General features: G+C 43.7%; 1 protein-coding gene across 2 annotated transcripts; it reads left to right on the top strand.

Annotated features, from left to right (window-relative positions):
- The first annotated feature begins 37,403 nt into the window (after nt 1-37,403).
- On the top strand, nt 37,404-113,092 carry BUB3 (BUB3 mitotic checkpoint protein). 2 transcript variants are annotated; one of them, XM_069239138.1, is made up of 7 exons: nt 37,404-37,497; nt 52,968-53,162; nt 55,585-55,654; nt 56,632-56,783; nt 89,802-89,960; nt 102,761-102,938; nt 110,311-113,092. In XM_069239138.1, exons 2-7 carry the CDS (start codon nt 52,968-52,970, stop codon nt 110,529-110,531), a joined length of 975 nt encoding a protein of 324 aa, XP_069095239.1. In that variant the 5' UTR covers nt 37,404-37,497; the 3' UTR covers nt 110,532-113,092. The 2 variants fall into 2 exon arrangements, with proteins under 2 accessions (XP_069095239.1, XP_069095238.1); XM_069239137.1 differs by lacking the exon at nt 37,404-37,497 and adding an exon at nt 51,015-51,200.
- Nucleotides 113,093-144,179: the final 31,087 nt, after the last annotated feature.

Genomic DNA, 144,179 nt, shown 5'->3' with positions numbered 1-144,179 from the left:
AAAACTGCAGACACACTCTTGAGGTTAATCTCTGAAAAGAAGAATGAGGAAGATGGTGAACACTTTGATGAAGATGGTGCATATGTTTGTGAAATTAATTGCATGAAAATACCTGTAGAAAGGTGACACAAAGAGTTAAAGTCTGATCTTATTCTCATGGAGTTAATGCAGTTTGTACAAAGTGGATAGTATCACATGAAATCAGGCTCTGATAGCTGCAAAGGTTTTTGGAGTGTGACAGATGAGTTATCCACTTAAAACTATCTGTTATTTAAAGGAAGGTGATTAATTCCTCTGACCATTCTCAGAGGAGATAATAGCTTTCAAGGAAAGGAAAGACTGTGCACTTCTTATTGGTGGCTAGGTATGGATCTACAAGTGGAGAGAGTGATGCAAGATTGTCTGTTGTATGCACCAAGTGAAAAAAACAGAAAGCAGAAAGGTGCAACGCGCGTCAATCCGGGAACGATCATCTGGCCTGTGGAAAGAGATTGCTTTGGATATTTTAGGTCCTGTTCATATAGATGGGCAAAAAACATATGTGTAGCTATGACTGACATGTTTTAAAGGAGGTCAGAAATATGTTTCACAAAAAGAATAGAGGCTAACTACGTAACCACATTTTTAGGGGAAATTATTGGACGAGAAGGGTTTCCTAAGACATTGTTCACTGGCAATGGGGTTTAACTAGTTTCCAGGGAAATGAAGAGTTTCTTTAAATAAAGACATTAAAAGGTGCTCTTTATGACCCCGAGACAAACAGAATGATTGAGAGACTGAATAGGGTGCTTAAGGAAACAATAACACTGGCTAAGCCCAATGCATTTAATTGGAAGAATTAGGTGAAAAGGAGAGTGGGACTGTATAGAATCACACCACACCTCATAGCACAACAGGTAAAACCCCATTTGAATTATTTAGAGGAATGTACCCCAACACTGCAGTGAAAAATTCTCATTCCGAGTTTAACATGGTAAAAAAGGTAACACGGAGAACTGCTGGGTGAGAGAAGGGTAAAGGATTAAGAACAAGAAAGTGTATTTTGATAAAACAATGGCTGTAAAGAAGACAGAAGTAGCTGTTGGAGAAAGGGTCATGATTAAAAGTCAGGTAGGTGAGTGTGAGAGATTCTCAAAACCAATTCAGGCCATAAACGTATTAAAATTCAGGACCTTCGTATTTGGTTTCCCAATAGAGTTGTGCTCTACAAAGGAAAGTTAGTTTTTTTGAAGGATAAGTCAGGCAAGAAGTGTGGAAAGAATGATAGAAATGCAGTAATGAAGAAAAACACCAGGAATTTACCAATGTTATATTATGAGAGGAATGAGGCAATTAGAAAATCTAACTGAAGAATACAACGGCTAGATTATTTGAATGATTATGTAAAATAATGTTGTTTTGTGTTGTAATTATCTGATGCATGCACTATATTATTTTTAGTTAATTATAATGCTTTATCTTGTTTCATCTGTACAAAATATTTCAATGACTGACATTAAGTAATAGATTCTAAACTTGTACTTATGTTTTTTAGTTTTGTTAAGGGGGGAGATGTTATTGGAATATTATATATTTCATATAGAAAGGAGTGATGTAAGATGGAATGGGGCAGAGGCAGGAGCTGAGAAAAGTTGGGAGACAGTTGGATGGGATCTTTCTCTGTGAATTAAGAACTTCATCTGATTACACCTCTACATTGGTGTCTTTGTTGATTACGACACAACGACAAACATTCAAAACCAGCGATGTCCCCTGGCAGAACAAATGTGTTTCAAACAGTGTTTCAAACTCTGTTTTTGTTTGAACTTTGTAAAACCACCAAAACTAAAATGTTGATGTCAATCTCATTCATGCACAATCTAATCTCCCTCTCCAAGAATAACATTTGACATCAAAGTTTAATGCTTTGTCCTTATTTCTTGGAGAGGGAGATTAGAGCGTATGACAGGAATCGGCATTTTATTTTTGGCAGTTTTACATACAAAAATAAAGCTTAGAACTGTTAGCGCCAAAAACGATATGTTGAGTCCCCCTATACTCAGGATGTGGTGTTCGGGTAAAAGTTGAAGACTTTAGAACCGGGGAAAAAGGTTCACGTCCCAGCACTGGGCAAATGATGTAATCTCTCATTGCCTATAAACAATGAATGGTAATGTTGTGTAATGTAACTGGTGCTCATGTAAAGCATCTTTGAGTCGGTTTAAATTGTGTAAGCTTAGGCAAGTACTTAATTTCACCAAAACTTATTTTTTTCATTATCACATATAAAAAGCACATTCAAATTTTTGATATAAGAATACCAGTAATAAAAAATCTATTGTGTTTGATTTATTAGACTATAATATTGCTGTATAATATTCTGGGCATTGTACTTAGAGCTGCAGCGCCACGGAATCCTAGCTATTATTTAAACTGAATAGTGGATTCTGCGTTAAAGGTCAATGGATCGAATCGTCATAGGTTTGAGGGGATGACATCAATGTGAAATGTAAGCATCAACAATAATCGGCATAATCAAAGATATTAAACCTCAAACAATAACCACACCAGTTTATTAAGAATTATAAAATGTATTTCCCTAAATTAACAATGCTAATGTCACGAAAATAACTCTCAAACACAAATGGTAAGCATACAGAATTAATATTGGTTTATTAGAACGTCTTATATATCTAAGTTTAATCAAAACAACCAGACAAATAATCTCCAAAAGAATCACACTTATTAATAATACCAAAACTGGTAATAATGGCAAAGTATACATTATGACAACACTCAAAAGATGTCAATGTAAATCATAAGCATTCTAAGTTAATACCCTCACTGACCACAAATTAGCATTAACATGTTGGGCTTCATGTAAAAAGAATTTAGAAACACAAATTTAGAAAATCTCTTTAACTCGGGTTATTATAAAAAATATTATTAGTATGCAGCAACCAAATTATAACTTGCAGCTGGTACCTGAAAAGCAAAAGGGACACTTATAACATTACAATACCATATGTTACCCCAATAGATAATAATAAGCAGTTTATATCAGCAAGGGGACACCATCAGGTATGTCTTCAGAAGAATCGGGCCTAACAACAGCTAAACCCACACTGCCAATGAGACTTGAACCATCAGCAGGAACACTGAAATCTAATGACATCAATCTGCAATCTGCCTCATAGAATCTGAAACTGCATCTGCCTCATCTGCTCAAAGAAGAATCCTACGCCAGTTGTTATACTAATCTTCAAAAAAACGTATTATTTGTTAGTTCATGGGGTGGTTACGTTTCAACCAATAGAAATTTGAATTGATAACCTAAAATGTTAAAACATCTATGTCAAACAGGACATTTTCATAACACTAACTTTTCCTCTTCTCGTCTGTAGCTTCATTGTTCCATCTCGTCTAAACTTCTCTTCTCAGGAAGAAACTTTCTCACTTGCAACTTTTACTTCCATCCTCGAGGAAGAAACTACGTATTAGTAACATTCTCAAACAATAGAAAATTCAACTTAAGCAATACTCAGTTAGAACATGGCCTTGTAAGACATAATGCAGCAACCCACAAGGGGTAGCTGTGGATACATCTATTAAAGCATCGAATACATTTTTATGTAAGCCTTGAATTATGGAAAATAACCACAACATTTAGTTAGAGTTTTGCTCAGTTAGGAACAGAAATAAATGATGGCGACCATTTACAAAAGTCACTTGTTTTACAAGTTAATTCATTATACATTTAGTATACCAAAATCATTAATAAACATGTTGGAAAATTCACACTTTCACAATCCCTCCCCTGATGACTATTTATGTCATCACATCAGTCTATAAATAATTTATTTATAATCATCAATTTTCAAACTTTTGTCTGATTTATTTTCGCATTATTTCTCTTTTGTATTTTCTCTGTAGAATTTAGTCATTTGTACGTCAAATCTCCTTCTATTCTTTTCCAATTTTCTTCTTTTTAAACATTTTATATATTCCCCAAATTCCAATTAGACAGAACACAATTATTGACACCCATTTTGACATTGTCAAAACAATACCATTTCCCACATTACTAAACCAATTTCCCACTGCTGCAATTCCCTTGCCAGCTTTCCCCAAACTGTAGTTTCTGTTAGTTCTTTTAAATCTTCCTTGTTAGTTGTTACATTTTTAATCAACTCTTTAACTTTTCCTGTATTATCAGGTATAAATGAACAACAATGATTCAAACCAAGTAATTTGCAAACTCCGCCCTCTTTTGCCTTAAAGAATGTCTAACGCAAGGCGGTTATGAAGTGCTATAGCTCTTGTAGCAGCCAATTCTGTGTCTAGAAGAATAATAGCTCCAGAATATCTTGCCAACATGTTATCTACTATTGTAGACAACTTCTGTATTTTGATTGAATTCAAGACTACTCCCACTGAAGGAATTATAACCCCAAAATGACTCCCACAATGCTAGAAATTGATTCTCGCTTGTGTCTCGTTTGTAATTTCATCATTTCAGGAATATTACTCAAGTCTTCCAACTGATAGATTTTCAGAAATGTTTCTTTTGTTTGTGGTGTATCAGTTATATCTAAAGAACTATCAACCTTCGTAGTCTGGTTGGCACCATTCATCTCATAAACTGTCACCCCTACAAACAACAATAAACATATTAACTGACTACCGCCAATCCAATACTTAACAAGTTACAACAACTAATTCTACTGTTTTGCTTATGTAAGTTCCTCATATTTTCCGTAGTCTAAAAAAAAAAAAAACTAACATTTTCAAAATTCCAAACAAAATCAAAAATCCCTCCTAATTTCTTTTTTTTTTCCCATTCACTCTGGACAGTCTCCTTGTCAATTCCAATATAGCAGGTTGTCAAAATCCAATTATTCAGTTGTCAACTCCAGTAAGTATTAATGTCTTTGTTAAGCACGACTTTCATATAATTTTCAATATTTTTTCCCAAAGTCTTTTATCACAATCTTCACGTGCCAAAGTAAAAAATTTCAATGTCTCTGTCAAAACAATAGCTCAAAACTTCTTCTTGTCAGTCATTCATAATTAAATATGCCCATTCTGGTCCTGCATATCGCTTGCGTGTAACTTTTTCTTTTCGGTCTTCTGCTACTTCCACCTTCTTCTCCACTGGTATTTTCTCCTTCATGCAATTCCTTTTCCTCTTGAATTGGTGGAACTACATTAATCCTTCCACTCTTTGAGCTTTTCTCTGGTCAATAGTCTCCTTTCAAATGTCTTTTTCGGCAACAATTTTCTCAAGGTTGAGACTTCACTTGACTTTGAACCTTTTTCTTCTGATGTTCCTGCAACTGGCTCAGGAAGAGTATAATCCACTTGGGCGGGACTACCCTCAATTCCTTTCCCAATGGGGTCTGTCTTTTCTTTAGTTTGGTATTGCAAACCACCCGCTTCTGAGGACACCCTCCTCTGAGCAGATCTTCTCTCAGTCGATTCTTTCTGATCACTCTCATTCGAGGACCCCCTCCTCGGGTCAGAATCAGTCTTTTCACTTTCTTCACGGACTGACTCTTCTACTCCTTCTACAGATTGTTCAACTTCTTCTGCACTTTGTTCTTTTTCATCTGTTATAGGAGTAGGCACATCTCTGTCATTTTTGATGATCAGTTTGCTTTCTTTTTCCTTGCTCCCAATGTTGTCAACTGTTGGTAGTCTCAACAGTTCTTCTTCCCTTTCTGTTGGATCATGCAATTTTCTCGTGCAGCTTGCATGTACCCAATTCGGCAAACCAGCACACTTTACAGCTGTCGTTGTTCCATGCAAGACTTTCTAATGTGCTACCGTAGGAGCACCCAGTCACCAACTCTCAAGCTGTGGCCTTGACCTTGCGATTGTTGTACTGTTGTTGCTTCCACCTGATGAGAAAAAGACCGAACCACATCAGCCAGGCTTTTGAAAAAATCTAGCACCATATCATCACTAATATTCACAAGTGCATTTGCAGGTATTGCTGGCAATCTCATTGCTCTCCCCATCAAAATCTCGTGTGGAGACAACCAAGTCTTCTTATCAGGAGTGCTTCTCATTGACATTAGCACTAGTGGCAAAACACCTGGCCATTTTAAATTTGTCGACGCACATACTTTTGCCAATCGTGATTTTAATGTTCCATTCATTTGCTCTACTAGTCCTGAAGCTTCTGAGCAATAACTTCAATGTAGTCTCTGCTGAGTATTTAATGCTGAAAAAATCAATTTTATCACTGCATTATTGAAGTGAGTTCCCCTATCTGATTCTATAGAAACCGGGAAACCATAACGTGGAATTAGTTCTAGCAAAAGTAACTTAGCTACCGTGAGATTGTAATTTCTCCTTGTTGGATATGCCTCAATCCAGTGACTGAAAATGTACACAATCACCAACACGTATTTCAAACCAGCACACGCAGGCATCTCAATAAAATCCATTTGCATTCTACTGAATGGACCTCCCGCCATACCTATATGTCCTATGTTGACAATTGTTCTTTTGCCAACATTCATCTGCTGGCAAATTACACACCTATGGCAAACCAGTTCAGCCACTTGCCTGAATTTTTGATTGTACCAAAATTGTTTAAAACTTCTGATCATCGCATCTCTCCCTATGTGTGTCTGACCATGATAGTATCTAGCCATTTGTGTTAACAAACTGTTTGGTAAGACTACTTATCCCTCTACTGTCATTCAAATTTCATCTTCTCTTTGAATGCAATGATGTTTTATCCAATCCCTTCGCTCTTCTTCTGGAACATTGTTCTGTATAGCCTTTAACTCCTATAATGTTTCAAGAACCTGCATTGTAAAATTTGTGTACACCTCATCATTTTCTAACATTAATTCCCAATTTCCTTTGAATTAAATTCCATTCAGAGCTCAATATTTTGCAACTTGGTCTGCATAAGCATTTCCCAATGTTACGTAATCTTGTCCTCTCTGATGTGCACTGCATTTAACCACGGCAATTTTCTCTGGCTTCTGTACAGCTTTTAACAAATCATGTATTCTTTCTCCATTTCTCACAGGCAAACCTGATGAAGTTAGGAACTCCCTCTGTGACCAAATGTGCCCAAAATCGTGTACAATGCCAAATCCATACTGACTATCAGTGTAAATCGTTACTTTCATCTGGTATGACAATAGGCATGCTCTAGTAAGAGCCACCAATTCTGCAACTTGTGCAGAAATTACTCCTTTAAGTCATGAAGCTTCTAATATGCCAGTAACTGTACACACTGCATATCCTGATTTTAAGGCACCTTTTTGTCTCTTAAGTAAGAACCATCAACAAAGAGAATGTGATCATTGTCTTCCAAACAAGTGTCTTTAATGACATCTCTTGGTTTGGTGCATAGTTCTGTCACCTTCAAACAATCATGTTCAATGTCATCTATTTTATTTGGATCTTTTCCCTCATTTAGTAACAATGTTGCCGGGTTAAGTACTGTGCACCTTTTGATCACTACATTTGGTGCTCCAAGAATCACTGTCTCATATCCTGTCAATCTTGCTGTGATAGTGTGCCAAGTTCTGCGCCGGAGAGGAAGTTCCCCGGGAATACTTCTCGGCATAATGACACTGGGAAGGAAGAGGCGGGACCACTTTGGAGCGGAAGTCGCCGGGATAATGCGGAAGCGACGGGGGTCATAAGACCCGTGGGAAACGGCAAGGGGAGGCCGGCAGAAGGAGGAGAAGACGGAGGGATGGAAAACGAGGAGAAGGAACAGAAGGGAGATGGAGAGACGGCGTTATGTGGAGGAGGACCGCGGGACAGAGACAAACCCACGGAGACTCGAGGAGATGGAAAACTGGAAGAAGACAGAGTCCTGGAGGATCCAGTCAATTGAGGAGGGAGAAGATGCGTAGAAGTCGGGCATGTTCTAGGAAGAACGTGGCCAGATCAGACACCAACCTAAAAAGAGAGAAAGAAGAATAAAGTCAAGAACCCAGAAAAGAACAAAGGAAGATCTCCAGACAACAGTTCAAATAGTAGAAAGAAATAAAAAGAGAGAAAACAAAGTGTGGAAGAAAGAAATAAAGAGACATTATCAAACCTATATTACGCCTTCAAGTCTCCATTATTACTTGTCCTGTCACAGAGGTGTCAGAAGTGGGATTTAATTCCCCTTGAAGGACAGGCTAAGTACAATGGAGGAGAAACCTACTTTAGTGGATATGATCGCCCAGTTAGCTGAGGGCCAAAGACATTTGCAACTCATCTGGGAGGAACAACTAAAAGAGGCAAAAGAAGAACGTGAAGCCACCTTACAAACCACCTTGAAAAGTCAAGCGACAATTATTGCCAATAATCAGTTAGTGCATGAGACTGCCATCAGGAAACTTACTGTAACAATAGCAACGACCAGAGTTCACCCAAATGTACCCAGCACCGTTTTACAGAAATATCAGGAGATTGAGGATCCTGACGCATTCTTCACAAACTTTGAACGGGTTTCCAGTTCGGCTAGCTGGTCTACCGAAAGATGGGGTCAATATATTGCTCCACTCCTAACTGGGACCCTTCAGTTGGCATATCAAGCAGTTAATCCGGGCGGCATATCTCCCTATGCAGAAATTAAGAAGGCTATCCTGGAATGGGTGGGACTAGACCAGGAAAGCTATCACCTCCGCTTCTAACGTACGAAATGGGTGAGTAAAGAAAATCCCTGTACCCTTTATTACAGGGTCCATCATGAAGCTCACAAATGGCTGAACCCCACCAACACCACCAAAGAAGAAATGTTTGAGGTAACAGTATTAGAACAATATCTATAATTTTTTTTATTTATTTTTTTAACATATTTTTATTGAATTTTCAATAGAATCATACATTTCGATGCGTCCATTTAACAGCAGTGATAGGATGTTGACAGTTACAGTAATTTGCTGGGCGCTTATTTATTGAACTTAACAAACAACCAATAACTTTCGTACACCGCTAGATCCGCGCTATTATGTCTGTACTTACAGGCATTTCTAGTTCACGCATTTGAGTCTTTCTTCCGTGCGGAGGTTTCGATGCCGGTAAGGGTTCTGGTTAAGGGCAAACCCTAAGATAGGGGGGGGAGCGGGGGTCGGGGGAAAGAGGTAGCTTGGCTTCTGCCGAACCTGTATTCGCCAATTGGGGATAATAGTCTGTGTGCATTATTTGGCTAGTGTGTGTTTGGGGGTGCAGTGTATTTATGTCAGTGCCTAGGCACTGTTGGCAGGTGTGTGCACTACTCATTATTTACTGCGGTATTGCAGCCGGGGTGAGACCTGCAATTATCTGGGTAATCACATCTATCTGCTGTTCAGGGGGGGTTTTCGTCGTTCTTTGTTTCTAGTTTTGAGACCAATGTGCCCCAGGTTTCACAGCCCGAGTGTCGAGGACCACCTCGCGCCAGTTTCGTTAGTACCTGATATTCAGCTTGTGTCCAGCGAAGCGTGAGGGCGAGTCAAGCTCCATGGTCAGGGGCCTTGGAGGCCTTCCAGTTCATGGCTATTAGTCTTTTGTACATTGCATAAGCCAGGTCTACGAATCTATGCATATATTTGCTTCTTTTTGTTCTTGTCCTGAGGCCAAGTAAGCAGGATTTGGGATTCGCGTCCAGGCCCAGGCCGGTCATTTCCGACAGTGCAGTGGTCAACGCGGTCCACTCCCCCCTCACCTGCGGGCACTCCCAGACCATATGATAAAACTGTGCTGCTGGGGTTTTGCATCTAGGGCAAGTTGGGTCCGATCCAGGGAACATACGTTTTATTCTGGCTGGCGCTAAATAAGTCTGATGTAAGTAATTAAATTGTGTGTATCGGAATCTGGGATTTCTTGAGACCTCGCGTGTGTGACTCAGGGCCTTTGGCCATTCTGTCTCTGTGATCGGGTCAGGCAGTACGGCATTCCACCTCTCTTGGGCTTTCTGCAGATTAGACTCCGGGGGCTTATTTAGTAGTTTGTACGTGTTTGAAACTACTTTTTCACGTGTGTCGTAGCTCAGCATATGGTGTAGGTTCGTTGAGGTGTCTGGCTCAGTGTCCCCGGACCCCCATGTACCTCTAATTGCATGACATATAGCGTGGTATGTCAGAAATTGCCCTGGGCTGATCTCTGTGAGGGCCTGTATGTCTTCGAAGGACATTAGTTTTCCTTCCTCAAAGCATTCACCTACCATGCTTATGCCTGCCTCTATCCAGGTTGCGGATGGGTGAGATCCAGTTGTCACCCATCCGGGGATTCATTCTATTGGTATGAGAGGTGAGTAGGGAAGTTTTTTGGCATCCTTTTGAATATACTTCTTCCAGTATGCCTGTGCTGCTGCCATCAATGGATTTGCGCATGTGCTTTTAGTTTGCTTGCTCGTGAGCCACTCAAGCAGAGGGACTCCCCGGAGTCGGGTTACCAGCCAGGCAGCCTCCGCCGACCCGGGATTATGAATCCAATTTGAGATCCACTGCAGCTGTGCTGCCGCAGAATAGAGCTCAAAGTTAGGGGCTCCCAGTCCACCCGCCGCCACTGGGTGATATAGTGTGTTGAGTGCGACCCGCCTTCTGCCATCACCCCACACCAGCTGCACCAATGCAGAATTTAAACTGTTGAAGAAGCTTTTAGGGATTATGATCGGCAGGGCAGCAAAGTAGTACAGCAGCCTGGGCAGCACTAGCATGTTGGCTATGGCAACTTTTCCCAGTGGTGAGAGCGGTATTTTATTCCAAAAATGCAATGAGCTCTTTATAGATGTCACCGCTCTCCCCAGGTTGCCATCCCTGAGGTCTTCTGCTCTGTGGTAGACGTTAACCCCTAAATATTTAAATGTGTCGAAGCACCATTTTAATGGGCCTGCTGAAGTATTCTCTCGTTTCGTTGGGGACCGGCCAGCCAACGGGAATATGCAGGATTTCCCCCAATTAACTATCAAGCCCGATATCTCTCCAAACTCGCGTAGCAATGACATCACCGGGGGGAGTGCCACCCCAACACTGCGTATATAGATCAAGGCATCATCTGCATACAATGATATTACGTGGGATGTGCCGTTCCTTACCCACCCCCCATTCTTCCGTTTTTGCACAGACACGCGCGGCCAGTGGTTCCATCGCCAGGGCGAACAACAGGGGGGAAAGGGGGCAGCCCTGCCTTGTTCCCCTGCTAATTGGGAAGCTCTCTGATATGACTCCTCCTGTCTTCACCCTGGCCTGTGGGTTGGTGTACAGTATGCGTACCCATCTTATAAATTTTGGGCCTATGCCCATTCGCTGCATGGTGGCAAACAGGAAGTCCCATTCTAATGTGTCGAATGCCTTTTCGATGTCTAGCGAAATCCCCGCTTCCCCAGATGCACTCAGGGGGGTATCGCCCATTACGCTTAATAGCCTACGAATGTTGAGGAAGGTGTTGCGTTTTGGGATAAATCCATTCTGGTCTTCGTGTACTAAAGTGTGCATATGAGGAGCTAGCCTGTTGGCTAGTATTTTGCCGAGTAGTTTGCAATCTAGATTTAGTAGAGACAGGGGTCTATAGGACCTAACGTCGGTGGGGTCTCGCTCCTGTTTCGGAAGGACCACTATCATTGCCTCTCTCATTGTGGGCGGGAGAATACCATTGACCTCTGCTTCTTAAATGACTTTTAGGAGATGTGCGACAAGGTGTGTCGCAAAAGTGGAGTAGTATTCTGACGGCAGGCCGTCTGCCCCTGGAGCTTTATTTCTAGGTAGTTGTTCAAGAGCCTTGTTTAGTTCTCCAAGTGTAATGGGGGCCTCTAATGTCTCCCTGTCGTTTTGTGTGAGTTGGGGCAGAGAGGATTCCGCCAAAAAGGACTCGAGTTGTTGGGAGGTGCATGATGTGCGTGTACTTTATAGCTGTGTGTAGTATTTCCTGAACGCATCATTAATTTCATCCTGTGTGGTTGCTAATGCGTCTGCACCTATCACTATTGCCCCTATTGGGGGGCATTGCCGTTCCTCCCGCAGGAGCCATGCGAGCAGCCTACCCGATCTGTCGCCTTCCGCTTGTAATCTGGTCAAATGGTATTTGTAGTCATGAAGGCGTAGTGTGGCATCTGCGGCTGCGTATTCTGCGCGCGCATCTTTTAATGACGTAAATGGTGTTTCGCTGCGGGCCACTGCGTTTTCTAGTGTTCTTAGTTTCTTTTCCAGTTTGCTAACCTCTGCATGGAGTGTGCGTCTTACCCCCCATGTAGTGGAAATACAGTGCCCGCGGGTCACTGCTTTATGTGCGTCCCACTCTACTGCTCTTAAGTTTGTGGTGCCAGCATTCAATTCCCAGTACTGTTTGAGCGCTGTTCTCAGTGCGTCTTTAAATGCAGGGTCCTGCAGCGCTTCCACTTGTAATCTCCAGGTTGGGATCGCTTGTCGCCCCCTACCCCAGTCTAGAGTTATTTTAAGCGGTGAGTGGTCTGATAGTGACTTAGCTAAGTATTCAATCCCGTTGGTTACTGTGCAAATGTCCCGGGTACCCCATAGCAGATCTATCCTAGTGTACACTTTGTGCGGTACTGAGTAAAATGAGTATTCTCTGTGTTGTGGGTGCTTCATGCGCCACAAATCACAGAGGCCCATATTGCTGGCCCATGTTGCCAGTGGGCCCCCGGGGCATCTGTTGGCCGCTGAATGTGTGGGGGGGCTAGACCTATCCAACGTCAGGTCCGGCGTATTATTGAAATCACCACCCCATATTGCAGGTGCTGCAGGGTTGGTCAATAGGGCTGGGGTGAGCAAGTTCAGGAACTCAGGCAACGCAGTGTTGAGGGCGTATATTCCTATGAATGATAATTGTTTGCCGTCTAATTTGCCCTCCACCACTACGTACCTACCTCCCTGGTCTATCCTGTATGATGTTAGAAGAAATGGAACACTCCCTGCCATCCATATCAGAACCCCCCTCTCAAAGGTTGAATAAGATGTGCCTACGATCTGTCCACCCCATCTGTTCCGCAGTTCTTGTAGGTCTGGGTCCAGTAGGTGGGTTTCTTGTAAAATTGCAATGTGTGTGCCCTGGCGTTTGAGTCTTGCATGCACCCTGGACCTTTTGCTATGGTTCCCGAGGCCCCGGACATTCCAGGTGACTATGTTATATTTGCTTACGTTATGGGCTGTGTATTGGGCCATGTTTGTTTTGTAGTGGTGCATCTAACATTCTGCCCCCTGACGGGGTCCAAGCAGTTTTCCCCCTCCCCTTCGCCACGACGGCCCGGTCTCCAACCTCCATCTATGTGTCTTGTGTTATGCGCAGACCCGCGGTGTACAAACTGGTGATTACCCTCCCTCCCTCCCCAACTGGATCCCAACCCCAACTGTAAACCAACAAAAAAACAAACGTGCACCCCGGTGAGGTGCGACCTGGGCTGTGTCCATGTGGATGTCTGCGGGGGAGCTATAATACTATCCGGGTGCGGCTCATTATAGCGGCTCGCATCCTTCTGCAGATTCAGCCTGCAAGTGGTATGGGGCATCTCCCGGGCGCAGTAAACCAACCCTCCCCTGCCACGCGCAACCTCCAATTACGCGCAGGCTAGATACAGGAGTTGACTCTGAGAGCAGAGAAACAAGGATACATGATTTCAAGCGATATGTACAGCCGCTGCCAGCGAGGCACACAATGTTCAATCCTGCTCTCCTTCTGTGGCGGCGGGTCCCGCCCTGGAGGTAGGTCAACGGCAGTTGTTCAGAGTATGTCCGCGGTCCGGGGAGTGATCTCCGGGCCTTTCAGCGACCCCGTCAGTGTGGAGTCCGAGCTTATTGAATCCGATTCCGAGCCCTCCTCCGGATGAGTTCTGAGAGTCTCAAAAGCATTTTGCGTCAGCAGGGGAGTTTCCTTCAGGACCCTGGCTCTCTCTTTCGCAGCCTGTTTCTACGTGGGTTGACCCCCGGGTCGTCTCTTGGAGCGTTTCCGAGTGGATGCTGTGGACCAGTTTTCGTTGATACCGGTTGCTTCTCGGGGTTGGGCAAACCCCTTGGCATGTAGCCATGTCCAAGCGTCTTCCGGAGATGTGAACACGTGGGTGCGTTCATCTGTTAGTACTCTTAATTTAGCGGGGAATAACAGAGCATACTTTATGTCATGTGCACGGAGACGTTGCTTTATTTGAGCAAAGGAGTTGCGTTGTCTTTGCACTTCCTGAGTGAAGTCTGGAAAAGCGTGGACGGTTGAGTCCTCATACTGAAATGGACCTTTGCTGCGGAATTGTTGCAGTATCGCATCCCGGTCTCTAAAGTTCAGGAGCCTGGCTATCAACAGTCTTGGGGACTGGCCCGGTACTGGGGGGCGCCCAGGAGTCCTGTGTGCTCTTTCAACTGAGAAGAATTTCGACGGGGCTCCATTCAGGACCTCTTTTGCTAACCATTGTTCCAGTTGAATCTCTGTGTTTTGATCTAGTGATTTTTCCGGGAGTCCGAGAAACCGTATGTTGTTGCGGAGGTGATCTTCCCTCCGCCTCTTCTGCTCTTCTCAACAGTGTTTTTACTTCTAGATCCAGGCGGAGAATTTGTTTTTGGTTGTCCGTTACTTTGGGGCACATGTCGTTTAGCGCCTCCTCCGCTGACTTCACTTTTTCGGATAATTTGCGGTGGTCCGCTCTAAGAATATTTAGATCTTGCGATACCGTATCTATTCTATTTTCTAATGAAATTTTAGTGTCCATAATTGCTTGGAGTACTTTCTCGAATTGTGTGGAATGGGCCAAAAGTGTAGATTCCAGTGATTGTAAAGTAGGAGTGGGTTGTTGGTCCCCAGGCGCTGGTCCCTGCGTGCCCCGGTCCTGATTCCTCGCTGATTTTTATCTCCCGGCCATTTTGACTCGATTTATGGATCTCTGTTTCTTCTGCGCTTACGTGAACTCCACGAGCCCCAGGTTGGGCAGATATGGAGGGCTGTGTGTCCCCACGGATCCACACCGTCGTGCGCTTTAAGTTTTTTGGATCACAACCTGCCTAATATTCCACGAGGTGAGTTCCTGCTTGGTTGCCCGTTTCCAGGCCCCTCGACCGGCACCAGCGGGAGGGCGACGGATAGCGGGGTGGTCTCCGAGGTCAATCCGATATACCCATCATGCCGGCACCAACGATTCAGGGCTTGGGTGTGGGTCCCCCATCCACACGAGGTCGATCGCTTTGTGCGCTCACTTTCAGTTGGGCTTCCATGCAGGGTTCTGCTCCTCTTACCGGGGGAATGGTGGAAACATAATGTACTTCGGAGGGCGCCTCACACATAGCCCACAGGCGTTCAGGAATTGCAGGAGCCACCAGGAGTGTCCAGGGGGCATAAAGAGCAAACCGCCAGCGCTCCAGATGCGCCCCGTGAATTTCACTGCGCGACCCCCCTAAGTCGTAGGGGGGGGGCACGCCTTGCAGCCGGACCGCAGGCCGAGGGGGGGGAACCGCCAATGGTCCCCGACCGTGGCTTCACCGCCCCTCCGCCCCTCCCCGCAGCGGCAGTGGGGAGGGTTGACCAGCGGTAGAGGGGGGGGGAGAGCCCCGAGGCAGGTGTGCTGCCCTCCCGCAAGGGGATCCCCCCACCGCCGCACCCCCGCCTCACCTCAGGGGCTCCGGGACGGAGCTCCGAGCCTCGCAACGAGGCAAGATGGCGGCCGCAGGTCCGAGGCGATGTCGTCGTTCTGCAGCTCCCCCTCTCAGCCGCCCCAGCGCCTCCGTGGCCGTCAGTGAGGGGAGAAAGGCTCCTAGAGCGGGTTACTCCTCTGTACCAGGATATTGGCGACCCCGGGGTGCCCCGCAATCGTTTTGGTGGCGAGCCCGAGACGGAGCGCTTTACGAAGCGTCCTTCCCGGTCGCCATCTTGGCTCCTCCAACAATATCTAGAATATCTAGATGCACTACCCATATCCACGAGGAATTGGATTCGACAACATCCTGGCCTAAATAACGCCACTGCCGTGGAATTAGCTTGTGCCTATCACCGAGCTCCCTACTTCCAGGGATCTAATGCAAAACCTCCAATGCCTCTCCCGAAACCAATTCCACCCCAATCCTTCCCTTCTAAACCATTTATGGGGTTAAATACAGAAAAACTGAGTCCCTATCGTACTCCCTCAAAGGAACCCATGATGAGCCCTCAATGTTTTAACTGTGCGGAATGGGGACACATAGCGCAATACTGTCCTCTGAAAAAGAATCAAGGGGAACCAATGGAGATAGGGTTGACCAGAGGAAGGGTGTTGTGGTTAGGTAATACAATGACTCAGTATTCCACCTTCCTTCTGGTGAATCAAGAGAAACTGAAAACATTGATAGATTCTGGTTGTAGTCAGAGTGTTATTAACCAGACATACGTCCGACCAGACCAATGGGTAACAGGTGAACAGGTACTGATCACATGCGTTCATGGGGATGGTAAAACATACCTGTCGCTATCATACAAATAAACTGGTGAGGAAAGGAAGAATCCCTTGTCGTAGGAGCCATCCCGGACCTTGTTGAATAACTAATTCTAGGAACTGATTATATATCTTTGTCCGAACTCTTGGATACCCTAAATCATAGCCATCAGACAGAATCCTGGAGGAACGAGGCACCTTTTTTCACCTCAGTAATAGAGACCCATATACCAAAGGAAAAACTAACCACATCACAAAAACGAGAGCACAAAAAAGCTTATTACAGGGAAGATAAGCATGATAACACCCCTAAAGACAATTCAAGGAAGCTGATTTTGTCGGTTGCAGGACAGTTCCGGCAGTCTCAGCGGGATGATCCTACTTTAAAAAGGTCTGTATTTTCAAATTAGTAATGATTTATTGTATCAAGTATGTCCTCAACCCAGTAGCAGGAAACCCTAGTAGGTAGTTCCACAAGATTACAGAGACCAAGTACTTAACCTAGCATATGGCGACACAGGAGAAGGTCATCTAGGAAGGGATAAGACAGAAGAATATGTAGCAAGGAGATTTTATTGGCCTGGGGTCTATGGCGATATACGAAAACATTGCCAGCAATGTCAGAAATGTCAAATCCTCTCTTTCCATTACCAATTATAGAGACCCCATTCACCCGGGTGGGTATGGATTTGGTGGGACTGTAGTGTGGTCAGTTTTACGTATTCGTTGCGCTTTAGCTTCAGGCTTTAGGCCTTTATGCATTTTGCCCTGACTATATTTTATTCATTTGCTGACAGCTTAGAGCCTCTGTGCACTTTGCTCTACATGCTTTTTATTAGGCTTGGTACTGTTATTTTTCGAATAGCCAGTTCTACGGTGTTGTTTTTCTATTCATATCACACTGTTTTGCCTACTTCAGCACTGGAGTTCTCCATAACATTTACTCTGTGCTTCAGTCAAGGATACAGTCTGGTACATTGCCGATAGACGTGGTAGGAGTTTAGACTTGGCATTCCTGCGTAGGGACATTTTGTGATCACGATGACATGTAAGTTATAAAATCACTTCCTTGTCCCAATACACGCAAGAGGGAGATTGCGACCAGGGAACCACAACTAGACGCTGACTGCCTCGTTGCAGATGCTGAACCAAGATCACAGGTCTTTGCTCAGGTATGAGGGCTGATGTCTCCACAGTGATTCTAATAGGCAAGCTAGAAGCTTAACATGCTGTGCTCTAAATAGAACAAGCAGAGGGAGAGTAGAAACTGTTAGACAATATGATAGCTTTGTTCTTATGTTTTACTCTCCTGGTGACTATTTCAATCCTACTGTGTTGTATTGTTCTGGTTATTGCGGCTCACGCCTTAATATCTAAAATACAGTAGTTTTATTAAAACATTATATAAAACTTATACTGTCTTTGTCATTTGTATATGAGATCATATTGTAAATAAGAGAGTTGGTTTGGATCTGAGTAACAAAGACTTCCCTGAGAAGTTCCAAAGATGTCATGCGCTCGGCTGCCGAATTATTCCTTCCACATGGGAGAAATAAGGCACTGCTAGTTAGCCGGAGCAAAAACCGGATGTAGGGTGACAGAGTTCTTTACACGTGGGTCAGACTCAGTCCCCCACACCGTTATCGATCCTGCTGCCTAGAAATCCAGTAGTCTCATTTAGAATAATGAGAGCCCACGCGACATGGCGCCGCCAACATTTGGTCAGGCTCTAATGTTTAGGTCCGACTGACTCTCTTGGTCTCATATATATTTTGACTCCTCGGTCTCGTATACTGAGACGTCCGTGGGGCTGAGGCTTTCCGCCGCCACGGGATAGGTGCTTCCTATTGCTTAGTGGTTGGTTTTTCAAGCTTGAACTTTGAAAGGAAAACCCCGATATTGGTGTGCCTTCTCTGACCTGGAGATATTTTTTATAAATGGCGAATCCTAATGTAGTGAATATTGCAATCAATATGCGTCAACCGCTCACAGGACATCTGTTGGCACATGGACTGACAGTCCAGGGGGGTCCAGTCCCTTTTGTGGTGGACGCCCATGCAGCCTATAGAACAGAACTTTTTTATTCTTGGGTCGGATTTCCAGCAGTGGATGGGGGTACAAATACTTTTCACGAATACACTGTGGCGAATGTCCCTGGACAATACAGGGCTTACACTTATTTAGAAATACCTCTATCCTATCAAGAACACCATAATTGGCTTGATGGCGCCCTCCCACACACAGTTGCACAAGTTAGGTTAGGTCCACTGAGTAATGATGGTCCTACCTGGCCTTTATTGGCTACATATACACCTCATCCTGCGGTTGCTCAATTGGCAGTGGTTGAAGTTCGTCGTTTATATACAGACTTAACGGCTACATATAGACGATTAGTTCAGTTTGTAATGCAGACACTAAATACAAACGCAGCGCGTGCTGCTCCAGCGCACCCACAGGCAGTGGTTCCAGGTATTAATCCGGCCACTGTACACTCTGTTATGGGTAAGGTACCGGCTAAACGAGAGGAGACTCCATTTTGGCTGGCGCAAAAAATTAATACGCTGGAAGCAGTATTTCCCCATACGGGACCTCAGGATAAACATAGAATTTTGACGATGACAAATTCAAGATGAATATGGGGCTGCCCCTGCCTTAGACTTGGGCATGCAGTTGCTGGGCAATTTTGCCACAGTTTCTTCTATTATTTTGAGTAATCTCAAAGGAGAGGCAGTAGCGCTAGCGGTGCGAATGCGTCTTCGGGATGTTCCGCTGCTTAATCAGGAGCGGGAACTTCCGAGAATAATAGTGTAAACATATTCTAGTATTGGTCGAGATAGCCTAGGTGCTAGACCACAGAAACCCCAGTTACAGGGTAAAAATAATAAAGATAATGCTAAACAGCAACAACCTGAGGGTTCAAAAAAGCGCTGGGACAAGAAACAGCAGACACCTAAAAAAGATGGTGGGCAGTCTCCACAACCGGAGACCCCACAGAATAAGTATAATCTCCGGAATAGGGATACTTTGAAGACGCCTGATAGATATCAATATACTGATACACGCCAATCTCGTTCCTTTCAGGACTCCTCGGAAAAGAGAAGTGAGAGAGGTGGGCGGTCAGAGCGGAGGACGGAGTACGTGAAACCGAGACAGGATTCACAACGCTCGGCGGAGGTTTCTATTAAACAAGAAGAGAAACCGCTGCAACAAAAACAGCAATTTAAAAAGAAGAAAGTGGCAGCAGTCTCAGTTAGATATGCCGCTCAAGAAGAGAGTTCTCTTGACGAACAAGACATGGGCGTTAGCACTGTTAGACAGCGCGGCAGAGGTCACAATAGTTCGCCGGAGTCTTCTAGAGCATCTGGAGGTGAAAGCAACTGATGACTTCATACAAGTCGCGACGGCGGATATGCGAGTCTCTGATCCTGATAGAGTATATGAAGTGACTCTGCGATTGGAAGGGGACATTGACCGTATTATAAACGCCATTTTTTGGGACCATGTGGTAAAATCATATGATGTTCTGCTGGCCGAACAGGATTGGCCACCTGACGTTGTTCGCGACTGTCCGGTAGGGGAGGAGGTTATTACACCTTCCTTCTCACCACTTGTTCCGAGAGAACTAGCGGAGTCCTATAGTAAATCATGGGCTCTAGCACAGGCTCCCGCACTATATAGAAATAACGTGGGGTGGGACAGACAATCACCTTATCATGTAATTCCGATAAAGGGCGAACCTCAGCCACAACCGCAGTATCCTATCAAATTTGAAGCAAGGGCATCGGTTAGGAAAATTCTTACACAATTGGAGTACCAGGGTGTAATTGAGCCCTGTGTCTCGCCGATGAATAATCCCTTATTTCCGGTTGCTAAACCGGACCATTCATATAGGATAGTGGTGGATTATAGACATTTGAATAGTCATACACGCACATATGCAATACAGAATTCACACAGCGCAGCGCTTATGAATAATATAGTGCGTAAAAAATACAAAACTACATTAGATATCTCGAATGGATTTTTCTGCCAGAATATAGCGCCCGAAAGTCGGGACTATACCAGTTTCAGTGCGTTTGGCTCTCAGAAAAATTTTGTCGTTTGCCTCAGGGGCATGAGAATAGCCCAGGACTGTTTTCGGCTCGTGTAACTGAAATGCTGCACGAGTTCGACCCTGAAGCGTTATCATATGTTGATGACATATATCTGACAGACGATGAGATTCTGCAACATCTAAGGCGTGTATCGCGCATTGTTGTGGGGTTTGCTGATATTGGCTATAAGTTTAATTTTAAGAACTCAAAGATTGCCTTCCTCAGTGTCATTTTCCTGGGATATGAGTTGTCGAGTGAGGGCAAGAGCTTAGCGCCACATTTGTTGGAGAAATGTGCTTTATTGCAGCCTCCTAATATGGTTCAGAAGCTCCAGTCATTGTTGGGGTTTCTGAATTTTGGCAGAACTTACATTCCTGATTATGCTACGCGTATAAAACCCTTATACGAATTGATTCGCCTGAATTTTTCAAGTAAATTTTGGACGATTGAGCATACACACATACTACGAGAGTTACAGACTGATCTCTTGGCAGTTAAACACTTACACACACGGGACAATAAGACACATTTAGTCATCAGGGTGATACCTGGGGCTGTTGGGTTTACGTATGTCACCTTTAATGAGGGTGAGACAGTCCCGATTGCATACAAGTCCCACTTGTATTCTGCTGCAGAACAACGATTTGCACAGACTGAGAAAATACTCACTGCAGTACAGATGGGTGTGATTAAAGAAAGACCGCTTTGCCCAGGGCCAACGCATTATTGTCGTTTCCCCGATTCCGGCCTTAGAGGCTGTTACAAAAGCGAGTGTTCCTAATTCGAAAGCTTTACACCGCGATGGATACAATGGGCTACGTCTTTGACAGCCACTGATGTGGATAATGTATTTGACCCTAAACTGCAGACTCAAGAATTTCTTCAATATGAGATGGAATACCCTGTTCCTGCTGGTACGTTGCCTATTGACCAATATCAAGTGGTCATGTATACCGATGGCTCTGCGCAACCAGCGGTTGGGACTAAACAACAGTATTCTGCTGCATGTGCGGTGGTGAGCGGCACTATGGAGGGGGAAGTGTTCTGCCCTGACATACTTATACTAAAACCTTGGGAGATTGCACGGCACAGCTGGCTGAGCTCAAAGCTCTATTGTTAGCATTGGAGCACGCGGATCCGGCGATTTTAACCTTGCTGGTCTGTGACTCCTACTACTGTGTACAGTCTTTCAATGAATATTTGCACTATTGGAAGATGAATGGGTTCAGAGATTCTAAAGGTAACACCATTAAACATAAGATGTTGTGGGGTAAGGTTGCGGATCTGAAGGAAACGCTTCCTAACGTCCATGTTGTACATACACTTGGACACCAGCGCGTTGGAATACACGTTGCTGGGAATACTTTGGCTGATGAAGCCGCGAAGTCGGCAGTGGCAGTCGCCACTGTGGCCGCAGTGACTCGTTCGAGTTCCAAACCAGACACAGAAATTTCGGCTGCCATAAAGGCTACGGCTGATGGCCCGCCCTTTCCTAAAGGATTTCCTTCTAAATATAGTTACTGCTTGAATGGTGCGCTGAATGCTACTGTTACAATTCCAGGCATTGGTGTACGTGAAATTCCCAATAAAATTGAGAGACCTAGATTAATTTCTGCAGCACGAGGGGGTGGCTTCTGCACATGCTGGGGTGGCTGCCACGATTTCACTTTTACAGGCTCGTTACTGGTGGCCTGGTCTCTATAAAGAGACGAAGCAGTATGTCCTTTGTTGTGACATCTGTCAACAAATTAAAGCATCGTCGGCTAGACGCCCGCAGCAGACGCCCCTTCTGATTTCAAATAAGCCTTTACAGTGTGTGTACTTGGATCATTGTGGTCCGCTGACACCAGATAGTGCATACAAATATATATTGGTTACTGTAGATTCGTGCTCCAGATTTGTGTGGGTATGGCCACAACGCTCGGCTGACGCTCGAACTGTTATTAAAGATTTGCGCATCTTTGTCGATATATTTGCAGTTGCGGCTTTTCATTCGGACCAGGGCCCTGCTTTTGCCTCTAAGGCATTCAGGGACACCATGGCTTCGTTGGGGGTCCAACTCCAATTCTCGTCTCCATTTCATCCCGAAGGGAAATTCTGTTGTGGAGCGTTTAAATCGTGATTTAAAGCAATCCTTAACGGCCAGGGTTATAGGTACGGGTCGTGGTTGGCTAGCCCACCTATATGGAGTACAGAGAGCACTTAATAACTTGCCTAGAAGGTCACTGGGGGGTCGTACTTCATATGAGTGACTGTTTGGAACACGAATGTATGTTCCTGATCTAGATGGTCCTGGTGTGGAGGCGGCAGATACGCCCTTTGACATAAATGATCGTGTCACTGTTTTGCAGGATTTACAACAATTCCGTGAAGATAACTCTTCTGCCTGTGCTGCCTCCTCAGGAATTAAGGATGAGCCAGTAACACTTACTGGCTGGATACCCAGGATTGGGGATCTAGTGCGTGAAAAGGTCGCAGTTAAAAAAGAATTTGGTCCTTCTTATCGAGCACCTGTCCCTGTGTTGGGAGTTAGCGGCACGAGAACTGTGATTTTACCGCCGCCGCGAGGGGCCAAAGGAAATCGCTTTGTTTCCATTGATAATGTCAAGTTACAACATGTGGCCGATTCTGCACAGCAGACCAAGAGGGACACCCAGTAGTTCCGGAATCCCTCTCACTACTGGGGAAGAAGTCCCGCTGCAGGTGATTTACACCGATGCTGTTTCCTCTCCGAGCTTGGGGAGGGTGGATGATGATCTTGCGATTGTTCCACCGACGACGATTAATATGGAATCTTTTGATCAACTTGCTGTACGTTCTACTGATGTTTCTGAACATGTGATCTATAGCGTGCCAAGGCGAGAGCCTCCATCTGCTTCTATGTTCACAGTTGCGCCTTTTGCTAGAACTGCCTCTGGCTGCTTCAACAACGCTGATACTGATGTGTCCGGCTCCTCGTCCTCGATGTCTTCTATCCACGGTCCACGTCGGATGCTGGATTGGCTTAAACGCACATATTTTGTTTTTCCTTGTAACTATTCGTGGCTGTTTTTGACCGTGATGACTCTTTTATTGTGGTTGGGATTTGTGGTTACTTTTTTTCTGATAATACATGGTCATTTTCTTCCTGATCGATCTCACATTGAGCACGTGGAGACTGTGTTAAAACCGCATTTTTCGTCTCATATGGTTCGAAGAGACTTGTCCACAGTAAACATTTCTGCTATACCAATTCCGGATGGGATTGTGTGGGATAAAGTAATGTTTGATATATATGGTCCCACTGAATTGATTCAAATACCGTATGTCCTCAAATTATCAATGAATGATATTGTTATACCTGGCATTGTTTCTGATGATTGGGATGTGAAGACAGTAGATTCTATGCTAACGGATTTGCAATATTATACTGTCTATGACGATGAAGATGCTTACCAATTTAGAGATAATCATGGTGACATGTTTTGCTACAACTATTATGGACACCACTTTATTCATAAATCTAGTAGCCCTAAGTCCATATTTAATTATGTGCAATGGGAACATTGCTCGACTCCTCCACAAGGGAGTTCGAAAACGTATTATGATAAATTTGCATATTTTTCTGGGCATGATCAACGAAATGCTAAGTCTTACTATTTTAAAGTTGCACCGTATTCCAATAAGCAAATGTTATTGACCGATACTAAATTACTGTATTCAAATTTGTTTGTATCTAAACTTTCGGTCGAGGGGTATGAATACTGGTTTAAAACTGTTGATTTGAAAAGTGTTTGTGGTTCAAAAAATTGGCAAATTCGAGGCAGTGACACGTTATTTAGAGCATGTATTATCCCTGTGCAGATGATTTTCCTCAATGACACAGTACAACAGACTAGCTGTTTGGGCTTAGCGACAATTAGAGAGTTGACTTTGCCTAGCATACCTGTCCCTTCTAAATTAAGAGATTGGCAACATTATGTGAATGCTACCTTTAGTGAGTTTACACATTGGGTCCAGAATGGTACGCTTAACATTTCATCGTTACATCCAGGCGGGTGGTTATTATGGCCTGTAGACACTAATGTGTGTCATCAACGTTTTGTCACCTCTTCAGGGGGGTTCAGGACTAGTAGGGCAGACCCTCGTTATATTTCACCAGAACATGCTGATATTATAACTACATACAGTGTGGGGAAGCTTTTCCAGCAATGGTTGAAGTCATCCACGCTGGATGCAGTTAAGTCACATCTCACGTTACTGTCTAATGATACTGATTTACAAGATTTTTTGTCGGGTCCCAAAGTACCACGGAAGAAAAGGTTCTTATACGAAGTTTATAATGAGATTTGGAAGCTTTCACAACAAGAGGCTGCAGCCCGGTTGAGGCAGATTGATCAGGAAAACCTGATACAGACTTTGTCTGTTGTTGATAATGGCATGCATACCCTTTCTGACCGTGTTTACACCATTGACAGCATTGTTTCCTCTGCCATTGACATTATTAAATCGGACATGTCTTCTTTATATCATGGGCAGAGTCAGACGCGGTCCATCATGCAGCTGGGTTGGACTCTTCAGACCTTGAAGGCGGGTCGCGTTCCATGGCAGCACGTTCGTGCCAGAGAGATCTTTATCTCTTTTAATTTGACTCGTCAGCAACAACTGATGGCTAAAAAGGAAGCGACATATGTTATGTTGAATATTGAGAAATTAGAGAAACTGCCTTTCACGGTAGCTGAGATTCCGTCAGCTGAGTGGTTGATTCATGGGATTATTAATTTGCCTATCTCCACTTTGCAATTTACTTCGTGTTTGAAGCACATTCCGGTGGGTAGATATGAACTATTGGGAGACAGTTACATACACGAGGTGTGGGAGCTTCCCTTTCAGTACAGATGTGTTAATGGTTTGAGGGAGGTTTTTCTTAGCGGCAGCGAATGCGAAGCTTCTGTCAGCCATTCAATGGTTTGTAAACACCTGTCCTTGCACGGGGCGTGTAACGCTTCGATTGCTAACTTAGCTTGTTATCTGAAGGGAGTTCCAGACCCAGTTATTAAAAACACTTTCCAGGTGCTTTCTAACGGCAGTTACGTTGTTCTTAACAGCGAACGTTGCTGTGGCATGCGTGCCGGAATAGTTTACATCGTCGTTGTCAACAAGGCCGTTACGTGCTGCGGGAATGTGTTGTTTCCCCCCACTCAAATTAGGGAGGTAGCAGACATCTGGCCTCATATTGCTACTTCCAAGGTTGATTTCGACAAGTTGAGTCGGCTAAAAGCTTTGTTGTTTCAAAAGCATGTGGCCCTTACATCTGCTAGCGAGACCTACGCACTTCAAGTGGCAAGGTCATCGGCGGAGATACAGTCCCTTTTGAATACTAACTTTCCAAGTCACTTCGGTGAACTTGTGGGACGTATATTTAATGCATCCAGCACTGCTGGTATTGTACATTTTTTCAAAGCCGTTGGTGTTGGTTTTACTCACACCTTCTCTTCCATATTCGGTTTGATACCTTCGGCTATACATTCTATTTTCGGAAGCATTTTTGGGGGTTTCCCGATTACTTTAGATTTATTGGCTGGAGTTTTGCTGTTGTTGCTATTTTTTCGCAATGGCTGTCCCGTCACGACAAGATCCTGTATTACTGCTCCCGTCAGCGCAGCTGTGTCGTGAACGCATGATGCAGCATTTTGGAGCAACACTCCTGGGACATTTGGAGTGTGACTGGTCTCTGTCATTTAGACCGGTTTTGGATTGTGTGCAACCCGTGTTTCGATGCCTTTGGTGCTCGTTTGAACATGCACTGGCTCTCTGTCTCTCACTGCAGCGCTCTCCAATGGTCGATACTGATCTGTTGATGTTCCCGATTAGGGCTCATTCCCAGACTTGTGCACTACGGATGCGCTTGCTTCGTGAGGCGGTTTATGAGATTCCCTTCCTGGAGGAAGATGGTATTGTCTCTTTCATAGGCTCTGCACGGGGTGCCGCCCTGAATGGTTTTGGGGCTTTGGACCATACCTGCTCCATGGTACTTTGTGGCGTGGATCTTCCAGTATTAATATATATCGAAGTGGAGGAACTCCTGCGTTCTGTTGCTTCTGTTTGGCGATTGGATTTTTTTCCCTTTTTACGAAATTGACACAATATTGAATTTGGTTTTATGGTCACATGTTGCCTAAATTTATGACTTTGTTGTCTTCTCACCTTGTCGAAATATATGATTTTTATATTGTTTATTTCTGGGGCATCGTTTTATATTATTGGAACCACTTGCTACCGACAAGGGGAGGGTGTAGTGTGGTCAGTTTTACGTATTCGTTGCGCTTTAGCTTCAGGCCTTAATGCATTTTGCCCTGACTATATTTTATTCATTTGCTGACAGCTTAGAGCCTCTGTGCACTTTGCTCTACATGCTTTTTATTAGGCTTCGTACTGTTATTTTTCGAATAGCCAGTTCTACGGTGTTGTTTTTCTATTCATATCACACTGTTTTGCCTACTTCAGCACTGGAGTTCTCCATAACATTTACTCTGTGCTTCAGTCAAGGATACAGTCTGGTACATTGCCGATAGACGTGGTAGGAGTTTAGACTTGGCATTCCTGTGTAGGGACATTTTGTGATCACGATGACATGTTAGTTATAAAATCACTTCCTTGTCCCAATACACGCAAGAGGGAGATTCCGACCAGGGAACCACAACTAGACGCTGACTGCCTCGTTGCAGATGCTGAACCAAGATCACAGGTCTTTGCTCAGGTATGAGGGCTGATGTCTCCACAGTGATTCTAATAGGCAAGCTAGAAGCTTAACATGCTGTGCTCTAAATAGAACAAGCAGAGGGAGAGTAGAAACTGTTAGACAATATGATAGCTTTGTTCTTATGTTTTACTCTCCTGGTGACTATTTCAATCCTACTGTGTTGTATCGTTCTGGTTATTGCGGCTCACGCCTTAATATCTAAAATACAGTCGTTTTATTAAAACATTATATAAAACTTATACTGTCTTTGTCATTTGTATATGAGATCATATTGTAAATAAGAGAGTTGGTTTGGATCTGAGTAACTACGACTTCCCTGAGAAGTTCCAAAGATGTCATGCGCTCGGCTGCAGAATTATTCCTTCCACATGGGAGAAATAAGGCACTGCTAGTTAGCCGGAGCAAAAACCGGATTTAGGGTGACAGAGTTCTTTACACGTGGGTCAGACTCAGTCCCCCACACCGTTATCAATCCTGCTGCCTAGAAATCCAGTAGTCTCATTTAGAATAATGAGAGCCCACGTGACAGGACCCTTGATACCATCCTCTAAAGGTCACCAATACATCCTAGTGCTTGTAGATTATTCAACTAGATATTCAGAAGCTATTCCTTTGGCAAGTATGACTACTAAGTGTGGCTCAAGCCATGATTGAGTTTTTTTTCTCGAGTTGGATTCCCTAAAGAACTCCTAACTGATCAGGGAACCCCTTTTATGTCCCGGTTAATGTCCGAGATCTGTCAGACTCTCTGCGTCCAACAAATATGGACATCGGTTTATCATCCTCAGACAGATGGTCTAGTAGAAAGGTATAATAAAACCATCAAAAACCTCTTGCGAAAAGTCATCAACGAGTCTGGCAAGAATTGGGAGAAGAAATTACAATTGGTATTATATGCCATAAGAACACACACAGGCCCTCATTCTGACCTTGGCGGGCGGCGGAGGCCGCCCGCCAAAGTCCCGCCGTCAGGTTACCGTTCCGCGGTCATTCTGACTTTCCCGCTGGGCTGGCGGGCGGTCGCCTTCAGACCGCCAGCCAGCCCAGCGGGAAAGAGGCTTCCACGATGAAGCCGGCTCGGAATCGAGCCGGCGGAGTGGAAGCTGTGCGACGGGTGCAGTTGCACCCGTCGCGTATTTCACTGTCTGCAAAGCAGACAGTGAAATACATGTAGGGGCCCTCTTACGGGGGCCCCTGCAATGCCCATGCCAGTGGCATGGGCACTGCAGGGGCCCCGCGACCCCCCCTACCGCCATCCGGATCTCGGCGGTCCGACCGCCGGGATCTGGATGGCGGTAGGGGGGGTCGGAATCCCCGCGGCGGTGCAGCAAGCTGCGCCGCCGTGGAGGATTCAATGGGGCCGCGGTACACTGGCGGGACCCCGCCAGTGGTGCCGGTCCGACCGCGGCTTTACCGCCGCGGTCGGAATCCCCATTGGAGCACCGCCGGCCTGTCGGCGGTGCTCCCGCGGTCCTCCGCCCTGGCGGTCAAAGACCGCCAGGGTCAGAATGACCACCACAGTCTTCCACTGGACATAGTCCGTTTGAACTACTGTTCGGAAGACAACCGCGCACCATGTTGGAGATGCTGGCTAAACAGTGGGAGGAAACTGAAGAAAAAATAAAGGACGTACTCATGTATAATAGCGATTTAAAGGATAGCTTACATACCGAATGGGAGGACGTCCATAAACAATTAAAAGAAGCCCAGATGAGACAGAAAACTCATTATGATGTGAAAAGTAAAACGCGTGAGTTAACTATAGGACAAAAAGTATTAATACTTTTACCAACCACCGAGAATAAATTACTGGCCCGTTGGCAGGGACCATATACAGTACTTCAAAGATTAACTCCAGTAACATACAGAATAGCGATACCAGTAGGGTTGGGTAGAAGCCAGATTTATCACATTAATGTACTGAAGGCATAGCATGAAAAAGAAGAGCAGAATAGAGATTTGTACATTACGACCTGTTCTGAGACAGAGATACCCATGTTTCCTACTCCCCCTGAACCCGAACAAGAACGTATGCCTCACTTTGGTACTAACCTCACTCCTTCGCAATGTTCTCAACTTGAAGAAATAGTGCGTGGTAATACTAAAGTCTTTTCCAAAAACCCCGGTAGGATCAATCTTATAAAACATCACATTTATACCCTAGACGGACGGGTTTCTCGGCAAAAACCCTCCCGAAGCCAGGAAACAGGTGGTAGAGAAGGAAGTTACGGAAATGTTAAAAGCATGTGTCATTGAACCTTCTTCTAGCCCCTAGTGTTCCCTATAGTCTTAATTCACTTATTGGCATAATAACACTGGGAAGGAAGAGGCGGGACCATTTTGGAGCGGAAGTCGCCGGGATAATGTGGAAGCGACAGGGGTCATAAGACCCGTGGAAAATGGCAAGGGGAGGTCGGCAGAAGAAAGAGAAGACAGAGGGACGAAAAACTAGGAGAAGGAGGAGACGGGGGGACGGCGGGGTGTGGAGGAGAACCCTGGGACGTAGACGAACCCACACAGACTCGAGGAGACGGAAAACTGGAAGAAGACAGAGTCACGGAGGATCCAGTCGATTGAGGAGGGAGAAGACCTGCAGAAGCCGGCCACGTTCTAGGAAGAACGTGGCCAGATCAGACACGAACCTAAAAAGAGAGCAAGAAGAATAAAGTCAAGAACTCAGAAAAGAACCAAGGAAGGTATCCAGACAACAGTTCAAATAGTAAAAAGAAATAAAAAGAGAGAAAACGAAGTGTGGAAGAAAGAAATAAAGAGACATTATCAAACCTATATTACGCCTTCAAGTCTCCATTATTACTTGTCCTGTCACACTTGCATTTGTCAAGTATTGTGTCTTTGACCTGGTCAATAGAATTATTATTGAATGAGGTACCATCACTGTCAGAGGATAACCCATCACAGTGTTTTCACTTTGAGTTATACTCTGATCAACTGTTGCAACTGCTTGTAAGCATCCTGGGAAGGCTGCTGAAACATATTCCAATGTAACTGAAAAATATGCTACTGGATGATTGACACTACCATGTGTTTGTGTCAAGACAGACAAAGAACATCCATCACGCTCATGACAAAACAACAAGAAAGGTTTTGTGTAATCAGTCATACCTAAAGCTGGAGCTTGACACAAACTGTCTCTCAGTTCCGTAAACGCACTTAAGCATTCCTCATTCATCATTATGGGATCTGAAACATCCTTGTGTGTCAATCTTTGCTGTGGTTTAGAAATAGCTGAAAAGTTTGGAATTCATTGGCAACAATATCCTACCATTCCCAGAAACATCATCAACTCTTTCTGCAAACTCGGTATTTTCATTATCGCCGCTACTCTTTCTCTCGAAATTCGCCTTGGTACTTTTTCAATCAAATGACCCAAATATTTCACCTTTTGCTGACAATACTGCAACTTAGTAGGAGATACCTTATGACCGTTGTCTCCCAAAAAGTTCAACAATGCAATTTTATACTCTCTACAACCTTCCTTTGTCTTTGATGCAATCAACAAATCATCAATATACTGCACTAATGTCGATTGGTAAGGCATCACCAATGACTCCAGGTTCTTTTTCAAAATCTGATTGAAAATTGGTGGTGACTCTGAAAACCCTTGAAGAATTCTACACCAGCAATAGACTCTGGTCAGGAACTTGAAACAAAAGAGACATGTACTGTCCTCATGTAGAGGTACTGAAAAGAAAGCTTGGCACAAGTCAATTACTGTAAACCATACTGCATCACACGGAATCTGAAACATTATCACTGATGGATTTGGCACAACGGGACAACATTTCACCACAATGTCATTTATTTTCCTCAAATCCCGGACAAAACTAATTTTCCCATTCTGCATTTTCAAACCCGTTATTAGTGAATTACATGGACTGCTCATCACTTCTTTCAAAACTTCCTGTTCCAAAAATTGTCCTATCAAATGTCTTATCCCTTCAATTGCCCAATTTGTCATTGGATATTGCGCAGTCTGCGGAAACACTACATTCTCTTTCACTGCTACTTTGAATCCTTTGACTCCTTTAATCAAACCAATGTCTTTTCCTGGTAAGTCCCAAACTTTTGACTTAACTCTTTCCTGTAAATCGATAGGCAAATCTTATATTTCAAAAAACGGAAAGAAATGAATTAAATCTACTGAATTGTTATTCTCATTTGCCTGCTCATTTTCATCGTTGTGGTCATTGAGACCTATCAAAGTAAATTCTCAAGACACCATCCTTCTTTCGACATCAACTGACAAATCTTCTTCTCCATCACTTTTTCTCTCAATTTCAATCACTTTTGTTGAACACAAAATTGAACAATTTATTTTGCACAGCAAGTCTCTTCCCCAAAATTTCCAATTTTCACAAGAACTGGTTCCGTAAGAGTATTAACCAAATGTTTATTTGCAACTCCTACTATTTGCACTGTCTTTTCTGAAATTGGTATGTCTGGAACTTCTACAATTCTTACTGTTGAGTGTGTTGCCCCTGTATCGACCACAAAATTAACCTCATGACCATGTACTTCACCTTCCACATATGGACCTCTTTGATCCACTTCTAATGATGCAGCCATCATGCACTCCTCCTCATCTGAACTATCCAACGGCCATTCATCTTTTATTTCATCCTCACTGTGTAAAGGAAAATGTTCATCTGTTTTTACACTTTAGTGCTCACTCTGATTTGTAACCACTTGCAAAAGCATTACCTGTTGCAGATCCGTAGGGCTCTGTATCATGTGAACCTGCCTCGGCTTGTGCATTTGCTGTACAGGCACCATCTGCACCTGTGGCTGCATTTGTTGCATTTGTGACATTTGTAGCTGATGTTGTACATTCTGTACCTGCTGTATTGGCTGAAAACCTTACATATTATTCACATTGTTCTGGAAATTTTGATTTTGACTCCCCCATCCCAGGTCCTCTCATGCTCTGATATGAATTGATACCATTTGTCTGGTGTATAACTCCACCTTGATTTAACATTGGGCACTGTCTCTTCCAATGTCCAATTACTCCGCAAATATGACAAGGTAACACCTTTCGCCTTTGCTGTTCATCCTGCATCACCACCAAACTCAAATCCACATTTCTATTGACCACTGGAAGCATCATTCGACCTCTACCCGTAAATAAACCATTTCCTTGTGGCAGCTTTTGAAAGTTTCCCTGTAATCCTGTCTGTGCAGCCTTAATCTGCATCACCATCACTTTCTCTTTCAGCTTTTTCTGCTTCATCTCAATATCATCACTACAGTATTTAGCTTACTGCAACACCTCATCAATCGGTTTTGCTTGCCAGCTAATTAAATGATTCTTAATCATCTAATTTATTTCTGATCTTACTCCTTCAACAAACCTGAACATCAAAAGATTCATGCTCTCTTTCTCAATTGTTTCCACACCACTGAATTGTTATAACGCCTTCAACAACCTTTCATAATATGCATGAACCAATTCCTTTCCTTCCTGTGATGTTTTATCTATGTGTTGCCAATCAACATTTTTTGGCGAAACCCTCGTTTTCAGAAACTCAATGACCGTATAATAATATTTCATTACTTCAGGAGATAGCGCACCTGTTTTCAGATCTCTTTGCGGTTCGCTTGTTGGCCAAGCAACACTCCTTTTGCATTCAATCCACAAATCTGCTGGAACAACAATATCAAAAAGTGTATTCAAATCTTCCCATAGACACTTTGCAAGTTTCACAAACATATCTGTTTGCTGATACCACTCCACTGGCTTCTCTCTCAACCTCGGGTAATCATTTGTAAAAACGTAAAATATCACTCCTATTCCAAGGTACACGTACAAAATGTGCTCCTCATGTTTCTCTCATTGGCAGCATTTTCACTGACTCTCCTGCCTGTGTCACATCATCTTTCTTTGGTCTTTCTCTTTTTTTGACCCATCTGCCTTCCCATTTCTCTAATGCTCTCCAAACTTGTACTTTCTCAAATAATTCTCTAAGATGTATTCTCATCCCTGCAGATCTCATGTGTATAAAATCTTCTTCCGCCATGTTTAGTCTGTAACTTCTTTTCAAAGTTTTCATTTTTGACAAATCAATGTCATAATCGTCTGCTATTTCTTGTAACTCCTATTGGTATTGATTTTGTACAGGTCGGATTTGTAAATTGTTGCCCGACTACAACTAGTACAAGCCTGCAGCTGCAACGAGTCACTGCTTGGATACAGCCCCTGTTCAGGCTGGGTGTTTTTTCACCCACTTCATTTTGATTGGATAACAAAGGAAGAATGTCTGGGCATGAGCTGTAAGCGATAATACAACACGCCTCTGGGGAAGAAAAAAAGAGGTATGAATGGAAATGGGACATGCAGTGCATTTTTGAGAAATTTGTACATCAGATTCCAGCTTTAACCATGGTGGCAAGAATGATATATTAAAGCACGTCAATACACCAAAACACAAATAGTGAACTATCACAGACTTAGACTAGATAAATTAATGACTGGGTTGGAGGCCATGCAGCAGAGGATATTGCTAACAGTGTGATAAATGATGAAATTTTGTTTGCTGGCTTTCTAATAGAACATAACCTACCCCTATTAGTCTCCGATCACACTGGTTAACTTTTCAGATTAATGTTTAGTGATTCAAAAATAGCTGCAAAATGCTCCAGTGCAAGGATCAAAGCCAGTCACATAGTTAATGGATCTATTGCCCTGTACAGTGTTGATGATGTTAAAAAGGCTCTGGAGAAGAAGGCATGGTTTGGTTTAGCAACTGATGGAAGTAACTATTTTAGTGCCCCATGAAGATCGAAATACAGGCACAAAGTTACATCATTGCTCGATATGCCTTGTATTGTTGCAGGAGACACCCAGACCTTGTTTGACACATGCAACCACGTCATTAGAGAAACAAAATCTTAGTTGCAACAACTGTGCAGCATATTCCCCTGATAACACTAATTGCATAAATAATAAGCACAACAGTCTACCCAGTAAAATCAGGAGTGAACAAAAGGTTGAGAAACAAGAGGAAAATGATGTTTGTTGTCTTTGTCATGTATGCCGTTTGAATGTACAAAAAGCTTCCATAGCACTATCTGTCAAAGTTGATCATATGCTCCTTGACGTATATTACCACTTTGAAACAAACATGATGCGCAAAGGTGTACTTAGAGAGTATATGAATTTTACTGAGAAAAAATTCAGCAAAGTGATTAACCATGTCAGTAAAAGGTGGCTAAGTTTGGGTAAGTCTGCAGAGAGAACACTAGAGCAACTGGTCTCACTGAAATCCTACTCTCTTTCAAACCGTGATGAGGATACTGAAGGAAATTAAAAAAGGAAATTAAAAAAGGAAATTAAAAAAGGAAAAATCTGGTGATCGAGAACAGTGACTTGTAAAGCTTTTTAAAAACCCAATGACAAAACTTGCATGCTTGTTCAGGATGCGCGTCCAACTTTTGATTATTTCAACACATTACCTCAAAATGAGATCAATGATACATGTTCTAAACTCTTCAGCAATGCATTTTTTCTACAATATGATGGCCAACTTTATAAAACCTCAAGTTGTAGATACAAATTTGCTACAAATTCACGTTGAAAATCCAGACAATCATTTACCACTAAATGAAATTTATATTGGCCTACTAACCAAACAGGTGACCTTCTGGGTTCAAATTTCTAAATGAGGCAAAGCACTTTCACGTAAATTCTGTGAAATACATGATAAAGTCAATGCCTGCATTAAACAATGACATCCTCACGTTTCTCATATTCTTGAACCCTGACACCAGAATACAAGCTATGTCAGAACAAATTGAAATTCTAACATTTCGATTTCCAGATGTGATTGAGACAAAGAGTTAGCAAGTCTTCATCAACAATGTTGCCAATATCAGTGCATGGCAGACAATTATATGCTGAAAAGTGAAAGAATTGATGAGATTCAGGAGATTCTATCTAGAGTTTAAAAAATGTGTTACTGAACTGCCTTTATTTTCAAACCTTGCAAAACTGGCAACGTTTATTTTACTATTGCTGCATAACAATACCTATTATGGAGGACTTTTTAGAACAGTTAGAAAAATCTGTTCGGATTCAAGGCACAACCTAGGCAAGAACATCAAAGGGGGTCATGCATCAACCACTGTTTTCTCTGAAATGACAAGAACAAGAAACACCTTAGTTGAAATCCTAGCCTTGGAAATGTATGCCTTCAAGTTGCAAAAAACTGCCTGCTAGCAGTGGCAGCCACTTAGTAGGTCTTAAAAACTTTAGCAAAATTGTTTCTGTCTGTGGAAGTGTACAGTATTTAAGATGTTGTCCTGGTGATGTGATACACTGATTAATATCAATCTGGACATCACTGTAAGAGTATGAAACTCATTGTTCTTTGAATATATGCACTTCTGAAACCTTAATAAAATGTTTTTGCAAGAACAATTGTTACTTTTATGTCCTTATTTTGATGGCAGAAGATGTGTGGTATACCTACTATTTATTATATAGATTCCTCTACATCATATTTGTTCTTCTACATGTTGGCCTCCAGCTAGCCTCCACCCAAGCTGTCCAGTGTCTATCCTGCAGTGGGATTTCCTTTGTTACCCATGCTACCTGTCTTTATCCCTTCCCACACTGTCCTGGGAATAGAGCTGAAAGGACTCTGTCCTGCTGGGTCTTAACGTCCCTGGACCATGACACTTTCTATCAGTTCATATTCCTTAATGTCACTAAAGTTAACACCGGTGACATAAATAAGACATCTGCTTTGCAAGAACCATTTTGCCTCTGCAGCAATTTGTTATCCCACTCTTTTCTTTACCACCCTCTCATATTTGTTACTAGCTCACCTCTTGTGTATAAAACAAAACTAGTAATTTTGTGCTGCCAGATTTTCACATAAGTTGGACTAAAATATACTACTGCAGTGTGAGAACAAGAGTATCTGCCCTAATGTGCTCTCCCAACATAATCATCACCAGCTCATCTTGCATGTTTACAGATTTGTGCTACAGACTGTCATAAATATTGACTCGGATTACCATAAGAACACAGCTAGTGTATTACAATAATATGTACGACCCACTTCCTTGAAGTGAGCATGCTACACTCTATTTACAGATGTGCTATGGCATATTTCTATGAAGCAGACGTTATTTCTTAAAGATGGTAAAAATATATCTCCCTGTTACTCCTATGACCAGTTTCACATTATGTTATTCAATCAATCAGGAATTTGTAAAGCGCACTCAAGGCACGAGGGAGGTGGGGGATAATAGGGAGGGGGCAATAGGTGGGAGGGGTGCTGCTACTACTCAAACATCCAGGTCTTGAGATGTTTCTTGAAGGTAAGGTCTTTGGTCTGGCGCAGGTGGGTGGGAAGGGGTGGGTTATTGGGGCCGTTGCACTCATGCATGTTTTACCTCTTTATCAAAGTTGAGATGAATGTGCGCAGTTTGCATTTCCGAGCCTCATTTTGAAGGAATTACCTTGAAGCAGCTCGGCTTTATACCGCCAATACCTACCAAGTTGTGAACAATGGCAAAAAAAATTAGATTGTAGCTTACGCTTCAGCTATAAACATCAAAACACTCGCACATTCTACCCTTTGTTGTATGAGAATAGAGGCTTTGTAAAGTAAATACATTCTCCCTGCTATGCCACTTTGGGATGAGGAAGCTCCGAAAATCGTTTTAAGTATTTTTTAGCATTTTTAAAAATGCCTATGCTCACATTCCCTTTCCTGTTTTTACTTGTTTTCGTCCCCTTTTTCTTGAGGTTCACGTGGTTTGTGTTCAACTAAAATAAAACAATGATAAAGTCTAAATTCCCATTTTCTTTTTTGCGTACTTCTTACTTCCCCGCTCTTTCGAGATCTTTCGCTGCATCTATTCTCCCTCTATCTAACCTTCATGTATTTTCATTCATTACCCCCATCGAGTTTCCTACTCGCTGTTCCTTGCAGTTTTTTCTGCTTTGGCCTTCTTTCACAGCCACTTATTTTGATGCGGTATTTGTATTTCTTGTTATCTTTAACAGTTTCAGTCTATCCACGTCTACCATTTTCCTTCCGTAAATTCCTTTCGAACTAGACACTGCAGCACCTCAGACCCCCACTTCAGCGAAAACGCCAACGTTATGTACATAATTTCTAGCGGACCAACAACATTTTGACTAGGAAGTAAACTCAATCACTGGCTTCCCGGATGTGACGATTAAATTACGTCAGACGTACGTCTGATGTCACACGCTGAATTCGAATAGACCTATCTGTGAGCCCGTTACTGCGTGGTGCGTAGAGCGCGCGAGCAGGTTGCAGGAGGTTGTTGGAAGAGAGGTGAGTGGTGCGCTATAGTGAAAAATGTATTTTTCCCCGATCAGCCGCTACTCGCCACTTGTACTGAATTCTTCGGAAAGGAGGAGTAGTGGAAGCAAGCGTGTGTGATAATATAATATTTGAATGGGCGCGTACTCTTTATTTAAGTGAATCTGAGCTTGGGCCTGCGCTTTTGAATACTGGTCAGTGGATTAGCATTGTGAAGGAGTCATTGCAGATGGGATGATTTGGGGGTAGCCACTGTAGGATACTCGATTCTGGGGTAGGAGAAGGTGTGTGCTCGCCGAGATGGAGTGCATCTCAGCAGTGCGATTTTAAGAGGAAAACTGGCAAATAACTACCTTGGGTGGGCGATAAAGGAGAGTCAGATAACCCATAAGTGTTAGAGCCCTTTACAACACAACACGTTTCATTATCACGCTTAAAACCTACTATCACTTGGGGCTGTAATCAAATCTATTCATTGAGGTTTAATACGTACATATTAACATGCATCATAACTTATTCTAAGACTGTCATTGAGGAAAAAAACACAAATAGTGGTTAGCTCCTCCAACGTACCCCCTCCCCGAAATAGAACAAAACATGATACCGAAAGTGATTACCAACGAATTTGATTTAAGATCAAACTGCATTAAGTGACTTTCGTTAAACATAAATAGCACATTTAACTTGAGTGTAGGCTGCCGCCTTTAGATTACAACAACAGGGAATCAAATCGGACCCAGCAAGACTGCGAGTCTACTATTCTTGAGTAAATGCAGTTGTCTGGTTGTATGTGATGTAGTTGTTCTTCATGCTGAAAGAACAAGTGATGGACGGAAGGCTGAGCAATGCAAACATTCACCCCCAGTACAGAGATCTGGGCCTAAATCCATCTCTTATTTGCCACCCATGCCCTTCCAATTTGGACCAAGCCATATGCAAATCAGTCTTGACCCTGCTCCCCATGGGAACAGTCCAGCCTGGACTGCCAGTCCAGGTCCTCCCTGGAGTGGAAACAAGCACCCTAGGACTGGTTTCAGGGTATTGCCCTTCATCAGTCAGGCTAGCTTGACTCCAGTGGCATGGGGAGCAAGGGACCCACGTCTGGGCATACCCTTCCCACTTGGGGCGTCAAACGCAAAGTTGTTCTTCATGCTGGCCTATACTTCTATGATGTGTGAAAAGAATAGCGTGGTAGTGATGTGGTGAGTTCATCTATTACCTTCACTGCTCATCGTAATCTTGTAGGCACGCACCCATACTGTATAAACCGTTTCCTCCTTGTCTTTTATGTGATCACTTTTTTTCTATGTAGCTATGCTGTACTTCACACACAGTCAGGATTCTACACCTGGCCTGCAATCAGCAATTAATAATACAAGGATGCTGACAAGCGGAGAACCATCTAGCCTTTAGGTGTGTAACCTCCAGTTAGTCGCTATTGTTGTAAAGTAATGCTGCTTGACCAGTTGCCCCTGAGCTCCCAAACCAATGTCAGGTATGTAGTACTTTATAGTAACTCTGCTATAGGCATGCTTCCCAACACAATTTATCATGACCAACCATGAATGATGACCAGTCCTCATCCGTGTATTCTCTTTGGACCCTGTATAAACACTGTGTATTAAGTTCCTCGGATATAGGTTAGGAACTGAAGAGGTGGTGTTGGTGAGGATCCTGTATGGGCCTGAAACTACACAGAACTCAGTAATCACCAGAGTCCCTCAACAAATACAGAGAGTGAGAAACAGGAAAAGTGAACCAAGAAAATAAAAATATCTCTCTCCCTAGATCTTTTATATAATCAGTTCAGTCCACTGATGGACGAACACTGAAATAAAAATATTTTAAATAGTGATCAAATATTCTCAATAGCAAAGTGATTCAAAAGAAGGATAGTAATATATTTTAATAATTAATCATCTAAAACCCTCTTCCCCAAAACCGATACACACAAAAAAACAGAACAATAAATCCATTAATTGTACACAGCGCAAAATATATATACACCTCTAAGACATACAAAAACAGTTACAATCAAAACAAATACATTCAAAACACCAATATTGCCCATATCTACATTCAACCCACAACTGAATATAATCAAATTCAATTTTAAATGATTGTACAAAAACATCCAACATTTTCTTGTTGGAGAGAACGTGGCACAAATGGATGTTGAAAACAGTTCATGTGCTGGCCGATGTTACTCTATCCAGTCCATCCTAAGAGTATAGTCCCTTTCTCCAATTGCTACAAGTACTGCACTTCTACAATCATCAAAGTCCATTTCTCATACACTTCCAAGAATGCGCTTTTGAAACCGCAGACACGCATTTCGGTGGAGTTGTACCTCCGGGTCAATGCCCCTTAGTCACAACCACCTTCATCAGGGCTTTCAAAACGTGATGATGCACACACTATCCTCTCCTCATAGGGTATCTCACAATGCAGTTAAAGCTTCACGCTCATTCTATATGGAGTCGTCCTCTATTGCATCTTAATGGTTCACAACATCATGGGCGAAGCTATTTGGGGAGGGGCAGAGGCTTTGTGCCCGAGGTAGGTGGTAGGCATCCCTTTGTGAACCCTGAACCGTATTGTCTGCTCTATTTGCCTGCCTCCCTCCCCGTCTAGCCTGAAACTACACCTTTGAAGTTCTCCCATGTGTGGAAGGAGTCCAGTCTGGTGCCTCGTTCAATGGAAGAAGGGGTTCAGGAGATGTTACCCTGGCTGGAGGATTCCTCTGGTAGATCTAGGGGGGAAGAGGAGATCAGTTTTTGTGGAGATATCAAGAAAACCAACTTCCTGGTATCAATTATCCTGGTAGGGTTAGCAAATTCATCACCCTGGACACCGTCATTGTCTGCCAGAAGAACAAGTTACTTACCTTCGGTAATGCTCTTTCTGGTAGAGAGGCTATTCATATGCAGTTTTTGTCAAGGACCCTGCCATTCTTCCTGTTAAATAGATCCGACGCTGTCCTCTGCTAAGATCCCAGGTCTAGGAATCTGCACACTGCTTATGACCCATTCACTGTTGGAGCTCTGGATTTTGGACAGCGAGCAGTTTGAAAGCAACTGACAACGCACAGGGTTGGTGGCTAGATGTGCCCGCACATCATTTCCGGAGTGGAGCAGCATCTGTGTGAAGCCACACTGCACCACCTCACAGCGCAGTGAGGTCCGGTCGAGTAGGCTCTCATATGAGACTACAAGATTTGGGCGGCAGAATCACTTGTACTGTAGGGGACGGAGTCTGAACCCACTACAGGTGACACCTGTCGGCTCAGTCCGGGTTTTGTTCCGGCTAACTAGCAGTGCCTCATCTCCACCCTAGAACAGCGATGATTGATTGGGCAGCCGAGCGCATGACACAATTGACTCCTCAAGGAAATCATGGTCACTCAGATCCCATCAGTTTCTCTCAGTTACATTAGTCTCACATATGCAAGGACATTCAGATGCAGAATATAGTTCAATAAGGTTTTATTGAAGTAACCGCATCTTAGATAGTAAAGCACTACTTAGGGCGATGAAGCAGGCCAGGATTAAAATTGTGACAAGGAGAGTAGAGCATAAAAATAACTATTATATTGTTACTACGATCGCTAAGAGTAGTCCTACCTAGGCTGTGTTAGACCACAGCATGTTAAGCTCTAATTCTGCCCTTCAGGTTCCTCTGGGAAGAAGACATTCGTCATACCAGACCACAAATGTTGAAATAATTAAAATGAATCTGAATAAAATATTTCTAGGATAACGTGCACAGCGGCAGGCCTAGTTTGCTAAAGTAACGTGTATGAAGGTATAACTAAAATGGCAGACCCCCTTCCGCCGGTTCAAAGTCTAATTATGTATAAAATTCAACCCAAGGTGTGTGTGTATGTATGTATATATATATATATATATATATATATATATATATTTGACAACAATGACAAGTTAAGACACTTGAGCATGTGTAAAAATCGTTTAATTCTGTGGTGCTTTTGTGTATGATGAACCTTACTGATGGGTGCAGCGGCCCATAATGAATATCCAGTTTACATAGTCTTGGCTGAAGCGCCAGGAAGTGTTGAGATTTGGATTGTGAGAGAAGTACTGCATGGTTGTGGTCAATTTTCCACTAGCATGAAAGGGCCATGCTTTTCATTTTTCATTATGATTTGCCTGGCTTGTTACTGCGTGAGAAAGTAGGCAGTTACTTGACAGGGACCATCTTTAATTCCAGGTATCCTCTTTTTGTCTCTGCGAATTGCAGTGTTTGGGGGAGGGGGGGGTGATTAGAGTTAAGAATAGTTGCCTCTGGGATGGAGGTGATAAGGAAGTTAACTGTCTCCTATTTTGTCAGGATTGCTGAAAAGGTAGAGGCTGTCTGACCTCTCAATTTTCAGTCCTACAAGGAGTAGATTTCATTCTGTGGGAATTTTTTGCGGCCAGGTGTTAAAGGTGGATAAGTTTGATCTTAGTGGTAGGATCTCTGCCATGAATTTGGGATAATTTAAATTCTGATACATTCGTGAGTTGTCTTGGTAAAAGGCCCCGGTGAACAGTTGCTGTTAAGTCGTATTTTGTAACATGTGGTCTTGGTACTTTGTAATACCTGCAGCATGTCCCTGTAATCCAGTCTGCTTTGGTGGACATCTGGTCCTGCCGAGCATTGTTGTCTTTTAGTGCCAGATATTTTGGTGGTGGTGTCTTAAAGGGTGTCGACTGGGTGCCTTAGACCCTCCCAGGGTGTTAAATGAAGTCAACCACCTTGTCCTGGTGATGTGGGTAAGATATCAAGAAGATGGTGCGTTGTGACACCATAGGGGAGTTTTGTCCATAAACTTGTGCTTGCATGAGTAGTGGCCATGGGTTGCACCTGCTTTGTTTTTGTCCTGTATGTAGTAGCTGCGCGTGGGGCGAGTAACAGTGTCAAAACTACATTTGTGAGCTGTGCCGCCCCCCAGTTGTAGCTTAAAGCTGTTGCAGGCTATGTGAAAGGGTCAGGTAGTTGTCCCCGACTCACAGGTGCTGGCTTTTCAATGTAAGCCTGTCTCCACTCGAGTCCGCACTAGACGCAGTGGGCTTTTTAACGTGCACCAGATCTCGTCTCCTCCCCTAACACTCTGCAACAACACAACCCTCCAGTTTAATCATGTTGAATATAAATGAGGTCTCATCTGCCGCATGAAACGTTCTACTGTCTTCATCAACTTGTTGCACTTCAGTATAACATATCACCTCAAAGTCATTGACTGTGGCAGAGTCTCATTGAGAAGCTGCATTTAACTTGGGGTCTTGGCTCTGCCCTTGGCGAGGAAGTCCACGAGCTGGGTAGTGGGAATGTAGAAAAGGGAAGTTTTGTAAGTACAGATGGAGAGGTGCCTGTTTGAAGACTACCGAAAGGTAGAGTTTGTGGTGCTGGTGTGATGGGCTCAACAGACAGCAGGGGGTGTTTCAATTCGAAAACCCTACAGGTATTTCTAGTACTTGAGACTGAGACTAGATTATTGGTAGGTATTCCCTTGTGGAAGTGTTGGTACAGCTTAAGGACGGACATGTACAGTGTAAAAACTGTAAGGAAGAGTCGAGATATCACTCTGGACCATCATTGAAGCAATGTATATTCGGCTCTTAATATTTTTATGTAGATACATTAGTATGCTCTTTCTGGACTACACTCATGTAACTGCCAATAGTTACATGTTGAATTTATTCTGATGATCTTTAGGGTTTTTGTCCAACTTAAAGATGATCTGAAGATGTGTTGCATGCCATGATCTAATGTGGAACTTTTGTAATGGTATATAACATCAAGGTACCTTTGGTTAAATGCAAGAAAACCAAAATGACTCCACCCCCGTTCGCTCCCCGGTTCCGCAAGGCATGTGTGGTGGCAGTATCCAAATATCAAAGTTGAAAAATAAAATATTACAAATCCCCCTTTTCTCAACTAAACCCACCAACTATATGGCAGTGTGTAGTATGTGCGCTGGTACAAAAACTGTGTAACTGAAAAAGATACAACAGTAACTTGAAATATAAAGTGTGAACTTCCCACTCGCAGCCTATCCAGCACCAGACCCCATTATCACACTGCAGTACATTCCTTTCTGTCCAATTTCACAGTTAATATATTCCTCAGGAAGGAGAGCCCGCCAGTCCTCACACTCTTTGGGGGAGACTTCCTCACAGGACTCCAGCTCCCTCTGCCGGTTTGTTGCTGCTGCATCCTTAGTGCCATCTTTGTGCAACACCACACAGCCAGTGCTGCCTTCCACATGTTGTGTTGTACTCCTCGGACGATGCTGTCAGGTCCCAAGCTGCTTACCACTAGGATGGAATGCTTCTACTTCACCCAAGGGCGCCCACATGGCTCACCTGCCATGTTTTTACAGAGTCCAAACATCCTCTGGGTGCTCAAAAAGTGGGACTCTTCTGTATCATTGACTTAAACCTTTGCTGGGTAAAGGAGCGTGTGTGGAAGACCCATAATCTGGAGCCGCTTCTTCCCTTACAGGAACATCTTTTGGCATTCCTGAACTTTTTGCATATAATAGAGGTAAATCGCAATGTTTTGGCCCTCCGATTGGGAATTTGAGGCCTCCCTAGCTGCCACAGGATCTCATCCCAGTCCCAATAATTTAACAGGTGAGCAATGAGAGCTCTTGGTGGAGCACCTGCGGGAGTAAGAGGCGCCAGAGGCCAATGTGCATGCTCAATGACAAAGTTGCTAGTCAGCCCCGTAGGCCGTAGTTAACCTTTTACCCACTGCTCTACCGACTTTATCTCCGCCCACTCCAGAAAGCCTAGCAGGCATATGTTTCTCTTCAAGCGTCCCTCTGCATCTTCAGCCTGGTCCTCAAGAGTGCCAGTGACTGGTCAGGTGCGCCACCTGCTACTTGAGCTGCTGCACCTCTGTCTGAAGAAAGGTGATGTTGGATTCTGCCACATCCACCTTATATGCGTCTTTGCACAAGTCTGCCCGGAGCAGATTGACCTCCACGAATACACTTGCAGTTTGTCCCTCCAACACTACCCTGGACCCCTGAATGGTCTCCTGGAGGGCAGCACGCAAAGGCTCTTCCTGTTGCACCAGTAAGCCCTCTGGCATACCCTCAGGACCCTGTCTGGTGATCTGTTTGTGGCCTGGCGTGGTGTATACTGTGTGATGGTGTTACCCTGCACCTGTCTCTGGGGTTTGTTCTTACCCACAGTGAGGCTAAGACAATGCATATTATCCTCTTCTGACCACTGCAAATGCAGTGGCCTCCTGGGGGACAAGCACACAGTGGTGGCAGCAATAGAAACAAAAGTAGAATCTGGCTCCAGGCCAGAAGGAAGTGACTTCCAGGACAAGCAACTCAGTTCTGATACAGGGCCCAAAGGTGAGTACACTCCTCAAAGGTTGCGGTTGTAGTTGGAGGGGACGGGTGGCGCTGGCATTAGATCATTGTATCCACATCAGATCCATGAGCTCACATGGACATCTGCTTGCCTCTTCAGTCACCACCAGGTCTCCTCCCAGGAGTCCAGGAAACAGCTATATGCACACCAGTTATATGCATGTGTCTTTAGGTAGCCAGGTCTCTATGGCCACGGCAAGCCAGCACCTCAATGCACCCCCAGCACTGTTGGAGTGTTCAGCCAGTCGATGCCATCTCCTTCTATTATAACATGTCCTGGTATATCTGTCAATGCATTCAGTGGGAGAGAAGATAAACACAACAATCCTCTCTGGCGTTGCCACTTCTAGGGGTGGGTATGACTCGGGGTGACTCGGGCAGTGAACCTGACCCTTCTCGCCCTAAGTGCCCCTCCACTAGGGAGGTGTCTCAAGCCTCACAAGACAATCAGGTGGCAGACATGCTTGATCTAGACGACCTGATCCATCCTCGTTATTCTATGTGGTCTCTTCACAAGAAGGCGATAACCTATGTCGCAAGTTGCTCGAGAACATTGTTGGACAAGGAGGTCCATGCCCGTCTGCAGACAGAGTGCCCCCTCCCGGCCCTTAAAGGCAAGGTGGCTCAGACTCTGGAAATAGACAAGCGTATGAATATATTCCTGGCTAAGTTCATTCAGAATCCCAGGAAGGGCATCGACTGCTCCTGGCGGTTTTGCCACGATAAACTTCTAGATGTCACCTGGCCCCATAAGAAGTTTTTGGAAATGGCTGAGGAGCCCAAGCTCCCGCAGTCACTCATTCAACCCGAGGTACTGTCTGGCTGGGCTCAATGCTCTATCATTCTCCTTGGGAAAGCCAACTGTGCCTTGTCAGCCAAAAAGAGACGGTCTCTTAATTGAGGTGGACCCAAAATTGGGCGACCTGGCCTCTTCTGAGGCGTGGTCCACTGCACAAGGGGTCTTGTTCAGGGACCCCTTTATAAAGGAATAGGGAAAATGTGTTCAGACATTTACATCACTGGATTAGGCACAAACTTCTATTACAAAGATTTTTTCATCAAAAATGTTTGGAGGGGGTGGTAGGGGGCACTGGTCTGGCTATTTTTCATCTGGGTCTTCCCAAAAAGGCCACGGTTCCCATCAAACCTAGTGGCAAGATCCAGCCTGCGTAGGTGGGTTTTACCCCCTCGCACCAGTTTCCACGTGCCAGTAAGGGGTTGATACTGATGCTTGGGTTCTCCAGACGGTCCAGTGCTATCATTTGAAGTTTGTGGGGACACCGATGCAGGCCAGTGCCCCGCAGCCCTTTACTTTTTCCAAGACGCAAGCTGCGCTGATCAACAAGGTTGTTTCGAAGTTCCTCAACAAGGGGGCTGTCACCTTTTCTATTCCTCGTGCACATCTCTTTTTCAGTAATCTGTTCCTGGTTGAGAAGAGGGACGGAGATTAGCGCCTTGTGACCTGCTGCGTCCTGGGGACTGGATAGTTTGGTTGGATCTAAAGGATGCTTACCTGACCATTCTGGTTTTATCTCCACATCGCAGATTTCTTCAATTAAGTTGGAATCACACAAGTCTTCGAGTTTCAGACACTTCCCTTTGCTCTGTCCTCCGCTCCTTAGTGCTTCATCAGGGTTCTCAAGCCCATGGTGGCGTACCTTCAGGCCAAGGGTCTTCACATCGTCATGCTTTCTGCTACTAACTGAAAATTAATAAAGACTTGTCATATGTGAATTCGCATTAGCCCAAAAAGAAATACTCCTGTCATGTCTGGAGCACCATGTTTTTACTCCTTTTTGCCCATCTGTCGCCTTGCTTCCGTTTTTGTTTTTTTCCCCCCTTCCTAACCCATTCATCTCATTTGCATCCACTTCGTGATCTATTTACTATTTTGGATCTTACTAGAAAGCCTTAACACTCTGCCAGAACTCCACTGATACCCCAAAAAAAAATTTAAGAGAGGTGCTTGAAGTGTTTATCTGAAACTTTATATATTTTACATTGTTTTGGGCGTTTGCTAAGGAGAGTGGAAGATTATCCACTGTCCGCGTTGACACTGCAAAGCCTCCCTGATGCACATGCTGCCTGTAATTGCTGTAGGGCCTAAAGCGTCAACCACATCCAACATGGCGAATCAAGTAGCATAGCTGGTGCAACATCAGACAGCACAACAATGGCCACAGCTTCCACCATTGCAGGGACAACAGCAACGAAAACAGATGCCAAGAAGGCAGGGACAAAAGCAGTGACCACAGCAACAACTATTGCCATAAAAGAGACCGCTACTGCTGCTGCAGCATCAACAACTGTTCCAAGCACAACAACCTCTGCAGTGCCCAAAGCTATCAGCCCAGATGTATTGACCAGAGCAGAAACCTCAGTTGGAATGGTACCATTTACCACAGCCAAAATATATTCAACCATAGCATGCCCATAACAGCAGCAAAAGGAGCCACAATTGATGCAGCATAGTTTGCAAGCACTGCAGTTACCAGTGAAGTAACCACAACTTCTGCAACAACAAGGAATAGAGTGGCACTCATGCTTAGAACCACAAAAAAGATAATGGCTGCCACCTTGGTGGGTAACAGCCACAAAAATTGGGGCAACAGCTGTAACTATGAAAGTAACTACATCAAGCACTACAGTGGAAGGGGCAACAATAGATTCCAACCTGCCAGCCAGTATAACTACAATCACTGCTGTATCTGCAACAAGAACTACAGCAGGGATAACAGTAGCAGTAAACCATAACCAAGACTGGGACAGCAGCAGCTATAGCAGAAACCACAGCAACTGCTTCCCCCCCAGAAGCCACACTTATTCTGCCACCCACACCACTTGCAAGTACAAAAGGGACACCGCTTAATGACAGGGAGCACAGCTGCCTCCATGGCATCAACCACAGCTATCGCCATATCCACAACAAAGCAATGACTAGTCTACAACAGCAGTAGCAGCAGTTGTCGTCATTGCCACAGTAGCAACAGCTGCCATCGCATGAGCAGTGCATTGCCACAGCAGCAACCACACGTGCACACTTTTAGAAAATGTTCCACTACTGCACAAATTACAGCAGCAACAGCCACTGCGTCGACCATAGCAGGACCAAGCACTGACCAAAATAAGTAATTAGAATTGTTGTATGCCCTGTGAAATCCTACACATTTGAATGTGAAATGAAATGCAGAGAAGCCAAAGATGTTTATTTGAAAAAGATTCTTACTTGACACAGGGACTTTAGCAAAGACTTATTGAAGTATTTCATAAACTTCAATTGCTTTCTCTGTAAAGAGAGGGGCACAGACATGGGAGACTCTACTGAACAAGTTGGTTTGCAGAAAAGTGCAGCCTAACCCGGTCACTCAAGTGGTGCAAGTGCGTCAGCAGACTTAATTACATGCAGCTCTTAGTAATGATGCACACTATTGAGTCTCCTATGGTTCCTCTGAACACCACATCTGCCAAGCAGAGAGAATACATCGAAACCTATTGAGGAAGCATAGTTAACAATTGTTGGTACGTCCATTTGAATGGCTCATTTGCCCTATTGTTTTTTTATTCTACTTTTTTTCTTGCATTTAATTGGCCGGGAGACTGCTTTTAGATGATTCAGCCTCGTCATGTACTTAAAAACAATGCATACATATATTTAAATAAATAGAGAGGGGCTCTGGGTTAGATCTCCACTTCAATTGGTCTGTTAAAATGTTGTTTGCATTTTGGATCCAGTAACATAAGGCAGTGGGTCAGCCCACTTCAGCCATTGTCTTTTTATCACTGTGTTGGCATTTTGCTTGATTTCATGTTCACTTCTGCCTAAAGTGCACTGCAGTACAAGAACTGCTGAAGCAATATTTTAATTTAGCAGTGTTATTTTAGTACACTATCCTTTTTTAGGTTGATCATAACCGCGCACAAGCGCTGCTTTTCGGATGTGTCGGCATGTATCTGGGCTTTAAACCACGCACGCCCATCACTACCACTCGTTAGTGAGCTTGGTTTTATCTCCTTGGAGGTTTTGTTGCGGCCTTGGCCATCACCCTTGTAACGTGGCTAATTGCACTTTTGCCGATAGGTCTGACTGCAAGCGAACTTCTTTTTCTTCCTGTGTCTCTCCTTCGTGCTGATGCTCATGGTGGCCGTTTCACTGTGATTATGCTTGCTATGTGAAACTGCTTTACTTTTCATTTTCAATTTATATGGCAAGAAAAGTCTGGTTAGGAGTTTACAACACTAATAACCCCAATTCTCGCAAAAGCGAGACCCATTGTATTGCAAATGCTTTTTTAGTTTGTCATCCCTGTGTGTTTAAACTGTCTTCATGTTGGTCACTTAAAGCCATTAGTACTATTATTTTTTTAATATTTTTTTAATACAATACATTTCATATGTTTCTGTGATTAGCAATAAAACTATAAAGTGTTTTCACACACTGTTCTATGTACACCTATGTAAAATGTTTATTGCATGGACAAGGTTGCTGCATTTGGGCAGTGGTACGTTATTTTATTTCTTTGACATGCTTGCAATACTAAAAAAAAAAAAAAACACCAGTTTATCAAGGCCAAAAGCTACTGACTTAGCTAATACTTGTTTTCAGTGGATGGTCAGACGGTGCATTGATTACAGCCTGATCTAATCCTGTCGAATCAAAATGTTTTAGTCTGTGCTGTGGCAGCTGTATTGCCTAAATATGGTAGTTTTAGAAGCCCTGCATGGTCTGATCTTGAGTGAACCAACACCAGTAGGACCAGCATCCTATGAGAGTATTCCAGCAAAGGGAGAAAGGCTCTCTAGGCAGAGGATAACATTTTGTTTGCAGGACAAATATTTAACTTTCTCCAATTCTCCTATGTAGTTTTCTTGCTGCTAGACATGATTTAAGCTTCCATCATTCTGTTTCATCTATACAACAGATAATGCACCCTTTTTTTTTCCTGAGAGGCGACCTGGATTGTAGATGGATAAAAATGTAAATAAAAATTATTAACTGCATCCACACGTGTCTATGTATTTATACAAGATGTTTGGTGGTTTCTTTCCTCACAAGACATGTGTTTGTTTAAAAAAGTACTTTTAAAAGTGACTCCTTCACAAAATCTAAAAATCACAGAAATTGGCTTATGTTTAGCTAAGCCTAACCAAAATGCGCCCCAAATCAAAACTCTTAGCCTCGAGTTACAGAAGACATCACAAAGGACATAAATGACATAAGTCACCTACTTCCAAGTTCCGTGCTTTTTTTATTTCACTATTTCAAACCATAGTTTAGCCAGCTTCCACTGCGCCTGATTTGAACATGAACAGCAATGATTGGCCACAGTGCATGTCCAGCACCCAATGCACTTTGTAACCAACACCTCCTTTGGTTGTGTGCAGTGGGATTTAGCAGTCTGGCCTGGATCCAGGTCATGCATCCTTTGACTATGCGCAGCGCCGTCCCAATCCGAAATAACAAGTGACCAGTCTGAGTAAGTTTATTGTTTGGTATCCTGTTCAGCATTTTTTATTTTATTTTTTGCTTTTGGAAGAGCGAAAATTCTCTTTTAAGAGTTGCATTGAAACAACACCACCTTTTCTTGGCTGTGTTTTCCCACTTGACAAACTTGCTGGAAAGAAAGGTGGCTTAGTAACCATAGTGATATACAGAAAATATTGGTCTGTTGCAAAGTCAACAGTTTGACTGTTATCACAGCCAGGGATCACATTCAAGATGGCGAGTGTATTTGATTACCACCCTACTTTTTTGGACCAATTTGTAGTTATTGACTTTAACAATTGGCAGCAAATGAATCTACTGTCACCAAAAAATGTTTTATTTTGTACTTTGTTTCGGAACCATCATCAGTGAGGCTTTCATGATGTTGCTAGTAACTGTCGCATGTTCTCAGGCAATTGTTTGAAATAGTTTGGCCTGGCAAACACCTTGGGGAAAATCTGATGGCTTAATCGAAGGCATGCGTTCTACCGGCTTTGTAATATTTACCCAACTGAAAGCATGCAATGATTTACACAGGTCTGTTCCTTTTACCAGTATGACAACACAGATGGTTCTTCAATCTAATCAACCAGGGTCAAATGTTACTTTTGTGTGTTTGACCCTCATTCCCTAATTGTTGGGCAAAAACTGCAGCAATGGAGTTTCAAGTGTTCCTTGTGCCCATGAGGTCTGAAGTTGGTCATCATGAGTTGAAAGGAAGTGAGAAGGGTCACATTCTGTTGTGGAAGAGCGAGGAGATGGAGCCTGTCAAAAGTTGAAGTTGAGGGAACAACTGCTGATACTAAAGAAGCTGCACCAGAGATACTGACGCTTTAGAAGGTGTGCTCATTTTTTTTTCTATTCAATACAGCTCAGTTGGAAACGTATTCCATAGAAAGAGAGCCTAACGAGAAACCGTGACCCTCAGTCACCATGTTGAGTGCAAGTAGAGCGTGGTCTTTGTTGCTATGTTTCCTGGTTTGAAAAATGTAGGGATTCACTGTGGAGAATAAATATTCAGTTGCTTTATGAGAGATTTGAATGCAAAGAACCTGATCTTAAATTGATTGATCTGAGGATTTGGAAAGGGAGTGGGGGTGGGGGTGGGCAAACATTTCCCACTTCGTCAAGGGAGCATGCTGGTGTTTTTACCTACTTTGTCTGTTGCCTATGGATGTCGTGGGCAGTAGCTTGTGCCCAGCTTTTTACAATGTTGTTACTACGATGGAGGCGTGTACCTGTGATGTAGTATGCATGCACATGTATATATTCTTATGTTCTGTGCTTGAAAAAGGCTAAAACCTGTGGTGCCGGCGCCAAGGAAAACGAGGAGTTGCACATTATCACATACTGACACATAAATAAGTGACAATTGGCATCTCAAATGGAGTGGAGGGAATTTTCAGTTACTTCCAAATCTGACCTGTTCAGCTGTACATAGCCAGCATTATTGAGGATATTTTTGAGACAAGACTGTTATCCCTTTTTCAACTAATTTATTTTCCTAGACTCCACTTGCCCCTGGACCCCCACCCGCAGCCCTGAAATACCTCCACCTCACCCTCAAAATGAAACAGTTTTATTGATTTGGGCAATAGTGGAAGGAATGTGAAGTCCCACGGCCAGCTAGAAAGAGCAGTAGATCCTTTTAGAAACTTGAGGCTTAGGTCTTTGTACATCTTGAAAATAAATGCTTGCACCTTCTGTGTTAGCCTACTTTTCTGTTCCTCTTCTATGCAAAATTGTCTTGCTTTTGATCCCTCATACTTCCAGTACCTACTGATCTTTCACCACCAGGCTCGTGGTCTGCCCCCGCTTTTAGCCAATGCTTTAATTATTCATCCTCCAGAGTTTTATTTGCATTGTGCTTTTCTTTTGTCTTTTGCTTTTATGTAGGGGTAGGCAGAACTCGCAGAGTTACATAAACTCATCGGAGTTCCACAAAAGGGCATAAATCAGCACCTCTTGCTTATTTCTAGCACCAGGAGCTTGTTCTGTGCTGAAAAATCAACACAAACATCACCACACGATGTGCCAGAGGCCGCAACTGCTCACGTTGATTGTGCTATTTTCTACGGCATTGCGGAAAAAAAAATCTCTGCTCGTCCCTACCCCGTGCCCAAAAATCACGCTGGGGTGCCACTTCACACACGCCAACTTCATTGGTGAGCCCCGTGTAAAATTAGCGGAGTGTGGCCAGAACTCTTAGTGTAATGTAGAGTGGCTCAACTCAGTCAGCAGAGCGGAATTTACCGCCCACTCCTATGTTTATGCCACTGTACAAGTACAGAGGTTTGTAGCTTTTAATACTGAGTGACATTTACAGCTAATTTCTGTTTTTAACTTGACATCTGGTAGTGTGCAGGTTCTTTAGAAAACCAGCACAACTTGTATGTTCTGTGACTCGGAGTGAGAACAGATCTTGCTAGGTACGTATGTTAGCGGGCTGGTGAGCGTGGCTTGGAAGTTGATTGTTGCCGAAACAATCTGACCTTATTTGTTCATGTTGCAACCATGCGTAGTATATGGCTCTAGTGAAGCACATGCATTTGGTACACTGCTTGCTGTCGCCTTGTGCTTACCGTGTATCTTATATTCCCTTGCAAGATGACTGGGTCAAGTGAATTCCGACTGAACCATTCTCCAGAAGATGGCGTCTCCTCTGTCAAGTTCAGCCCAAATTCACCTCAGTTTTTGCTGGCTTCCTCCTGGGACTCTTCAGTGCGACTGTATGATGTGTCTACTAACACCATGAGGCTCAAGTACCAGCATGGGGGGCCAGTTCTAGATTGCACGTTTTATGTGAGTACTTTACATTTATCTGCTCTGTTTCAGTGTGCTTTTACCATGGTTGTCAGCTGCTTAGCGCCTATTTTGCTTTCTTGTAAACTTAGTTAAAGATTTCAATTTACTTGTGTTGTATCACCAATATTAGAATGTACACCTTTTGTGTAATTAGTTAACAAACTGACGGATATCTACCGATTTTGTTGGTATTTTGCATTATTTCTTCCTCTGTCTGGTAATTTTCAACAGTGTCTATTGAAATAAGTTGAGGCAAACTTTGATGTACATCTTGTTACTACTATCTCTGCTTCAGTTGGGAAAGCCTGAGCGCTGCAAGTGCTCATTAATCCATCTTTGCAGCCACCTTTTTAGACCCTCTCTTGTATATTCTAGTAGTAAATCCTCAAATTTTTGTTACAATGTTTCTCAGTACTTAAATGCAGCACACTGACCACCCTCACAGTCATCAAATTGTACCTTGATTCTGCCTTGGTGTATGGGTTTCACACATGGACCTCCATTGTAGCTTCCACTGTTGTCCAGACCTGCACCATCTCCCCCCCTTTTTTTTTTTTTTTGGGTCGAGATTACAAGCGCTTTGACCTGTTTATAAGTATTGTGGGCTTTTAACCATACCCACTTCACACCCATCACTTTAACTCGTTCATGGCCTTGCCTTTCAAAAATCTGTCATTGTAATTGCTTTACGTGTGTCCTGCCTTGAAGCTGTTTGTCACGCCTTGCAGACTGCCCCCTTACATGGATTATTGCAGGTTTGCCGATACACTTCAGCTTGGGAAAACTATTTCTGGTCCCTTCCCTTTGTGCTGAATGGCATGTATGGAGTGCAGAGCACGAACTGCCACAACAGCGTGAACTCAATCAGTGGTATTAAAGTGCTGGTCATGTTGTTCGGTTTTTGAATCAGTCATTTCTTGTGGCTCTCTCATTAAAACACTTAAAATTGGTGAATGCTTTACTAAAACAGAAATTCTCCAGCGCAGTGGGAGAGCGGATACTACAATATGAACTGCACTCTCGTAACTTGTCCCAGAATGCTTTCCAAGCATTCTTTTTCACAACATATTTGCTCATAACTCAGCCTGTGGTGGACCTAGGACATTGGGACCACCACCAAAACATTCACAATAACTTGATGTTTCTGTCTACATCATCTTTGGGACCCCACACTAGGTTAGTGGGGACCCCAGAATAAAAAGTTCTCCCACCATTCACTATCTGTTTAACCTTTCTCATGGCTGGAACTTTTGTTTTACAGCTGAGTAGATTGTGTTTTACAAGCCTTCTTTGTAATTCTATTGTTACAGGTCTGTTAGCCCTGAGGATATGCAATGTACTATGCTCTCTAGGGGTGAGGATATGGTTGCACTGCATTACTTTCAGTGCAGGGTCCTCTAGGGGCTGTTCTAAGCATTATAGTTGTATCAATAAATTAACATATTTGTGGTGTGGAATGTTGTCCCATAATGCGTTGCAGGGCATTACTTTTACAAAACTTTTTTTGCTCATAACTCAGCCTGGGGTGGTTCTAGGACAATGGGGCCACCTTTAAAATGTTAAATCGTCTCTGGGTCCCCACACTAGGTTATTGGAGACCCCAAAATAATAACCCTGCCCACCATTCACTGACTTAAGTTTTAACATGGTTACAACCTTTGTTTTACAGCTGGGAGAAGTCCGGTTTTTAAGTCCTTGTGCTATCATTGCAGTAAGCCTGCAAGACTTAAAAATGCTCTCTAGGGGCTAATTACATGGTTATACCGCTTTTTCTCCCCTTCTTTTTTTTTTTCTCATTGGGTTATCCCCTCTTGGGGCTAACAATATGGTTACGCGAACATGCATCTTACAAATTATATTTTTGTTATGGTGCATTCTAGGGGCTGCTTTGAGCATTAGTCTAATGCTAAAGGTTTATATGATAATTGTATATGGTTTCAATAATTTCTATTACAGATATGACCATAACTCAGGCCAGCTTAATATCCTTATTGCACTGACTGTTTCAACACTCTTTATATGTCTGGGTGACCCTTCTAGTTAATGTCTCTAGTTACTACTCCATGGCTGTCTTGGGTCTTTTTTGGGGTACTCTGCTAGCCAGCCAGCAACTCTGATGGTGTGGTGGTGAAAGTGGTGTTCTTTTGGAATTAGCATGGCAGATTTAAATGGAGGTACTGAATGGCAACATTTTCATTTTTTGCTGTAGTTATATGCAGGGCCACTGGAAGTATATGACAGAAAAAGACAAAATTATGAAGCAGGGTTGACCAATTTATGTGGCAAGAAAAGTCCAGTTATGAACTTACAATGTCAATAGCTCTAACTCAAGCAAGAGACCTATTGCATTGCATATGCTTGTTTTCTTAGTAGGTCTCTTTACGTATTTAATCCGGAATTGATGCCTTTTGTATTGAAGGACCCAAGTCATGCATGGAGCGGAGGCTTAGACTTGCAGCTGAAGATGCATGACCTGAACACAGATGGAGGTAATATGACCATGTTTTCTTAGAAGTGTCTGACGCCTCGAGGAATACGGTAGGACGCTATAGTGGAGTCTGGTGCAGTTTGTGGGAGTAACAATATTGATTGAATGATACAGTGCAGAAATACTAGTGGCTGTGGACTAAGGTGGGGTTTCTGGTAATAGCTGGATATGGCAGAGGTGTGTGGGGAGAGTGCTTTCATTGCTCTTGCTACTGTGCCCCTCAGTCAGGCTAAAGGTGAAGTCCTGGGTTCTTTCCAGTGGGAACTGTGGGGCAAGGAGAAGCTAATAGTTTGGCTTGGCTGATAGCAGGCCCAGGGATATTTTTGAGTTGGGGGAGAAGTGGGTGGAAGTTCTAAGATTGCCAAGGTTTGCGAGTAAAGGTCAAAACAGCATTATTTTTTGGATGGTTGTGGTGGTGGATGTGAAAAGTAGTGGAAGGTCGGGGTTTCTAGAGCTTTTTGGAGTAGGTGCAACAGCTATTTGGATTGTGCTGTGTGTGAGAGTATTGAGGAAGGCGGACTGTTTACTAGCTGCAAGTAATCTGCACAGAGAAAGGGTTACCAAGACTTAAGTGACCTGTGTATAGTAGGGAATGGGTGATAAGGTGGTGCAGATAGTCTTAAGTTTTTTAGTGTGTTCTTATGAGAAGAGTACAACCTGTGATCTTTGGCACAATAGATGAAGATGGCCTTTTCCAACATGTGGCTGTTGCTCCCCATGGTACAGATAGATTCTTTGCATGTTATTGGCTCGTGTTTGTAACAACTTTGACTTAATTTAATTAACATTTGCCTGTCAAACTCCTTCCTCCCTTGTGAACGCTTTAGAATGCTTCTTGTAGGTACAAATAGTTGTGCCTCGTTCTCCAAGAATCAAAAGGTGTTGTGTGTTTTGGAGCAGGACAACATTTCCTCATACTAGTGAATAATATGTGAATCAAGGTTCTCTGGCTATTAATTTCTTTATTTTCTTTTGCAGGCGCTGTGGTTGGCACGCATGATGCCCCCATCCGTTGTGTGGAGTTCTGCCCAGAGGTGAACGTCATTGTGACTGGGAGTTGGGATCAGACGGTGAAGCTCTGGGATCCGAGGACTCCATGCAATGCAGGCACATTTTCTCAGCCTGATAAGGTTTGTGAAGATTGTCTGCTCCTTTCATGGGCCACTTTGCTACCTTATTGATTTGTGGTGAGAAAGTAAGTCAAGTGACTTAGTCCATGCGAGTTTTGTAAAACCAAGCATCTAGACTAGGGTGTAAACATTTGAGTTTAGCGGGGGGTTGTATGTGTGAATATCAAGAGTCTTTTAATACCTATATAAGGCTGTGTTTGATTGGACAAATAACAAGGAAAACTGGCTTTGCTACTGCCTGTAAATTTTAGTTTTTTGGGGGGGGGGGGTGCATTAAGTGTGGTGGGATTGACAGTCATCTCTCAACATTCTGACTTTCTAAAAGACCATGCTTCTCTTCATTAAGTTTGTTTTAACATGCCAGTTACAGACCATCTTACTCGCTCTTCCCCTGCCATTCTTCCAGCGCAGTCTGAGAGGCTGGAAATTTGTTTGATTTAATGAGGGTCCTCGTGATGAAGTACTAGGATTATAATTGTTGTTTTTTCTGCTCATGAATAGTCATAAATTTAAAATCGAATGTAATGCTTATCTCTAAAAGAGAAGCGAGAGGCAGGAGAAGAAACCATTGAAAATATAGTTGTCCAAGCAAGTTGAGGGGCTTTATCCATTTCGTCTTTGCAGGAATATAAATCCAGACATTGGTGTCTGACAAAGATGTGGGCTGATCTCCAGTTGGCCACTATACCCACTCTATTGATAGGTTTCCCCTGAGGGAAGTAGATGCTGCTAAGCATGGGCTGTGGACCTCCCTAAAAGAGATGTTCTTTTAGCATGTATAAAGGTGCAGTATTATCCACTTGCCTGCAAACTGCTTAGAGGTGGCATATATTATGCAAAAAGGTCTGTAGTTATGAGCTGCTTGCCTTTTCTGATGGTTTTGGTGTTTGACAAGGTATCTAAAATCTGTAGAGGAAGGATATGCGTGTCGGCTACCATGACAGATCTCAATTGTTTGGGATATTTGAGTATCCAAAACTATCCTTGGGCAGAAAAAAGGGCCAGCTCTCAAATAGTGTAATTGAGCAATACTGGTTAAGATTTTAGGCATATGTATACTGAACTTTTATTTCATTTGCCCTGCAGGCCAATGTATTGGCCGCTTTAAAAAAAAAAAAAAAAAAAAAAAAAAAAAAAAACTACTCAAATATTGAAGGACATATTTAAACATGTGTTCATATGGAAGACCCGTTAATTTACTCATTTATAAAGTTGATTTCCCAGTTAGGACAGCTTCCCACTGGCTAATAGGGGTCCGGCTAGGCCGATAGAGCTGGGAAGGGAACGTTGTGAGACACTTTTCGCATCCCCCCACCCCCCTTGTTTTTTTTTTTTTTTTGATCATCCAATAAAATGTAAACTCCGTTGTTGTGGTGGTGAAGATGTGCAGTTTGCTAGATCTAATTTTATGGAGGAAATGTATAAGCCAAAATTAGCCTAACAATTCTACCTTTTTTATGATCTGCTTTTATAAGTTTATACAGTCTGGTGGTGCTCTCGGACCATAGTGAATGTGTTGAAGAGTCTGGCTGTACAGTTCAGTGATTGGAGAGTCATGGATAATTTAGTCATTCATCCTATATCCCGTTCCTGTGGTGTTTCTCTGCTAAGAAATCTGTTTGTTTACTTTCATTTGCTTGGATAGGATAATGACTGGTGATCATCATTCCTATGGGTTGTTTGAGTTGAATGCCTTTTGTAAGCTTGGTTAGAGTTAAGTGGATGTAGAGAAATCTCTAAATTTCTCAGAATTGTGTTCTAGCTACTTTCCACATTGTCTAATGTTTGGGCAGAAAATAATTTTCTTCGTCAGATTTCACATTTTCCACACCAGGGGAAATGTATTACAATTATCTGCAGATTTTGTATTTCGAACCAGATTGTTCTTCATTATAGAGGCTTTTAGGAGAAATTACCATTATCTTTGTGCTGTCTGTTTTTATTCTAGTACACTAGATGAGCGTTACAAATGAGTTGAGAGCTAGGGTCATATCTCTATCCCACCATGTTGATGTGGTATAACTACTACTTTTTGTGATTGCCACACAGAGGCATCTTCCAAAAGCAAATTGTGAGCATTTGTGAATGAGATGTAGTTTGTTGAAAGTAACTCCTTGAAATTGTCTTGTGTACAACATTGTACTAGGAGCACTGAAACATAGGAGGTTATCAAACAAATAATAAGCGATGTGATTGGTGTAAGAACAAGTTGAAAATAAGCTGTGTGGCTGTAGATACACATGCTCTGTATGCTCCTGCATTTTCGAGTATGGCAAGTTTTGTTTTATGAGGTCGAGCTATTTTTAGATTCCACTCAACCCTTTTGGCAAGGGGACAGAGAACAGGTGTTCTGTTAATTCAAAAACTGAATCAGCAGTCAAGATGCCTTTAAAACTTATTCCTGTCACATTTGCTCTGTGTTCAGAGACAGAGGTCAAAAGTCAGTTTGTTTTCTTGCAACGCAAATACTTGTGACTGAAGAGTTCCAGGATTTTGTAAGGTGAACTGTCTGACCTATTTGAAATGAAAGGTTTTTGGGAGCAGGTTTTTCTTAACACACATTTATATAAATAAGTCAACGTTACAAACATTTCAAAATATATTTCAGTAGCTGTGAAAGACCATTTTTTTCTAGTTCTGTGTGATTAAAAAAATATTTAAATAGAATGGAAAAAAATGTCAACACTTTACTTGATGTGCAGATGATAAATGCTTTCTGCAACCCAATTTTCACAGATTATTGTAAAATACACTATATAGTTTTATCAGTAAAACTGCAAGTTAGTGGGAAGGTTTTTGAACATATCTTGGAAATTTTCTGTCTGTAAATGGCAGTGCACTACCACATCATGCTTTAGTAATATACTTATTAAAAGTGAGTGTTTTAACATAGCACTCCTGCCCTGATGGCAAAGCTATTAGTAAACTAAGAGGCAAGTCATGCATGGATCATGTGTATTCTATATGTGGTCTAGATTTATCATGGGGCAAACGTTTAGTGTATGTGAGCATGCAGAAAAAGGAGACTGTAAAATGCGTTATTTGCCTAGGACCACACAATTTGAGACCCGTGTCCGGGTCAAGTACACTACAGTTAGGTTGAGTAGATTATTCAAGCTTCTCGACCTGCAGGTCTAGTAAAAAAAAATATTTTTCGAGGCCTGCTCCTCAGTGATACTGCACATGGCCATCAACTCCTTTGTTTAATATTTTTATCTCTGCCGTCTTGTTAGAACGTGTGTATTCTCTCCATTCTCGCTTTGCTCCGGTTTCAAAATCTTTTTTTTTTTTTCTTTCTAAAATCAACAGTATTGTTTTCACTTCTCTATTTATCATATCCTCTCATTCCTCCGGTTCGGGAACAGGCTAAACCCTTTGGGGTGTCTTAGCCCTTTTGGGCTTACCTCACTGCGTGGCACTGAACAGCTTGCCGTGCTAATGGAACAACCGTTGTTTCAAATCTGTCCTCCATGCCACTCCAAATTCCTGCACGCGACCAACGTCTGGTGTGTAACCTGTGCCTCTCCCAAACCATCAAGAAGCCACCTGCGACTCTTGCGGTTGAAAAAGATGCTTCAGGAATAGAGGGCTTGACTACTCGAGATGGTGCGCAAGAGTCCGGAAAACACTCTGGACATCTTCAGAGAGGAGCCAGAACAGGAGGTGGCCTTTTCCATCCAGGAGTCTGACGTCCAGTCGGACATTAAAAGTCAAGAAGTTATGCCAGTGCAACCTGTGAGTACCGTTGCCCCATGTGCCCCCTGGACCATGTGCATCAGATCACTCTCTCAACAGATGCCTCTCACACACAAACTGAGGTGCTTGCCTTCAAGACCTCTCAATGCAGGGCCATTGGGATTCTCATCATCACTTGCTACACATAAACTTTCTAGAACTTTAGGTGGTATTTCTAGCACTGAAAGCATTTATTCATCACCTCTCTCACAAAGTTGTCCTAGTCTGCACAGGCAATAAGACAGCAATATATTATCTTCAGACATGGGGAACAAGGTCACTTCAGTAGTCACAACTCTCTCAGACAATATGGAAATGGACTCCCCACCATCACATTCACTCAAAATGATCCTTGCAGCTCCAACATGGGCACGCCAGCCCTGGTTCACCACACTACTGGATCTCTCAGTAATCCTCCACGAAAAGCTTCCCAACAGGCCAGACCTTCTCATTCAAAACCGAAGTCGGGTCCGACACCCAGGCCCCAAGTCTCTCAACCTTGCAATATGGCTCCTGAAGTTATAGTTTGGTTATCTAGGTCTGCCGGCAGAGTACATGGACATTCTTGGAGAAGCTTGTACATCCGCTACCAGAGCATGTTAAGCTGTGAAGTGGAAACGCTTTGTTTGTTACTGTGAACCCAAACATATTATTCCCATCAAAGCTACTGTCCAGTACATTCTGTTACTTGCTTCATTTACAAAAAGCTAATTTAGTTTATTTCCATTCACTTACATCTTGCCGCTATTGCTGCATACTTGCAAAACAGACAACACATACCGCTTTTGGATTCCAGTAATTAAAGCATTCATGGAAGGTCTTAAATGGGTCATTTCACCAAGAATGCCCCCTGCACCATCATGAAATTTCAATATTTTCTTTAGTAGGCTTATGTGTCCTCAGTTCAAGACGGTTCACTCATGTCCCCTTCAGTACCTCTCATGGAAAGTGGTCTTTTTAGTTGCTATCACATCTCAGGCACGTTAGTGAACTCCAGGCACTAACCTTGGAAGAACCATTCTTTGAGATTCAAAAAGACCTGGTGGTTCTTCGCACCAGTTCAAAGTTCCCTCCTAAGGTCGTCTCTCAATTCCATCCTAATTCATTGAGTTACCAGTCTTCTTTCTGCAGCCTGGCTCAGTTGCTGAAATAGTTTTTCACACTTCAGATGTTAGACATGCATCAGTGTTCCTAATTGATACAACAAGAGTTCAGAAAAAACGTTCTCATTACCTCATAAAGGCAATCTAATATCCAAAAACAGTACAGCTAGGTGGATAGTTGAATGTATTCAGACTTATGTTAAAGCAAAACAACAACTTCTTGTCACTCCCAGAGCACACTCTTCAAGGAAGAATGGAGCCACTGCTGCTTTCCTTGGAAACATACCCATAGCTAACATTTGTAAAGCAGGTGCATGGTATACACCACATACATTACTGTGTAGATATATTTGCACCTCAGCCAGCCAGTGTAGGCCAACCAGTACTGAGAATGCGTTTCCAGTCAACTGCAACTCCCACAGGCTGGCCACTGCTTTCATGGAGGGACTGCTTTAAAGTCAGTGCAGAGCATGTTTATTTTCAGCCACACATGCCATTGAACGGAAAATGTTACTTACTCAGTAAGCATATGTTTGTGGCATGAGGTGCTGTAGATTCACATGCATCCTCCCTGGACACCTGTGGCCGTTTCAGTTGCTTTATATTTGTATATAGTTGTACATATGTAGATACATTTGCATGGAAATCTCTTTCTATACTTCCTCTACACCCCTTTTTTCACCAGCCTGCGGGAAAACTATAACAAAGGAGTCTATGCCCATGCCCATGCGCAGTATCAACAAGGAGGAGTCACTCGGTCCTGTGACTCAAATGCTTTTTCAAAGAAAAACAACTTGCAACACTCCGAACCCAACACTAGACGGCAGGAGCATGCAGGGCATTAAAATCTACAGTACTGCATGCCACATAGATGCTTACTGGGTAAATAACCTCTTCCTTTCTACAGACAAGTCTTTCTGTGGAAACATGTTTGCACACCTTGGGTCAGTACAGCCAGCAAATACTGAATCATTTCGTCTGGTGTATATGTTGTTTCTTGACACCAATGTTCTGAAGGATATTGGGGTTATAGGGATTTCTTCCAAGAGTTTATCCTGACCTGGCTTCCAGAACCCAATTTTCAGTTTTCAGCATTTGGGGTGAGCTTTTATTTTCGCAGTGTTTGACTGAAGTGTGTGATGTGAACAAACTAGAGGCGGAAGGAAAATACATTGTAGCGATAGGTTACAAGACTTTTGAAACAATATCCTGTGGCAAATTTGCATTTTGATTTCTACTGTGCAATCTCTCGGGCTGTTGGTGGGTATATCTGATAGAGTACAAATATGTTGATCTACTCCTTCATCCATTCATTAGTCTGTAGTTGCAGAATTGGTCTAACACCTCCTTTGGTCCCCATTATCACACTAGAAATTCAGGGGTTTCACTCCCTTTTGATAGAAAAATTTCTCAACTGCATGCTTATCCTACAGTTCACTTGGTCCAGTTTATAAGATTTTTACTCTACTGCCACAGAATTTGTTGCATAACCTATTTTCTTTACAGCATAATTGAGTCATCCATGCAGCATAATTTTAGTTTGTTACTTTTTGTAACAATTTATTGAACCCCACCACAAAATGATTGGTGTTATGTTGCTTACTATGTGCAGTGTTTAGCAGTTGTTCCTAAGTATCTCTAAAGAGAACATTTTTTCCCCTACATCTGCAGGTTTTGCAGAGTATGGTGGATTTTATGGCAAGGGAGACATACACAATCATGCTGAAAAGGCTGCATTTACAGATTTGCTTATTTCTAATGCCTCTTGCTGTGTCATTCTGGAAGACTGAGTTAGATAATCCCTCCGGTTTTGGCACTTTATATTGCCGGTGGAGAAATAAAACAATTATCTTTTGTGTCCTTTGGGCTTTCCAAATGTTGCTGAGGGCCTTCTATGCCCACAATCTTTAGTCGATCGATCTGTTGTAGATTGATCTTTTGATTGTGCCATAAGAGTTCATCTTTGGTGCCTGAGGAGCATGCTGCTCCCTTCACTGATGCAGGTTTTTTTTTCTACTGAATTGAGCTGTTTCCTAGGTCATGTTGCATATCTGGTAAAGCTAGGCTAACATGTCCCAGTTTAATGCTTTCTGGCCGTCCTAGTGTGGTGTTGCAGACTTAATTTGTATACCTTTTAAAGGATGATTGCCATTAATAAGAACAGACGATGGACGGAATGCTGATCAATGCAAACATTCACCCCAGTCACACAGATCTAGGTTTAATCCACCACACCAGTTTGGACCCAGCCTTATGCAAATTAGTCTTGACCCTGTTCCTCATGGGAACAGTCCAGCCACCACTGCCAAGCCAGGTCTGGATACAAATTGGGGTGGCATGATGAACAAAAGAACGATGGATTAAACCCAGATCTGTAACTGGGGGTTGAGTGTTTGCATTGTTAATCACTCTGTCCATCATCCTTTTGTGTTGCTAAAGTTGCCCTAAGTGGGAAGGGTATGCCCAGACGTGGGTCCCATGCTCACTCTGCCACTGGATTCAAGCTAGCCTGGCTGACGAAGGGTGATACCCTGAAACCGGTTCCAGGATGCTTGTTTCCGGTCCAGGGAGGACCTAGTTTGGCAGTTCCGGCTGGACTGTTCCCATGAGGAACAGGGTCAAGACTGATTTGCAAAAGAACGATGGATTAAACCCAGATCTGGGACTGGGGTTAGTATTTGCCTTGTTCAGCACTCTGTCCATCAATTTGTGTTGCCATTAAGAATATGCTAGTCAGCTGTAGATTCGTCATCATTTCGCTGATGCTAAGGATCACACTCTGTGTACCCACTGTCTTTGTTAATAGCAAATGCTGTTCCTGGTACCAGGTTGTGGATAAATTGGAGGGTTGGTGAATGTTCAATCAGGGATTTGTAGAGTGTGGCTATTCACCCGTGAGGGTCTCAAGGTGCTGGGGAAGGAAAGGTGGGGGGGGTGATGACGCTAAAATGACGCCTAGGTTGCGGGTGTGGTTGGTGGGGGCGTTTCTGAGTGCGGAGGACCACCAGGACTCATTCCAGGCAGACAGTTTGGAGTCGGGGATGATGACTTCTGTTTTGTCAGAGTTCAGTTTGAGGCAACTATCTTTCATCCAGGTGGTGACTGCTTTCATGTCTTTGTGGCAAATTGTTTTTGGTGGTGGTCGGGTTGTTGGTGAGGGAGACTATCAGTTGGGTGTTGTCTGCGTAGGAGACTATGTTGAGTGCATGGCTTCTGACTAAGGCGGCTAGTGGGGTCATGTAGAGGTGGAAATGGGTGGGGCTCAGGGAGGATCCTTGGGGGACGCTGCAGCTGATCTTGGTGGCTTCCGAGAGGGAGCGATTTGGGGGAGGGGGAGGCCATGGGGCGTGGGCAGGGAGGGAGGGAGAGAGAAAGAGAGAGTGAGTCTGACCTGTTCTGCCGTTGAGGAACAAGGAGAGCCATTGCAGTGGAGTCTTGATGCCTGCGTCATGTATGCGGGTGCGTTGTGTCGCTTGACACTGTCGAAGGCAGCAGAAAGGTCCAGGAGGATGAGGGCCCTGATCTCGCCTTGGTCGAGGAGGGTGCGGATGTTGTCTGTGGCGGCGAGGAGGGCAGTCTCGGTGTTATGGTTACTTCTGGCCCTGACTGATAGGGGTCCAGGATGTTGTTGGTTTTCAGGAAGGTGGTGAGTTGTTTGTTGCCTGCCTTCTCAATGACTTTGGCTGGAAAGGGGAACAGGGAGATGGGCCGGTAGTTCTTGAGTTATGTCGGGTCGGTGGTGGGTTTCTTCAGTAGAGGTTTGATCTCTGCGTGTTTCCAACTCTCTGGGAAGGTAGCAGTCTCAAAGGACTGTTTGATGGTATGCTGGAGTTTGGGTGCGATGTTGCTGGCTTTAAAGTTGTGGTCAGGGCAGGTGTCTGTGGGCGCTCCAGAGTGGATGGTTGCCATGATGTCGATGGTCTCTGTGTTGGTTATGTTGTTCCAGCGGAGGAGGGTCGGGGGGGATGTAGTAACGCTTAGGTCGACGGGTTGGTGGTCAGTCATTGACTTGAGTTCTTAGGCCCATACCTTTTACCTTACCACTAGAGTCGATAGCATTCACCAAAGAGTTAGAACATGATTATGGCTCTTAATGTATTTGTGACTTGTGTTCTTAATTCCCCATATTTAATGTGTGTGTGGAGTGGTTTACATGTTTGTGCAGCTTTGGAGCTCCGCAGCGATTGGTGTCTTATAGAGGACTTTGTGGCGCCGAATAAAATGTTGGCATTTTTAGTTGTCACTGTTATTTGACTTGAATATTCTTGTTTTGCATGTGCTGTAACTGTCTGGGTCAAGTCCTCTTGTATTTATAGAGGTAGGGCCTGGATTGTAACGATATCAGTAACCTTCAGCTCTTCTCCAGGGCTGACCTATACCCTACTACAAATGTTCAAGCTCCCCACGTATTAGAATTGCCGTAGCAGCGTTGCCTTGTGAAGTGTGTCCTTGCTTTGGTTTGGAACCCTTCTAACAGGAAGACCCTCAGGTGCACTCGAGCCTTGCTGTTGCCGAGCGTGTCTCGTAAAATGAAGGTTGGTCTTGGGTGGAAGGCTGTAGACCATCTTTCCGCGGCCAGCTGCTGGCAAGCTTGTGGTTGCCTTGCAGAAGCAAGACTGGAGGCAGTGTTCTTCAGGTCTGGTGTCCAGAGTTTGATGAGTTTGTGTGCATCGCTTTGAAGATGCCAGGCTTCCTTCATCATAAACCTGTCTTGGAGCTGTCCGTACGAGATTGGAATTGGATGTTGCTTTCAGTTAAATGCCCGTTTTAGAGCGGCTAGTGTATGTTCATCTAGCTGAGTATTCGCCTGAAATCTAGTGTCGGGCGACCCTTGTGGGGTTGCTGTGGATTGTCTTCGTTCATCAAAATGTGTTGTCCGGTGTTTAGTGCCGGCCTGCGCCCTTGCGCTACCTCTAAATAGCCGTCATTCGGAGCCCATCACGGCTGGATGTACGCGTGGCGTGACCTTTGTGCCCAGTGAAATGATTGCATTGTTTCTGGGCTTGATTTATGGAGGCGGGCAGCCTGGCAGGGCCTATGATGAATGGATGACAGTCTCGCCTGAACGGCCGCGTACGGCCACGCACGAGGCTCATTGGTTCACCCGGGTTCATTATGTCACATATTCGGCTTCTTTTTATAATGCTTTTCTGATAAATGTGTGCTCGTTGTGGGCTGCAAGGCGCTCCGCTTCCCTTTGATTTATGGGTCTACGGCCATGAGAAACGGCTCCCGGTACAGGTGTGACACCGGTTAGCCAAAAAGATTGAAGATTATTTTGTTTTTAGTCATTTCTTTACATTGATGGGTTTGTTCCCTCGGATGTTTTTCTTACTCCTGATATTGATGTGAAGGCTAAAAAATCTACATGCCTTGTTCATAGCGGCGGCTTTTGCAGCAGTTTATTTAATTTGTAGGCCATTGATTGCTTTTATTGGCTTTACTTAACAGCTTTTCGGCTGGAACCACGACCAGCGCCCGAGGGGGCGGGGGCGTTATGATACATTACATTTTTCTGTTTGCAGCAGAAAGAGGTTTTTTTGCAAAGTGTGTCTTCGTGTTTGCGCGTGCCTTGGCGCTGTTAAATCTTCAAACCATCTGGCTGCTGTGGTTTTGGGAAATGCGAGAGAGAGTGTGTTAAGGGGTTTCACTTGTAATTCGGTAACTTGGTGAAAAATAAAATGTGCTTAAGCAGTTTGTTGTTTTTCCAGCTTGTACTCGCAGAATCATTTAAATTATGAATTTTATCGTATTGTTCATGGTGTATTGGTGTAAAGCGGTTCTTCGGGAAGCCATTTGGATACCGTTTTCTGCAGATAATATTGCAATTATGTATGCTATGTTATTTTGCAGTTGCTTAGCGCTGTGGAATTGGAGCGCATTCTCTATCCGTACCCTCTTTGATCTAGGCAAGCCATTGATCAACTTTCACAAATGGTCATTTGATCGTGGATGTGTTGCTCGTATTTGAGTAAGAGTAGTAAAGAATTTGTTCAATATTTGAGAGATGGTTTGTGTGTAACTATATTGAAGGAAATGTTACCCCCCCCCCCCCCCCCCCCCCCCCCCCCCCGGTTCGAGATGGGGGTGGGAGTGTTTTGTTTATTGCTCGGTACCTGTATCTTGATATGGTATACCATAAAGTAATACATATACTCTGTTTTATCTCCCAATTTAAGATGACGACTTTTGAGGTAGTGTTGATCGTGAAGCCGTGTTAGTTCTTCCCGTCCGTACCTAACATGTATATTGGCATGGTGTATGCTATTTCTTTTGATTTGGTGATGCTTGTGACTCAAGGGCTGTCCTTGTTACTAGTATAACCGCCGTCAGTGGAGACCTAGTCACGTTTTCCGTCGTTAAAACGAGGAGGCCCAAGACTCTAGCAGTCACTACGCTAGTACGGTACCGGAAAAAGCTGTATGTAGCATTTAACTAGAGGAAAAAAAGGAATGTAAAAACGGGATGAAATTGTAAGGGGAGAGGGAGGCTGAAAGTCTTATGATAGACATCTCCAAATACTAAACGTATCCATTCATTTTCACTGCCTAGAATATGGTCCCCAGATGTACTCGAAAATATGGAGTTGATAATTAGGTTTATATCAGTTTTTCATGAGTTGCCATTTCTGTATGTGAGTGATGATACTAGTTTCATTTGTCGAGGATATATATTCATGCAACTGCCAAGAATGTGTCGAACCACATTTCTTGTAATTCCTCATGGCTGGTGTGTTTGCTGTAAGGAGAATAGCCAGCTCCAGTGAGGGGAGGAGTTATAGGTTACTCTTCAAATTTATAGAGGACCAAATGTGGGACCTGTACGTTTGTACTACTATACATCTCCACAGTAGGTGGACTATATCGCCTCCTATTTGTTGACCTGTTCAGCAGTTCGATGAGGGCATCACTTTGGCTCTGCACAATTTATAGGGGGACCAGTGGCACTCTTGCAAGATCTTGAAATAGCTGAATTTGAGACATGTCTCTCAAGCCTTTATTATGTGTTTGTAGGAGAAGTTCCTTCGCAGTTTTGTTTGCTATTTATGCTTCAAAAGATGCCACGTCTGTTTGGAATAATGCACTTCCATTAGAAAATGACAGGGCTTATATATTCTTTTTTTGTAATGCCTTCATTTTACGACATTTTCAAATAACTTATGTTTCCACACTCACACTTCCCTCTTGCATACCCAGAGTTTTTTATGCACTGATTTACACGTACATTTCTGAGAGTATTACATGTTAGCATCTCTGGTTTGTTTAATTTGCATGTAGAGGTTGGCGGATCATTCACATTGGAGATGTTGCTCCAGTGACACCCAGTTTGTGGTTTCCAGGTTAGGACTGAGATGATAAACTATTTGAGAACATTTGCAGGCTCTAGATTGTTACCATGTTAGACAATCTCAGGCCTCCAGACGTGGTAGCCACATAAAGTGTAGACCTCTTCTGTCTCTGGTGCGTAGCCCCATTTGTAATGCTTTATCTGATAGAGACTTCTAGTTGCAGATTCCTTACCTTAGAATTTCCCCCAGGAGTTAGGCTGGATCCGGAGTTTTTTCTTAAGCAGTACCCTTGCGCACTGTGAGATGGCATCGGATAACTTTGCGTTTGTCGTGGTCACTGTGATGACTTCGGGGTTGTGCGTAGGTGCCACCTCGGTGCAGTAACGTCAGTCAGTTCTCTTCCACACGCTGATCCCGAAAGATTTACCCTGGTTGTTTTTTTACGAATTTCAACACTTTTGTCGAGTTTTTTTGCATCGGATGTCCGTGAAGACCGGTTTCAAACAATGCGAGGACTGTCACCACATGATATTGGTGACGGATCCGCACTGTCTGTGGTGTTTAGAGTGCAACCACGACCAGAAGTCGTGCTCAGAGTGCCAGGCCATGCACCCGAAGGCTTTGACGGAGCGGTCCCTAAAGCTCATCGCGGCCCAACCCTAGCTCCGCATCGCTCTCTCTCAGGAGGAAGGTCTCCGGACCACTTGCAGAGTCCTCACCACTCGTTGTCCTCCAAGTCTTCAGGTTACTTGGGTAAGAAGTAGTAGAAGAAGGCTAGGCATTCTTCGACTTCACCCCATCGCTCGGCTGATGCGACACGGGAGGCCTCTGTCCACAGAGCCTACTTCTTCTATGCTCTGCACCTCCCTGAGTTTCTGGGAGTCGGACGGAATGACCCCTGCCCAATTAAAATAATTTTATGAGGCCAGGTGTCTCATATTTGGGCAGTCTGGACTCTACCCCTCTCCCACACCCCCTCCCCCCTTCTCGGAGTGCCTTTTGGGCCTGGTGGCTTGGATGGGGAGACTTTGGGTTCTGTGTCGGCAGCTTCGGCCTCTGAGGGACCCTCCAGATCTGCTACAAGATCTGTGCCGACGCCAGTTGTACCATTGCGACCTGCGCTGGCTAGGTAGTCAACGCTCCTTATGTCGCTTGTGCCCATGATCGACTTTGCCCCAATCCTGATCCCTGACTAGCAGGAATTACATCGACTGACGCTGCTTCTGACTTCGATGGGGCCTAATCACCGCAGGTCAGATTCAGACCCTTTTTTCTATGGGTACGAATACAAGGCAGAATTAAAGAGGTTGCTGGACCCTTATGAATACCAGCTGGACAACCCGAAATTGGACTGGGCACAGGAATTGGGCGAGGCCAGTGGTTTGGATACTTCTCCAGATGTTGGCATGCTTTCTCATCCCACTATGGCTACGGCTGAGGGAGCCTCTGACTTCATGGTGGTCAGTAGGGTGGCTGAGGTCCATGACCTCAAACTGCCCACTGTAGCGTTCAGGACTAATCTCCTGACTGAGGTGCTTCAGGCTGGGGCTCCCTCTTAGGAGCCTCTCCTGACGGAGGTGCTTCAGGCTGGGGCTTCCTCTTAGGAGACTCTCCTTCCTTACAATGAAGCCCTCACTGATGTCCTTCTGGGTACTTGGTCCAGACCCAGAACTGGGGCTCCTATGAATAGGACAATCACTCGCCATCGACCCGCTCCAAACGACCCTAAATTCCTGTCCCAACACCCCACGCTTGAGAGCCTTGTTATCCAGGCATTCCCATCATCTGGGGCATTCCTTTAAGTTCCCCCAGATAGGGAGTCAAAGAGGCTGGACCAAATTGGGAAGACATGTTTTTTCCTACAGTCTGGTGCTGCGGTCAGTGAACACTATGCCTTTTAGGCCGTTATACCCACTCGTCGTGGGATATGGTCGCCCAAGTTTATTGCAGATCCCCGAGGAGGCCCGGGCTATCATCTCCTGAGCTGTTGCTGTATGGAGAGATGCAGGGAAGTTCACTCATCAATGTGGGCTGGACACAACAGACTCTCTGGGTAGATTGTTGCGTGGACAGTGACATCTGTTTTTGGGGGGGGGGGGGGGGGGGAGAAATGTCCAAAAGACCCTTATGGACATGCCCTTTGATGGCACCTGTCTCTTCAGGAGATGAAGCGGACTTGGTGCCTGATGGGTTCAAGGAGTCCTGGGCGACGGGTTGGTTCCTCGGCCTTTCGACTACCCCTCGTCCCCAATAGTCCACCATTTGTTCCTTTCGTGGCCTTGGAAGGGGCTTCCTGCCATATCCCTTTCCCAGCCACCGTGCCATCCACAATTCCCAGCCCCTACGTGGCTGGGGAATCTCACGGGCTCGTGAGACAGGGTATCTGAGGTCTGCCCAGTCCACCCCCATCCCTGCTGCAGCCTCCAAGCTTTCATAGTTCGTTTCCCCCATCTCAGGCCAGTTGGCGGCAGGATTTACCATCACCTGGCTTGGACTCCGGAGACTGGATGGTAGCATTGGACTTGCAGGACGCTTATTTCCATGTCCCCGTCTTGCCTGCTCACAGGCGCTGCTTGCGATTCGTGGTAGACCATGAGCGTGTTCAACTGCTCCCATTCGGCCTTACCAGCGCCCCTCGGGTGTTCATGAAAGTGATGGCGGTGGTTGCAGCTCAACTGCGCAGGTAAGGTTTTTAAGACTTTTTCTACCTTGATGACTGGCTGTTGAAGGAGGACATGCCCCAGAAAGTAGTCTCCCACCTTCAGACTACAGTACACCTTCTGCACACTAAGGTTTACTATAAACTTGCCAAAGTCACACCTGACTCCCTCTCTAACGCTCCCTTTCATCTGAGCTGTTCTGGACACAGTGCAGTCTTGGGCCTATCCTCCTGAAAAGCGAGTCCAGGATATTCAGGCTATGATTCTGATGTTTCAGCCGCTATCCTGGGTTTCATTGAGATTGACTCTGAGGCTGCTGGGCTTCATGGCCTCCTGCATCCTGCCAGTGGGAGCACCATCAGGGGAATCTCTTTGGCAGGGTCCAGATCTCAGAGGGGACTGCAAAAGATCTGCAGTGATTGCTTTCAAATCAGGATTGGGTCAGTGGCAGATTTCCCTCCCTTCCCCAACCAGATCTGACAGTAGTGTCACTCCTAGGATGGGGCGGCCACATGGGAGAGGCAGAGATCCGAGATCTCTGGTCTCCGGCGGAGTCTGGACTCCACATCAATCTTCTGGAGTTCTGGGCGATAAGGCTTGCATTGAAAGCATTCCTTTCGCTCTCCAAGGGAAAGTGATGCAGGTGTTCACGGACAACACTACCACCATGTGGTACTGCAAAAAACAGGGCGTAGAAGGGTCCTGGACCCTTTGTCAAGAGGCTCTGTGCCTCTGGATATGGCTGGCACATCGGGGCAATACCCTGGTGGTTCAACATCTGGCAGGCTCTCTGAACGTCAAAGCAGACGGATTCAGCCGTCGATGCATAGTTGATCACGAATGGTGTCTGTCTGGAGGTGGTGCAAGGCCTCTTTCAGCAGTGGGGAGAACCTTGGATAGATCTGTTTGCCTCTGCAGAGAAGCTGTTTTGTGCGCTAGAGGTTTCAAGGCGACACGTTTAGTCTTGAGTGGAACTCATGCCTCCTTTACGTGTTCCCACCTATACCAGCTCAGTCCAGAATTCTGAAGATAAAGAACGACTGGGCCCAAGTCTCCGGACTGGGCACGGAGAGTATGGTATCCAGAGCTACTGAGCATGGCCACAGATCCTCCAGTTAGACTGCCCATTCTAGAGGATCTTCTGTCGCAGTCACAGGGGACGGTACTTCACCCAAACCTATCCAATCTTTGCCTTTATGCATGGAGATTGAGCAGCGGCAGTTGACAGCTTCTGACCTTATGCCCAAAGTCTCTGGTGTTATCTTAGTAGCCAGCCGTCCCTCCAACAAAATGGTATACACCTGTCATTGGCATAAATTTGTGGCATGTTGTGCTAACAAGTCCATTGATCCCCTCTGCCCTATGTCTGAGGTTCTTTTGTTCATCCTTTCTTTAGTCCTGCAGGCCTCTGCTTTGGGCATCCTTCAAGGTTACTTATTGGCTATCTCAGCTTTATTTAGTTTGCCAGACCAGCCTTCCCTTTTTAAGTCTATTGTTGCTAGATTCCTTATGGGACTTACCCATTTGTTTCCTCCCACTCCGTTTATCATGCCTTAGTAGGACCTCAATCTTTTCCTTACTTGATGTGTTCTTCTTTTGAGCCGTTACACAATTGTCCTTTGAGGTTCCTTACTCTCAAAACTGCATTTCTTGTTGCCATCACCTCTGCTCGCAGAATGAGTGAGCTTCAGGCTCTTTCTGTTCTCCATGACAAACTGGTGCTAAATACGAGGGCCTCCTTCCTTCCCAAAGTAGCTACACCTTTTCATGTAGGCCAGTCCATCACTTTGCCTACTTTTTATGCACCTCCACATCCTTCTAATGAAGAGGAGAGACTCCACCGTCTGGCTCCAAAGAGTGTTGGTGTTCTACCTCAATCGTAACAGAGATTTCCAGGTGGACGATCAACTCTTTGTTGGATATGTGGGTGCGAAGAAAGGGAAGGCGGTGCAAATGTGAACCATTTCAATATGGGTACTACCTTGCATCAAAATGTGCTGCACGTTGGCAAAGAAGCAACCTCCGCTCCCTCTCCCCAGCCCCCCCCCCGAGGGATTGCGTCCTCACTCCACCAGAGCAACTGCTGCTACCACAGCATTAGTATGCGGAGTACCTGTTCTGGATAGATGCCAGGCAGCAACGTGCGCATCCCTGCACAAGTTTACAAAGCATTACTGCCTGGACAGTCTGGTTCGCAGAGACGGCAACTTTGTGGTCGTTTGGTCCTGCAGGACTTATAGGATGATCTTGGTTCGCAGCCCACCACCGAGGATGGTATTGCTTGGGTATTATTCTAAGGTTAGGAATCTGCAACTATAAGTCTCTATCAGATAAACAAGTTACTTTTGGTAACTATCTGGTAGAGACATTCTAGTTGCAGATTCCTTACCGACCCATCCATCCTCCCCCACTTACAAACTGATTTCTAGGGCCAGGTATTCCCCATTCAGGGCCTTACCAGTGTTCTTCATGGCTCTGTGCTTTGGCATGGAAAGTCGTGAAAAGAAACTGACAGTACTGCGCCGAGGCGGTGCCTATGTATGACCCTGACGTCATTACGGTGACCATGGCGCCAACTGACTGCACACAAGGTTACTGTTTGAGGAAAAATCTCTGAATCCAGTCTGACGCCTGGGGGAAATTCTAAGGTAAGGAATCTGCAACTAGAATATGTCTCTACCAGATAAATTGTTACTGAAAGTAAGTAACTTGTTCATCAGGGTATCAAAAGAAAATCGGAGGCGCTTGAGTGGAATTTTCATTGGTAACTTTCCAAGCATGTAATTGAATCTTGGTGCTATCACCAACTTGATCTTTTCAGTTATGCCCCAATGCAAGAGCTGCACTTTTTCCCATTTGGCAAAATCCTTCTCTATGAGATGAAGGATATTTCCTTCCATAATACCTGCTAATTGTCTTCTGACTCTGCTGGATATTTCTGCTCATTTTGGACCCATTGAAATGGTACTCCTGTCAGTACTTATGCAGTTATGTGGGAAGTCTTTTGTAATGCCTCATTTGTTTTAGACCAGTAGATGTGTTTTTTTTTTTTTTGGGTCTGTGAAACTGGCAGTGGTCAACAGTTTTTAATATATCATCCATGTAATATTGCAGTTTGCATTCCCCTATCTGCGTCTGGAGTCTTTTGATTGTATCCAACATACTTATGGCTATCGCTAGTGGCTCCACGAACAATCGGATAAAAATGAGGGCAAAGGGCATCCTTAAAGTGTGCCTCTATCAGTTACGATGGTGTCCCACAGTAGCCTGCTGCAGTAGACCTTCACTGTAGGATGCTGATATAGCTGTCGAACTATGGTGATAAAAGTAGCTCCTAAACTAAATCTGGCAAGTGCATGAACAAGACGGGTGTTTTTGATTTGTTTCTGATACGCTGTCCCAGTGGGGGTCTGATGTTTGTTCCCAGCAGATGAGACGTGAGGAAGACGGTCATGTCTGAGCCTTCAGTCGAGGAGGTCAAAGAATCTGATGTTTCTTATCTGTTTTATATATCTGTCTTAAGCATTGTTGAATGTGGAGGATTCCACAGCAATCATTGATGTTGTGATGTTTATTAATTGAGCCATAATGCTTTCCAGTGTGATAATACCGATCACGGAGCCCCCACACCCTTTGCTAGCTCTTTCTTTTACTTTTGCTAGCTGCCTCTTTAAAAAATAAATAAATAAACAAAATAAATTAAAAAGTTGTCAAGAGCTTTACTCCAGGCAATAATCAAATAGATGTAGTCCTAATGTGCTCAGCTCTTCTTACGGAATGGTTCTCAAAATGGTCGTTGCAAAGAAATAAATAGCATCGCCAGCAAAACACCAGTATTTAGTTGGTATTCTTGCAGGGTGCAAGTTGTGTCCCACTATAAGTAATTCCGAGTAGACTAGATCAGACAGTCAAATGGGAGGTATAATAAAAAATAATAGGCCAGCAGGAGGCGCCTGTACAAATAAATGGCACACTATGTAAATGACTGCTGCCTTGGAGGAAGCATGACGTCATGAATGTTTTGCAGGCTCAACCGTTCACTCTGTCAATACTGGTAACGTCCATCCTAATCTAGATATGGAGCAGTTTACCAGCGTTCAAGTCCCCAGTAGCACCAGCAGTCCCATTTGTTGCTTGGAGAGCCAGGTAAGACTCCGATTCCGTTGTCTTTCTTTCTTCGGCTGGCAATTTAAGAGGTGTAGATGTCTGCATTGATCGTTGTAGTGGCACTTGAGTGCGGTCTCACATCTTGCTGAAGACTCTGCAGTTTCACTCCCTTCCTTGGTCCATCTCGTATATCTGTACACCAAAGGCACTTGCCTACTCTAAAAGGTGAAATTCTGCAAGATACCACTGCATTTAACTGACGATCGGGGCCTGCACTTGCGTAGCCTGCTTAGAGAACCACCACATTGCACGACTAGGCTTCACTCTTCCCATCCTCCCCACAATGGTAATGCTTTTAACAGTCTCAAGTTGAATTAATTATTCACAAGTTTAATTGAATAATCAGTAACGTTTAGAAGTACTGTGATATAAAGAGTGCTAATGAGGCTCAAACTAGATGACCAAGAAGACGCCAACACCTGTATTTGGTGATGAGCACCAAAGTAGGGCTTCTCTGTCTGCAAACATGTCATGCAAGCATTTGGTCCCTAACAGCACCACTAAGGCAGATGTGATAGTTACATCAATGTATCTAAATGGTATACAATGCTGATAAAGTTGCAACGTAGCAAACAGATTCACCAGCCAGTAGTGAGGGCTTTATTGGATCTTAACAACTGATCCAGTCATATATGAACAAAGGGTCCCATGATCAGATTATACAGGCAGACCTCAACTGAATGCTAATTTAAAAATCGACTGCAAACTAAGTAGAACCTAAGGATCAATCTTCAACCTCTATGTGGAGCCTCTTGAAAATCTATTTTCCAATAATCGCATCAAAATCTATTGGTACCTCAATGATTAAACTTTAAAGGTTTACTTTCAGCACTGCTTTTCAAGCTCTCAAGAATTTAGATGGTGGTACCTTCTGCTGCATGACATCCCAGACTCAGCAATGGCCTCCCTTAAGAGCGTCCTACACACTATAGAATGCATCATTAAGGATCTGAAGAAATAGGACCACATAACTTCCACCTTGATGGCATTCCAGTGACTTCCTCAGCTGGGCTGTACCAGTTTTAAAGCTAGCTGCATCATTATAACACATTTGTAACTGGCATCCCGTCTGTCTGACCAGCAAGCTCCTGTGATTTTTCACACACTATTGTATGTGGGCAGCACTCACTTATCAGAGTTTGAGAAGCATCATACTTTGAATTATCAGGTGGAATGCATATTTGGAGGAAGGAAAGGCTGGCAGTGTGCACATAGTGTTGGTGATGGTTGGAGAGAGTCTTCACTGGATACACTACGTGAAATGGCAAACTACAGACCAAGAAACTGAAATGTTCCATGAAGCCACAAGTCTTGACAACGTTTGCAAGTGGTAGCCGCCATTTTAGAGTTGGAGTAAAAATTTGTTGTGTTCTGGAGCGTTGTTGGCAAGCAATCATAATCCATTGGTGCTGCAACCATGGCCTTATTGCCAGAGTTAAGGAAAACCTTGAAAACTGTAATTGTCTTGCAATTGAAGTCTTAACTAAAGATAGAAATCCTCTCATCTTGTGGAGTTGTCCATCATATTTCCTGCAAGTGAACAAATGAGCTTAAAACAGTTATCTCCCTGTGATTTGCTTGAATGTCTACATTTTTAGATATACAGCACCATTAGCTTCTGCTATATTATTGGGATACCACTCCACGAAGTTCACTGTCAACATGTTCAAAAGTCATTTGTTCTCGGACATTTGACCAGTTATACATCTGATGCTTTAAAACATCAGTTTTTAACAAAGCACCTTAATGGTCTTTAAATGGTGATCTTTTGTTAGGGCCTGCTAGAGGGAGACACTTCATCGAGTTGTGTTGACTTTTGATGGGGAAGTGCAAATAATGGGGTGACTTAAATGTCAGTCATAGAAACTGCCATGTTTGATGGCATGTGTGGCTGTAGAAACACATGATCTGCATACTTCAGCCATCTAGTCTTGTGTTCGGAAGGTTGCAAGTTGTTTTTGTTCAAAAAGTCTTTTGAGTCACGAGGTAAGGTGATTCCTCTTGCTGGCAATGCCCATGGTCCTGGACTCCATCTTCACATTGTTTTCTTCTGCTCTTGGTTCTGGTCGTGTTTCTTTGGAGCTCCAGTTAGAGACTGTAAAGTTACTTGGTAGTGTTTCAGATCGCGTTATCTTTGTCCCTTTTTGCTACAGGATCGAAGAAATCTGTTTAATCAAACCTTCTGATAAAGGCCCTCTTGGCTGCGTCTTGTTGGCAGCCATTTTCTTCGTATTACACATCTGAGAATGAAAGACTGAATGAACGGATGCCTTTCCGTTTCTGTCTGAAGTGCCATTCTAAATTTCCTCAGACCGACCAACACGTCTGTACCCTCTGCTTGCTGCTGGATAACGGGAGGAAGATTGAGGCCTGCCAGTCCTTCAGGTCAAAGAAGACTGCGCAACAGAAGAGCTTGTCGATGAGAAATGCAGAGGCAGGAGACGTAAGACACGCCCAACATTTTCGATATCGAGGACACCATGTCGGACACAGTAGTTGCAGGAGATGTAGGAGGCCTCAGCTGCAGAGGAGTAGGCATTCTCCATGCAAGGCTCAGACTCTGAAGCCGAAGTGATGCTCGAGATGCTGGACATTCTTCCAGGGCAACATAACATGAGTAAATCATTCCCTGCTCCACCCAAAAAAAAAAAAATGCCACTTCAGAAGCGAAAACGATCAATCCGCCACTGCATTCAAGCCATTTCAGTCATTAAACTGTTTTTGGGCGTCCTTACCTCAGGCTCGGAACTGAAACCTAAGCCAAAAGTATCCGCTCCTACACCAAGACGAACAGCTTTGGTTCAGGCACGGAAAGCTTCCACTTCCCATTTGGCACAGTCTCCCTTAGCACCAAAAGAATCACCAACCTCAGCTCTGACATCGAAAACCAAACCTACTGCGGTACTGATAAAACTCAAATGCAAAAAAAATTCAGAATCAATATCACTACTGGAGCCAATTCTACACAAAAAAAGCAACAGCTTCAAAGCTTCATATTCAGCCAAAAACGGGGAGGGTGTTGGTAAAGACTATTAGCTCCACCTCTTGCAAGGGACTGCTCATGTTTGAGGAGGCTTTAGATCAAGCTACACCTCCAGTCAAAGGAGAATGGATAAAGACTTACAAAAGGCTCAGCCACCTCCCTATCCAGCACATTCACACTCTCTCCTCAACACTGAGTGGCAACTTGGATATTTCACCACAAGGATCACCTCATTCCCTCCATCTTCCAAAAGATACAAGAGTTGGCATGGAACAGTTACATACTGACATAGACCCTTGATGTCAGTATGATGTAGATACTTATACAGAAACAGATATAGAGGCTTATCCAATTAGACCGTCGCCGCCTAACACTACTTTTTTGCAAGAGCTAATAGGGAGGGCAGGTGCTTTCCATCAAGTACCCCTCCATAATGACCCTATAGAGGATGATTTTCTTTTTGAAACGTTAGCGGCTTCACACATCCCCTCGCTAGCTCCTAATGTTTAAAGGGACCTTATTGCATGCGGATGACATTTTTCAAGTCCCAGCTAGACCTCCAGTTTTTACTCCTGGAGTGGAGAAGAAATATAAGGCCTCTCCCTCACTCTATATAAATCAGGAGTCCGATTCGAGTAGACTCTTTGGTAGTGACTAACGCTAGAAAGAGTTAACTCACAAGCAGTGCAAGATGAACCACCTGCTGATAAGGAGAGTAACCTTATTGGTGCTTCTGGAAAGCGTGTCACAGCACAAGCACTAAATCACTGGCACATTGCCAACGCGCAGGGACTCCTAGCAAGATAAAATAGAGAGCATTGGAACGAAATGGAACAGTTACTCCGATACCTCCCAGAACATAAGAAAGGGGGACAAGAAATTGTTAATGAGGGACAACTCATTTAGAATATTTCAACACGCAGTGCCCTGGATTCATCTGATGCTGCTGCCAGAGGTATCAATACTGGTGTCCTTCTACATAGATGTGCATGGTTGCACATCTGGCTTTAAACAAGAGGTGCAACAAACAATCCTAACTGCCCCTTTTGATGAAGTACATCTATTTGCCCCTCAAGTAGACCAGCCCTTATAGAAGATGAAAAAAGACAACAAGGTGGCCAAATCCATGGGTGCGCTTCAGCTTCCTAGCACTCAGCACTTTTTGTAGGCCCCAATATAAGGTAGCCTCAAACCCCTTCAGCTGAAACATCCTCAGCATATAATAAGGGCCAGCACATACATCCTCACACAGAGGATTCTATGGAGCGTCCTCTAGAGGAAGTAATTACAGAGGTAAATAACCCCCAACCCCCCAAACAAACCTCTACAACTACCTCCAAACAGTCACTTACTCCAGCTTCCCTCCGAACATCAGACACCTGTAGGAGGGCACCGTCCGTTCTTTTGCCAGAGCTGGCAACACATCACTACAGATCAATGGGTGTTGGATATTATCCAACATGGTTACTGCCCGGAGCTCAGTTCCACGCCCCCAAGTAATTCACCCCACACTCACAAGCTCTCATAGGATCCCATCACTGACAGTAAGTAAAATGTCTACTTGCAAAGGGAGTAACAGAACCAGGACCTGTTCAGCATCAAGGAACAGGAGTGTATTCCTTTTACTTTCTCATCCCAAAGAAGAAAGGCTTATTAAGACCCATTCTGGATCTCGGACCCCTAAACCATCACATCATATCATGTGGAAATGATCTGTTGGATCTACTCAGGGCAACTTGCTACATCAGGGCAACTTCCTATCAGTGCTAGAAGATTATTTAATGTTTAGTTACTTAAAACCATAATAAAAAATAGATACACTATGTTAAAAAAAGGAAAAAAAAAAACTTTTCTGATGTCACTAAGTATCTGTCAAGTGATTATATACATTGTCCAATCATTTTGATTCGCACTCCATAGGAGCTAATTTTAAAACATAGTTGAGTGTTGCTACTTGAGATTGTGCTTGCTCCAGTGTGAGTAGAGCATCGCTTGATGCCATTATAGCCCATTGTCAGGCATTGAGCTGTGAGCTAACCTCCTGTGGTTCACAAGTTTTGGGGGGGTGTGGGGGGCAGTGCTGATTAATTAAATCCTGCTTTTGTGACACCTGCAATAGACACTTCACCAAAGCACAGTTCAACTGTAGGTCACCAGGTGCAGTGTTAGACCGAAAAAACACCTTTTTCCATATACCTATTCACCCAGCTCATCGCAAATTTCTCAGATTTTTCATGCAAAAGCAGCAAAGTGCTCCCGTTTGGGGGTCACCGCAGCACCAAGAGTATTCACAAAGTGCCTAATTGGTGGTAGCAGCTCACCTCCCCAGACAAAAGGTTGATGTGTACCTTACTTAGGTGACTGGCTTATCAAAGACAGCTTACACAATCTGTCTCTCACCCAAATTCAAACCACAATAGATTTACTTCACAGTTATGGTTCAGAGTCAACTTTCAGAAATCCCAGCTCATCCGACTTCAGGTACAGCCTGGTACCCAAATGCACAGAGTGCAGAACTTTCAAGCACATCTTCTTCACTTTCGTCCCAATATATTGATCACAGTGAAATTAATCATGAAACTTCTTGGAATGATGGCCTCTTGCATTACACGAGTGCCACATTCACATCTTCACATGCACCCATTGCACGAATGTCTATCACATCAATGGTCTCAGACACAAGGTCACTTACAGGATCTAGTGTTGGTAAACGGCCACTCCGTTCGCTGTCTACAATGGTGGAACAAAACTAACCTTTCGAAAGGAAGGCTATTTCTGGAATCTGTTCCACAAGTCATTATGACTACAGACTCTTCCCAAACTGGATGGGGATGTTCGCCTCCAAGAACTCAGGGAAACACAGGGTCTTTGGGATCACACATAGTGACTTCTGCACAACAACTACTATCTGGAACTGCTAGCTGTTCATCTAGCACTCAAAGGTTTTGTGATGCATCTTCTCTACAAAGTAGTCCTTATACACACAGACAAAATGACAACCATCTTGTACCTGCAAAAACCTCGGGGACACTCATTAAAGTTGTCTTGTCTTGCAAAGACAAGTTGGCGTTGGGCGATTCAACACAACATTTACCTGTTAGCAGAACACCTTCCAGGACCACACAACAATTTTGCTGACCTCCGCAAAATGCGGCAACAAGCCCATGGATGGGAATACAACCCAGAGTCCTGCAACCCTACTTCCAAAAGAGGATAGATCTTGTCGCAACAAAGGAAGAAGCAAAATGCCCAAACTTTGCATTCTGGCTCGGACACCATCAGTCTCACGGCAATGCTGTGTGGATGAATTGCAGCAACACAAAAGAATGATGGATAGAGTGCTGAAACTTTTCAAACACTCACCCCCAGTCACAGATCAGGGTTTAATCCTTCATTCTCTTCCTCACCATGCCAACCCAGTGTGGGCCCAGCAATATTTTTGCATTTGTCACCCTAAATGGGAAGGGTATGCCTAGATGTGGGTCCTGTGCTCACTGTGCCACTCGATTCAAGCTAGCCTGGCTGATGAATAGTAATACCGTGAAACTGGTTCTAGGGTGTTGTTTCTGGTTCAGGGAGAACCTGGCTTGGCACTTCGGGCTGGACTGTTCCCATGGGGAACAGGGTTGAGACTGATTTGCATATGGCTGGGTCTAAACTGGGTTGGTGCGGTTTGAGCAAAAAAAAAAAAATGGATTAAACCCAGATCTTTGTGACTGGGGGTGAATATTAGCATTTTTCAGCATTCCGTCCATCATCTATTCTTTTTGCGTATGGATGAATTGGTCAGGAATACTTGTCTATGCTTTTCCACCTCCCACTCCTTCCATATAGGGTTCGGAAACTTGGGCAAACTTCTCTCACACTGATATTAGTGGCACCCACATGGGCAAGACAACCATGGTTCACCAATCAATTGGACCTATCAAATGTGTTTCATGAGAAGCTTCCCCTCAACCTGGACCTTCTCACTCAGTAACCAAGGCCAAATCAGGCACCCAAATCCCAAGGAGTTGAATCTTGCAGGTTGGCTCCCGAAGTGTGAGAATTTGAATATTAAAATCTACCACAAGAATGCATGGACATTCTTAAAGAAACATGTAGACCAACCACAAGAGCATATTATGCAGCAAAGTGAAAATTACTTGTCCACTACTGTCCCTCCAAAAAATTGAGACGCTTTTACAAGTGTCACTACAAAATATTATTTTGTATATCCTACATTTGCATAGGGCTAACTTAGCATATACTTCAATAAGGTTACATTTAGCAGCCATCGCTGTTGATCTCTAGAACAGACAACGGTCTTGTCTTTTCAAAATCCCTGTCGTAAAGGCTTTTATGTAAGGGCTTAAGTTGATACAACTGAGATTGCCTCAAGTACCTTCTTGGATCCTTGATGTGGTACTCACTAGACTTATGGGATCACCTTTTGAACCACTACATTCATGTCCTTTACAACTTCTTTCGGGGAAGGTGGCCTTTTTAGTTGCAATCACTTCAATAAGACGTTTAAGTGAGCTCCAGGCATTAACCTTGCAGGAACCCTTTTTTCAAATAAATAAAGACAAAGTGGTTCTTCGCACCAATCCAAAATTTCTACCAAAAATAGTAACTCAATTTAATTTCAACCAGACTATTGAATTACCTATTTTCTTTCCAAAACCGGATTTGGTTGCTGAAAGCCCTCCACGTTAGATGTGGAAAGAGTGCTAATGTTCTATATTGAGAGAACTAAAACATTTAGGAAGACAAAACAACTCTTTGTTGCCTTCTCTCTACCTCCAAAAGGTAACACTGTTACTACATCAAGTATAGCAAGATGGATTGTTAAATGTATACAAACTTGTATGCAAAAGGTCTACCTGTTACCTCTAGAGCACACTCAACAAGTAAAAAAGCTGAATCCATGGCATTTATAGGTATCATACCCATAGCTGACATTTGTAAAGCAGCTGCATGGTCAACATCTCACACATTCACTAAACATTATTTTGTGGCTGTTCTAGCACGCCAGTAAGCCAATGTAGGTCAGGCAGTGCTACATACTTTTTTTCCCCAAACTACTGTAATGCCCACTGGTTAGCCACCACTTCTTGGGAGGAACTGCTTTACAGTGTAAGCAGACTTTGTGTATCTACAGCCGCACATACCATCAAACGTAAAAAGTTTCCTACCCAGTAAGGATCTGTTTGTGGCATGCAATGCTCTAGATTAACATGCGCCCACCCGCCTCCCCGGAAAGTTGTGGTTGTTTCATTTTTGTAATGTACATTTACACTCATGGTCAATTTCTCTGGTACCTGTTTACACTACACTCCATCCACACGCCCCTTCCGGAAAACAATCTGAAGGTGGAGTCCAGGACTATGCACATTGCTAGGAAGAGGACGAGACTCAAAAGACTTTGTGACTGAGAAGACTTTTTTGAACAAAAACAACCTGCAGCCTTCAGGACCCAACAGTAGATGGCAAAGGTATGCTGATCATGATAATCTACAGCAATACATGCCACAAACAGATGCTTACTAGATAAGTAACATTTTCCTTATATATCTGTTACTGGTGTTGGACATCTGATAGTTGGGAACTGCCTCTTGCCAGCTACACACAAAGCTCCAAATGAGTTTTCTTTCCTTGTGGAGAGGAGACTAAGATGATTTATCAAACTGAAGTATGATGTAAGAGTCAGCAGTTTGAATTTAAGGCAGATAAGTGCACCCCCCCCACCCCCCGCCTTCGTGAAGCCCAGGCGTTGGGATAATTTGTCCTTTCCAGAAGTGGAGCTTCAACTGGGGCACCTACTATATTTATATTTGTTAGTGCTTCCTGCTGAGATTTAATTTCTATGAAATGAGCAACATGGCCAGAACAGAAGCTCACCTTCTTTATCCAACAAGAGTCCACAGTTTGCACAAAATGTCTACCCAGCTGGAGCCCTTTCTACTAGTTAGTAAGTGCTACCTCGTTGGGTAAATATGCAATGTGAACCCCCTTTTCTTCTCTCCCCCCACCCCCCTCTCTGCCTCTCTCTTTGGGCTGAAGTCATCCCCCCGGGGCCCAGTCTTCAATAAATGGAGGAGGGGACCTGCATGACCCCAGACTGATTTTGGCCCTAGGGACCCTAGACAGGGAGCTGCTAAACATGCATCTCCCCTCTCTACGGCCAGACAGGGAAATTGAGGAAACGTGCTCCCAGCAAGCAAGAGCTGTTTAACAGCTCTCACTTGCTGGAACCAGAAAGCATGTTCTGACTTGGCGGGAGCTGTCAAAACTCCTGCCAAGTCAGGGCAAACAGCTTTGCCCTGGGGGATTGGCACCCCGGGACATAGCAGGGGCCATCTCTAGGGGGTGATGGTCCCCGGGGCCATGTATGGCTCCATGAGGTGGTCCCCCCCCAAGCTTTGTATTTGTCCCAGGGAGGTGGTGGTCTGCAGGGCCAGGGGTTTGCAACAGACCCCTTCTTTCTTTTATTTTAACCCCCCAAATCATGTAATTCACTGCTTGCCCTGGGGAGGTGGCAGTTCCGGGGGCTGAACAGGGGTGGGGTGGGGCTTTTAACCTCCAAACCATCCAGTGTTAAATATAAACGGCTACATTGTGATCTGAGTTCCATTTGTTCTTGGACTCGCAAGATATGTAGACCTTTCTTCAGTTCTATATGGCTACTGAAAAAATTAAGAAAGAAACTGATAGGAGCCTCCGATGATATAGGATTGCCCTTCAATTATTGATCTCTTTTAGGACTTTGGGTGGAGGTAGGAATCAAACAAATGAAAACCGAAAACGTTTAAGTTTGTTGATATAGAAAAGAGTTTTCACTCAGTCTTTTTTGAAGAGGAAAAGGCAGACACGCACTGCACTGAAAAAGACTGCCTCAGGAACATAATTAACAGCAGCCGTTTTTTTTATGGGTCTAATCTTCACGAGAAAGACAATGGACAACGGCCATCTGATTCTGCTGCGACGACTACTGCACAACAAGGATTCAATCATCCTGCCTCTGATATGCGCCCCAGTCAACGGGAGTATTTCCAGCCACCTGTGAGCCAGACTCCTGCTATTTATTCCGGAAAGACGACCGAGGCCTCCCCTTGACACCCTGCCCACCTCCCTCCCTCCTTTTGCAGATCTTCACCCTCTGAATGCCTTCATGTGGAAGGACAAATTCAAAATGCTCTCACTGGCTGAAGTTCTGTGTCCTGGATCCGGGCAACTGGATGGTAGTCTTTGACATGCAGGACCCATGCTTTCAGGGGGTTCTCATGTGGTCCCACAGATGTTATGTCGTTGATGGTCGGCCAGGAGCATTTTCAGTTTTGTTGTTTTTCTTTTGGTCTTCTGCGCTCCTCGAATGTTCATGAATGCAATGGTGGGGGTTGCCACCCACCTTTTGGAGGTTGAGATACTAGTTTTTGTCTAACTCAGTGACTGTTTATTGCATGTTTGCCTCCGTCAGTCAACAGACCACACCCTTGTGACATGGTTTGGGGTTAAGATTAGCAAGCCGAAGTCACATAGGACTCCTTTTCAGAAGCTGCCTTTGATAGGAGCTGTTCTGGACATGGACAATTCAAGGCATTTTTCTTATCGTAATGAATCCAGGGCATTGAGGATATTATACTGATGCTTCAGCCTCTGTCATGCATTTCAGTGAGAGCAACTGTGAGGCTTCTTGGCTGTTTTTCTTTATGCATCCTGCTTGTCTACTTCGTCAGATTGCCCATGCGGGCTCTGCAGTGGGAACTGAAGTCTTAGTGGACCCAGCATCAAGGAAACCTTGAAGATGTCATCTGGATTTTGGGTCTCTTCCCAAACAGTAGCGACTACCCAACCACCTCTCTTCCTTTCTCACCCAGAGCTGACAGTGGTGATGGATGCCATCAGATCTATTGGAGCTCCACGCCTGGCTTTGAAGCACTTCCTGCTATCAATCTAGGAGAAGCTGGTACAGGTTTTCACTGGCAATGCCACTGCAATGTGTTAATGCAGTACGCAGGGTGGAGGTGGCTGGAGCATCAGGGCATTTCCTGATTGTGAACCACCTAGTATCTTTTAAACGAGCTCAGCTGGTGATGCCTGACAAATCAAGGGCAGTTGTAGCCGTAGATGGAGCAGGGCATCTTCTGGCAGTTGGGAGAACCCTGGCTGGATCTTTTCTCTGCTAACTTCTGTAGTTGCCAAGAACTCTCTCCTAAAGAACACTTTCTTTAGGAGGCTCATTAGCTGGAGTGGAGCAGGGAGCTCCTGTATGTCTTTGTATGGCTGCGCTTCCTCCCACAAGTTCAGAAGGTCAGGAACGACTGGGTGGAAGTTTAGTGGATCTGGATTGTGCCAGGAGAGTGTGGTACCCGAACTTCTGGACATTGAGCATCTGTCCTCCCAACCAGGCAGTCCAGCAATAGAATGAGCACAAGCCGTTGATGGTGTTTGATCTGTTACCTGAGGTTGTGGCTGTCATCCTTGCTGCCAGTCTACAAAGTTATTTTATTCTGGCAACCGTGATAAGTTTGTGGCCTGGTGTAGAGACCGCAAAGCAGGTATGCTTTGCAAGCCATAATTTTGTTGTTTCTTGTGTCTTTGGCCCAGCAGTCTTGCAGTGGGCACTATTAAAGATTTTGTCGATCCTTGTGGCCTTTTTCTGTTTACCTGGCCACAAATCCTTATTTAAGTCACCTGTTTAGTTGCGGATTATTGAAGGTTTGGCACACATCTTCCCTCCAGAACCGTTTGTGATACCACAGTGGGCTCCTAATTGTTTCCTCGCCTTCCTCATGTACACCCCGTTTCAACCAGTGCACAGCAGCTTGCTGTCATATTGGCTCTCAAAACTATCTTCTGCACTTCAGCTGATGGCAACGGTGATCTCGAGGCTCTCTCGGTGCAGCCTTTTCATTGGTGCTGTGATTCCAGGGACTACCCAGATGTTAAGGGGGGGGTGGGGCGCTACCGGCTTGCGCTCACTGTGAACTCCTATTTTACCACTTTGAATGACCATTGATTACTTGAGAAACACCATTGAAAGGCCCTTGTCCAAAAGTCCAGTGACCAAAGCTTGTTTCAGGTGTTGCGTTATATGGCGAATCTGTTTTAGATTTGTACATCAGTTACAGCCACTTTGATTCCAACAGATTGGTATCTGGTTCTTGCTTCACTGCATTTGCCTAGTCTCTCACCCGTTTTTCCACTGATGTTTCCTACCTTGTTCTTTCTACCAATACCAAGTAGTCCAGTGTCTCTGTGATTTGCTTGTAGCTCGTATCGATGGCTGGACTGTCTCCTACCATCAAATGGATGTGTGCTCCGATCGCCACTCCTCAAGACTGACAGAAATCTTGCCTCTCTGCAGGTGTGTTGCTAAAATGTCACTCAGTTTATTTTCTGCAAAACGTGGTAAGATTGCTATATAAATAAGGCAAACACCTCCCCCCTTCTACTGTTGCTAAAGTTGAAATCCACCACAAGCTGTTCTGGTGAATGAGGTTCTGTTTTCCCCATATCACAAGTGTGGCATCTTTACTCACATCACTTTGGGAAGATGCACATAATGCATTGCAAAACAAAATCCAAGCCTGTCCTAATCGACCCTTTAACCAAGGTAGGCTATTGTCCATCTAGAGTAGTTACCAGCGGTTCGAACTGAGTACAGCATCTTAACCCACCCAATCTCCTGTTTTAAGAGTAGCTATGCTTGGGTATGCCCAGAGGGGTCCTGAAGCACTTTGTGCCATTGTAACTTGCGTTGGTTCCCATTCAGAGGATGTAGTATAATAGTCAGTCTTTTTTGAAGTGACAAAGACCCATGCCTTTGACCTGTTTATTTAAGGTTACCATCATGCCGTGGCAAGTTATCGGCCCTTTAACCTTTTGCTGTTAAATAATTACTCTTTTACAGATGACGAAATTCTGCCCGCAAGTGGTTTCTGAAAAAAGTAGTTCTTTGCCTTCCTTTCCTCTTGGTGTAGGCTGCGCGCTTTTATCAGACTATTGGGAAGGCAGAGTGAGGCTTGGGAGGAGTGGGAAAGGTCCTTGTCCGCAAAAGGAGAGTGCAGTGAGCTGGTCTCGAAGAGGATGGCTGTAGGCCGGCAGTGACTTATTGTATTGTAATAGTATTTATTTAGCGCTTACTACCCCTGACGAGGCGTCGAAGCGCTTTTCGGCTAGCCAATTGATTCAGTGAATTTGCCTTTGATACGGCTTGGTTTTGGTATGGAGTGCCGCTCTATTCTGCGTCCCTTCACTGTTTATTGGGTAAGCGCACGCCTGCCATTGTCCTGACCTGTTAGTTGTTAGGTGAGTTACTTTTGTCCCAGGGTTTGTAGTTGTGTCCATTATTGAACGCCTCCACGCACGCTTTTTTCGGGTTTTAATGCTTGAACTGCTGCTCTTTAGAAAAATAGCGTTGCCCTGCTTCCGTCACACTCTGCTCTGCACTGACGGTTCTATGGATGATATCTGCCAAGGATTCTTAGATGCTGGTGTTTAATGGGATCGTTGCCTGCTCGGGCTGTGCAATAGACGAACGTCTCTTTTTGATGGGGAGCACAAGTAGTCAAGCATTTACAAAATGGGGAATCTAATTCGGGCATTATCTAGTGAAATATTCCATTTTAGAAACGGAGTGTTTTGCCGGGCCTCCGACATTTGCAACAAAATTGATTCCGGTGTGGCAGAGTGGAGTCGCTTGTCTTGCTGTATGCACTGGAGTGAGTTCACCACTTCATTCGACTGGCCCCATTTAGTATAATTGTGTAGTTGCTTCCCCAAAAGCAGAAGGAGATCCCGATTGCGGTGTCTATGCTCACTATCAGCCATGGGAGGTTCCAGTGTCTTTGGATGTGCGCAGGGTGCACAGTGCCTTGATAACTAACTGGCAGGAAGTAGTACAGCAGAACAGAGGCGATAGAAGATCAAAACTATAATCGAGTCTGCTTGAGCTCAATCTTTTACTGTGGGAAGGGTAATTAATCTGACGTAGTTTGCATGAATTGGTTAACTTGCACCATTACGAACTAGCTGTTCATCCTGACGTGGATGAACCCCCACCCAGCTGCTGCTTGATGTCTTTCTTTCTCTGGATAGGTTTACACGCTGTCTGTCTGCGGAGATCGACTGATCGTGGGGACTGCGGGCCGCAGAGTCCTGGTGTGGGACCTAAGGAACATGGGCTACGTCCAGCAGAGAAGAGAGTCCAGCCTCAAATATCAGACGCGGTGCATCCGGGCCTTCCCAAACAAGCAGGTAAGGAACAAGCTCCTCATTTCAACGCAAAAGGCTTGCCTGTTTGCTCCCAGTATGCATTCAATGTGCTTTCCTTCTGTAGTAGACCTGCACAATCTAGGGCACACGAATCAGATGTAATCCTATTTAACTTTCTTTCAATCCAGTACTTAGCAGTGACAACCTTTCCTGGTGCTGTTCTTAAACAGAAGGGTATCTTTTTTTTCCTCTGACCCCTTTTTTTGCTAACAGTGACCTTCTAATGAGCAGTTATGAAACAAAAGGGAAGTTGTTTCTCATAGGGACCAGAATAGGAGCTGCATATTATAAGCTAACTCTTGGCCAGTCCTCCCGCAAAAATAGCAAACTTCTTCCGTGTCTATAGTGCAGCCAGTCTTTTAAGCCCTTCGGTCTTCCCCAGCCCCCTGCTCCTGATATGCATAGCTAGGGCAGTCTGTTTCTAGTTCAGTCTAAATCCAAAACGTATATGAACAATAATATAGATGAATGAAGGTGGCAGATGCCAATAATAGTTATTTGGGTGCATTATCCTGAACGGCTGGAATTTGTTGGGTAAGTAAGTTCCGGCCACAGTGTCTTGGAGTAGAACACATCAGATATGTTTTTTTGTGCGCTGTGAAGAACTGTATGGATTTGTAAATACCACTTTAAAGTTGACACTTGGCAGACGCTATTCTTCCCCCTCTTAGTTTTTGGCACTTTACAAGGGGAGGATACTGGAGTTGCATGTTGTTTTTTTTTTCTTTATCTGTAACTAGGGTTGTAACTAAGTGACTATATGGTCCTCTCTTCCAGTTGAAATGTCAGAAGTTGAAATATGGTTGCTGCCGCTGTTATCTTTCCACTTCTGAACTTGAAATGAAGTACCAGGAATTACACTTGCATTAACCTGTGCAATGCTGCATGGGTAAAATGTGGACTGGTCCCCATTTGACAGCAGTAGACATTTTAAGAAAGGACTGTTGCTCATTCACATTTTGATTACTAAAAATTGAACAGGAAACGAATGTCCGAGCTGTTTCTGTAGTCCTAATTTCCTGTCCCGTCTTCAGTTTGGCCATTTAGACAATCTTTTGTCTTGTCTAAATAATAGCTTTAAGTTTGCTTGACATCCAACTCTGAGGGCTGTTCTTCTGGGGCTCTTAATTCTGGTTAGTTGGTAATCTGCAGTTGGCTAGGACTAGGCACTGCGCGGAACCAATTTATGCATGTGAAATGTCGTGTAAGGTTTAATAATACTAAAAATCTGTATCTTGGTAAATGTCAAAGTAATTGCTATCGAAAGGTCTACTTTTCACGAGCAATGCTTCAACTTGTGTTCTGTTTTGCTTGTCTCCTTCCCCACCATCCTGTCTTTGGTTGCTCAGTTCCCTGCTCCTCCCATCGTCGTTGTTGCCTTCGTACCACAGTAGACCAGGCTTTGTCAACGCTTGTTTTGGCAACTGAGAACAACAAATTGTTTCTTCCATATACTGAAGTGTAAAATGTTAATTAATTGCATGGCACAAAATGTTCCCTTAACAAGTAATCCGCTCCAGTTAAGGAAATCTTCCATCATTAACAGCTAGTGGCACAATGTATTGTATGTACTGCCCCCAGTTCCCGTTCCTCTTGTACAGTGCTCGATTTTTATTTTTTTGTAGTCTTGTTTTCATTATCTAAATATTCCTACATAGTGTACCACTAGGGCATTTTAGTTTCCACTTTAATTCCATCCTTTTCAAGAACTTCACATAAACACACTGGCTTCTGCGGCTCACTTAAAATTACAGCGCTCTTTTTAATCGACATTGGTGATATCTCTTAAGTTCCCTGTCGGAGAGCAGAATATAATCACAGTACTGCATTGCAGAATATTAGAATTGCTGTAATAAGGGTCATTAACAACTCAACCTAGACAGGAATGATACAACTTTTACAAATGACACTATAGGCAGTCTTTTTTTTTTTTTTTTTTTTTTTTTTTTAAGCCAAGCTCTGTTGCTTGCAGGAGCAAATTGCATGTATCACCTCAGACATTCGCATAGCCTTGCTTTGCCCTCTACCTCACTCGTACACATACTGTGTAACTTCTCCATTCCTTCCACGTATTGGAAATGTGTTTTGCATGAAATGGAAGCCATTGTCGATTAAAATAGTAGTCAGAAGAACTTGGATACAAGTCTTGCATGATTTCTCACTTGTTCCCAAGCCTTTAAAACGTGTATATGCATTTGTGGTAGAATAAAAATGCAATTTCCTTCTTTTGAGTACACCTGACCTGTCCTGCATTCCAGCAACAGATGTCCAAAATGATGCAACTAGCTTCATTTGAGCTAATTTTATACAGAGTAAACTTTCTGATGGAAAGTTTTCACCACATATTTCTCACCTTGTGAACACCCCAGGCTGGATACGGAGAATGTTTCTCTCAGCACTTCCTTCGCACTCTGCTAGGTGGCATTTTGCAGCTCCACCCTTTAGTTGACATGCCCTGAAAGTGACCGGGCCATAATGAAACCACCACGTCAGTTTCTTTCTTTCTGCACCTTTTAAGCAGATCTGTCTTTCATTTTCTGTCACTTTACAGAAAATTCTCTTGAAATGTTTTCCAGTGTGCAAAGGACTCCTCTTACTAAAACAATGGCAGTGACTGACCATCACAAGATCTGTTTCTGGTGCCTCAGCGCAACTACAAGTCATATGACAAAAGTGGCCAAATTAACCTGAAGGCCAACTGGGACCACAAGGCTAAACTCTTGACGAGCACCATAGGAAGTCGAGGATTCCGATTTGTTCTTGGTCCAGGGGCCATTCCTAAGAGCGCTTCATCACACTCAAGTCAAAATGAAAAAAAGTACAAGAAGTCCAAACTTCGCTCCCTCTTTTTCAGCCAGTCTTGAGATGTTGCTTGGACATAAAGGTACCTCCAGATCGTGGTCATCCACCACAGATATGACTCCTACACTAGTCCCGATCCACCCAGAGTTCCCACGTCCGTCAGCGGCACAGCAGTAGATTCAAGCCTTCAAACAGGCTATCTTGTACATTTTTGAAACTCCCTTAAATACCACTGGCATTCCTTTGGGCCCCATGGATCTTGGAGGACTCCTGTCACATTAGTGCAGCAGGATCTGTCCTGAGTGCCACCTGCAACTCTTGATCCCACTCTGCTGGACGTCCCAGCTCCTGAGCTGACAAATGCTTTGGCTCCATCTCCAACAGTGAATACCACTCAGGTTCCTAATATGTCGACGTTGCAGATGGTGGAGGATGAACCCGTAGTCCTTCGGACTCTGAAGCAAATCCACTGCATCCTCCAAATTTGCTCCCAGCGCAACCTCTACCACATTCTGATTTGCTGCCGAAGAGATTTGCAGACCTGTGCCACATGACGACTGACTAATTGCAAGTATATTGCAGACTCTGGTTTTTGAATCTCCAGCAGCCCAGCCACTTTGATACCTCTCTGAATAATGGTCTCAGTTCTCCACCTGGCCCCTCCACGGAGGAATCTTCCTCTTTCACCATGGCATTTAGGAGAGTGGCAGAAGTGCTTTTTCTCCTGCTTCTTCCTTCATTCGAGGTTAAAAGACATGTACTGACTGAGATTTTACAGCCCAGGTAGACCTCTTTAGAACCACTGCTTCCATTCAATAGAGTCCTCAAAGAGACCCTAGTGGACCTGGCGTCATTGTAGCATTTTCTTGGCCATACAATATCTGGCAGAATTTCTAAACTTCAGGGAGAATAAACTCAGCTGCTGTTGCCTGTCTGCTGACGAATGGTGACTCCACTCTAATGTGATGCAGGGCATCTCCCAGCAATGGGGAAAACCCTGTCTGAATCTCTTCACCACTTCCAAGAACACACAGTGTCCGGACATTTACAGGTTGGAGTTTCCAAGGCAATTCTCAATAGGAAATGCCTTTCGATTGGACTGGAGCTTAGAACTTCTTTACACCTTCCTTCCTCTACCGATCAAACTACTGAAGATTAGGAATGCCAAGGCTCAAGTCATCCTAGTGTCTCCTGATTGGGCCAGGAGAGTTTGGTACCTAAAAGTTATGGCCTTGAGCATCTGTCCTCCGGTCCAGTCGCCTATTTGGGAAGATCTTTTGTCGGAGCAGCAGGGTAGGATCCTGCACCCGAGCCTGCAAAACTTGCACCTTCATGCTTAGAGGTTGAGCAGTGACTGCTTACTGCTTTTGTCCTTCCTCCCGAGGAAGTGAATCTCAATTTGACAGCCAGGCGGCACTCCACCTAGCTCAGCCTTGCAGGATGCTGGCAGAAGTTTGTAGTGTGGTTTGCGTCTGATGGAGATATCTACCTGCAGATTCCTTACTTTTAAATTTCCCCAGGTGTCAGACTGGATCTGTAAGATTTTTGCGTGAGCAGTACCCCTGCGCACCGTCAGGAGACTTTGGTTCCACATGGCTTTGTTAGCGCCAGAGTGACATCTGTTACCTATAGAGCTGTTGCCCGGTCTGACTTAGAGCCTTCCTATGTTTCGAGGCGCCATAGCAACCCCCTCTCAGATAAGGGAGTTTGTTGAGGCCATGCAGCACATCTTTGAGCAGCCGGCATGCCTTTGGCCCCTGTAGAGTTGGAGGTGGGCCCATCATGTTCCGCACCGGCAGCTTCGGCCTCTGCTCAGATGGGCCCCTGTGGATCCAATCTGGACCGGCACTGGCCGTGCCAACGTGACCTTCCCAGTTGCTGGTCCCGCTGCCAGTGCTCCTGGAGGCGCCAGCCCAATTCTCATCCCTGAAGACTGAGTCAGAACTGTTTCTCGGTGCCGACATGGCCCATTTGTCCTAAGTCGTTCCCTAAGCTTTTTTCCCAAGCAGCCAGGCTTAGGAGAAGAATGGGAGGGGTCACTGGACTCTTCAGAATACAAGTTGGGAACATCTTGAGACTGGTATGAGGAACTAGGAGATGCCAGTGGAGTGAACACCTATCCAGATACTGGTTTGCCTTGTCCTCCTCCTGTGGCTGCGGAGGAGGGTGCCTCATATGCAATGGTGGTGAAGAGGGCAGCAAAGGTCCTCATCCTCAAACTTCCCTTGGTAGTGGTCAAGACTAACTTCTTGATGTAAGTGCTTCAACCTGGAACTTACACTTCAGAATTCCCGCTCCCTTTGAACAAAGCACTGACTGATGTCCTGCTGGGAACCTAGTCCAAACCCAGCACAGGGGTTCTTGTGAATAGGACAATTGCCTGCCGCCATCGCTTTGCCCCAGGTGACTTAAGTTTCCTTAACCAGCAGCCCACACCTGAGAGCCTGGTAGTCCTTGCCTCAACTTCCCATGGCACTTTACCTGCCGCTCCCCCAGACAGGGAGTCCAAAAGGCTGGATACCTTGGGAAAGAAGATATTTTCTTCTGCCTGCCTAGCATTTTGGTCAGTGATCACTGCAAGCCTTTTGTGCTGTTATTCCCACGCTCTGTGGCATACGGTTGCACAAGTACTGCCACACTGGACAGAGCTGTTTAGTCAACGGTGGCTTAGACTCCATGTCTGGTTTTTCACAGGATGTCCAAGCCAGCCTCATGGACATACCCTTCGTCTGGACCCATCTCCTCGGGGAGAAGGTGGACTCTGCGCTGGATTGCTTCAAGGACTCGTAGGCTGCGGCCATGACCTTGGGCCTCTCTCTGAACCATTGCTCCCAGTCTGCTTTTCGCTCCTTTCGTGTCTACAGAAGGGGCGTTCCACCGCATCATCCCTATGCCAGCCACTGTACGGCGAAAGCTTCCCACGCTGTGCGAGGACATAGTGCATTCTGACTCCATGGGTCAGGCAGCCTGAAGTAGTCTGCCACCAAACCCCTGGCAGCTGCAGCCTCTAAGCCCTCCTAGTCTGCTTCTGCAAGACCATGGGTGCCCAGTTGGGGGAGAGTGAATCCAGCATCACCTCCTCCACTGGCAATTCGTTACATCCGACAAATATGGGTCTTGCATATTATTCGGAGGGGCTACTCTACTCCCTCCCCTTTGAATCTTCTGCCCACTGCCTACTTCAGATATCGCAGCCATCTCTTTAGCTCCCTTGGCTAAGAAAGCCATATCTTCCTCTCTGAGTAAGGACTGATGATCCTCCATCAGCCGTTCTTATGATGGTGGTAAAACTAATTTGCATACTGCTAGGTCCAAACTAAGGTAGTGTGGGAAGCAAAAAAACAATGGATTAAACCCAGATCTTTGACTGAGGGGGGTGAATTTTTGCATTGTTCAACATTCAGTTCATCTGCGCTTTGTGCTTTTAGCGGATCACAAGTGGCGTCTCCATTCGGAGGTGGCGCAAGGACTTTCAGCAGTGGGGAGAGCCTTGGTTAGATATGTTCACCTTAGTATAGAACGCCCAATGTCAACTTTTCATCTCAAGTGGAGTTCAGGCCTTCTGTACGCCTTTCTGTCCATGCCACATCTGGCCAGACTTCTTAAAAAGATCAGGAATGACTGAACCCAAGTCATTCTTGTGGCACGGAGAGTCTGGTATCCCGAGCATATGAAAATTAGCATAGATCCTCCATTCAGGCTGCCCCTTTGGGAGGATCTTCTGTTGCAGCAGCAGGGGAGGGTCCTCCACCCAAACCTGTCAACTGTACAGCGTCTTGCATGGAGATTGAGCGGGTGACAGTTGAATGCCTTCGACCTTCCTGAAGTCTGTAATGTTGTTCTGGCTGCCAAGCGTCCCTCCACCAAGATGGTGTGCGCCTGCTGAGGGCAAAAAATGGTATTGTACTGAAAAGTCCATTGACCCATTTCCTGCATCTCTTTCTGATGTTCTTGTGTTTATTCTTACCCTTGCCCATCACCGCTGTGAGTACTCTTGTGGGTTATTTCTCTGCTCAGTCTGCCTTCCTGCATCTACCTAACCAACCCTCTTTATTCAAATCTCATATTGTAAATGAGTATCTCAAAGGGCTTGCACATATGTTTCCCCCTTCACCCTTTATCATGTCTCAGTGGGAACTTAATTTTGGTACTCACCTGCATCATGTGTGCTCTTTTCAAGCTGCTGGGCAGATGTCCCCTCCCGCTACTTAGCATCTTTCTAGTGGCAATAACATCTGCCAGGAGGGTAAGTGAGCTACAGGCTTAGTCATCCAAACCTCCCCATTTACCTGTTCCTTTCGAAAGGTGGTGACCCCATTCCATTTGGGGCAATCTGTCACCCTATCCACCTTTTACAGTCCTCTGCATCCTTCCAAAGAAGGGAAGCGACTCCACCGCCTGGACCCAGCAAGAGCATTGTTCTATCTTGACCACACAAGAGTTCCGGGTGGAGGACCAACACTTTGTGGGATTTGTTGGAGCAAACAAAGTTCAGACAGTACAGAAAAGAGCCATTTCAATCTGGGTCGTTCTCTTTATTAAAATCTGTTATGCTCTGGTGAAGAAACAGCCTCTGGAGGGTTTAAGCGCCCATTCTACCCAGGGAAAGACTGCAACCAGTGTATTGGCACGTGGATTCCCAGTCTAGGACGTCTGTCAGGCAATGTCATGGGCATCACTGCACATGTTTGCCAAACACTACTGCCTGGATAATGAAGTCCGGAGAGATGGGCATTTCGTTCTTTGAGTCCTACAGGACTTTTTAGTCCAGACAAATTTGTCCGCAGCCTACTACCGGGATAGTATTGCTTGGTTATCTGCTCAAAGGTGAGGTATCTGCAGCTAGATTTCTCTGTCAGGTTGAACAAGTTACTTACATTTGGTAATTCATTCTCTGGTGGAGACAATATCGTACTGCGGATTCCTTACAGATTCACTCATGCCTCCCTGCTCTGCGGACAGATTTCTAGGCATAAGGATACTGCCTTTCTGGGCCCTAGTTTAGACACACATGTTGGGGTACTTCATGGCTCTGCGCTCCTTGCGTGGAAAGTTGTGAAAAGTAACTGATATCCACTCGCGTGGGTGGCGCCTATATACAGGGAGTGCAGAATTATTAGGCAAGTTGTATTTTTGAGGATTAATTTTATTATTGAACAACAACCATGTTCTCAATGAACCCAAAAACTCATTAATATCAAAACTGAATATTTTTGGAAGTAGTTTTTAGTTTGTTTTTAGTTTTAGCTATGTTAGGGGGATATCTGTGTGTGCAGGTGACTATCACTGTGCATAATTATTAGGCAACTTAACAAAAACAAATATATACCCATTTCAATTATTTATCATTACCAGTGAAACCAATATAACATCTCAACATTCACAAATATACATTTCTGACATTCAAAAACAAAACAAAAACAAATCAGTGACCAATATAGCCACCTTTCTTTGCAAGGACACTCAAAAGCCTGCCATCCATGGATTCTGTCAGTGTTTTGATCTGTTCACCATCAACATTGCATGCAGCAGCAACCACAGCCTCCCAGACACTGTTCAGAGAGGTGTACTGTTTTCCCTCCTTGTAAATCTCACATTTGATGATGGACCACAGGTTCTCAATGGGGTTCAGATCAGGTGAACAAGGAGGCCATGTCATTAGATTTCCTTCTTTTATATACCCTTTCTTGCCAGCCACGCTGTGGAGTACTTGGACGCGTGTGATGGAGCATTGTCCTGCATGAAAATCATGTTTTTCTTGAAGGATGCAGACTTCTTCCTGTACCACTGCTTGAAGAAGGTGTCTTCCAGGAACTGGCAGTAGGACTGGGAGTTGAGCTTGACTCCATCCTCAACCCGAAAAGGCCCCACAAGCTCATCTTTGATGATACCAGCCCAAACCAGTACTCCACCTCCACCTTGCTGGCGTCTGAGTCGGACTGGAGCTCTCTGCCCTTTACTAATCCAGCCACGGGCCCATCCATCTGGCCCATCAAGACTCACTCTCATTTCATCAGTCCATAAAACCTTATAAAAATCAGTCGAGATATTTCTTGGCCCAGTCTTGACGTTTCAGCTTGTGTGTCTTGTTCAGTGGTGGTCGTCTTTCAGCCTTTCTTACCTTGGCCATGTCTGAGTATTGCACACCTTGTGCTTTTGGGCACTCCAGTGATGTTGCAGCTCTGAAATATGGCCAAACTGGTGGCAAGTGGCATCGTGGCAGCTGCACGCTTGACTTTTCTCAGTTCATGGGCAGTTATTTTGCGCCTTGGTTTTTCCACACGCTTCTTGCGACCCTGTTGACTATTTTGAATGAAACGCTTGATTGTTTGATGATCACGCTTCAGAAGCTTTGCAATTTTAAGAGTGCTGCATCCCTCTGCAAGATATCTCACTATTTTTTACTTTTCTGAGCCTGTCAAGTCCTTCTTTTGACCCATTTTGCCAAAGGAAAGGAAGTTGCCTAATAATTATGCACACCTGATATAGGGTGTTGATGTCATTAGACCACACCCCTTCTCATTACAGAGATGCACATCACCTAATATGCTTAATTGGTAGTAGGCTTTCGAGCCTATACAGCTTGGAGTAAGACAACATGCATAAAGAGGATGATGTGGTCAAAATACTCATTTGCCTAATAATTCTGCACTCCCTGTAGGTGATTTTGTCACTTACAAAGCCACCCAACCGCACGCAGGAGTACTGCTCGGTATTCCTCTCACTTGAACTAAGGACGATGCCAAAAGAATGCAACACTTAGTCTAAATAATTAATTTATTATGTCACTTCCCAAATAGTAAATAAGTCTCACAAATATGAGAATAAGCATAAACTCAAATGCAGCAGAACACGTATGTATATACAAAGAAAGATAAAAATATTAAGTGGTCAAGATTTAAAAAGAAATTTGCAATATATCAACAGAACATGTATACATAAGCTAAATAATCAAAATTTAAAATGCATCACTATGGGGGTAGACCTCATCGTCAGCTAGACTGGGGAAACTCTTGATCAGTCAAAGCAGGAGACCCATGATTGGGGATCAAGAGATCCTGGGCAGCGTGTCTGCTCCACAGGCAAGTTTCTGTCTTAGCGCCAAATCTCCCATTCTTTTATACCTTAAACCAACTCGAGGAGAAGGTTCTAGGAACCCCCTGCCCCTCTGTTATGGAATTAAACTCTGGCTGTACTTCGACTGCATCGAAAACACCCATAGAACCTGGCCAGGCTCCCAGTGTTTGTTCTGAGACATTTGTACATTCCTCTGATTAAAATCAGTCTCAGCCTCGTGGACTTGTATCTAGTCCGCATCCCCCATAATATGTTCCAGCACTGTCTGACCCTGTTCTTGTGGAGAGAAAAGCAAGTTGTGTGTGGAAAAACACCTGCGCTGGCCTACACCCTCAGCGGGGCACAAAATGGAATCACTTGCACAAAGTGGAGTCCATGTTCAAATTATGGCTAAATCTAAAATAGCATTACATGCTCACGCAAAAATCATCCAGTCACAGTCTGATGCCTGAGGAATTTCAGAGGTAAGAAATATTATTGTCTCTGTGAGATAATGCATTACTCAAGGTGAGTAAGTTCTTTAAGACCTATTCGATCCCTGCAAGCCCACTTATGACATCCTTCTTTTTACCTCGCTGTTGCAACAGTTTAAGATTTATCAGCCTTTCCACGGTTACCTTATCAGCCATCTGTTTGAAAACACCTGTTGTAAGGCGCTTCTTTAAAGAGCTGAACTACGTGTTTACACCAAAACATCTTGTGGTGCCCTACTATAACATATGAATTTGATTCTCTGACTTCTAATGTGCACTGTATTTGGAGCAATCCTCTGAGGCTACTAACCATGAAAAATGCCTCACTCGTAGCAATCACATCCTCTCGTTGCGTGCATGAGCTACAGTCCCATTCTGTCCAACAATTGTACCACACCTCCTTCCCGGACATATAAGTATTGCAGACTAAGGTGTTCCCTACCAAAGTTGTCATGCCCTTTTTTTTTTTACATCCGGCAGTATCATCCTGGTGGCGGTTTTTGCCCCTCCTCATCCATCCAAGGAGGCAAAAAGGCTCCTAGCTTAGACCCTAAGAGAGCTTTGAGCTTCTACGTTGATCACACCAGGTGCCACAGAGTCCACAACTTACTTTTCTTTGGGTTCTCTACAACAATGAAAGGAACAATAGCAGAGAAACCAACTATCTTTAGATGCTTTCTCCTTCACTTAAAGATCTGCTATGGACTGGCTAAGAAACAGCATCTGGAAGGCTCACCGGCTCATTCCACCGGAGCCAAAGCTGCTTCCACCATATTGACGCACAAAGTGCCTGTACTGGACATCTGCCAGGCTGCAGCGTGTGTGTCAGTTGACATGTTCACAAAAAGCTACATCTTGGATAGCCAGGTCCATCAGGAGGGGCACTTTGCCTATTCGGTCCTGCAGGGTTTTCCTGGTGCTTTGATATCTATTCACAAGGTGGGGGAATCAGCAGTTAACTTGTTTTCCTGGTGGATACTTTTATTTACCTTCTGCAATGCTTTTTCTGGTGAAAACACTACCTGCAGATTCCTCACCGACACACCTTCCTTCCTGTTCTGCGGAATGGACTCCCTTGGACAACGTTTGAAAAGATTGCAGCTAGAGATTTGATAATTAGATTGGGCCAGTATGCAAAGGCTCTGTGTTTGGCGCATACTGATATCTGAAAGAAACTGATGACAACATGCCCCCGATGTAGGTTGTCCCAATGTCCTGCATTTGCCCGAACACTCACGGGTTTTCAAGGCCTATCCAGGCGTCCCAATTCTTAGTGTAAATGAATGCATGCTCCTGGTTTGGTGAAAGGGCTGGGTGAGAGTGCTGGTTAGTTGCAATCTAGTACACACGTTTTCTCTGACCCACTTCTCATCAGGGACAAGTTGATATTTTTAAATGGCCTCTTTCTGTGCTGCCTCACCTGATTGTTGCAGAATAGCGTGTTTTAAGGACGTGTGAATCATTGTCACATGAGACTGTCATCTAAGGTTAAGCATGCCCTGCGTTTTTAACACCGTGCATCAGAGAGAAAGCATTTTCATTTAAGTTTTAGAGGTTTGTAAAAAGGGGCACTTAAAAGTGTTTTTTGTAATCCCAGAGGAAATACACATTGAGGCTTATGCATTCCTTCTTTAATTTTGTGCCTTCTGGTATTAGTGGTATTGTACCATTATAAATACAGGGCCACAAAGTCCCAGAATTCAAAGTATAGTCGGTTATGTTTTTCATGTGTCATGTTAAACAGCTTGAAATCTCCAATGTTTCTTGGGCTAGTCCAGTCTTTATAAAATGAAAAGCAGCACACATCACCTGAAACATTGGTCCTTTGTGTATGTTATCTTTTTTTTTTTTTTTTTTTTCCTTTAAATAGGTTTGTCTGGTATGGCAATGTGTTGCAGAAGCTAGAAACTGCAGCATCCTTCCAACTCAGTGGAATGTTTCACGAGTGGCTTGCCAATATGTCACCTGTTGCTCCCTTATTATAATAATTTTTTTTAACATTATGTACTACGTATTCATTGTTCCTTTATTTAGGTATCTGCTTGTACCTATAATAATATCCATGGGATGTACTTTTTTTTTTTTTAATGTTGGGGTGAATAATTAGTGTACAGTCCAGTATGTTTCTTACAGTGTACTTAACAGACCCACACAGTTTCCTCATAATAAGGGTTGTGTATTTGTACTTTACATAAAATGAGTGATTTTAAAAATGAATCACAGGACCCTGTGACTAGTGATTTTCTCCTTTGCGCTCCTGTTGCCTGTGCTCCACCTTTTGCATGGTGTCTTTGCACTGCTGCAGTCAAAGTAGTATGTGTTCCAGATGTTAGTGAAGCATGCTATTTTATATGTTTGGTCTTCTTTTTTTTTTTTGACCTTCCTCTTGATGAATTGTAAACTTAGTACAAAATCTATCACTCTGTGCAGGGTTACGTGTTGAGTTCCATTGAAGGACGAGTGGCCGTGGAATACCTGGATCCAAGTGCCGAAGTCCAGAAGAAGAAATATGCTTTTAAGTGTCACAGACTTAAGGAAAATGGAATTGAACAGATCTATCCTGTCAATGCTGTCTCCTTCCACAGTCAGCACAACACATTTGCAACAGGTATGTAGTATCACGTATATAAGCACATGATCTCCCAAAAGCCTAGTTGTACCCAAATAATGCAAATAGGCCTGCGCTATTTAAGCTTGATTTGTTACATCCTGTCTGCTGCCAATGAAGAGGCTTTCTTCCTTGAAAAAAGTTTGTGCCCTGATCTGCAGATTAAAGACCTTCTGCCAGTCCAGCAGTCCATGAGTACGTCACTTCCTCGACATCGCTTTTAATCTGAGCAGTGTTCAACGACCAAATTATACACCAGCGCAGTTGAGCTGATTCTCCATAAACTGCATGAGGAGCTTGACTCCAGGCAGAAACACCGATGTCACACCACCTCCTCCTCTTTTTTTTTTCTCTTTCTTCCCTCCTCCTCCTTCAAAAACCATCAGCTGTCCTTTAAGGAGGCCTTGGACATTGATTCTGGCAGAACAGTGCAAGTTTGCGGATTAGGCTACAAGCCCTTACACCAAACATGAATATCCCTTACTGTGTTCCTCAGCCTTCACCCTCCCACCTACTTCTCTGGGGACCCTATTGACATCACACCTCAGGGCTCTCCTCACTGACACAGGTGGGGGGTCAATACATCTGGCTTATCGCCACGACATTAGGTTTGCGGTCAGCGGAAGACATTACCTGTTCAAAGTGCTCCCCACTGTGGTAACTACTATGCCTTTTGTGTCCTCCAAGTGCCTTGTCTTTGTGGCTGCACAACTGTGCAGACAGGGCGTCCACGTTTTCCAGTATCTGGACAAATGGCTCATCAGTGCTCCTGCAGCAAACACACAGGTCCCTATAGACCTGCTTCATCCCTTAGGGTTTACCATCAACGCCACAAAATTCCACCTCTAACCCCTCCTAGATCTAGCCCTATTCTAAGTTCAGAGCTAGAGATAACCTATCCAAATCCTGCCAGGATCTAGTCCTTTTAGACACTACTCCCTTTGTTTCAACCAAACCAACAACTCAGTCAAAACAGTCATGTGCCTCCTATGTATGATGCCACCTGCATTGCCGTAGTAGCTCATGCCAGGCTTCACATGTATCCGTTGCAAGAATAATAAGCACAACAGTGGTCTCAGGATGAAGGCACTTTTCTCTGTCTAGAGTGATGGAACACCAACAGCCTGTTGCAGGTACTCTTCATCAACTCCATTCCCTAGAGAAATGTTGGAGATGCCTCGCATATGGGATGGGGCACACATTTAAAAGATCTGACTGTACAGGGCCAGTGGGAAGCCAAGCACCTGGGATTCCCCATCAACTCCCTGGAACTCTTAGCCATTCACCTAATGTTGAAGGCTTTCATACCTCATCTGGCAGTCAAGGTTAGCAACATATTACTTTTAGAAACAAGGCGTGGGGCACACTCCACAGCTGTCGCAACTATGCCAAAGCATTTGGTATTGGGGTCTCCGCCACAAAATTAATTTGTTAGTTGTGTACCTTCCGGAATGGACAACTATTTTGCTAACCTCAGCAGGATGTGGCAATAAGTCCATGAGTGGGAACTCCACTTGCAAGCCCCCTGTTACTTTCACAGGTGGGGCTTCCAACAGATACTGTTTGCAACAGCAGAAAACACCAAATGCCCAAACTTCATCTCCTGGTTCCCACCCCTACAGTGCAGCAGCAATGCACTATGGATTAACTGGTCAGGGATATTTGCCTACACCAGTGGTTCCCAACCTTTTGACTTCTGTGGAACCCACTTTACCATTACTGGAAGTCAGGGACCCCCACTGAATCATTATTGGAATCCGGGGACCCCTCCACTGAGTCATTACTAAAAGCTGGGGACATAATCTGTTAATATTGAATTTCCTAAGCAGTCGTGGACCCTGTGGGTAGGCTTCGCGGACCCCCAGGGGTCCAAGGACCACAGGTTGGGAACCACTGACCTACACTTTTCATCCTCTCCCTCTTCAAGCATTGCCAGATGAATAGTGAAATGCATCCAGGCATGCTATGATAATACTAAGAGGACTCTACCTACTCCTCCTAGAGTGCACTCTACTCAGAAGAAAGGAGCCTCTCTGGCCTTCGTGGGGAACATCCCTATAGATGTTACATGCAAAGCAACTACCTGGCCCACACCACACACTTTTGCAGAACATTACTGTGTGGATGTCCTATCCTTCTAGCAAGCTAATGTTGGTCAGGCAGTTCATACTTATTCAATCTTCTGCAACACACACAGGCTAACCACCGCTTTTTGGTAGGACTGTATTAGTCTATGCAAAATATGTGTATCTACAGCCACACGTCTCGATCGGAAAATTGTTACTTACCCTCTAAGCATCTGTTTGTGGTATGTTGTGCTATAGATTCACATGTGCCCACCCTCCTCCCTGGATGCCTCGGCTGTTGCAGTATCTTTTTCTATCTTTTTTTTACTCAAAAGACTTCTTCAAAGAAAAGCACTAGATGGAGTGCACAGCATGTGAATCTACAGCACTATATTCCATGAACAGATGCTTACAGGGAAATTAACGTTTTCCTTTCCAAATTCTAGAGTTGATCCTCAAACTGTCAACAAGTGTGTCCAAATGCACTACATAAAAATACCCTGCTTTCTAGCTCATACCTGTTGCACATTGACTTCCCCGGATGGCCAATAACACATTTACACTTTACATCCAACAGCAGGGGTTCGAAGAGAATACTCAGTCTCGGCAGAGACTCTTTGAAACCGTTTCCAGTGAGCTTCCACTTTCCATTTAATGATGCCATCACAGATGCTCGATGGTTACTTTTTTAAAATGATCTTGTCTCCTTTCTAGCCTGCAGGTGGCCAGATGTCAGACTGGCGCCTGGTGGTCTGGATTTTGTCACAAAGTACTCAATTACAGAAAGTCTTATTGTACAATTTGCAACCAAAAAAGTGAACCCTGACCTATTTTCAACCAGTCCTCTAAATAGAGAATCTAAGAATCCAGAAGGGTTGATGTCTTTGGTAAACATTTTTAGTTCCTCTGCCATCTTGGCACTACAACCCATAAACTCAGTCTGTTTGGACAGATAATGTGCATGCCTTTTGGGACATGGTCAGCAAGATCTTTCCAGCAGTATCTTTCACCCCCTCTCGTTCAGACTTACATGATTGACTGGACTTGGCCTATTAAGTTATGTATGCCATTTTGGATACCATTGATTACATTGGCAGGTCCATTACCAGTGTTCTCCTTTGTATACATGCCTGGATGAGGTGCATTAGCGATGTGTAGGCTTTGCTGTTGGACGTATCCTATGATAGGTCACACGCCTTCGAAGCGAGCGTGGACTCTGCTTTGAAATTAAAGAAAGCAGAGCTACAGCACCTTTTTTGTGGCTTCTGACCCCTGGCAAACACTTTCTGCATTTTGTTTGGAAATTTAGTTGCTTCTATAGTGCTGGCAAATAGGTGGAGGCAGTCTTCCTAGCCAGTGATGCGTCAGACATCCCAGCCCGTGATGCAGAGGCACATTTGGCATGCAATGCTTGAGCCAGCAGGGGTCATTTGTCTTCCAAGTCCACTTTCCCTGTTACAACAGACAATAAACCCCTTTAACTAGTGAGGGTTGCGGTTTCAGAATTTCCTCTTGGGTTGTCGATCCATCATGTCTGACAGATGGCTCTTGCAAATTGTTCAAACAGGAGATATTTTAAATTTCTCTACTCCCCCACATATTGTCCCTCCCACACCAGAACAAATTTCATCAGAGCATCTGTCAATCCTCATAGGTAAGTTAATCTTTTTGCCCCCAAACACTACCATTGAGGGTGTACCAATCTGTGAGAAAGACAGAGGTTGTTATTCCTGTAATTTCTTAATCCTGAAAAAGAGGTTGGCCTCATGCATATCTTGGACTTCTAACTCCAAACTCCTCTGGCCCCTGAACGCTATCCTGTGGAAGAATCCTGTGAAAATTCAGAATGCTGACTTTGACTTGGATGTAGTACTTTTGTGTCTCCTTACTTTTTCTTACATAGATCCTAATCACTGGATCAAGGGTGCAATAAAGAACGATAAAATGCATCAAGTATGGCAGGATATGCCGGTCCTTTGCCTTTCTTTCCGGTGTCTTTGGAAGGAAGGGTGGAAATTAGTGGGTTTGAGCCTAGACTGATGGGTCTGCCATAATGTAACTAAAGAACATGAATTCTATCACACAGAAATGAATTCAAGAGGACCAAAGAATTGGGTCGCAGAATTTTATAGTTCAGTTAACTGAGCTACTGTTCTTTAGCGGTCAGTGATGGGGCATTGAGAACAGTTTAAAGACTAGTTGTAACTGCCCCCTCTGCCCTCCAAATTCGGAAGTTTCTTTAAGGTTTTAATTGGTAAATAAAATAACTACCACCCTTGGTACCTCTTCCCCACTTCTCAACAACTACAAAAGGCACCAAGCTTTAGGGGCCATTAGCATGTGAATGTCTGGCCAGTCCCAGTAAATCTTTTCAGTTGTCATGCTACTTGCATGACTCATTAGTATCTAACTTGGAAATCTGAGTATGGCATCTTTGGGCACATAAACCACTCTCCTCGCAGGAACTACTGTTGCATCTCTCACCACAATAAAATAAGATGGTAGTGCCCTCACACAGTCGACAGTTATACAGGGCAGTCCAGAACGATATGGCAAACGAGTCTCATTCTTCAAATATCTTTTATGGGGTTTAACCCTCGTTGGATTGGATCTGTACAGCTGGACTCAGTGGTCCTTGTGGCTTCCTAGTGAGTCACTTTAGTGAGAACTTTAAAAAAAAGTTGTTTGCTGCCCTTGTTCTTGCTTGTATGGTCAGCAGGCAGCTCTTTTCTGCACCACCAGATTCCTATACTTCAGGGCAAGTCACAGCAGCAGTGCTTTCCATTCTTGCCTTGTTTCCAGCCTATGTAGGCAAGAGGCAAAATAGTATCAAGTTGCAGCAAGAACATCCTGTTCCAGGTCAAACACCTGGTGGTGTACCAGAGTTTCTGGAGAGTTTCAGAAAAATACACTGAACTGGTCCTGAAAGGTCACTGCATATCCAGTTCAGAAGGCACTGGCACAGACCCTCGCCCAAGGGTGCTCAGTGTAAACCAGAGTGCAACAAATACTTTTACAACTACTCCACAAAGGAGTGGTGGAGGTAGGCACCAATGTTCCCCAGAAATGTGTTTATTGCAGAGAGCCATTGTAGGTTCCTGAGTGGACTAACATAAATATACAGACTGCTTCCAATAGAGGACCAGATGGTTCCATCGTAGATTCAAAGAGTGACTGGTCAGACACTGCAGGCAGCAGAAGTTAGTGGGGCAGGTCTGCAGTCAGCTTTGGAAAATAATGAAAAACATTTTTTGTTTCTTTGTTCTCTGCCAAAGAGGTGGCCTGTCTGGGCTGAAACTGGGTTCCATAAACTTTCTCAGATATCTACATTATGATAGAGGACTTAACTATGCAGATAATTGTATGTCCCCTTGGCACTATGGCATGGAACTGGCACCTTGTGCTCCACTTGACCACTTTGTTTTTACATTCATGCCACATCTGACAACCCATCAAGTACATACAGAAGTGATAGCCAAAGAGAGATTTAGAGGATTTTACATATAGATGATTGATACACTCCTCTTCCAGGCGTGCATATATTCAATTTGCTAACTCAGTTATATAGCGCTTATAAGTCTGAGCCGGTGCTGTCCTAGTGCTTTACATTGCAGTATTTGATTTGGACCGTGTCAGTTATAGTATTATAGTACATTACACGATAACAATGTCAATCAATAGTGGCAATAGAGAATGTACAATATCCCATGGGAAAGGTAAGATTGTACCATTCAATACGATAGCATAGATATGCTGTTCATAGCCCTCAAGAATATCAATGAATTTGGTTAATTGATTGATATCTTGGTCTAGTGAGGAAAACTAGTGGAATATCGGATGAGGGGAAAGTCATTCAAATATAAAAACAATCAGATCCCTCACTCCTGAGCTCTTATTAGTGTTTACAATGAAGGCTCATAAAGGGATAGCCACACTGATCTACTGACCTGTTCAAATGAAGTCACTTCAGCAGGTGAAAGGGTATATGCCAGCTGCTACTACTACTGGTAGCCTGCTCAGTGGGCACCCTCTAGCATATGTTCGGGTTCCCCTTTGAGTGTGCCATCTGGGCTGCAGGGCCTTGTGCTTTGGTGCTTGTGTTGCTTTCACCTGCCCCTCCCCCACCCTCCCACCCCTTCAATCAGCATCCTTGCTGAGTTGCCCAAGCTTTGTGAAAAACAAGGCAATTCAGGAAAAATCAAAACGGTGCAGTTTGAAACAGTCGTTCACAGTGAGAAGGCTTGTCCTCTTACACAGTGAGAGGTTCAGATGCTGGAAGGTCCTCATCAGCTTGACAATCCAAGGTCGCTAAAATCGGTGCTAGTGATTTGGGTAGTAAATCACTAGCTGTCTGTAGTGCCTAGATTACCTAGAAGGTGAACATGCACAATGCTTTTTATGATGATGTGTTAATACATACGAAAAAGATTTGCGGATTGCTACCATGAAAAACTATGCACCTGAATCATTGCTATGGATGCTGATGCTGGATCAGTGACCCATTTCGAATGGATGCTCCTGTGGAACTTGTTCCAGTGATAACCCCTTCACACAGCCCGGCCATCACAAAAACACTGCTTGCTATTCTGTTTCAAACCATGTGCATCTGGGAACAGCCTATGCAGGATAAAAAGGATACTTCTCTTTTCCTATAGTTTTTCAATCAGTATCTTTCTTAGCTTAATTTCTCCTCCTTTGATGCAGACATTTTGGATAGCTTCAGTATTTCTCCAGTGTTGCATCTTTGATAGATTCACAGGTTGAAGTCTTCTTTGTCATGGTGAGAACCATTGGTAGTCATGTTACATAAATGTACCTGTATGCTCAGCATTTAAAAAAAGACATATTTTACTTGTGGTCCATACAACTTGCTATGTAAACTACCCTGTGCCTGTTTACAATCAGCTGCTGTATTGGCATTCTGCGTACACCTCTGCGAACTGTCTTTTAGCCTGTCCCCCTGTTTACTGGCTCTGTCTAGGTTGTAGTCTAGATGGAACAGCAGACGGACACCATATAAATATATATGCATGCCAGAAATGACCTCTGATGACTCAGTGGTGAGGGACTTCTGCTTTACAGCCTGACGATTCCACTAAGATTCTAAAGCCTGGTTAGCTAGTTTTAATGCTATGGCACATCTTCTTGTTTTGACACACTATGGGTGATCCATCACTGTGTTTATGGAATGGGGAGCCAAGTGTACTAATTAAAGTTATAAGTATCAAGTAATGGCATCTTTATACTTGTTAATGTACATGGAGTTTCCAGTTTTAAACTAATGATATGTGATCTTTCTCTGGCAGGTGGTTCTGATGGGTTTGTTAACATCTGGGATCCCTTTAATAAGAAGCGACTGTGTCAGTTCCATCGCTATCCTACCAGCATTGCCTCCCTTGCTTTCAGCAACGATGGCACCACTCTGGCCATCGCTGCCTCCTACATGTTTGAGATGGATGACATTGAGCACCCAGAAGATGCCATTTACATTCGCCAAGTGACTGATGCAGAGACCAAGCCCAAATGAAGTGACCTCAAAGATGTTCTCAGCTCCTCCTCTAGAACTCCTTAATGTTGAGGAGGCTGTGCTGGCAGATGGTGCTGCATTTGCATACCTGACGTACCACACCATAATGACCATCCTAGCCATTCAGCGTACAGTTGGACATTGGTGGATTTCAATTCTACTTGATTACATTTACTTTTTAATGTATGGATGTGTTTGACTGCAACATTTGATGTTTCATCATTAGTTTGGAAAGTGATCTCTTATTAAATCTTGGAGAACAGATAATAAATACCACAGCAAAGCCAGCCAACTGATTTGCAGAATACATTAACAAGGGAGCAGATTAGGAAGGAAGTAGGGGCTTGAATATTTTCCTATAACTCAACGTCCCATAGACCTTATATTCTGCTTCAGTATAGTGTTTGATTCGTTTGTCTCATTAGGCAAGCAAGTGTTCATTTTTTATTTCCTCACTTTTTTGTTTTTTTTTAGGTTTAGGTTTTTAGAATCCTTCAGCACTCCTCCAATGAGCTGAGTGCCAGAAAAAAAGGTGTTGATTCAAATGTTTGTCTATCTCCAAGCCCTTAGTGAATTTAAGGTTTATTCCCCTCTTAGAGACAATTTTGTGGTCTGAGTCTCAACCTTTTATGATCATTCTTTTCACTGCCATGGAACTACTTCCCAGTGTTTATTGTATAAGGACGTCCTGCAATTTCAACTTGTTGATGGGCCTCTTAATACTAGTTCTTTCCACCTACTGACACAACATATCAGTGTGCTTTAATACATTGTAAAGGTAAGGATCTTGAAACCCCTACTTCGCAAGACTTTATGCTACCACATTCCTATCCCGATAAAATGCCTTCAAATGCACTAAGCCTTTGATTCTTAAAACCCTCACATCTCACCCCCTTGTGCTTGGAGGTGTATCGCACCACACAAGCTTCCAACGCACAGTTTGTTGCTACTGTGTTGTAATGTTAACTTTTAGTTGGGTATTCAGATTGCAGATATATTCCATGCCAGGTGTGTGAGCACATTTGACAATCTAGTATGTATTTTTCGCCAAGATTGAAGGCTACATCAATGGTTCACACAGTTACGAAATGGCCATATTTTGAAATTAATTCAGTTTAGAACTCTCTCTACTAAAGATGTGACCTCAACTTCATGAGCAATGGAATGAAATTCATAGAGCATTTTGAGTTCTGCATTTCTGATGGAGTAGCCCTACTGCTTTGTGTAAACTAAGAATGGTGCACAGCGACACACTGTTGTTCATGCCTTACCAGCTGAGCATTCAACCAATAATTACAACCCAACTCCTTCCTCCTGTTGTCTGAGCTGTTCAGTTTTTCCAGCCACTGTACCTTCTACTCACCCCAGTGACCCAAAAATGCAGTTTAAATTATCAATATATATCTTGCAGAAGTTTGAACTGCACAATTGTGTACCTCTGGCTCTGTGACCGATTCTGCTGAAGCTCTGAGTTGCCTCCTCTTGAGAAGGTTAATGCGCAATTAGACTGCGCTTCCTCTTGGCCTCGCTTCCTTCTGAAGCAGATGGCTTGCCATTTCCTGGACTGACGAGCCAAGTAAGGGTGGGTACTGACTCGCTGGATGCCGATTGGGTTACAGTTTTATTAGGTTACTGAATGAAAACTAATCAAAAAACCTGCTGATACCATTTCACCACTGCAAACAATTATTTATTAACAAACAATTGATCCCAGAAGGGCAGATTGTGGGAGCTTTTAATGGGCTGTGTGAAGACCGAGCAGGCTGTGGCTTCGGAGAATAATTGCCTGCTAATTGCAATGTATTTAAGCAGGCAGCTATTTGGACCTGTTTCTATCTGTAAATTAATTTTTGCAACATTAACAAGGTTTCTTGGCATATGCGTTCTCCCTTGTGCCCACTGAAATGTTCCATTCTCTGGTAGCTTACACTCTAGTTGCAGTAATGCCTGTCAGAATCATCTTAAGGTTTTCTAAGGTCACTGGTCTGCTTTCTTGCAAAGTGCTTTTGGGGTATGAATACCTTCTAGTAGCTATTCTTTGGCCAAAGATATCACAGTAAGATAGCCACGCAAGTGTAGTGCGAGGCCCACATTGGTGTAACCGTTGCTTTAAAAAAAAAATAACTCCGTAATTACCATCACAAACCTATATAAAAGTGTAATTTTGGATATTCCAGACACATGGAAACGTTTGCAACATCTGATTTCTGGGATGTTTATTGTGATTAACTGGGCTTCAGGCCAAAATTGAGCGCCACAGAGTTTTGTAACACTGCAAACCTCAGCGACCACTTCCACCAATAAATAGGACCTTTGCAAAGTTCTTTCATAAGTATGGAATAGTAGATTATAGAATTCCAGTGTAAGGCCTAAAGACCTTTGTGTGTCTCCTTTTTTCTATTTGTTCATCCATTTGTTTTTCCTTTGTTGGAATACTTCTGTTTTCTGTGTTTTACTCTTCTCTGTTTATGTGCAGCTAAGATGACTATACCTATGTCCACTGTCTGTCTGTGCCATTTTATAATGTACAGTTTTGAATAAATAAATGACCTTGAGTTTCACATTATCTGGTGTCTTTATTGAAGGTTCCTATGGTTAATATGGACTACCTATGCAACCTGATAGAGGTACATACTTGAAATGGACTCTCCAGCCGCTGCCACTTACATCCCAAAACCTGTAAACTTAATTGAGATTCCTTTATGTGCACCTCTACAAATATCACCTTTATGGATGCCGAGCTCCACCATGAGTCCTGTTACAAATGGGGTCTCTAATTGGCAGGGGTATACACCTTTGTCCATGTAGGGACCACAGTCCTAGTCAGGGTAAATCACAGCATAATCCAAATTGTCCTGTGCCCACCCTCCGGTAGCTTTGCACTGAGCAGTCCGGCTTAATTTAGAAGGCAGTGTGTAAAGTATTTGTGCAGAACTTGTACCATAACACAGTGAAAACACCACACAGGTTTAGAAAAATAGAGAATATTTATCTGAATAAAATACAGTTGAAACAACGAAAATCCAATGTACGCAAGCAAAGTTATGAATTTTTAAAGGTTAAATCCAACTAAAGTGACTAGAAAACACAATAGCACCAACTGGGGCTATCACGGCTTCGTTGGCGTAGTCATTCCCAACAATCAGACACTACTGGTGCTGGTCACGGACCCCCAGGTACAGTACCTTTTGAAAACAAATAATCAAGGACGTCGCATGGAGTCGGAAAGAGGCATCGATGGAGTCAGTGTAGCATCAGTCCCTCACGGCTTCAGAGGAAAGGTGTTTGTTCCGTGCTGCGAAGCAGGTGGAGGTAAGTGTCTGCTCTGTCCGGATGCAAGGGGAGATGATGCAGCGGTGTCCACAATGCATCGTTTCCGGTCTGTCAGGACGTGATGTCATCTTCGCAGTGTTGCGATGACCCTGAGTGACATCAATGGAGTCGTGGCAACGTCTGACTTGGGTTGCAGGCCGTAATCATTGTTTGCAGCGAGGTCCACGGTGTAGGAGCAAACTGTGACGTTGCTGGAGTCGGGTACTAGCAAAAAGCTAGTAGTTGAAGTCTTTGCTGTCTCTGAGACTTCAGAACAGGAGGCAAGCTCAATCCAAGCCCCGGGAGAGCATTTTGGGGGAAGGCAGAGTCCTTCCAGCACAGTCTGAGGCCAGCAGGGCAACAGTCCTTTGCAGTAAAGCAGTCCAGAGAGGCCAGGCAGGTCTTCTGACAGTTCAGTTGCTGTTCCAGAAGTGTCTGAGTTGGTGAGGTCAGAGACCCAGTTTATTTACCCAAAAATGCCTTTGAAGTAGGGGAGACTTCCGAGTGGGTTTTGAGGTGCACAAGTTCTCCTTTCAGCCCAGTACAGTCTGCCAGGGTCCCAGTGAGGGGTTATCAGTCCATTGTGTGAGGGCAGGCCTTTGAAATGTGTCAGGCCCTACATCCTTCCAGCCCAGGAAGATCCATTCAGTGTGCAGATGTGACTGAGTTCCCTTTGTGGTTGTCTGGGTGAAATCCACAAGGGAGCTGTCAACCAGCACAGACAAGATGTTGATTGGAGACCGGCTGTAAGGCGGAGATGGTTTTAAGTGCAGAAAAGTGCTCACTTTCTAAAAGTGGCATAGCTAAAATAGTAATATTAAATCCAACCTCACCAATAAATAGAATTTCCTATTACCATTCTGGCCATACTACATATGACCTGGTTACCCCTCTCAGATCAGAATCTACCACTCAAAGTATGAGGGCAATCCTAGTGTCAGGCTATGAAAGAAGCAGGCCTCAAAGTAGTGGAAAACGATATTAGAAGTGTTTCCCTACCAGGACATGTAAAACACATGTACATGTCCTGCCTTTTACCTACATAGCACCCTGGATTATGGGTTGCCTAGGGCCTACCTTAGGGGTGACATATATGTAGAAAAAGGGGAGGTTAGTGCTTGGCAAGTACTCTTAAATGTAAAGTCGAAGTGGCAGTGAAACTGCACACACAGGCCTTGCAATGGCAGGTCTGGGACATGGTTTAGGGGCTGCTTATGTGAGTGGCCCATTCAGTGCTGCGGGCCCAGTAGTAGCACTGGGCACATGTAGTCCCCTTTAGTAGGGACTTAAAAGTAAATCAAATATGCCAATTTGGGATGAACCAGTGTTACCATGTTTAAGGGAGAGAGCATATGCTCTTTAGCACTGGTTAGCAGTGGTAAAGTGCACAGTCCTAAAACCAGCAAAAACAGTCTGAAAAGTGGAGTGAGGCAGGCAAAAAGTTGGGGGATGACCACCCTAAAGCTATCGGGTCTAACATGTCCCACTTCAGAGAGGACTTATCGTTCTGTTTAGAATGGTGAAAATCCTGCCTCTGAAAAGAGGTTCAGAGGATTATTTGATAAAGTGCCAACTTGCAATAGTGACCAGATAGAAATTAAATGAATCCATACACTTGCCCCCCTTTTCCTAGAACTGTAAGCTTGTTCCACCCAGTCTGAAGTTGCTTAGTGTCTAAGAAGCATACTTTTAGGCTGTCTTGTAAGTGTTTTGTTTTATATTTGACAGGCACCTGTTGCTGATGACTATTAACTGCAGATTTTTCACTCAGCAAGCACTAGACTGGACCAAGGAAAGTTCCTTTGGCTACAGAATTCTAGTCACAGATCCCTCACCTTTTGAATGTACCCCAACTGACGGTCTAGATCCAGAAATGTTTTTATAGTACTTTCTGCGCGTCGGAAGGTGGCAGTGTGCTGCTTCGCACTGACATTGTTACACTCTGGAAGTGATGTCTATTAAGACTCCATTCAAGCACGCTGACGTCTGTTCCTTTCTTTCTGCACTACCAGATGCGGATCTAGAGCTGCTTCTCATTTCTCAGGCTTTTACCTCGCTTTTTTTTTTTCCTCTCTCAAACTTATTTTGTTTGTAAGGGATATGACCCTCTAAGATGATAGGTGTTAAACCCTGTAAGGACTGTCGTGAGCAGATGTCTGTGACAGGCCCCAACCAGATATGCCTGTTGTGTCTGGGGTTGAGCCAAGGCTTTATCCCGGTCCTGTCCCCAGAGTCTACTGAGCCACTCTAGAGGCTGATCTTCATCATGAGTCAAGTCTTCCAGTCCGCTCATAAAACAAAAGTCAAGCACCTTCATGTCATTCCCACTTCCTCAACAACTCATGTGGGTGATGCCAGCAGTCCAGCTCCCGCCCCTGAAGTTGGCCAACATAAGATCCTGTTCAGCAGCTGGTTCTGACACAACTGGAGCTTCTGGGGTGTCCAGGCATGCCACACCAGTCAGTTCTGTGCAACGCTTTTCCGGCTCCCTGCCATCCTCCTCTGGTACGCCTTTGGGCCTTGCAGAGTTGAGAAGCCTGCCACCTGAACTACCACTGGCTGGTTTACCCTTGGCTCCAGCTGGATCCTCAGTCACTTAGGCCTTCTGCTGCAGTGTCACTTCTGGCACGCAGACTCCCGCCGATGCATCGTGAGGTGGCAGTTTCGATTGTCCTCTGCTGGTCTGACTGTGACCGACATCAGGCCCAAATTTTAACACACACATCAGCCCCTGCATTTTACCCTCCAAGTTGCAGGCAACATTCATTTCATTCCCTCTTCAGTGCTTACTGACAACTGTGACCAAAATAAGTTTGCTCAGCTCTATACCAGGGTCAATTTGGTATGAGGGCTTCCAAGAGGCCAGTGGGCTAGATACCTACCCAAAGACTATTCTGTTCTCTCCTCCCAGCCACTGAGGACTTTGCCTCCTGTGCTATGGTTATGCATTATATCGCTGAAGTCCTTGACCTCCCCCTACCCACAAAGATTAAAGCAGATTTGCTAACTCAGATCTTACAACCCATCCAGACTACTTCTGAGCCCATCCTCTCTTTCAGTTAGGCCCTGACAGATTCTCTCATAGGGCTGTGGGCCAAGCCTTGTAGTGGACTTCCAGTCAACAGGCAACATGCCAGGTGCTTTCACCCTGCTCCAAGTGACTCGACCTTTTTAGCACAGCATCCTTCTGCATAGAGCCTCTGGATGCAGGCTTCCACCAGCCCTCTGACAAAGAATCGGAGTAGGTAGAGACACTCGGAAAATGCCTCTTCTGATCTGCCAGTTTGGCCTTGAGATAAACTAACGTCTCATGTTTATTGGGCTGTTACACTAATGCCCCCTAGGGCTCGGTGGCACAAGTCCTCACTAGTACACTGGAAGACCTTTGCCACTTTCAGTTGCAGGTGATTCAAGATAGTTATGATGCAGCCAAGTTCGTGATTTGTTGTGGCTTGGACACCTCGGACTCCATTGGATGAGCTATAGGCAGCTGCACTGCCATTTGTCATCATGACTGACTGGGTTCTCAGGCGATGTCCTCCCTGATGGACATGTAATTCGATGAGACTTACCTATTTGGTAACAAGGCGGACTGTCCTTGAACACTACAGGGAGCTTAAGGCTCCTGTTAACTCGCTGGTCCTCTCTGCCTAGCCTTGCCAACCCCATTCACTCCAACGTTCCTTTCTTGGCTTTTGCGGAGGCATCCTTTACTGCCAACCTGTCCCATCCTAGCAAGGTACCCAACAGTTTCACAAGAGGTCTAAGGTGCCCCCCACCCCTTCGGCTCAGTCCAGCTTGCTGCTCAGTCTGCTGCCACCGCCCCCTTACAACCTCATCTGCCAAACCTCTTTAGTGTACCCTTCAAGGGCCACAGACCCCTGGTGGGAAGCAGATTCCACATTTTCTATCCGGGTTGACAAGCAATCACATCAGACAGGTGAGTCATTCAGATCGTCTGCAAAGGCAATGCTTTAACCTTCCTTTAGTTCCTGCTGCACCATCCATTCATCGCTCCTGCAACTGACTGAGAACTGTCTTTCCATTTTGCAGCAGGAGGTGCAAGCCCTTTTGACCAAAAGGGCTGTTGAGAGGTTGCTATATGTAGGATGTGGTTATTCCTGCTTCTTTCTAGTGCCCAAGAAGAACTTTGGTCTTCGACCTTGTCTAGATCTGCACCCTCTTGACAACTTCCTCTGAAAGAAGAAATTTAAGATGGTCGTTCAGGTCTTGTCTCACCTTGACCCTGGAGATCAGATGGACGCCTATTTCCACGTACCTGTCCTGCCAGCCCACTGTCGCTACCTGCAGTTGATGGTGGGACAGGACCATTTTCAGTTCCCTCGTTACCCCTTTGGTCTCACCAATGCTCCTTGGGTGTTCACGAAAGTGATGGTGGTGGTGGCAGCACACCTTCAGAGGTCAGTGGTGCCAGTCTTCCCCTACCTTGATGATTGGCTGTTGAAGGCGGGCCCGCCTCAGGCAGTCATCGGCCACCTCCAGACTACTGCAAACCTCCTGTCATCCTTTGAGTCCACTATTCACTTGCCAAAGTCACTCCTGACTCCTCAGGTGCCCCCTTCATCGGAGCCATTCTAGACTTGGTAGTTTCGTTCCTTTTCGCAGGAAAGAAGAGTCCAGGACATTCATGCTATGATTCCAATCTTTCATCATCAGTCCTGAATTCCATTGATTAACTGAGGCTATTGGGACTGATGGCCTCCTGCATCCTTCTGGTTGAGCTTGTCAGGTGACATATTTGGGCTTTGCGGTGGAATATGAAGCCCCATCAAGCCCAACATCAAGGGGGACCTCTGCCCACGTTAAAATCTCTGAGACTGCAAAAGATCTACAGTGGCGATTGCTGTACTGTGATTGGGTCATCAGCAGGTCTCATCCTTCCCCAAGAAGAGCGGACAGTGGTGACTGATGCATCGCTTCTGGGTTTGGGCAGCTGTCTGTGAGATGTAGAGTTAGAGGCCTCTGGTGGAGTCCCATCTCCACATCAACCTTATGGAGCTGAGGGCCATCAGCTTGGCATTAAAAGCCTTCCTTCCATACATCGAGGGGAAGGCTGTTACAGATGCTCATGGGCAACACCACGCTACCACAAACTGGGCAGGGTGTGGTTATGGACCCTGTGCCTCGAGGCCTTGCATCTCTGGAGATGGCTGGACCACCACAGAGGTTTCCTTGTGGTATACCAACTGGCCTGGTTCTTCAATTCCAGAGCAGATGAGCTCACCTGTTGACACCTAGCAGATCACATTACGAATGCCAGCATCACCCGGAGGCTGGCAAGCTTTCTTCTGCGAATGGGAGAAACCTTGGCTTGATCCGTCCGCCACTGCTGATAACACTCAATGTCAGCACTTCTGCATGTTTGTCGGAGTTCTTCAGACAATGAGGGCCCACTGGATTCAAGTCATCTTATTGGCTCCGGGCTAGGCACAGAAGAGGCTATGGTATCCAGAACTCCTGGACTTTAGCATCTGTTATCCTCAGACCAGGCTGTTCCTTTGGGAGAATCTGCTATTGCAGCAGAGAAGCCAGGTTCTTCACCGCAGCCTTCGCAATCTCCACCTTCATGCATGGAGATTGAGCATCGCCAGTTGAATGCCTTCCTTCTACCCTAGGAGGTAAATGATGTCCTCTTGGTAGCCAGATGTCCCTCAGCAAACACTGTTTATGCCTGGGTAGGGGACAAGTTTGTGGTTTGGTGCAGTGCGCTCACTATTCACCCTCTCTCCAGGCCCAGTTGATTAATAGATTACACAAGTTAAAAAGAGCATAGCTACCAAGCAGGTTTTGCAGCGCTAGCCTAAAATTACAGTAGTTGACTGAGATCTCCAGGAGAACTATAGACCCATATGTTCAAACAGCCAAGTTTTCAATAATTTAAGGAATCCCAGAAGAGTCTTTCAAAGATGACGGGAGGTTGTTCCAAAGTTTGGGTCCAAAGACATAGAAGCATCAGACACCTTGGTGGACCCTCCGAGGTCTAGGGATAACAGCTAGTTTCTGTTAGCTTGACCTAAGAGTATGCTTAGGCATGTAGCAAGTTAGTACAGAACTCAAGGAGGTGCAGTATTGTGGAGACATTTGTGCATGAGGAAAAGTGCTTTAAAATGCACCCACTTGCCCACATGCAGCAAGTGGATGGATTTTAGAAAGTTGGCAGAGCTAATAAAATGTGCTTATTGAAGCAGGAGGCGCGTAGCAGCATTCTGTTCTGTTTGAAGACGTTTTAGTAGGGCTTTTGTTACACCAAGATAAAGAACATTTCCATAATCCAGCCTTGACATAACTAAGGCTTGGATTACGTTGCGCTGGGCTGTACAAGGAATACAAAAATATTTTTTTTCTGACGCTTTACTGTTTGTTCTATTGCTCGCTCGCCAAGGTCTTGCTTCAGGCATTGCTAAAGGTTCCTTCAGCCTTCGTTATTTAAATTACTTTTTGTGATGAAGTTTTTGAACTTCCTGCAGCATCTGTTTCCCTTTCTCCTTTTGTGATGCCCCAGTGGGACCTCAATCTTGTCATTACCTACTCACAAGCTGCTCCACATTTACCCTTTATGGCTCCTCGCCCTCAAAATTGTCTCTAGTTGGAATCACCTCAGCTTGGCATGTGAGCTCCAGGCTGTGCTTTGTTATCCACCATACACCACGTTTTTCCCTGATAAGCTGAATCTGGAAACTAGGGCATCTTTTCTACCAAAAGTTGTGATGCTGTTCCACCTTGGTCAAACAATCATCCTGCGAACGTTTTGTGGTCTGCTTCACCCCTTTTAGGAGGAGAGACACCATCGCTTGGATCCTAAGAGTGCTCAGCTTCAAAATTGATTGTACCAAAGACCAACGGGTGGCTGATGAACTCTGCTAAGATGTGGTGAAGAAAGAGCCCCCAGAAGGTTTGCGAGCCCATTCTATTAGGGTCAAAGCTGCTACCACTGCAATAGCATGCAAAGTCACTGTCCTATACATCTTCCAAGCAGCTATGTCTGCGTCTTTCCATACATTTGCAAAGCCCTATTGTATGGACAACCAAGTCTGCTGAGAAGGGCACTTTGCCTACTAGGTCTTCCAGGACTTTCTGGCTTATGCCTGTTCACAGTCCACCTCCCATTAGGTACTGCTTTGATATCTCTTCAAAAGGGGAGGACTCAGCAGCTAGTTGGTCCCCATCAGAAAGAGCATTACTGGAAGTAAGTTGCTTGTTCTTTAGGAGTGGTTGCATGTGTGCTAAGTTGCACTATACAGCTCCATGTTGATTACGTACCACCCTAGAAGTGACTGATCAAAGTTACATATATGTGCCACTCCTGTATGCAGATGTTGTTTCCTTTCACCTGCGTCTTTTAGTGCAAATCTAAAGCCACTCAAAATCTTCTATTTTCTGACAACTCCTAAGGAAAATTCACATGCGGGAGCAATTTCCCCACCCAAATACGACAAGCTTCAAACCATGCCACAACTTCAGAAAACATGTCCACCATAAACAAGCATGATGTGTCTCTGGTGTCTGGACTCTAGCCAACACTCAAAGATTTGTGATAAAAGCGGCCTCAGGCACCCAAGGTCAAACCAGGGGGGCGTAGCCCTATGTCACTGTACACAAGAAATAGTCTAGCTTTGTGCAAGTCCCCCCTCCCAAGATGCAAACCCAATCACGTTCTCTGAGCCGCTCCCATGAGTGGGCCGTTTTGCACTCGAAGTTCTCCAGTAAGTCATAATCAAAGTCCCAGCAGAAATATAAATGAGCAAAGCAGAACCCTACCCCATTCCCATCAGCCCATCTAATAGGAGGAATGAGGGCATTTCCATGTCAGTCATACTTTTGTGTTCTCTAAAAGCAGAGCAGATTCCTTAGCTGATCCCAGTGCATCCCAGGTTTCTTGGGCCAGTTGCAACACTGCAGCAGATTGTAACTTCCAAGGAGGCCTTAGAATTTTTGGTGTGCTTCTAGCTCCCTCTGTTAAAACTTTGGACCCCTTGGAAAAGCAGGCAACCCCTCTCTCCCCTTCCCCCCCTACCCCTCTCCACCCCTCAAAAAAAAAAAAAAAACAGCCCCCTGATATACCTCTCTTTAAAAAAAAAAAAAAAAAATCCTGAAGTTTTCATTTGACTTAACGTGGCAGAGGTAAAGGGTCAGAATCGGGTGTATGATGACAACTTGCTCTTTTATGATTTTGTATGCATCAGCTGAGATCAAGCCAACATCAGTTCAATGTCTAACATCAGCATTGGTACTGGTTCCTTTTCTGGCTATCAATACAGGTGTCAATGTGGAAGGGACCAGCATGGATCCCACAGCCAGAATAATAATCTTATTGTAGTTACAGGGTCTGCAATGGATCCAGAGAGGAAAGATGGCACAGAAGATGGTCCAGCTTGCGGTAACCCGATGTAGCCATGACCCCTTGATATACATCTGTTAAAAAAAATTAAAAATGTCCAGAGATTTTCATTCTTGATTTGTGTTTTGGATCATTAGAGAAGTAACTTAGCTTGGGTAGAAACTGCTGATTTAGGCCGAATTTTCCTGGGCAACATTATTAAAAATGGCAGATACGTTGCATTGATATAATATTTCAGGAAGCCTGAGGCCTATATATTTTATTTTGGTGTGAAAACAAAGGTTTTTGGGATCAAGTAGTCTTAGAGAGACAGAAAATAACTCCTCAGAGCAACCCTTCCACCATTTTCCAAAATGGCAGCTATAATAGAGGAAGAATATAGAAATGAAACAAATTATATTGTTTTTAATTCTTTTATGTGTACAGCAAACAATGTTTATGATATGAAAAAGAAAAATGTTTATCACTCCTGCAATAGACACATTTTCATATTTCACTTTATTTGTCCTGGCAATTGCTCAGGGTATCTTTTCAGATTGTTGAACATTTGAGAAGAGCATATTGGCAGAGACAACTTTTTGTAGCACATATTTTGGAAGTACGTGTATGTTAAGTTCTATGGTTAGAGGTTTTAGAAATTTTGTAGGTTCTAGCACCCCATCAATATCTTCCCAACCAAATTCACACGTATCTTTCTTTCAGTCACCAGATCCTCGGGGTCTGTACACGTTCCCAACACTTCCACCACAAGACAGCTCCAATACTCTGATTAGATTTGTCACAGAGTCTAAGAGAGTCCAAGGTTTGAACTGCAGGCAACGTGATTTTTGACGGGACAAGGCGTCAGCTTTGCAATTATCTTTACCAGGCCGAAATGTTACCACAAAATCAAATTCAGCAAAAAACAGCATCCAGCGTAATTGCCGAGGAGTCAAAAGTCTGGCGGAACTCATGATTTGAAGATTGCGATGATCAGTATATAAAGTGACAGTGTATTTGGCACACAACAAATGATGTCTCCATTCTTTAAAGGCGTCACGAATCGCCAGAAGCTCTTTTTCAGCAATTACATAGTTCTGTTCGGCTTCGTTCAACTTCCGAGACATGTAAGCTGCAGGATGAAGGTGACCAGTGTCTTTGTTTCGTTGTGACAAGACTGCTCCTATTGCCACGTCTGAAGCATCAGCTTCCACTATGAAAGGTCGATCCGCATCAGGATGAGTCAAGACTGGGGCAGTGGAGAAAGCTTCCTTCAAAGTTGAAAAGGCTTGGTCAGCTTCTGGGGACCATACACATTTTTCTTTCTTTCTTAATAGCTTAGTGATTGGAGCCACTGTCTGGGAGAATTGATTTATGAACCTCCGGTGAAAATGTGCAAACCCCAGGAAACATTGTACATCACGAACATTCTTTGGGGTGGGCCAATCAGATACAGCTTTTACTTTCTTTTCTGCCATCACCATACCTTGAGGGGTAAGGATAACCCCTAAAAACTCAACTGTGGTAACATGAAACTCACACTTGGTTAGTTTGCAATATAAATGGTGCTTTTGAAGGGCTGCAAGAATTTTCTTGACATGTTGGACATGTTCATTTTCACCGTCTGAGTAGATCAAAATGTCATCGATGTAAACTATGGCAAATATGTCGAGGTACTCTCTAAGAAAGTAATTCAAGAAAAATGTAAATGCTGCTGGAGCATTACACAGACCAAAAGGCATGACTGTGTATTTAAACAGGCCATATCTTGTCTTGAACGCTGTTTTCCATTCGTCACCCTCTCTCATTCTGACCAAATGATAAGCACCTCGAAGGTCAAGCTTCCTGTAGATTTTTGCTTTCTTTACTTGTTCCAGTAAGACCGGAATTAAAGGCAAAGGATATTTATTCTTGATGGTGACTTTGTTCAATCCCCTATAGTCGATACAAGTTTGAAGTTCTCCATTCGCCTTCGGAACAAAAAACAAAGGAGAAGCTGCGGGAGACTTAGAGGGGCGAATGAAACCATTCTCCAAGAATTGATCTAGGTATTTTCGTAAATGTTGATTTTCATGTTCTGACAGGGCATACACACGACAGTTGGGAAGTATTGCACCTGGGACTAGATCAATTTGACAGTCATAAGATCTATGAGGAGGTAAGTTCTCTGCTTCTTTCTCACCGAATACATCTTCGTAAGATGAATACTGTTTGGGCAACTGAACTTCCTTCTCCGCAGCAGTAGCTATGTAAGAGTTGCAGTTTTTTGATACTTGAACCTTTTGGACACATTGTTCTTTACATAGCACAGATGAGAACAAGACCTTTCGTTCTGCCCAATTAATCTCTGGATTGTGATGAGTTAACCATGGCAAGCCAAGGATAATCTCATACTGGGGAGCATGGATCAGATCAAGGATAAGTTTCTCTTTATGTTTCTTTCTTTGATTTTTATCTTCACAATTCACCGACAAGGGGACAGTCTGAAGAGTTACCGGACCTCCTGTCAAGAGTTTTCCATCGACTGCCTGGATGATTTCTGGGGTCTTCTTTTCAATACATGGGATCCCCCATGCACGAACCAATTGGGCGTCCACAAAGTTCCCGGTAGCCCCAGAATCGACTAGAGGCTTCTTGAGATAGGTCTTTTTCTTAACCTGAACTCTTATTCCCAGTTTGAGATGTCTAGATTGTGAAGGGTCCACGGTGACACGCAAGAGCAACCCTTCTCTGCATCTTGGGTGCTTTAGTTTTCCGACTTGACTGGTGCATTGGCTGCAACCTTCTGAACTGGACCTCGCTTGCTCTTTGGTTTGATTGGACAATCTTTGGCAAAATGACCCGCCTACAATAGAGACATTGTCCATTCTTTCTGCATTGGTCCTTTTCATCTTTGGTCAAAGATCTCCTGATGGTTCCAATTTCCATCAGTTCCGGCGTTCTTTCTTTCGGAGTTCTTGAGTCTCTGTTATCGTGAATGCACCAGGAATATTTTTCAATCTTTTTGCGCGTTCCTTTTCGTTCTGTTAAACGATGATCAAGCCTCAAGACAAGGTTTATTAATTCTTGACAGTCTGTAGGTTGCGGGTCGATTTGCGCTAAGATATCTTTTAGCTCCTCTTTGAGTCCCTTGTAAAACAACGCCGCTTGTTTTTCCTCAGGCCAGGATGTCTCAGTGGCCAGCCGATTAAAGTTGGCTAAATATGACACTAAGTCCTGATTCCCTTGGCGTAAGTCTAATAATTCACGATCTGCTGAGAGTGTTACAGTTCTACGATCAAAAACTCGCTCAAACTCACAGACAAATTTTCATCCAGTTGTACAGCAGGGGGCTATCTTTATGCACAAGAGGAATAGCCCAGGTAGCTGCATCTCCAGACAGAAAAGATAACAAGAAAGCTACTTTGGACTGGGCATCGGGGAAAGTATGTGGTCTGCAGGTGAAGTGTAGTTCCACTTGAACCAGGAAAGATTGCGCTTTCAAGGGGTCACTTGAGAAACATTCTGGGGGAGCTAAAGGAATGGCTGAAGGAACATTGAGGGAAATGTTTGTCGGATTACCTCCAGAAGTCTGAGAAGAAGTACCTGGCCAAGACACACCTGTGGGACTTAGTTCCTTCTTCTCTACCTTATCCTGTAACTGACTCACTCTCTCAGCTAGGCTAGTTGCCAAATCTTTTGATGATACCACCTCTGCCTGAAGCTGGGTGATAGCCTTGACTAGCTCGTCCAGTGTGGCCATGCTGAGAACATACACAAACCAGGAGGATAATAATTTGTGGGCTCACTATTCTGTCAGAGTCACCAGATCCTCGGGGTCTGTGCACGTTCCCAACACTTCCACCACAAGACAGCTCCAATACTCTGATTAGATTTGTCACAGAGTCTAAGAGAGTCCAAGTGGGGAAAAGGGGATTAGGAAGGGAACAGCTGGGAAGGAGACCTGTAGGAAGCAAAAGGTTAAAACACACAATACTCTGATTAGATTTGTCACAGAGTCTAAGAGAGTCCAAATGGGGAAAAGGGGATTAGGAAGGGAACAGCTGGGAAGGAGACCTGTAGGAAGCAAAAGTTTAAAACACACAACATCAAAATTAAATCTCATGAAATCAATACTAGGCTATGACTCTAAGCATCGTCATTCTGAAAACATGAACAACCTTAGAATAGACTTTAAATGACTAGGCTTCAAGATGACTGGGTACCTGTGAGGGAATTAAGAGAGGTTAAATGAAACTTTCAAATTCAAGTACTTTCCTTTGCATGAGAATCAGGAAAAACAATCTGGATAAGTTCTGAACCATCATATGAATCCTTTTTGAGAACACATATTAGGAACACACAACATTACATCTAAAACTCTGGCCTTTTGTTCTCTCTAAATGTTGGAACATGAATTGCGCACATTGCAGATTTTCACATAGGTAGTAAACACCATAGAAGGATTGTGCACCATGAATAACACAATGTAGATTCAAGGAATAAATCACGGGACTTGTCAACTCGAGTACTACCAAGTAAATGCCTTAGAATGGTAGCGCACAATGAATAACATGAATTAAGCACGAGGAGAGAATCGCGCGTCTTGCCGATTCGAATGCCACCATGTTACTGCCAAGGAATGGTAGCGCACAATGAATAACATGAATTAAGCACAAGGAAAGAATTGCGCGTCTTGCCGATTCGAAGTCCACCATGTAACTGCCAAGGAATGGTAGCGTACAATGAATAACATGAACTAAGCACAAGGAAAGAATCTTGTGTCTTGCCGATTCGAATGCCACCATGTAACTGCCAAGGGATGGTAGTGCACAATGAATAACATGAATTAAGCACGAGGAAAGAATCGCGCGTCTTGCCGATTCGAATGCCACCATGTAACTGCCAAGGAATGGTAGCGCACAATGAATAACATGAATTAAGCACAAGGAAAGAATCGCGCGTCTTGCCTGTTCGAATGCCACCATGTAAATGCCAAGAAATGGTAGTGTGCAATGAATACCAAGGGTTAAATGACTAGAAAATGAATCGCGTCTCTTGCCGATTCGAAGGCCACCATGTAACTGCCAAGAAATGGTAGAGCACAATGAATATCAAGGGTTAAGCACGAGAAAACGAATTGCGTGTCTTGCCGATTCGAAGGCCACCGTGTAACTGTCAAGAAATGGTAGCGCACAATGAATAACATGAATTAAACACGGAGAAAGAATCGCGCGTCTTGCCGATTCTAGTAACAGCATGCAAATGCCACAAAAACGCCCAAGCGCACATTCACACGCGCAAGAGTAATTTGTTTATCATGCAAAAATTAGGCCCAAGAATTCGAGCGTCCTTGATAACTGGGCCGGGGGCCCAGCCCAAACTCCGTCTTACCGCCCTGATCAAGGATCACCAATGTAGTATGAAGGGCAGAGGCCTGGAAGATCAAAGTAGGCCACCGGAACAGGAGCTCAGGAAGTTGCTGCTGCTCTGCACCGGGACCACTGAATAGTGAGCACGTGGAACTGGGCTTGCTCCCTTTTATAGAGTCTTGGCCCAGCCCACAACCACACCCAGGCATGCTGCAGGGAAAGCTTCTAGAAGGCCCTGGAAAGGGACCACACCCTGACACACTCTGAAAGCCTGCAGCAGTACATTGCAAATGAACAGTATTTATAAGCACATTAAAAATAATTCTTCAGGATTGAACTCTGCAATGCAAAAGGTTAAACAACAACATATCAGCACAATGCATAAATTACGTTGTCTTGAGAGTGCGGGGTTTTTGCATTCTAGTCGCCCGTAGAGCACGCACTGCCGTGGTGTTGACACTTTCTCTACATATGCATTATCCAAAACATTTACACATCTGATCAAGTAGAACGCTCTTTTAATGTGTCCACACTCAGAATATGGCATTGGTGGAAGGTCACTTAGCTGGACTGATATCTTGAACTCACTGTACCGAAGATCATCAATTGTGACGGAACTCATTTTCTATAAGGTATTTCTCTATGTCTTTAAAGTCACATTCTTCTTCAGTCTCAGCAAATCCTTTTAGGAACTTCATAGCTTCAGCAGTTAAAGCTCCAAGCTTTGTTTCAGTTTTGCTCAGTCATCATCCATAAGAATAAGTGCCTTGATAAGAACACTGGGCATCTCTGGGTCACGTTTCTTATATAAACTATGAAGTGGGATTACGTGTCTTTTCTCACCTGTTCCATAACGCTGACAATCCTTAATGTCTGAACATTGCAGCAAATCTAAGTAACAATATTTGTGTCTTTGACAGTACAATTACTCGATTGAAACTATTTTGAACAGCCAACTCAGCATTTGGTACAACATGAAGGTCAACTTCATCCAATTTGCTGTTAAGTTCTTGAACAATATGGCCCGTACCTTTTGAATATATTTCTGCAGGCACCACCTCCTCATTGACAACCATTCCACTTGCAATAATTGGATATTCAGTGTTCACTGACGCATCATCAATGTTTTGATAAGTTAACACCTCCAAGTTCATCTTGTTCGATGTTGATGACCTGAATTGATCAAGGTCCACAGGTATAGGTGTCGAATTTTTGATGCAGGCAAGGTCCGTTGTTCCACTTGAAGACATTCGTCTGATTCTCTCACATTATTTGACAGATAGTTCATGATAGCGGTCAAAGACAATGTACCGTTCTTGCAAGGTGCACATTGACTTTGATATCTGTAGAACAGTCTTAATGACCTCTGAAGTTTTTCATGAATTAAATCTTGACCGTTCGCAATTGTGACATATAGTCCATAACAGCAGTTTTCAATGAGGACACCTTTTTTAATTGAAATTCTTCAGGTGAACTTTTTTTTCAGCTCTTGGTCGAGTTTGTGCTTCACTGGTTTAGTTCCTGCATCTCCATCAAAGATGTGTTTGATTGAAGATCATGTGATAGAATGTTCTTGATACATTCACCCCTTTCTTTTGCTACATCCATCTGTCTACATGCTTGCGAAAGTCTGCTTTGTAGTTGCTGGTTGGACAAAACTATGGCAGCATAGGCTAGTCTTGAAGCTGAGCACGCACCTTTTGGAACTTTTTTTAGAGCTGTGTATACTGTTGTTTAGTTTGACTGGAAATGGTAGTACTGGTAAAAACCCAACCTTCTTCAGTGGGACAGTATTCTGGGAGATCAGAGCATGAATTCCAGCCCACCGAGGAACTTGCTTTTCTTCACCCTTCTGTCCGCACAGAATAAGCGATATGATAAATCTAGTTAAAGCATCTTCGTGGACTGCAGCATTAGGTAGAAGATCTATGTCCTCAGCAACGTTGAAACTTTCTGGTGGTCTAGAACCTTTGTAGTGATTTTGCACACATTGGCAAGGCAGTTGGGTTCGAAATTTGCAGCTTCATTTGTTTATGCCTACACCTGGCAGCTTATTTTCCAGCAGCTACTCCATTGATACAGTCTTGATAAAGCACCATGGCAGTATTGTGTGCTGGATGTTCCTGACAAAGAAGAGCTGTCTTCAAAATAAAAATTATCAAGAGCAGCAATTGTAAACCCTTTCCTGGCAAAGTGATTTGGAAGTGATGTGCTGTCTAATCCACAAGATTTTACAGCATGAGCTGCTAATAAGTTCCTGCTCTGTACTAGTTCATTATAACTTGTTGATACACCAGTACTATTCATTGAAGTGATTAGCTCTCTATTTTTGCACTTGTCATAGATTGTGTGGTCAGTCATCATGTGTAGCGGAGTTTTCTTTTGCTGTGATGTAATTTATAAAACATGATTTGGAAATGACCGTACATTTGCACAACATAAGCCTTGATGGTTCATGGGATAGTCTTCCACTTATTCGCTTATATCTTCAAAGCCACCATCTATGTTGTGGGCTTCTGTTACGAACTCAAGAACCTAAGTTTGTAACTGTGTTGCTCGGCTGATATTATACAATGATGTAAAAAAATGTTAAGACAACATCAGGCATTCTTATTGACTCCTATGATTTGCAGCGCTAGGGCATCACAAAATTTTCCATTAGGTCCAAAATCGAAATCTTTCAGGATGTTTCTTAATAAATATCCCTGATGATTTTACTGCATCCTGTGTTCTTATTTTGACAGCAAGAACTTCAGGAGTCAAATCCGATGAGAACACCGTAAGTGGCTCATTCTTTTTGTTAGACTGACAAAAACAAATTCTGTCACTGTACATTCTCACCAGAAAAATCTTAATTTCATTATTATGGATCAACACAGTTTCATCAATGTTGACCATTATTTCTCTGATCTCAATGAGTGTAAACCCGTAGCCAGCACTCAAGTGTAGCTTTAAAACTTAATTTGTACCTTCATATTTTTGAATGTATGCACGCATGCTGTTCGGGGAGGGCTACAAATCTGCTGCAAATACCTTCATCTCACTGTACAGATCAGCTACTCGGCTGAAAACCTAATCTTGGAAGAAACTAGTTGCATATAGAAACATGTTTGCTCTTTGAGACTCGCATACTCTGGACATAGTTCTTTCGTCAATCCTTTTGGCCCTTGTTTTGACTCGATCACAGATAACACATTGAAGATCCTCTGCTTTCTGATCAGTTGGAGGTGGACGAGGGTTAAGCAGATGGGCATTGGGTTTGGTTGTCGTCACTTTCTAAGAAGAGTCTGATTCTTGTGATTCACAGGTTTCTGCTATTTTTTGACAATTGTTTTTCATTGTATACAACTTGAAGCGCTTCAATGATAAAATATTTGATTCTCTTCACCCATCAGATCTGATGTTTTATGAACTTCGTCTTGCTGTGTTTTTGAAGCATCTCAAACTCTTCTGTCCACTCCCATTTGGTTAGCTTTTCTTTTAGATTAGTTTGGCATATGGCACATTTTTCTTTGTTGAAGGAGCCCTCAGATTTTGAAGTTAGCAACAATCTGTCAGGAGGTAAAGATCCTCTGCTACCACCTGCTTCACTCATGTTTGCGAATTTGAATCAAAGGAAAACCTGAAACAAAGATATTATGAAAATAAATTGCTAATATGATGGCTAAAACACATTGTTGAGCTACCATTTTGGAAGATGACAGAAGGGTTGCTCTGAGGAGTTGTTTTCTGTCTCTATAAGACTACTTGACCCCCAAAACCTATGTTTTGACACCAAAATGAAGTATATGGGTCTCATGGTTCCTGAAATATTACATCACTGCAACACATCTGCCATTTTTAAAAATATTGTCCAGAAAAAATCGCCCCGGATTAACAATGTCTGCCCAAGCTAAATTACTTATGATACAAAAGCACAAATTCAAGAATGAAAATCTCTGGACAATTTTCTTTACGGCAGTATGTCAAGGGGCCAGGACTATCCCGGTTTACTGAGGGTTGGTCCATCCTTTGTGTCATTTTTCCTCTCTGGATCTGTTGTAGACCCTGTTACTACACTAATAGAGATAAATGCTCCAGCTGTGGGATCCATGCTGGTCCCTTCCACATTGACACCTGTATTGATAGTGCCAGAAAAGGAACCAGTACTGATGTTGGACACAGAACTGATGTTGGCTTGATCTCAGCTGATGCATATGAAATCATAAAAAAAGCAAGTGGTCATCACACACCCTGATTCTGACCCTTTACCTCTGCCACATCATACACGTCAGGAGAGGCTTCATTTTATTTTGTGCTCTCATGCTGATCTGATAAAACAATGAACACCCCAGTTTGTGGATGATGTTGATGGGGAGGCCCACACATGATGCTTTCTGCATGGATCTGCTGGATGCCAGTAGGTTTGACACTTCTGAGGAGGGGCTTACATCATCACTTGAGCCGCTAATGAAAAAAAGGCCTCAACTGCGGTGTGATCGAGTGGCCAACTGAGGTACTGGATTGTCAGCTTATTTCATTTCAGACCAAATCAAACCCCTAGACATATTTTACAGCTTGGGCCAACAACTTCTGGGTCCTTGCTCCATTTATTGTTGCTGGATACTTGGTTGAATCCCTGTTCCTGTCAACCATGATTTTGCAACCAAACTGTGGAGATTGAACGATAGCTGTTACTTGGGTAACCGCAGTATTCTACTGGCATTCAAATGTGTAGAGGGGTTTGGAGTGGTGGACAGTTACTGGAAGGGAAGGCAAAATCTATGCTGTCTGCTGGATGTGTATATCTTGCAAGAAATAAAGCATACATATGAATATCCAAGAATATTGTCATCTTTACATGGCGACGAGGTCCTGTGCAGGGGACAGGTAGAAGCACCTCCACCTCTAGTAAGATTGAGCTCAACATGAAGAATGCCCTCATTTGTTCCAGTTGAGCTCTACATATATTTAATGAGTACAATAACATATCTGTGTGCCCTTTGATGCATGTAAACATCGGGTTTGCCTGGCAAGACGTCTTACTACAATTCTGCCTTGATACTGAATTAATGCAAGGAGTGTGAGGCGCTTTTTGTGGCTTGGAGCGCTGGAGATAGCAAAACTGTGTTGTGGCAATTTAGGACATTTTATGGTTGTTTTGGGTCGTTATATCATCCCGATTGTACTGCTGTGTGGCCTGAAGAGCGTGCCTTTCCTGTGCTCCTGACTTTTAGTGGAGTCCTACGAGATTCAGCTTGTGCCCCAACTCACACTCTAACAAGGGCGTCTCACCTCGTGTCTCCAGCGAGCGTGTCTACTCGCGCTCCAGTGACCACATATCTGCTTGCGCTCTAGTGTGTGCGTTTCCAATTGTGCCACAAAGTGTACTGTTGCTTGTTTCCAGCAAGTGTGGCTTCACTTGTGATTTCGGTGAGCGCGTGTCCGTCCCTATTGCTCCATAATTCTCCATCTGTATTTCTTGCAAAAGTGGCTTGCTTGTGTTGCGTGTGCCTTTAATTTGACGGACTAACTATACCATAAACATTTTTGTGGTGCACAATCTTGCACAGAAAGTTTGATTATATAAGGAAAGAAGAGAGACAGGAAAGATCTTACCGAAGATCAGCATTCACATCCATGTACAATAAAAAGGAAACAAAGTGGCTCAGAGGATTATTTGAAACAAGTGAAAAAGGACTATAAAGGATTTTAGTGAAAAGGTCATTTAGACTCTCTAGGAGAAACTTTTAAAGGAAAATACAGATAACCAACTACTAAGATTTGTTATGTTAGGTTGTTGTTTTAGATTGTTGTGGTAATTTATTATTTTAGATAGTTATTTTACCTTTCTATTTTAAATTGTGTTGAATCTTTCTTTGCAGGTGTTATGTCTGACCGAAGCATGGCATCTTCCCCATCAATTTTAGTTATACTGGGTGATTCAGTTATTCCATGGAAGCAATGGAAAAATAAATGTTTACATACTTGTTGGCAATAGGTGGGGATGAATATGGTCCCGTGAGGAACAAGCAATTCTACTTCATCATTTAGGAGTGGAAGGAAGAAGAGTATATGAAGACTTATGTGACATTTCGCTTGGGTTGGGGGGGTGGTCAGCCTAACAACGTGTATAAAATGTCTATACAGCTGTTAGATTTACATTTCACACCTAAAGCTAATGTGGTGCTTGAACGGCATAAGTGTTTTTTCAAGGGTGCAAAGAGACAATGAAGATATAACATCATATGTAGCAACATTAAGGGGATTGACTTTATCTTGCAGGTTTGAACAGTTGAATCATACTCTTATAAGGGAACACAGGTCAGAGGAATCCATCCAGATAGCACAATATATGGAGCACACTGCCATTAGGATAAAGGAGATGGAGGATAGTTTAAGTAGAAAAGAGGTAGTAGAACTTGTGGAGGATAAAGGGAGGAAGAAGAAAGAAACACATGCAACAGCTGAAATGTTGAAAGCAGAAAATGAAAGGAAAAAAGGTTCCTTCCAGGAAGTTAACATGTTTTCGATGTGGTGCTCCAGGGCACATTGCTTCAAGTTAACATTTTTGGGGCTAGAAATGTTATATGTAGAAACTGCAATAAAAGAGGACACTTCATAAAAGTGTATAAAACTAATATACCAGAAAAAAAGATTCAAGAAGTATGTGAGAATGTGCAAGAAATTGTAGTAACAATAGAAGCAGAGGTAATCACAAGTACTAGTGAAAAATTAGAAGAGATAATGATGACACCGGATGTAAAAATGAAAAGTACAGATAAGATAGATACACCTCATTATAATATATCTTTTAATGGTAAAACATTAGAGTATCAGCTGATTCTGGAATGCTGTATAGTCTTATTTTTAACAAAACATATGAAGAAAATTGGGCGGTGAGTGACGGTCTGCTGTTGAGTGATCCTGATATGGCGGTAAGATATTCAGGTAAAAGATACTTGGAATGGGGTTGGATGATACTGAAATTTAAGAATGAAGCAGTAAAAGGAATGGTATATGTTACCAACTATGGATCAGACTTATTGAGATAGAGACACCAAAGAGTTTTAAACATCATTATAAATCCTATTGCCAAAGAACCTGTAACAATAATTGAAAAGATAATGAGTGGTATGATTTGGAAAAAAATATCCCAAAGTATTTACTAAGGAATTGGGGTTGTTGAAAGGTTTCTCACATAAGATAATATTGAAGAAGCAAGCTAAACCTGTGGTCCATAGGGTAAGAAATGTTCCAAATCTAATGAAGTAACCATTGCGTCGTAAGCCAAAAAAGTTGTTAGAACAGGAAATCATTGATTCTGTTGAAGCGTCTGAGTGGTTAGCACGTATAGTTATAGCACCTAAGGAGGGAGGAAAAATTAGTTTATGAATAGATCTGCATGATTTAATTTAACATATATGGGTAGACAGACAACCTCTTCCCAATATATCTGAAATGTTATCTACCATGGGTAGAGGGGACGTTTTTAGTGTACTGGATATGTCGGCTGCCTACCACCACATCAATTTGCATGAGGACTCCAGGCATTTGACTTTGTTTGCAACACCCCTTGGAGCGTTTGGATATAAAAGGATCTCATTCGGATTAAAATCTGCTTCTGCAGTGTTCCAAAGGGTGATGAAAACTATATTTGGAGATTTAAAACAGGTATTGTGTTTTCAAGATGACATTCTGTGCCTGAAAAAGTATGGGTTTACGATAAGAGAGAAATTAAATTGTAAATTATTTAGGACATGAAATATCAGCCAATTGCAAAAGACCAAAGAAAATTATCGGGAAAGCAGTAGAAATGGCACCTGAACCATCTAACAAGGGTGAATTTAAATCTTTTCTAGGTTTAGCAGAATATTGTGCAAAGTATGTAAGAATGTTTTCTGATGAGTAGAAGAAAACAATTGTGACATTTGTGTGGGATAAGGAGAGTAAGGAAACCTTTGAACTAATCAAGAAAAGTATAAGCCAAGCACCAACACTGGGGCATTTTGAAGTGTCAGGAAAAACATATTTGACTACTGATGCAAGTGGAGTTGGGAGTGCTGCTGTGTTAATGCAAGTAGTAGAATGGGAAAAATGCATCATTGGGTTTGCTTTGAAGAAGTTGCAAGGCACAGAATGTTTTTATTCTGTTATTGAGAGGGAAGCCCTGGCCTGCTGATGGGCAGTCAATCACTTTAGATTCTACTTGTGGGGTCTACCTTTTAAAGTTCAAACAGATCATAACCCTCTAACATACATATTCAAGGGAGGAAGTGGGTTACAAGGAGGAATAACTCCACGTATTTCAAAGTGGTTACTATCTGTGATGGAATACAATTATGAAGTACAATATGTACAAGGGAGCAAAAATGTAGTTGCAGACTGTTTGTCCAGGATGCCTGTAACAGAAAATAGGACATTTGCTTAGATATTGTTGGTGAAGGAGAAGGAGGTGAGACAGCTTTGACTAGAGCAGAACTGGAGTGTGCAAATGAAAATGACTCAGTAGTAAAAACTGTGGAAAGAAAGATTGTCCAAGGGTGGAGTTTTGAAGACAGTACTGATATGGACATAAAAGAGCTTTATAAGGTTAAAGAGGAATTGAGCATATGTGAAGGAAAGGTGAAAAGACGATGACAAATAGTACCTCCTTGTGGTATTCGTAAACACGTCTGTTGCTCATTAAGGGCATCCTTGATGGGAGTTAACCAAAGGGGGGGTGAGACAGTCTTTTTTGGTGGCCTGGGATAGATAGTGAGATAAAGAATATAGAGAAGGAGTGTTATGGATGTGCTAATAGCGATAAATCTAAGCAAGTGAGGCAACGTCCAGTTACATGTACTGAATTTCCTAGTAGACCATAGGAAAATGTTGTGAATGATTTTATTGGACCAGTAGAAAACTTAGGCAGGAGGGACAAGTATATATTCATACTTGCTGATTATCACTCAAGATGGTTTGCAGTGGAAACTGGGAGAGATGAGTACTGCCAGTGTGATTAGATTTATGGCGAGAGATTTTCTTGGTGCCCAAGTTATTAACAACACAAAAAAAATGTAAAACACACACATTATTATTACCTAGTGGTGGTCGCCACTAGGTATTTACAGCCGGGACCTAGTTTCTACAGAGTGTTTTTTGTTTTACCTATAACTTTGGCGCCACTTTACGAAGTTTTCAAAACTTATACTTTGGTCAGTTCAGCTGCTGTCTTAAAAGTTTCTGGATGATCCATCAAGTGGGGGCCGGGCAAAATAGGGGGGGTCCCAAAATGCGTTTTCCCCACTCATTTTTCCATAGGGTCTTTAGACATGCATACAGCCTAAATTGCTAAACAGAATTACACCAACTTTGGCAGGAAGGCATATACTGTACTGCAAAGGACACTTTTTGTGGTTTGGTGTAAATCCATTCAGTAGTTTTGGAGTAATTTCAGGTCACAAAATATAGATATATAGGGACGTGGATCGATCCACGCGCCACCGGAAGAATCTGATTGGCTGGACGCAACCTGAGTGAGATGTTGGATCCACCATTTTATTTTGTCGGGAAATGGTCCCTGGGGCTTAAATGTGGGGGGCAATGGAGCTGATGGGGTCAGGGTAGCAGTTCCCTGACACCATGGGGGTGATATACTGGTGATTAAGCACTAAGTAATGGGCCTTAAGTGTCCGAAAATTTAATTTTTTTATTTTAATGTTTTGCGAACTCTGCAGACCCACCCGTGGGGCTCAGCGCGGCCTCCAGTGAGAATCCAAGGGTGGATCCACAGATCTCGGGAAACATAAAAATAAATAAATATTCATAAACCTACTCAACCACCCTCACAGCTGCTTTCACACCCAGATAGACCCTATCAGATCCACTCTCACACCCACACAGACACTCTCACATTGACCCACACTCAGAGAGACACTGTGACACCCAGTCTTACAGCTAGACACACTCACTGTCATATCCAGGCACACACTGTCACATGTACTTTCACATTGACACAGACACTGCCACATCCCTTTCAGAGCCAGAGAGACACTTACACATGTCTCGCGTACTGTCACACCCAAAGAGACAGTCACACACCCACTCTCACATCCAGGGAGACATTTACACATACAATCAATCGCACACCTAGATAGACTCACACACCCAGTCATACACAGAGAGACATTCTCACACCCACTTTCACATCCAGGCAGACACTCGCACTCACACCTAGAGACACTCTCACACCCACTGTCACATCCAGACACTCACACTCCTAGACACACACTTAAAAATACTGTCAAACCCAGAAAGACAGTCACAGGCCTCCTCTCACACCCAGAGACATACTCTGACACACACTCATACCCAGATAGACACTCTCACATCCGCACTCACTCCCAGGCAGAAATACGCATCTACTTTCACACGTAGACACACTCTCAAACACAAACAAGCATGCAGAGACACTCTCACATCGACTCTCACATGCAGAGACACCCTCACACCCTGCCAGAGACACACACTCACACACAGTGTCCCATCTAGAAAGACACTCTCACACCCACTGTTACAGCCAGGCAGACACTCACTCTCACAGCTAGAGTAACACACACACCCAGAGACACACACAGTGTCACGCCCAGAGAGACACACTCACACCCACTCTTACATCCAGATCGAGAGACACACATACCTACATACACTCTCACAAATACTGTCACACCCAGCAAGACAGTCACAGACCCATTTACCCAATCAGACTCACACCTAGAGAGATGGTCACACACCCAGACACACACTCAGAACCCACTGTTGCTTCCACATACATCCTCTCACACACACTGTTACACCCTGACCAAGCCTTATATACTCACAGTGATACTCATATAGTGCTGGCTGGATGCGACCTGAGAGGGTAAATTGTTGCTGTGATTTTGTTGTTGTGGGAAAGGGCTGTGGGCACTGATTCATATGAAGGGGTGAGGGTAGGAGTTTCCTGGCCACATGTCTTTATGGAACTATAGCAAATTGAGAAAAACGTATAGAGAATATCAGAATTATTTTCTGGTTGTTTTTGAGATCCCTGTCTATTCAACTTTTTTGTATTTAATAATAAATATGTGCATGGTTAAATGATTGGCTCTAAAAAGAGCCTTTATGTTTTGGATGTTTAGCTGATTACTACAGATGAAAGAGGATGCAGTCTCTCAAGTTATGAAGGAGCACCCTGTTGCCTTGGTCTGTTAGGTGAACTCCTTCATTTTGGTATATACCATCCATATCAAATTGTAAGTTGTTGTGGTATATAGAGTCCATGTTATGGCCTCTGAGGAATGCAGAAACAGTTGTATTAACATGTTTCCTGGATTTGTCTATTTGTGTGCAAAACTGAGTTGACCAGTTCCACTTCTGTCTTTGGCAAATATTAGAAAAACAAAGGCAGTGTGCGGGAAAAGTGTCATTAATTTTCCAAAGGTATCCTTAATAGATTCAACCAAAGGGAGCAATCGAACCCTCTCCAGCCAACTTAAGTAATATCCACATTAGATAAATCCAGGTTCCAGTCCATACCACTTTTTTCACTCTCTCTGGCCCAAAACACATAGCTGTGACCCACAGTCCATACTCTGAGCATTTTGGGGTGGGAGGGTAGCTGGATTAGCACCCAGGGGAAACCTGCAACTGAATGAGGCAGATTTAAAATTAAATTTAGTTAAAAGGGAGGGTAGAAGTTAGAATCTGAAAGAACACATTTCATTGGCTGTTGTAGATGTGTTTGATGGAGCTAGGAAGTGAGGTTATGTGAATAGTAACTAAATGTTGGATTGGCTTTAGGCAAATTGGAAAACAGTATTAGTACCTGTGATATGTTTATTGCGAAAGCTTCAACCACACCTGCTAAAGATAGCTTGAAATTAAACATGCTCTACTTAGAAACTGTTATGAACTTGTGACCTGCTACAGCAGAATGTTGCAAACTGTGTAAAGTGAGCAGATATCAGATACTTATGTAGTAAGAAAACTTTTATTTCAAGTAGATTTGTTGTTATAAATCACCCCATCGGACACAGAGCTCATCAACTGTCTCCGCTCTCCTGTGCCTGTTTTCGCTGTTCTAAAATAGAACCTTAATGAAAATGACATCAACATGAGTTAACAAGTAGACAGACTACTGTACTACTACCTTACATACATGCTAACATATATCCAAATAATGAAATTAAATATAACTGGTGAATACTACATTAGGTGAATACTACACTGTTACCATGGTAACAAAGCTACAGGAGCATAATGGGGGGGAGAGAATAGAAAAAGACTAGGCTGACTTTGTAGTCGCAAATCTAGTAGCAATAATGAATTAAAATGATCATTTGGTGTGGATATTTCTTTTTGTCAGAAAAAAGTCATGTATATGGGTTGTATTTTTAAAATGTTAGAAAAACAATTTACGAAGTTCCCATGGCTCCACCGGTGAATTTGCATGGGGGGCCGGCGCCGTGTGCTGTAGTAGATCTGTGGATCAGGCAAAAACTCCTACTGAATTGGGCTATCTGTTGAGGATAGTCGAAAAGGGTTAACTATAGAAGAGTCATAAGTTGTAGAACATAAGTTTAACATGACAGGAAGATTGTGGTTGCTTTTCTGATTCAGTAACCTTGAAAGCAAAGATGAAAAGATTGTCATTAATGGTTCCCTTCTGTGAGAGTGGATTACTATTCTTGTGGTTGTTTTTTTAACATTTGTCAATGAGAGGAAATTCTATCTGATCAAGAAGCACACTTATTTATGTCTTGTGAAATGTTATTTATTTTACAAACTATTAGTAAAGTAATGAATGTATAGTAGGTGAATTAAAATAAGCAGCTTGTTGATGAAATGCCATAACAAATATAAATAGTAGGTTTGTAATCCATGTAAATAATTTTTTGAAGTTCTCTAATAAATAGCTAAATGATTTGGTTGGAATTAGAAAAGTTCTTGGTCAGTGTTTGTGTATTTTCGATACACTAAACTGACCACTGAGCTATGTTGAAACTAGTATACAGAATGCAGTGATTAGTCATTAAATTAAGAATGTTGTACTCAGTTTTCAAAACTTAAATGTGTGTGGCCATATTGATATGGATATTTATATTTGCAATGTTGAACTCATAGTGAGAATGACAAACATATCTACAAAGGATAGAGATTGTTTTACTATCACTTTGACAGAGACATGACTGACACATATTACTTGAAAGGCTTCGTGTGAAGATTCACTGTTAATTTCAGTTAGCATTAAAAACCTTCTTACGAAACATTAAACTGTGTTTTCAGTGAAGAAAGCAAAGTTCTCAGATAGGGTGTAAGTAGGCCGTAGAGAAGGTTGCTGTGTGCATAAAAGATAAAAAAGAAACTCCTTTTAGGTTTTACTGCCTTAAACATGCATTTGCCATGGCAAGTTATCTATGCAGTCTCTAATCTATGCTGTTAATCATGTACTTAATTATAAAAGTATAAAAGCAAACTCAGTCAGACACATAAACAGCCACTTATACATTCATGTACATATGGAGACAGTATCTATATATGTTGTAGTATGGGACCTGTTGAGCAACTAATACAGTGAATGCAATATGTTGTTATCTACACTCATAGGTTCAAATTTAGGTTCTGGTTTAAATATGGTTTGGGCTGCTAATGGTGAGGCTCGGTACACAGTTTTATTCTTGACTTGATATTAGAAAATTTGTTTTAAGAAACTTTATACACCCCATTTACCACAGATAACTTACCTCAACCTTTAACTGAGATGCACGTAGGCAATAGACTGCTTAATTTGTAAATAAAAACGTGCCGGTGCCCAAGGCTCTCCTCTGAAACAAGCGGCTGCTTCAATTAAATGTACGAGCACGGAATACTGAGGCAGCTACTCCTGAAGCGATCTCAGGCCTCTTAATCCGTTTACAGCCACTCCCTTCCCCTTTAGCTCACTCTTGCAGCATTCTACTTTCTATAATGTGACGCTTTTTTGTTTTTTTCTTCCTTCATCTTTCCCATATGTGTCTTTTCCTCGCAGTAAATTCTTGAGGAAGAAAAAAAAGTGCTGGCCCTAACAAATAAGTGCTGGTGCCCCGCACTGGAAACCACCGGTTCAATTTAAGCACTGGCCATAGAAGGGAGTGGTTTTTTATTAAAACATGAATCATGTTGTTCTGAGTTTCACTGATTAAGATGTTCGCTTCTAGACCCCTATGCAGAGGTATAAATGCACTCCAGTGGAGATACAGTACTCGTATAGCTAATAACAAAAGGATAGTCAGTCACATATCTAGTGAAACATTGCAGAACCAGTTCAATATTCATCAATGCAGATAGTAACGCACCCAGCTGTACACCAAGGCATACATTGATGGATACACTGGCACACCCAAGTGCACAGCGATGGATTCACAGAGACACTCAGACGAACACTGATGAATATACTGAGACACCCAGGCACAGACGGATGCATACACTGATACACCTAGGAGCACACTGATGCATACAGTATGATACCCAGGCACATACCGATACATACAATGACACACACAGACATACAATTATATATGCACTGACACACTCAGGCAAACATTAAAGGATACACTGACACACCCAGGTGCACACTGATGCACTCAAAGAGACACTGTCATGTACACTGATGAATATACTGAGACACCCAGGCAGATACAGATGCATACGCTGACACACCTAGGAGCACACTGATGCATACAGGACGGCACCCAGACACACACTGATGCATACACTGGCACACCCAGACGTACAGTGATATATACACTGACACACCCAGGCACACACAGACACACCCAGACACACACTGATGCATATACTGACACAGCTAGGCACACACTGATGCATACACTGATACAACCAGGCACACACTGATGTACCAATAAATAACCAAAGAATTGAGTCAGAATTTAAAAAACATCTTGTTGACTGTTCCTCTTTTCTTTCAGTACACTAAACTGATCCCTGAGCTATGTTGAAGTTAGGCATTGATTAGTAATTAAATATTTAAAATGCTGTTCTGGGTTTTAAAAAGTTAAATGTACATTTCTACAGTGATATGGATATTTATAATTGCAGTGCTAAACTGATAGTCACATTTGTATTTAGAAAGCATAGAGATTGATTCAGTATCACTTGGACAAAGACATGACTGAAGTGTACTATTTGAACCCTAAGTGTGAATATTCACTGTTAATTTTAGTTAGCAATAAAAACTGCTCTACAGGCATTAAACCATTTTCACTATAGAAAGGGAAGTACTCAGATAGTGTGTATGTAGTCCATAGAGGAGGTTGCTGTGTGCATAAAAGATAAAAATGTCCTTTTAAGATTTAAACATGCACTTCCCATGTCAACTTATATTTGCAGTTTCTAATCTATACTATTAATCACATACATATTTATGAAAGTATAAAGCCACACTCACAATCAGTTAGACACATAAACAGACACCTATATATACTTGTACAGACAGATATAGTAGCTATATATGCTGCAGTATGAGACATACTTTGCAACTAATAGAGTCAATGTAATATGTAGTTTTCTACTCTCATAGTATACTTTCTTATTAAGATAAGTTCTGCTTTAAATATGGTTTGGGCTACTAATGATGATCTTGGGTGTAAAGTTTTATTCTTAGCTTGACTTGGCATTAGGAAACATGTTTAAGAAGGTTTAATCACCCCTTTACCACAGAAAACTCAACCTTTGAGTGAGATGTACATAGGCCATAGAAGGGAGTGCTTTCTTAATAAAACATGTCCTTCTGAGTTTCACTAAGATGCTAGCTTCCACACCCCTATGCACAGTTATATGTGCAGTCTAGTAGAGATACGGTGGTCATATAGCTAATAACAACACGATAGAGTCAGTCACGTATCTAGTGAAACACTAATAGCACCACTTCTACTTTCACCAGTGCAGGCACTAACACACCCAGCCATTCAACAAGTCACATACTGATGGATGCACTGACACACCCAGGCACACACTGCTGCATACATTGACACACACTAATACATGCACTGTCACATCCCGGCACAGGCTGATCTCTGGATTGACACACCTAGGTGCACACTAATGCATTGGCAGAGACACCCACGTGCACACTAATGAATACACTGCAACAGACAAGTGACAGTGATCCATACACTGACACACCTAGGCACAAAGCGATGTACACACTGACACACACAGACACACTCTCATACATATGCTGACACACCCAAGAACACAATCATGCATGCACTGACGCACCCAGGTGCACACTGATGCATTGACATTGAAAGTCAGACGTACGCTATACATATACTGAGATCCAGGTTCAGATGGATGCATACACTGATACACCAAGGGGCACACTGATGCATACACTTCCACACCCAGACACACACTGACACAAACACTGACACACCTAGGCACAAAGTGATGTACATACTGACCCATGCAGACACACTCTCATACATATACTGACACACCCAGGAACACAATCATGCATACACAAATGCATACAGGTACACACTAGTGCATACCATGACACATACATATACTAGCACAGCCAGACACTCAGTCATATATAGACTGTCACACCCAGGACAAAGTCATGCATACACTGAGGCACAC

Source organism: Pleurodeles waltl, chromosome 6 (assembly GCF_031143425.1).
Source record: "Pleurodeles waltl isolate 20211129_DDA chromosome 6, aPleWal1.hap1.20221129, whole genome shotgun sequence".
Taxonomy (NCBI): domain Eukaryota; kingdom Metazoa; phylum Chordata; class Amphibia; order Caudata; family Salamandridae; genus Pleurodeles; species Pleurodeles waltl.
The sequence above is the reverse complement of the archived record's forward strand: the minus strand, read 5'-3'. Positions and strand labels throughout refer to the sequence as shown.

Coding starts and splice junctions, on each gene's coding strand:
- BUB3 (XM_069239138.1), top strand. CDS start 52,968: ATGACTGGGTCAAGTGAATTCCGACTGAACCATTCTCCAGAAGATGGC. Junction 89,961..102,760: donor GGGCCTTCCCAAACAAGCAG/GTAAGGAACAAG, acceptor CACTCTGTGCAG/GGTTACGTGTTGAGTTCCAT. Junction 102,939..110,310: donor GCACAACACATTTGCAACAG/GTATGTAGTATC, acceptor TTTCTCTGGCAG/GTGGTTCTGATGGGTTTGTT.